At 61.1% G+C, this 116,649-nt stretch overlaps 6 protein-coding genes across 11 annotated transcripts; 4 read left to right on the forward strand and 2 right to left on the reverse strand.

The window, feature by feature from the left end:
* The first annotated feature begins 30,310 nt into the window (after nt 1-30,310).
* VENTX (VENT homeobox) lies at nt 30,311-31,590 on the forward strand. The gene is made up of 2 exons (XM_059051878.2): nt 30,311-30,526; nt 31,178-31,590. The coding sequence occupies exons 1-2, from the start codon at nt 30,313-30,315 to the stop codon at nt 31,588-31,590; spliced, it is 627 nt and encodes a 208-aa protein (XP_058907861.1). The 5' UTR covers nt 30,311-30,312.
* Nucleotides 31,591-44,306: 12,716 nt separating this feature from the next.
* ZNF511 (zinc finger protein 511) lies at nt 44,307-47,994 on the reverse strand. Of its 2 annotated transcripts, none has more exons than XM_059051876.2 (6): nt 47,777-47,994; nt 47,463-47,536; nt 46,974-47,175; nt 46,695-46,819; nt 45,424-45,573; nt 44,307-44,618 (listed from the first exon to the last, which is right to left on the reverse strand). In XM_059051876.2, exons 1-6 carry the CDS (start codon nt 47,927-47,929, stop codon nt 44,600-44,602), a joined length of 723 nt encoding a protein of 240 aa, XP_058907859.1. In that variant the 5' UTR covers nt 47,930-47,994; the 3' UTR covers nt 44,307-44,599. The 2 variants fall into 2 exon arrangements, with proteins under 2 accessions (XP_058907859.1, XP_058907858.1); XM_059051875.2 differs by having other exon boundaries at nt 44,307-44,647.
* Nucleotides 47,721-68,455, forward strand: TUBGCP2 (tubulin gamma complex component 2). Of its 2 annotated transcripts, XM_059051867.2 has the most exons (18): nt 47,721-48,085; nt 50,874-51,043; nt 51,937-52,065; nt 52,790-52,966; nt 53,844-54,003; nt 57,320-57,527; nt 57,710-57,909; nt 58,154-58,343; nt 59,113-59,258; nt 60,684-60,864; nt 61,258-61,438; nt 64,179-64,351; nt 64,501-64,629; nt 64,893-65,013; nt 65,514-65,657; nt 65,779-65,907; nt 66,586-66,749; nt 68,196-68,455. In XM_059051867.2, the coding sequence occupies exons 1-18, from the start codon at nt 48,073-48,075 to the stop codon at nt 68,329-68,331; spliced, it is 2,751 nt and encodes a 916-aa protein (XP_058907850.1). In that variant the 5' UTR covers nt 47,721-48,072; the 3' UTR covers nt 68,332-68,455. The 2 variants fall into 2 exon arrangements, with proteins under 2 accessions (XP_058907850.1, XP_066879783.1); XM_067023682.1 differs by lacking the exon at nt 65,779-65,907 and having other exon boundaries at nt 47,738-48,085.
* A 2,201-nt stretch (nt 68,456-70,656) lies between these two features.
* On the forward strand, nt 70,657-82,632 carry ADAM8 (ADAM metallopeptidase domain 8). 4 transcript variants are annotated; one of them, XM_059053655.2, is made up of 24 exons: nt 70,657-70,812; nt 71,922-72,025; nt 72,844-72,920; nt 73,079-73,157; nt 73,260-73,336; nt 73,500-73,683; nt 73,946-74,008; nt 74,088-74,156; nt 74,468-74,637; nt 74,735-74,816; nt 75,125-75,273; nt 75,409-75,586; nt 75,818-75,907; nt 75,995-76,184; nt 76,280-76,361; nt 76,668-76,830; nt 77,272-77,349; nt 77,973-78,057; nt 78,698-78,812; nt 79,360-79,555; nt 80,004-80,069; nt 80,254-80,298; nt 81,589-81,666; nt 82,044-82,632. In XM_059053655.2, the coding sequence occupies exons 1-24, from the start codon at nt 70,764-70,766 to the stop codon at nt 82,092-82,094; spliced, it is 2,520 nt and encodes an 839-aa protein (XP_058909638.2). In that variant the 5' UTR covers nt 70,657-70,763; the 3' UTR covers nt 82,095-82,632. The 4 variants fall into 4 exon arrangements, with proteins under 4 accessions (XP_058909638.2, XP_066879799.1, XP_066879809.1 ...); XM_067023708.1 differs by having other exon boundaries at nt 70,684-70,812; nt 75,391-75,586; nt 82,044-82,525; XM_067023698.1 differs by lacking the exon at nt 82,044-82,632 and having other exon boundaries at nt 70,659-70,812; nt 81,589-81,843.
* Nucleotides 82,275-97,372, forward strand: LOC136793666 (collagen alpha-1(I) chain-like). The gene is made up of 14 exons (XM_067027420.1): nt 82,275-82,340; nt 82,700-83,133; nt 84,692-84,839; nt 85,480-85,699; nt 87,444-87,688; nt 88,155-88,252; nt 88,790-88,923; nt 91,893-92,023; nt 92,167-92,477; nt 95,354-95,552; nt 95,682-95,900; nt 96,338-96,401; nt 96,970-97,174; nt 97,231-97,372. The coding sequence occupies exons 1-14, from the start codon at nt 82,275-82,277 to the stop codon at nt 97,370-97,372; spliced, it is 2,616 nt and encodes an 871-aa protein (XP_066883521.1).
* Nucleotides 97,373-113,508: 16,136 nt separating this feature from the next.
* Nucleotides 113,509-114,734, reverse strand: UTF1 (undifferentiated embryonic cell transcription factor 1). Its single transcript, XM_059054814.2, has 2 exons — nt 114,170-114,734; nt 113,509-114,057 (listed from the first exon to the last, which is right to left on the reverse strand). Exons 1-2 carry the CDS (start codon nt 114,732-114,734, stop codon nt 113,570-113,572), a joined length of 1,053 nt encoding a protein of 350 aa, XP_058910797.1. The 3' UTR covers nt 113,509-113,569.
* Between the last annotated feature and the right edge of the window lie 1,915 nt (nt 114,735-116,649).

A 116,649-nucleotide genomic window follows, 5' to 3' on the forward strand; every position in this document is an offset into this window, starting at 1 on the left:
GCCCTCTGCTGACCTGGGCGCTGCACCCCTACCCTGTCCCCTTGGGGGAGGATCCTGGTGAGGGCAGCCCTGGCCCACCCCCACCGTCCATGGTAAGGCGCACCTGACCCACAGGGCAGAGCCCAGCCAGGTGGAGGGTCAGTGGAGGGGCCTAGGAAGTCTTGGGGATGTCAGGGGTCCTAAAAGGCCACGGAGGGTCGTATGGGGCCCTGGGGACAGTCCATTGAGAGCTTCAGGTCACCCCTGCTGAATCCAGGCCTGAGCTGGGACGGGGGTCACCAGGCAGCCTCATCCTGGAGGCCTTCCTCTCCTGTCTCATGGGAAACTGCGGGGCTGAAGGGGGGGCTGCTGCAGAGGCCCCGTGGGGTGGCTACCAGCGGGTGGCGTGCCAGCTGCCGGAGCACCTGGTGACCAGCAGCCTTGTGAGGGGCCTCCCAGCACTGGTTAGAGCCTCAGCCCCTCCCTGGGGTTCACAGGCCCCAGCCTGCCTGAGGTCACCCCACCGAGAACCAGTCCAGCATCCAGCAGAGGAGCTTCCTGGGGCGTCTGCAGGGCGTGGAGCTCCCAGGTCTACGGAGCCTCACCTGCACCCTCACCTGCTCAGGGTGGTGAGCTGGGCTTTCGGTCCTGGGGCAGACAGTGGAGCTTGGGCACTCAGGGGCCTCTCCTCCTGCCTCCACCATGAAAGCCCTGCTCCTGGGTGTCTCCCAACCCCCGACCACTGGAGCGGGTGGCAAGGCTGAGGGGTCAGAGCAAGCAGTGTGATCCGGGGCAGCCCTGAGTCCAGGCTGTGGGGAGGTGGGCAGGCGTCCTGGCATTCTGGAGTGGCAGGCCTGGGTCCCACGGCCCTGGAGTGGGTGCTGGAGGCTGGCCAGCCTGGGGCCCCCCAGACCCTGGTCCCCGGCGGGCACTCTGGGGGGACCACTTCTCCAGGTTTAGCGCCGCCACTGCCAGGAGCTACCCGGCCCCAGTGGGGGATCTGGGCCGCACTGGGGGGTGGCCAGGCCCTGAGAGCTGGAGCAAGGCTGGCTGAGGCAGGGCCTGCCTGCCGCGGGCACAGTCCAAAACAGGCTTGGATTTCCCACAGCCCACGTTGCAGATAACGCTCCCATAGAAAGGCTCGTTTAAACGTTTCCCCTTTCTGGTTGCACAAATGTGCTATTTCATGGCAAAAAAGTCCGGCCTTTTTCGGTGACAGAGACTCTGCCCTTTTTTTTGTCCGTTTTCCCATCTCTCGGCTGCACGGCTCGGTGCTACTGGGCAGGGGTGCCGGTGCCATCAGCGGTGTGCCCGAGGAGCCAAGGGGCCATGCGTGTGCATATGTGTGTGTGTGGGGGGGGGTGAGCATGTGGATACATGTGGGGGGGTGGATACATGTGGGTGCACGTGGGCCTACACGTGGGTACGTGTGCATACATGTGGGCATGTGCGGATACATGTGGGTGCGTGGACACAGCTAGGCCTCCGCCCCCGGTCCCAGGCACTGCCTCCCAGGGCTCCTGTGCCGCCCCCAGGAGTCTGGTCCCTAACGGCTGCCCAGCTGCCCAGCTCTGCGCCCAGGGCTCCGGTGCTCTCGGGCACAGATGCATTCTGGGCACTGAGTGGGCCCTCGGCCTGGGCAGGCGTGGCCAGTGTGGCCTGGGGTCGGCCTCTCTGTAACTGTGGGTGCCACCTGTGCAGTCCGAGAGGCAGTTTTGGCCTGGAGCAGGGGTGGATGGACCCATGCCGAGACTCTGCTGGGGATGGAGGACCCAGTGGGGTCTGGGAGGCGGGGTGCTGGAAGGCAGCAGGGGCCCCACTGCTCCGAGTCTCCTTCTCCACGTGAGGGCCACACGGTGACCTTCCTTGGGCATCTCAGAGGCCAGGTGCTGGGACCCTCGGGGTGGGGCTTGCTGCTAAGCACTGTCCCCTAGAACGTTCTGGCACCCAAGCCACCCAGCAGGCTCTGGGGCTCACGGGACACTCCCCCCTTTGGCTGTGCCCATCACCACATCCTGGCCATGCAGCTTCCCCATCAGCCCCCAACCCTTAAATTTGCAGGGGGGCCAGGCCCCACGGGCCACGGAGAGGCTGTGTCAGGGCCCATCTCTGGGGCCTCCAAGGTCCGGCTCCTGCCTGGCTCCTTTGCTCACGTTGGCCCCTTACCCAGAGCCTCCTCTTCTCTGTCTCTCACACTGCTGGTCAGCCTCCTCTGGGGGGAGCCTCTCTCTGCGATCCGGGCCCCAGGGTGGAGGGGACCAGTACAGCCTCTGTACCAGCCTCCAGCAAGACACTCGTGTGAATTTCGTTCAATTAACCCTTGTTAAGTGGAGCACGGGGTGCTGTGTAGCGAGCCAGGCTCAACAACAGACCACAAGAGACAATGAAACAGGCGAGTTTGTTATGCGCAGGGGAGGTCAGGCAGGCAGGCAGGACCAGAGCACGGGCTTGCATCAGGGTCCACGGGGGCAGTGCTTTGGGGTCCCTGGGCTGGGCCGGATTGGTCAATTCAAACCAAAAGAGTGGGGTTTTGTCCACCCTGGGGATCTCATCTAAGGGGCACCAGGGGAAGGCAGGCCAGGGAGGGAGGGCGCAGTGGCTCACAGGGCTGCTGGGAAGGCCCCCCGGGAGTCTGCACTGGCCTCTGACTCTGGGGCTGCTGCCCGCGGCCTGCACTTGCTGACTGCAAGGCTGCCGGCCAAAGGAAGTGGCTGCGGGGCCACGATGCCACGCAGAGGCTTAGCTAAGCTCTCGCCAGCGCAGCACCTGGCCGCGGGCCGGGGGCTCCCCGAGGAGGGCCAGGAACTTCTGCCAGCTGCTCATCTGCAGATCGGTAAACTGAGGCCCAGGACAGAGCTCCAGGGCCACTATGCACCTCCAACGTCCTGCCCTGGTGCGTCAGGAGCTCTGGGGACCCCGGCCAGAGTTCTGCTGCCCTGGGGGCACAGAGCGATGGGAGGCACGCCGCGCAGCCAGGGCTCTCAGGTTGCCCGGCTCCCCCACGCCCGGAACCAGTTCACACTCCAAGGCCGCTCTCGCGGGGTGAACAGAGTCAGCAGAAGCGGCGCCAGCCTTCAGGGGCAGCGCCGGGGGGTGGGCCCCACCTGCCCCAGGGGGCGCGGCTGCAGCCCCAGGCACGCCCTCTGCCCGCAGGGGAAGGAGAAGCCACCAGGTCTGCAGTTCAGGAACTGGGGTGGAGCCGGAGGGGAGGCCACGAGCAGATCAGCACAGGGGACCAAGGGGAGAGGCCTGTGTGCACCAGCCAGGGCTCAGCGCAGCCCCGTCCGCAGGGCCCGCCAGCCGTCACACGGGTTTAACCCCGAGCCCCTCGAGTCTCTTCAGCTGCAGAGAGACGGACTGGCAGAAGCACAGGCCCAGCTCCACGTGGCCCGGGGCCCCCACGGCGTCCTCGCGGTGGGGGCGGTGTGCGTGGGCCAGGCAGCAGGTGTAGCTGGATGAGAGCTGCAGTAGGGCCTCCTGGAACAGGGCCTCGCCCTCGGGGGCGCCCAGGAGGGCCCGCCTGCAGTCCCCCAGCTGCACATACACGAAGCAGTCTGTTCCTCGCCTCGCGGTCCACCAGCGCCGAGTGCGGTGCCGGCAGCGGGTTGGCCTCCCCAGCTCTGCGGACCAGCTCCTGCATCTTCCTCTTGGAAAACCTTCGGAACCAGCACAGGGCGTTAACATTTAAGACCATGAGGAAGGGGCGGAAGAATGCATTGGTGGTGATCAGGAGGAACCGCTGAGCTGGGTGGCGTTCCCTGAGCCCTAAAAGCAAGGGGAGGAACAGCGATGCCAAGGAGAGAAGAATCAGGACGATGCCAAGTATGATCCGGCAGCCCCGGTACCGCAGGCAGGACCCGGGCGACCGAGCGCCGTTCACGGTGCCCACGACACGCCTGTGCACCTCGGGGTCCTCCAGCACTTCCTTCCGGGACACCCAGGGCGCTGCAGGTGCCCACCTTCCACGAGGGCAGGTTTCCCCTGTTGGCGCAGTCCAGGGTCAGCAGCGTGTCCCCGCTGCAGAAGGTGGGGGCCGAGCGCAGGGCCGGGGCGCGCCGCGCAGTGGCCGGGGAGGCACAGGAGCCGCACCACCTTCGGGTAGAAGCGGCTGTCCGCAGCCTCCAGGTAGCTCAGGCTGAGGTGCAGCAGGACCCGGCAGGCCCTCAGTAGGACCAGGATGACCCGCTTCCCCTCCAGGCAGGAGCCCAAGAGGGCCAGTCGGCCTCCAGCAGCCACCGCCGGCTCTGCACGAAGCCCCGGCTCTGCTGGATGCGCTCTGCCATGTCCTCCAGCGCGTTCCTGCCCGGCTTGAAGTCCTGCTCGTGCAGGCAGCCCCTCAGCCCCACGTGGTCCGCCTCCAAGGGACTGAAGAGCCCGTGGGTCCACGTGGCGTCCACGCTGCTCTAACTCACAAACAGGTGGGACTTCTCGCTTGGCCTCAGTGGGGGACGGCCAGGGCCACGCCTTCCTCCCTGGGGCTGGAACCCACGGGCACTGCCCCGAATCTGCCTCTGGTCCCTGCGGAGAAAACTGCCCTTAGGCTGAAAGAGACCAAGACAGACAGGCTGACTGTGCAGACGGACCACGGCCGACCATCTGTAGAGGTGGAGCCACAGTCACGACCAGCGGCTGGTAGCCCGGGAAGCCGCAAGCCACCCAAACCCACCAGGACATGGCCAACGACTGTCGCTCTTCCCCCTTCCAACTCGGGACCCACCAGAGAGAGTCCCAACGCTCCCCTAACTACCCTCCAGGACCCAGCGCCCCCGGGCAGCCTGAGCCCCCCCTTCCCACTGGGAAGCCTCCTTCTCCCCAGTCTGCCAGACCCCAGTCACCTGGACCCTCCCCTGCGCGCCCTGCGTGACCAGACTCTGCTGTGCCCGCCCGGGGGCCTCCGGCGACGTCCACAGGACATCTAGCTCCAAAAGGGTTGGGGCTTACGGTGGCCACACCTTCTAGCCACCGGTGGCCCATGCGTCAGTGGTCATGGGAGGTTGAATGTCTGTGTCCCCCCCAGACTTCTTGTGTTGAGATCCTAACCCCCAAGGTGATGGTCTGAGGCGGGGCCTTTGGGAAGTGACGAGGGCACCAGGTGGAACCCCCATGATGGGGTCAGCGTCCTTATAAAAAAGACCCCAGAGAGCACCCCCAGCCCACGTGAGGACACAGTGTCCAGGAGCCAGCAAGCGGGCCTCGGGGAACCACACCACGCAGCCCCCGGTGTGCGGGGCCTCCAGCCTCTGGAGCGGTGGGACGTGACCGTGTGTTGTGTAAGCAGCTCCCGCGGTGTGGTGCGCTGCGGTGAGGCTGAGTGGACTGGGCTGGGCGCCACCCACAGCCCCCCCGGGAAGGACAGCCACGCCGTGCAGGGCACTAGACCTTCTCTGCTCTGCACACACCCTCCCATCGAGACGCCGCTGCTGCAGTTCAGTGAGCGGAGGGCTGAGCTTGAACTGCCTTTACTTGCGTCTGCCTGCTTGTCTCGAAGAGCGCCACCTCCCCAGCACTCAATTGTGGGAGCTTTCTCACGTGCCCGCGGCCAGCCGTGGTGGCCCCAGCAAGCGGCCCTCCCGCTGGAGCCCTACAAACCCACAGGCGTGAGGTGGGCTGTGACCTCCCTGCAGCCGGGCGCCCCCAGCTGAGACCCCTCCCAACTTGGGTGGGCAGGGTGGGGTCACCAGGGCTGGGCCAGCCCTGCAAGGCCCCGTGCGGTCTAGCCAGCAGCTCCGGGAAACTGTCTTCCCGCTCTCCCTTTCCACAGGGACCCCTGACGCCGCCTGCCCTGCGGCAGGAAGGCATCACACCTTCCTGGCTAGCAAGCCCTCGTGCCGCGGCCGTGCCCTCCTGGAGCTGGCAGCTGAGAGTCAGGGCAGGAGGCTCTGAGGGACACGGTGGGAGAGCCTGGCGCTCCGGGTCGTGTGCCCTGCCCGCCCCCCGGGTCCTCTCACCTGCACTTCCAAGCGGGGAAGGGCACTCCCTCCACAGCATCCAGGTGCCCAGGAGGCGGAGGCCACCACTGTGCTGTCCTGGGCACCAGCGGGCTGAATACTGCACTCACGCCGCCCACTTCCTCACCCCAGTCCTCCGAGGAGGCCTGGGGGCAGCCGGGGATGCTCCCCCAGACAGAAGGAAGTCTTCAGCCAACACTGTCCAAAGGCATCTCTGCTAAAACTAACAAACAGCGAGAAAATGAAAGAGGGAAGCAGATTGAGGAAGGAGGGGTTGAGGTGCTGGGCGAAGGCACGGGCTGGACGCCGGACGTCTGGGAGGCACGACGGCCACGGGGCTCCCGAAATCCATCGGACGGTGGTGCCAGGTGACCAGGGCGCCCTGGCGGAGCCCCACGCTCACCCGGGGCTGGAAGCACTGACGGGAAGGGCTGGGTGACCGGTTTCAGGGGGGCAGGCCTGGCGGGGTTCAGGGGTGGGAGTGCACCCTCGGTGCCCTGGGGCTGACTGCCCCTCCAAGGGAAGACCCCAGCTGCTGGGGACCCTCCCCAGACAGCCACACTCTCCTCCATTAACTTCCCCGGCCCCTGGGGCCCAGGGGAGGGGGCAGCCCCACCCTCCTGGGGCTTCCAGAAGCCCACCTGGCCCCTTCAGCAGTTCTGCTAAGTAACCCGGGGAGTGGCCATCTCTGTCCCCCGGGGCCCTGCCCCTCAATGACTCCCTCCCACCTGGGGAGGGTGGCCCTCAAAGGCTCCCATCAGGCCCACGTGATCACTTAGACAGTAGCTATTCAACCTCATACTTGACGAAGAAACCCACGTTAAATCAGTGTGGTACTTACGCTTTTATTCCCAAAAAACCACCAAACCCAGAGCTGATGAAGCAGCTCGGTGCCGGTCGGCTGCGGTGGCCAGACTTGTCCCCTCTGATTTGGAACAGAACCGGTACTGTGTTCCAGGAGGCCTGGAAAGAGGGCTCTGCCCTTTGAGGAGCAAATTCCGCAGGAGCCGTAACTGTGGCTGACTTGACTATGCCTGGACCATGGGATCTCGAGGGACCTACGTTTCCAGCGTCGCCACCTTTCGAAGGATGAAAACGCCTCACTACTCGTCCCTCCCTGGGGGTCCTGCTCCGCTCCCCCGACTCGGGGGGACTCTTCCAAAGCAAGGGGGGCGGGCCGCCTGAGGCGCCCGTGCCCAAGGCGGCGAGGGGTCAGTTTCCTGGCCGGCTGGCTAGCGGGCCGGAAGGAGCAGGGCAGGGGTGGGGACCCAGCCACTCCGTTCGTTACCTGTGCAGAGGGTGGGGTCCCCGGGGCAGAACTCCCAGGCACCCGGGGTGGGGGCAGTGTCCTTGGCCGGGGCAGTGCTCCAGGAAAGGTCGTGTGGGAGCCCCCTGACACCCCAACACCCACAGCTTTGGGGGCACCCAAGCCCCGCGGTCTGGGTGGGTCTATCTGCCAACCAGAGCCCTCCTGGCTGCGCAGCCCCACCAGGCTCTGGGCTGAAGCACGTGGCAACCCCAGCTTCCTCCAACCCCCCCCACCCCCGTATACCTCCGCACCTCCCCCAACCTCCCACGCCTCTGTCCGGCTTTCACGCTCACCGGGTCCAAGGCCGGAAGCTGACCGCCGCCCCTGCGTCTTAGCTCTGCTCGGCAGGTCACTGACCTCCAACTTCCAGTTTGGGGCTGGGTGGGGGGCATGGTCAGAGTATGGCGTAACCTGAAAAGAAACATCCGCGCAACAGTTAAGGCCTGTAACAGCGAGGTCACCCTGTGGGCGGACCCAGGGCTCAGGAGCTTGAGAGCCAGGCCACTTGTCCCTGTCGTCCTTGTCCACCTGGGACTGGCTCTGGCTTCCTGGGGGTTCGGAGCAGCATCCTGAGCCCAGTGCCCCCAGCCCACTCACAGTGTCCCCCCAGCCTGACAGGCCTCCCACGGTCACCCAGGAAGTGTCCGGTGGTCCTCAGGAGCTTTCTGGTGGGGACCCTGTGCTTCCCGCAGTGCCTGCTTGGCCTCCGGCTTTGGGTGGCTTCCCTCAGGGTCCCAGGAGGGGCATCACCTCTGGGGCCCATGATGCAGGGGGCGGGGCTGGAGCTCCCAGGGCCCCCAGGCTCTCCCCAGCTCAGGTACCCCCCACCCCCGTGGCTCACCTTTAACTGTGTCTGTTGAAAACCTGCCTCTCAATAGCTTCAGTGCCATGAATAAAAATTTTGTTTTCTTTTAAAAAACAGCCGCATGTGGGACTCAGGGCCCATGTCCCACGGGAGACACGTCCAACTGCTAATGGCCTTGGAGAGAAGACCCCCTCTCCAACAGTGCAGCGGAAGGTTCCAGGGAGGGACGAAACCCACGGGCCTGGGAGGTGCCTGGAGTGGAAGTAAGGCAAAATTAATCGTGTACTCGGACGAAACCAGCACCAGGCTCGGTCACGGGAGAAAAGGCCTCCAGGACCCAGAACTGCCCGCTGAGCTTATTTGCTGGCTGGACTTAGGCCCGGATGGCCGCCTCAGGCTCTTCCTCCTTGACAAGAGCAAGAAGAGCTTCAGAGGAAGAGAAAGGAAGTGGCCCAGGGGGCCCATCTGCTCTGAAGGAAGGGGAGGGTCCAGGGCTGAGTGGGGGCTGGTGGGACCCGGGGGGCGGGGCGAGGGGGAAACATGAGCCAGCCCTGTCCAAGTCAGCCCCCCTCCTGACAGCTGCACCTGCCCGCCGGCCCACTCCCGCCCAGAGGGAGGGCACCCCACTTTCTGCTCCCCCCTGCCTCTGGGATCCCAGCTCTGGTGCTTTCTTGCTGCAGGACATTAGCAAGCACTCACTGCTCCTCTGGAAGGGCCCTCTCCTCCCAGGCGGCACAGGGGCAGGCAGTTCAGGGCCTCTTGCCCTCCCAGCCAGGCCTGGCTCGGGGTCTCCCAAGAGGACTCCCAAGGCCACCGGCTTTGTGCACCCTGACCCCCGTGCCATCCCTTTGGGGCCACAGCCTCTCCCAGGCCCAGTGCCCAGCTGTGGACTGCTTCTCAGCAAGGCCCAGGGCTGCAGGTGAGACAGGCTGGGACCTGGGACTGTTTGCGGCAGTGCTGCAGAGCTGGCACCTGGACACACATCTCCTGGAGCAATAAAATACAAAGTAACTGTGTGGGACTAAAAAGAACTGCGTGCCTGGCAGTTGGGACAAATTCTGGATGAAAGATACAGAGACCACAAAAACACAACTGCCACTTTTGAAGATCCTGGGGCAAAAGCAGGGGGCGGGGAGCAAAAGCAGGGCACTGCCCCTGCCCCCTGCACACACCACCACCTAAGGGGTGGGCAAACCACCTAAGCCACACCTCTGGCCCCACCCCTGGACACGCCCCTACCCTCGCCCCATATAAGGAACCAGCTCGCTCGCTCTCCTCCCCGGCCCCGCCAGGGAGCCAGCAAGCAAGGGAGCCGGCTGTTTGTTCTCCCTCCCGCCTGCTGCAGCAGGGGCCCCAATACAGCCTGGCCTGAATTTCTTTTTTTTTTTTAAATTATTTCTATTTTTTTCCAACTGATTTATTTATTTATTTATTTTTGGCTGCATTGAGTCTTCGTTGCTGCGCTCAGGCTTTCTCTAATTGCAGCGAGCGGGGGCTACTCTTCATTGCGGTGTGCAGGCTTCTCACTGCTGTGGCTTCTCTTGTCGCAGAGCACAGGCTCTAGGTGTGCAGGCTTCAGTAGTTGTGGCTCGCGGGCTGTAGAGCGCAGGCTCAGTAGTTGTGGCACGCGGGCTGTAGAGTGCAGGCTCAGTAGTTGTGGCACGCGGGCTCAGAAGTTGTGGTGCACGGGCTTAGTTGCTCTGCAGCATGTGGGATTTTCCCGGACCAGGGTTCGAACCCATGTCCCCTGCATTGGCAGGCAGATTCTTAACCACTGTTCCAGAATTAGATTATTGTAATGGCTGCATAACTTTGTGAATACAATGAAAACCACTAAAGTGTATACTTTAAAATGGAAGATTTTGTGGTATGTGAATTATATCTCCATTTGAAACACCAAGATGGCATATGGGCAAGATAGAGTTAAAGGAAGCTCACTGGTAACCAGAGCACTCAAAACACAGGAACGGGGCCTGCAGGCTCTGGACTCGCTTGGACGGCCCCAGCGGCAGTTCCACGTGACCACAGCTGTGACAACAAGATGCTGACCATGCAGAGAGGAACTGCTTCCTGCCGGAGCCCGGCGCGCTCGTGTCCCACGGGGCTGGGCGTGTTTCCTGAGAGCAGAGCCCACAGGGCACCCACCTCAACCAGGCTGGGGTCGTATTCTGCTCTAACTCCAACCCCTTGATGTGGAAAAGCAGTGAGTGAGCCAGCACCCCCACCCCCGCTCCTGCACCATCCTGTCCTTGTGCCCTGCTTGACCACACCCCCTGAGGCTGGCCTTTGCTCTCCTGGGACGTGGGAGGGCTGTCCCCCTCTTGCCCTCGCATCAAGGCTGGGCTGGATGACCTCGGCCCGCTGCTGTCTGAGCCTCTGAACGGTGTCTGGACAGCCACGGGTGCTGCCCGGGGAGAGTGGGGCCTGCTGGCTCGCAGCGTCCCCAGATTTGCTCTTCCCGAGCTCCCTTGGCCCCTTACCCTCCAAGCCCCTCAGTCCCAGAGCTCTGGCCACACCAAGCCTCTGCCCCCCTGCCTGTCACGCTTTCCCTCTCAGCTTCCAGACCTCAGGGGGCGCCTCTGAGTCAGACCCCCATGGAGTCGCACCCCTTCCCAGCAGCCCCCAGCACAGGCGCTGCGTCTGGGCTCACTGGCCCCGCCTGGCAGGGCTCCATGATGAGGTGGACACGGCGGGCATCTCTGTGTCCGGGCTGCCAGGCAGCAGACGTATTTGGGAAGGGAGGGAGGGAGGGAGGGAGGGAGGGAGGGAGGGAGGGAGAACCGAGCTCCACACATGTCACTCCACACATGACAGGCCCCTCTGCCATGGGTCAGCTGTGTCCACACATGGACCACGCCCACCCCCAGGTGCAGCTCCAGGCTCAGGGATTGCCCCTAGCCAGGGCCTGCCCCATGACCCCAGAAGGGGTCCTGGGCTTCAAAGGCCTCGATGTGGGACGGCAGGAGAGCCCTGGGCCCTGCAAAGCCCACGCCAGGCGAGGGCAGGTGGAAAGGGGCCCCTGACCAGGGTCGGAGATGGTGCTGGGGGCCCAGCTCCCTGCTGAGCTGTGCCTGGAGCACAGAGAGCCTCGCGCAGCCCGGGGCCCTCCTAGATCCCAGAGGCAGGGAAGGCCCCCAGCTCCGCACAGCAGGCTGCAGGGAGGCACGTGCCCCCCCTGGAGGAGCCCTACCTCCCACGTTCCAGACCCTGAGAGCCCTCGCTGTGGGGCAGGCGGGCAGCCAGGCACTCACTTCCTCTCTGTTTTCAAGGTCGCAGCAGGACACTGACCTAACCGCTCACCCATCTGGCATTTCCTGTTGGGCAGCCAGTGGCCGGTCCTCACGGTGGCAGCTTTCTCCCAAGTCGGTGTGCTGAGGTCCTTTGGCACCTCGGGCGGGTGACAGGGCAGGAGCACCACAGGTCAGGGTGGCGTCGGATGCAATTTTAGAAAAGCCAAAGACAAAGGGCTAAGGACTCAGGAGCCCTGTCTGGACCGAGCTGCTGGGGGCCGCAGCTCCTCTTGGGCAGAGCAGTTACCCGGAGGTGTCCGCTGCAGACAGACCGAGAGCCCAGGCTGTCAGCGCCCTCTGTGAGGCCCAGTGTCCACTGCCCTGTGGCGGTCCTGCCCTTCCCCAACGCCAGCCACAGGGGACACATCCACTTCCTACGCAGCTGAACTCAGCCTGGGGCAGCACCCCCTCCCCCGGGACAGCCGCCCCCAGGGACAGCCCCCCCCAGGGACAGCCCCTCCCCAGGGACAGCCCCCCCACCGGGACAGCCTCCTTAACTCCTCAACCACCCTGCAGAGTTCCACCACGCCAGGCCACTGCCTTGCACCCCAGCCCATGTCTGGTCTGACCTGCACCATGTACCTCACTCTAAAGGTTGGGGCGACTCTAAAGTCTGGGGAAGCCGGGCCCTATCCCCACTCTGGCTCAGCTGGCTGGCTGTGCCCCCACAGCTGAGTGTCCCCAGAAGGGGGCGAGACCCCCGACTCCTGACCTGCAGCAAGACTGAGACCCCCAGCCGCGTGCCCGCCGTCCCGGCGGGAGAGGGACTGAGCACGGTGGCCCCTGGGCAGCCCAGAGCCGGAGGACCAGCCTGATACAGGCTGCAGCCCCAGGCGGCAGGGCGTGTGGCCTTCCGAGGGGGGCAGGATTTGCAGGGGCGCGTGTCTGTGCACAGACAGGGCTGACCCCAAGCCTGGGGTGGACTCCGAGAGTCCAGCCACGGTGTGCTGCAGGCACTCAGCATTGTAAACCTCGCGGCCTTTGTAACATTATTAATGTAACAGGCTATTGGCACAGATATTTTAAATAGATGTGCAGTAAATTGACTCTCACTTGAGCGAACGTGGACATTACAGGGCCGTCCACGTGGGCCAGTTGAGGCTGCATCTACGGGGACATCTGGTAGCAATGGAGTGACCACCAGGCGTTGGGTGATGCCCCCGCCCCCAGGCAGGCTCTCTAGACAGGCATCCCTGCACCTACAGCCCCTCCCAGCAGGCTCTGGAGCCTGGGAGGCTCCCCTAAAACAGCACGTCCAGTCTCTGAGCAGGGAATGTCTCAGGGCCTGGGCAAGGCACCACGGAGCCCCCAGCCCAGCCTTTCCAGGGGCCGCTGCCAGCAGAGCCCCCAGCGGGGGAGGGACCTGACCCAGGACCCCAGGAGCCCCCGAGCCCTCCCCGTCTGAGGTCAGGAGGCCTCAGTGATGGTCTGCTGCACTCCAGACCCTGGGCCTGGTGGGAGCAGGCCAGGCCTGGTCACAAAGCCCCCCTGCCCCACTGCTGCCTGGCCCTAACCTGGGGGAGGGGAGACACCGTGGAAGAAAGGGCCTCATGGGGCGGGTCAGGCGGCAGTCAGCGTCAGGAGCATATGGCGAGGAGCAGCCAGGGGTGGCCAGGCAGCTGCCATGTGGCCCCTGAGGGAGGACAGAAGAGGGGTGGAGGGGTTGGCCCCCCACCGTACCCATGAGCACCCACGGAGACAGCTGTCAAACGCCCACCAGCCCAGTGACCACCACAGCGGGCTGGGAGCGGCACGGCGCGTGAAGGGGCTCGCGGCAGGCCACCCCAAAATACGCCAAGGTGGCTCATTGACTACTTTGAATTAAAGTTACTTGAGAAACAGTCAGTACGCAGAGGACATTCTGACCCTCCTTTGTCTCCCTGAAAGCAGGAAACAGACTCCCAGGAGAAGCATCCCCACAGGCAGGGAGATGGAGGGCACCCTCTGGGCCGGAGGCAGGGAACTCAAGGCCAGTTGCTGTATGATCAAACTTTGTTACTTCTTCATTAATTTGCCTCTCCAAGCAAAACTCCCTTTGTTCTGCCGAATCTTCACAAAGAGTTGATTCTTTGTCTAAAAAGATATATAAGCAGTCTGTTCCGATCACAGACTTAGGTCCATATGGAACCTCGCATGTACAAAATCAAATTTGCTTGTTTTTCTCCTGTTTATCTGCCTTATGCCTATCTGATTATTAGACCAGCCAAAAGAACCTAGAAGGGTAGAGGAACGTCTCTCTCCCCCAGCAGGAGGCAGGGGCCGGGCAGCTCCTGATCACACCACCTCCAAGAGAGGCTGGGGCGGGAGTGTCCCTGGGGACGGGCACCTGCATCCTCTACCCCGTGGCTTCCCAGGGGTCTGGACGGGAAGCAGGCGCCCGAAGCCCAGCCTGCTCTGGGCGCCCTCCGCCTACAACAAATTCAACAAATTTGTTCACCAACAGATGTTCACAGAGCACTTTCCAGATCCATTTATAGGCCTCCCGCCGAGCACGGGAGTGTGCTGTGCCCCGTGGTGGGGAGGTGGGGAAAAGCAGAGGCGTCATTCTACTGGTGGTCTCCGCCAGGGCTGGTGGTCCGGGGAGAGCTCACTGGGAAGGGGACATGGGGCAGGCTGTGCCCATGACAGGGCCCAGGAGGTACTGTGAGGGCTGTAGGGGAAATGGAGCCCCTGGTTCTGGGTGTGGGCCTGGCACGTGAGGCACGGGTGGCCTTGCTTCCCCCGGTGCTGCCACGGAGGTGGGGGGGCCAGGAACCTGAGAACCACAGTCCCAGCTGAGGGGGGCAAGCACCCGTGGGGAGCAAGGGTGACGGTCAGCGCTCGGCCTGGCCACGGATGTCCCGTGCCTTCATCTGGTCAGCCTGAGGTTCACCCACGGAGGCCCGTGGCCACGTAATGTCTCTGCAGTCACGGTCCCAGATTTAGAAGAAGCCCCTCCTGGTCTGGTGCCGGGGACCCCTCACAAGGTAGAGGCTGCCACGGGACCCGAGGGCCACATTCTGAGAGGTACTTCCTGGGAGTCCTGTATGGGGGCCACCAGGCTGAGAGCTCCTACCCTGCACTGCAGGGTCCTCGGGCTCTGGGAGCTACATGTGTGCGGGGGGCTCTGTGTGCATCTGTGCGTGTGTGTCTCTGTGTGCACGGGGGTGCGTGGTGTGTGGGGAGGGGAAGCCATGCCCAGGAGGCCTTCCCAGTGAGCTGAAACGGTGTTCTGTGACGCGCGGCTGAAGGACAGGGCGAGGAAGGAGCAAGGCCCAGGGGCGGACGGGGGATGGGAGATGGCGCTCCTGCAGGAGGGGCCGAGGCTTCTGTGTGGGCACCGTAGCAGGCGCCAGGCCCGGGGAGGGGGCTCCGCTCTGCAGGGCACCTCAGAAGCCCCCCACCCCCTGCCCAGCTCGGAGTGGGGGTAGCTTGGCCCGGGGTTCAGAGGCTGCAGGGAGGAGAGCAGGAAAGTGGGCAGGGGCGGGGCAGGCAGGGATTCCGACCGGCCTGGGCGCGCCCGCATTCTCTGAGCTGTGACAACAGGTGGCCATCTCCTGCGCTCGGAGCAGAGGTGCTCCCCGTGGGATTCTGGCCATAGGTCTGGGGCCCGGACCCCGCCCAGTACTGCCCGCACAGCGGGTCCCGGGTGCCGGCCCCCGCGGGGCCACACAGCCTGGATGTGCTCCTGGGCAAGGGGCCTGGTCAGCAAGGACAGCGTCCCCCGTGCCTGTCTGTGGTCGCCCTGCCCAGGGGGAGAGGAGCAAGGCGGCGGGTGAGGTGGCCTCACTAGGCTGAGGCCTGAGTCTGAACAGCCAACTCTACCATCCTCTTCTCGCAGCCACACCAGTTAAGTCCTGCCCCGCACCTGGGCGCCTCCAGGGACAGCCAGACCGGGCCTGCAGCCATCTCTGCCGATGGAGGTTCCCACTCCTCCCCTACCCTGAGCCACCAGCCGGCCCCGGTGACAAGCAGGACCCTTGCTCCCTGAGGCCTCAGGGCAGCGGAACCCCTCAGGGTCACCTCCCAGCTTAACCCATCTCCTCCCTGCAGGGAAGCCAAACTTCCAGAGTGTGAACAAATACATTTATCTTTACATGCAACCTTCGCAGGTGTGGGGTGTAGGGGACTCCAGGGAACCCTCTAAAACACCTTTGCAATATCCTGTGTATCTAAAACTACCCCCCAAATAAACGGTTTGTATAAACATCACACTTTGCAGTTTACCAACAAACCAGTGCCATGTTTTGTCTGATACAGGAAGCTCAGGGGATGCACTTCGGACAAGTGGCCGCTGGGCTCGCACCTGCCTTCTGAACCGCCCACTCAGGCCTCGACCCGGGCCAGGAGGTGTCCAGTCCCGGGACAGTGGCGCCCGACCTCCAAGAGCCCCTGGGAACTAATCCCCAACCCCACACCGCAAGGTCTGAAAACCCCGTATGCAGTCTGGGGCGGGGGCGGGGGGGGGAGGCGGGACGCGACCTGGGAAGGGGTGGCCTGGGTCTGGGGGCGTGGCCTGCGCTGGGGGCAGGGCCCCAAAGGGTTCTTCTCCAGAGTCACTTCCTGCTTCCCAAGGGCCTTGGACGAGTCGACCCCTCCCCGGGCTGCATTCCAGGGCCGGGCCACACGGGCAGAAGCCCCACAGGTGTTTGTTCAATGAATGAATGAGTGAATAAATGAAGTGATTTTACACCACACATTCTGCGCTCCTGCATGAAGAGCTGATCTGTTCCAGGCAGAGAACACACTTCCCAGGAACACGCACAAACAGCAGGTGCCCCCCCTTCAAGTCCCCACCCCCATGTCTGCTGGCCAGGCCCTCACGCCTGAGGGCAGAGCTGGGGCTGGGGGGAACAGGAGCTGAACCCCAAGGACACCGCCGCCCCCCGCCCCAGCCACCAGCTCGAGCTCCCAGGGGCAGGACCTATGGGGTCCTTCACACCCACCCGCTCCAGGTAGGCCCAGCACAATCTCTGAGGCCTGAGGTCCCAAGCAGGACGATCGGGGTGGGGGGCTTGGTGGCACTGTGCCCGAAATTCTCCGAATTTTCTCTCCTTCCCCGTCTCATTCTTTCAAAAAACACTAAAAACAAAACAACCAGGAGGACCAGAGTCCTGGGAGAGTCCCTGGTCACCTTGGGGCCCCAGGACGGCTGGCCACGCAAGTCCTGGCGGAGGCAAGCTGGGCCCCGCCCCCAAGCGCTGGCCCGGAGAGGCGGGGCGGGGCTCCCCACCCCACCCCCGAGAGCGTAGGCCCCGCCCCCCGCGGCCACGGCCCCGCCCCGACGCGCCGGCTGCCCCGCTGGTTTTAATAAAGTTGAAAAGGAAAGGATGAAAAGCAGCTGAAACCTAGCGGCCGGACGGCAGCTCCGCGCGCGGGGTGGGAGTGCTCAGGGCGCCGCGACGCCGGCGGGGGCTTCAAAGGAGCAATTACCCCGGGCTGGCGGCGGGAGGCCGGGGCGGGGTGGGGGGAGGCGGGGAGGGGGGAGAGAGGCCGGAGGCGGGGAGGCCGGAGCCCCGAGGGGCTGGGCGGCGACATGGGGAGGGGGCACAGAGCGTGGAGGGGAGGCCGGCGGGAAAACGGAGAGTCTGGGGAGGGGGCGGGGAAGGGGGAGAGGGCCGGAGGACTGGGGGCCCGACGCCCTCCACCCGGGACTGCCCGGCCTCCCCACGGAAGCGCGCGGGCGGGGCGCGCTGAGTGGCGCGGCCTTTGTGCGGGCGCTGCGAGCGCGACCCGCCCCGGGCCCGCTCCGCGGTGACGTCTCAAAGAGCCTTTGACGGGAGCCCCTGGCAGGAGGGCTCACCTGCAGAGACGCTCTATAGCGCCTTTGAAAGCGCAGCAGCTGCCGGGGGCTGTCGGCCGGGCACCTAGGGGGACAAAGAATGGCGGACCGGGCCCTTTGAATGGGAGGCCACTGGGAAACAGCAGGCATGTGCCAAGCCCGCAGACTGGGAAACAAAGTGCTCTTCATCGGTGACTCCGTGTTGATGGGGACCCTTACTCAGCCTCGGCACCCTCATGTGCATGACAAAGGGGCCGCGGGCCGCGAGGCCGACTGTCCCTGAGGGCGGCGCGCACTCGAGTGTGGCTGGTCCGACCCGGCCCCTCCGGCGCTTCTCCGGCCCCGACTCCTGGGCGCTTCTGCCGGGAAGCCGGGGGTCGTGGCTCCAGCCCTCCCTTGGGAAACCTGCCACTGACCGGTCCCCTGCCCGGTGCCTGCCCTGGGCTCACCAGCCCGGTGTTTGCCAAAGCCAAAACTGCCTGTTCCGGAGTCAGGAAGGAGAATTTGAGGCGGGGGTGCCCTCGTGGCCACAGCATCCCTGAATCAGGGAGCCTGGTTTTCCTTGGCCACTGCAGGAACCAGGGACGAGCAGCCAACCCCAGAGGCCAAAGGGCAGAATTCCCGCCGGTCTGGGACCTGGGGATCCGAGAGGGGCCTCAGCTCACAGCCCGCTCCTCCGACAACCTTCGAGGACCTCCTCGTCTTATGAGAGCTCGGCGCTGGGTCCCTCCAACCCCCATCTGGTGGAGGAGGAGCAGGACTGGCGTGGGGGGCCCTCTGGGGAGAGGCAGGGCGGTGAAAATGTTCCTTGCCAAAGCGCCCTCGCTGGGGACACCAGCGAGCGCCCTGCGGAGGGGCACGTGCTCAGCACCCAGGGACCTGGGGACCAGCCTCCGCCGGCTGCCTGAGCCTGGCTCTGCCCCTCCTGGCCTGGTGGGCGCTCTTCAGAGTCCTGCGGACGTGGTGGTGGTGGTGGTGGTGGTGGTGGTGCTGCAGAGGGCGTGGTGGTGCAGAGGGCGTGGATGCCTGCCTACCGGGGCTCAGCCCACCTCACCGCCAAGAACCGGGGAAGCATTATCCTTCTTTGGGTCGTGGGTGAGCACAGGCTGCCCAGCCCTGACCTGGCAGGGAGAGGAGGACATGCTCATCTTGGGTGACCGAGGGCCACACGGCAGCAAGGGCCTGGGACGCCCCTCAGTTTTGCCCCTTTTGAGGGGCCCTGCTGCTGCTCCAGACCCCCAGCAAGTCTCCCCACCCCTCAGAGCACAGGGAACCCTCGGCCCCGCACGGCTCCCCGGCGACCTGGGCTCCTTGCCGCCGGCTCTGGGCTGCATGAGCGCCTTCAGGATTTCACACGTGCCCCAGAGAAGGTCCAGTGCAGGGCTGAGGGGTGGCAGCTTAATAGGCGCACACAGAACGGGAACCCGGCTCAGGAACTATCCAGATGCAAGTTCTGGTTAAGGCCCAGTCCTCGGTTGGCCCGACACACAGAGGCCCCGTGGGAGCCGGGCACGAGCTGCATGCGGGTCACCCGTGTGAGTTGGGCTCCAAGACCAGGATGGCTGCCTGGGGCCTGTGCCATCCCAGGGAGTGTTGCCCTTCGTACCAGCCTGGCGGTAGTGAGCTTCCCCCACGGCGAGCCTGTCGCCCGTCCCATCTGGAGTCTGGGAGCACCACGGTGTGCCCGGCCCTCATTGCCCCCTGACTGAAGCCCAGGGCCCAGACAACTGCCCTCCTCCAGAGCCCGGCAGTCAGAGCCCCTGCCCAAGTGTCCACGCGCAGCAGCTCAGTCTTAAATGAGCTTTCAGACCAGGATTAAATTTGATACTTGACTGTTAATTACCCTCTATAGGCTGTTTTCAAACACAACAGCCTCGGGCCACAAATCGTCCACAAACGCACTGCAGTTCACACTGCCAGCCCTCTCTGATCAAGAGGAGGAATTCCACTGGCTCCCGTCAGGCCCTCAATGCCTGCCCACCGGCCTCCTGACTGCAGCTGCCCCCCCACCCTGCTGGAGGAATCTGTTAGGCAGGAATAGAGAGCTGCTGTAGCCCCTCTGATCTGAGCCTCTGAAGCTGCATGCCTGACCCTGCCCCCCACCACCATGTTTAGAACAAAGCCCAGAGTCTCAACCACAGTTTTGATGACCCAAGGTCCCCTTTCCCTCTCCCGCAGTGCAGGCTCTCGGCCTCGCCTCTGTCCCCACAGCACTCCTGGCCTTAGAGTCTCCTCTCAGATTTCACTCTGGGTTTCCTTGACCAGGCCACCTAATCGTCCCTCTCCTGTGTCATGTGGCTTCATGGCTGTAGGGCTGTAAGAGGATGCATTAAGAGTGCCCTTGTGACCTCCTGGCCCTTCGCTGCCCCTTATTCCCTCCGTCTCCCTGGAGAGGTCCAGGCGCTGCCCAGTGGCCACTGGAGGGTGGACAGGGCCCAAGTGGTCTGAGGCCCCCCCTTCCCCTTGAGTGGGCATAGCTGGGGCAGTGCGGGGCGTGCTGGGGGGATGCCCTTTCTGAGGCTGGCCCCTTTGGTCCTCACCACAAGTTGGCCTCCAACTTGGCCATTTTCAGGAATGGAGGCCATCAGCTCAGAGAAGACTTCCCAAGGCATATACTTCCCGAGGCAGGGTCCATGTTCAGTGCGAACAAAAACTCCAGAGCACCCTTTAAGGTCCCCAGTAGCTCCCATCCGAGGTGCTGGGGAGGCCCCAGCTCTGGTTTACTTTGGCCCTGGACCCGGACCGGGCTAGCTGACTCTGCCTCCTGTGCGTGGCCTCGCCCAGGCCGAGGGGAGGCCACAGAGAGGCCGGCACCTCCGCCTTTCAGCTTCTCACCTATGCACGCAGGTCCTGGACCCAGACCCCGAGGGGAGGGTCTCGGGGCCGGAGGGGGCCATTCCCCTGGCCTGTCCCCAGGACCAGGATCTGCCGAGGCCACTGTGTGTGGCCTTCCTCCTGCCCGCAGGGATCTGAAGCAGGATTAGGTGGGATTACAACCCCCAGAAGCCTCCCGCAGAGGCTCAGAGGACGAGCGGCCCAGCCGTCCTGGTTGTGGGAGTGGTCCCTGCTGCACGGGGGTCGGGGAGGGCGGAGGGCACTTCGGCAGGACCCCCACTTCAGTGGACAGCCAGGGTCACCCTCCCACCTCAAGGCCCCGGGCAGCTCGGAGCACGGCCCCCAACTCCAGGCTTCTCGCCGCACGTGATAGCACTCTGATATTGCTCGTTACTGGGGACAAAGGAGAGCTTCCCATGCTATGGAGGGAGAAGAAAACAGAAAACCTCTTAAGGAAAGGAAAAGTACCCAAGTTAAGGCTGCTCCTGATTTGAAATCACCTGGTTTTGAAAGTCCACGTACGAGCCATAAGGAGAATTCAACAAGGAGACCTCTCAGTCCCGGGCTGAGGGGTTTCTTTTCTCCCCATTTTGAGGGGTGGCACTCTGGTCCGCGTGTCTCACTACACAGGCCCACCCTGCTGACACCAGCGCCCCTCAACACCACTCACTGTCCTGAGACACCCCCTCCCCCCCGGGATTTGCAGGCCTTCCTCAAACCACTTCTAGCTTCTCTGGGCTTCTGGAAACCACAGAATGAGGTTCTGGAATCAGGGGCTCGGCTCTGAATTCCAGGCCAAGTAGAAAATGACCCACAGGTTCTCGACCCTCGTGAAGATCCGAGTCAACTGCTCTTGGTGGCCTGTCTGTGGCGTGGCCCAGCGTCCAGTCGCCCTGCAGCAGGGGGAGGGGTGGCCCCTGAGCGCAGCCCGCCCCCCACCAGGGCTCAGCCCGGCCCCCTGAGGCCTGCAGCCCCACCTGCGTCACGAGGATAGACTGCGTTCCAGAACATGGTCTTTCAAGGTGTCCACAGAAGCTGGCCTTCAACAACTTCATAAAGATCTAAAGCCGAACACTGGGTCAACCTGAAAGATGGGAGAAAACGTCACAAAACGTCAGGCGCTCTTGGCAGGCTCAGAAATCGGTTACACGTTCGTGACCCTGCATCTCAGAGATGATTCAGATCTACCCTGCGGTCCCCCCGGACATGACCCCTGCGCCTGGATGTTCAGCAGTGAACGCGGAGCTGGCCAAGAGACAGGCAAGGTCGAGAGTGATCGCTGGGGGCCTCTCGGGCAGGGTTGGCCCTGCTGACCTCCTCTGGAAGGTGTGGGGGTGGGGTGGAGTCCTGAGCCCCCAGCATCGTCCTCCTGGCGTGGCGCCCGATGTGGGGAGGGGTCTGGTACTCAGTCCAAAAGCGGGGGAGGGCTCTGGAAATTGGGGGAGGCAGGAGAAAGGCGTCTGCTGTTTTGTTTGTTTTTCAAGTCTTCTCATTCCTGGGGTCCCTGGCTGTATTCAGAGCCCCTCTGAGGTCTGGGCTGCTTGGGGTCTTCTCGGGAGGAGGCCCAGACCCGGCCCGTGGCCTCTGCCGGGATGCACTGGGCCCTCCTGACAGAGGAAATCATTTCTGGGTTCTCCCAGCAACTAAGTTGACTCCACCGCCCCTGAAGCGATTTTCACAGCCGGGGAGGTGCAACTCTGTTTTCCAGCTCGTTAACCCGCAGCGGCTATGGCACAAAGCACGTCGGCTGCACAGAGCAGAGCGTGGCAGCCGGACGATTCCACAAGTCCCTGCCGCCTGGAGGCCGGAGACCAGGCCGCCCCATGGTCCCCAAAATGCCCCACCTGTTTATTCAGGCCCTTTGAACGCTCCTCTGCCTGGGGAGAGCCCTGCCTGGCTGGACGGTGCCAGGCCACGATTAAAGGGGCCTGGACAGGCGTTCAGAGGGGGGCCGCGCTCTGGGCCGTAGGGCCAGGCAGGGAGAAGGCCTTTGGGAGGGGAGCACGTGGCCCAGCTGAACGGGACCCTCTCTAACTTCCCGGGGGAGGGGCCGGGCCCAGAAGGAGCCCTCTGTCTCTCCCTAGGATGGGGTTCGGGTTGGCGGCCTTCCCCACCCATGCTACGAGCTGGCGCCCCTCACCGGCACTTCTGTCCGCAGTGCCCACGGCTCGTGAGAGGCCCCTTCCGCAGTGGGACGGCTCATGGGGGGAAGAGCCAAAGGCTGCCGAGGGTGGGCCTGGGCAGCCCCCCACCCGCCCGCATCACTCCATCCCCACGCAGACCCGGGACCCCCATGTCACCTAGGAGAGCAGGGGAGGGAGGGGAGGGGCCCCAAGCCAGTTCTTCCTGCAGCACCAAGAAAAGTCGTGAGGCCTTGAACCGGCGGGGCTCGCCGTTTGCCTCCCTCCCCTTCCCAGGGGTGGGGGCTGCCTTGGGGGTTCCGGGCTGTCACCACCCCTCGGCCGAGGTGCCACGTGAACTTTTCCGTGGACTCTCCAGAGTGCTCGCAGCAGGCGGGCAGGTGACAGGGAGACGAGATGGGCCCCAGGGTGCCCGGCCCTCCATGCTTCCAGAGTAGAGCTCTGACCCCAGCCCCAGAACCTGCCCTCTCCTCCCGGCACCCACTTTCCCCTGCACTCCAGCCACACAGGGCCTCCAGATGCTCAGGGGCCTTTGCCTCTCCACCAGCCCCTCCTCGGTCAGAGGGTCCTGACAGAGGGTTCTCCCCCGAGACTCTGGGTGGGCCGTTTAACTCCCAGGAGAAGCAGTTGCAGACCCACTGCAGTTTCACTGCTCTGAACCCTGGGGCCCCTCCCCCATGTGTCCCATGGGTCCTGGGGCCCCTCCTCTGAGCGCTGTGGCCCTGGCCTCTGCCCCCAACGTCTCTCTCTGTTCCAGCTTCCCCTTCCCTCCTCCCAAGTCAAGGCCTGTATGAGGCTGCCCACGACGCTTGACCCCCCAGGATGGACCCTCAGCCTGCACGCAGGTGGGAGGGAGCACATGCCTGGCTGGCCTCTGAGCGGTGCAGGTGAGAGCCAGATGCGGTCCCACCCAAGGCACTCAGCGCACCCACCCCAGGGTGGAGTTTCCCATGCCCTCTAGTGACTCTGCAAAGCAGAGATGTTTGTAATAAATCCTTGTGCCAAAAACATGACACACCAAGCAAAACAAACATAAAATTACATCAAGGTCCATTACAGCCAAATTGCTCAAAACCAATGATAAAGGCAAAATCTTCTCTCAGAGAGAGAAGACATCTTGTGTGCACAGGGAGCAAAGATGAGGACGATAGCAGAGCTCTCGTTGGGAACAGTGCACAGGAGAAGACAGTGGAGCAATGTCTTCAAATACTAAAACCTGCCGACTCATAGTTGCACTACAAGAAAGGTTTTAAAAAGTCCTTACACAGTAGGACAGTGACACCAAATGGAAATACGAATGTACCAAACACATGAAGAGCACCAATAGCTGTAACTACATGTAACTACATGTAACTCCATGGAGGAGTAGAAAAGGCTTTTTCTTATTATTTAAATCTCCTTAAAAGGTAACTGACCGTTTAAACAGAATGTAGTGTGAGGCTTATAACACATAGTGGTAAAAGGTATGACACAACCATAGCACAAGAGTCAGAAGGGAGAAATGGAGATACCAGACACTACTGTAAAGTTCTTATACTGTATGTATGCAAAGCAGGATGATATCACTAGAGGTACTTTGTGGTAAACTGAAGATGTATACTGTCAACCCTAAAGTAGTGAATAATAATAATAAAAGTTATAGCTAATAAGCCAACAAAGCAGATATGCTGGAATACTTTTAAAAATATTCAATTGATCAAAAAAAGAAACAGAACAAAGACCAGATGGGAAGTTATAAAATAATTAGTAAGATGATAGATTTAAACCTAACCTATCAGGACTTCCCTGGTGGTGCAGTGGTTAAGAATACGCCTGACAATGCAGGGGACATGGGTTCGATCCTTGGTCTGGGAAGATCCCACATGCCGTGGAGCAACTAAGCCTGCGTGCCATAGCTACTGAGCCTGCGCTCTAGAGCCCGTGAGCCGCAACTACTGAGCCCATGTGTTGCAGCTACTGAAGCCCATGCATCTAGAGCCCATGCTCCACAACAGGAGAAGCTACCGTGATGAGCAGCCCACGCACCACAACAAACAGTATCCCGTGCTCGCCACAACTAGAGAAAAGTCCGCATGCAGCAATGAAGACCCAAAACAGCCCCCCCCAAAAATGTAATTAAGCTATAAAGAAAATTAAAAATAAACCTAACCTATCAATAAGTACACCAAATGTAATTGGTCTAAATACCAAATTAAGAGTCAGAGGGTGTCAATGTGGATAAAAGAGCCAGACCCACATGCACAGAGCCTACACAAAGCACTCTTTAAAGATAAATACACAACTATGTTGAAAGTAAAAGCATGGAAAGTGAAAACCATGCTAACACTAGTCAAAAAAAACCTGGAGTCTCTACACTAACATTAGACAAAGTTGACTTTAGAGCCAAGAAATTACAGAAATGAAGATCATTTCAAATTGATAAAAGCATCAATTTGTCAAAAGCATGTAACAATCTTAAACATTTGTGGACCTAATAAGACAGCTTCAAAATAGGTGAAAACTGGTAGAATCACAAAGAGAAATAGACAAACTCACAATTACCACTGAAGTTTTCAATACCCCTTTCTCTATAATTGACCGAACAAGTAGGCAGAAAATGAGCCTATAACCCTACAGTACCAAACAATAAATACAGTAGGTAGGTGCTTATCAACCAATTGACACAATTGATATTTACTGACCACCCCACCCAGCAACAGAAGAATTCATATTCTTTTCAGGGACAACAAAAAACATTGACCAAGATAGACCTTATTTGGGGCTGTAACACAAGTCTCAATAAATGTAAAAGAACACATGTCAAAGTGTGTTCTACCAAATGAATGTAAAATGAAAACCAATACAGAAACATCCCTAAAAAATCCTGAAATACTTGGAAACTCAGTAACACACTGAGTGACCCTGGGTCAAAGAAGAAATCAAAAGGGAATTATTATTTTGAACTAAGATTGAGAACATATCAAAATTGTAGGATGCACCAAAGCAGTACTTAGAGGAAAATTCATAGCACTGAGGGCTATATTGGAAAAGAAGAAAGGTTTAAAAAATCAATGACAGCTTCCACATTAAGAAACCTGAAAAAGTAGACCAAAGACAACCCAAACTAAGTAGAAGAAAGGACACAATGAAGATCACAGTAGAAATCAATGAAATAGAAACCAGGAAACAATAAAGGCAATGAATCTGAGAGCTGGTTGCTAGATATCAGTGGCATTGGTAAGCATCAGGCTGCCCAAAGAGCTGGCACCAGGGGACTCTTGTGGGCTTCTTAGTTCACTTCCGAGCCATGGTCCTACCCTGTCCAGCCTGCCCTAGAGCACAGGCCAGAAGCCCTGGGTCTAATTAATGTCCCGTCTGGGGCCTTGGAGCAGAGGGATGTCAAGCTTGGAATGGCTGCTTGGTTCCTCCTGTTTCTAAAACCATCCTACACTCATTCCCGTCTTCTCCTGCATGGTGTCGTTTCCCCCTCCCCATCCCCCGCCTGTTTTTCAAGCATCTCCAAAGAAAAATTGTTAACCCTCAAAATAAAACAAATATTTACAACTCAATAATTCCAAAATAGCATCCTCTCTGCAGAGCTTCATGGATTCTTCGAGCCGTCCTACACTCGGGCCCACACCTGGGACTGCATGGTGAGCCCTTCCTTAGGGCCCCACTGTTTCTGCACACGGTGGCTTCACTGGCCCACTGCTGTCCTGTGCCCACCGAGGCCCCCAGCTCTGCCTGGTCTCTGCAGTCAGACACCCAACAGCCAGTTACCTCAGGAGAGAATGACACCCCCACCGCACACAGGCAGTCTGACTCTCAGCTCTGCCAGCAGAGGCGACTTGAGCACATCCCACCTGGGGCCTTGGAGACGGCTGGGCAGGCAGAGCGAGGGAGGCAGCAAGGAGGCTCCAGGATGCGCTCGGGGGCCTGGGCTCTGGGAGAGCTGGCGCCAGAGCAAAGGTCCCAGGTGCCATGGAGCCCTGGCTCCCTGCTGCCTCTGACCCATGGAGAGCGCTAGGCCCACCACCCCAGACAGAGCACGGACTTGGGAGTCACTCAGGGCTGGGCCCACCCTGCCTGACCCCCACTGCCAAGTCGTCTGTCTCTCTAAGCCTGTTTCGTCTCCCACAAAAGCGGGGGTGATAAGAGGTGCCTCAGAGGGGAGACCAGCTCCCTACTGTTGTCGTAACAACTGACTGCAAACAGCCCAGATTTACTGCTGCACAGTTTCTGGGGCCAGAAGCCCAAGTGGGTCTCTCTGGGCTAAATCAAGTGTCAGCGGCCTGGGCTGGTGCTGCTGGAGGCTCTGGGCGACCCCAGGCCTTAGAGGCCGCCCACCCAAAACAGCTATGGCTAGCTCATGCCTTCCCACGCTGCCATGTCTCTGGGCCCTCGATGACCCTCATGGTTAGATTGGGTCTACCTGGATGAGCCAGGATGGTCCATCCCAAGGGCAACTGATGAACAATCTCAATCTTGCCTTTGCCACGTACACTGACTTATTGCCAGGTCCCAGGGACTAGGCTGAAGACATCCTGGGGGGGGGGGTCATTCTGTACCGGACAAAACTATACACACCTATTGCTCTGGACAGAGGGGTCACTCAATAAAGATGGGCTTCTCCTCTGATTTCCCCCATCAGGAGGTCTGGCAAAGTTTCAAAGCCCTGGATGTAAAGAGTAAATGTGAAGGTAAATTGGCAGAGAAGATAGAAGTGAACAGGAGAGAAGAAGTGATGCGGGGAGGGACTTCCCTGGCGGTCCAGTGGTCAAGACTCCACACTTCCACTGCAGGGGATATGGGTTCAATCCCTTGTCAGGGAAATAAGATCCCACATGCTGTGAGGTGTGGCCAAAAAAAAAAGACATGGGGAGACACCGTGAAGTGACAGGGTCGCAGGATGAGTCCCAGGGCCTTCTCTCCTCAGCTCCCACTTTCATCAGAGCCTTTCCCATCTCATGGGCCTCATCTGACGGGGAGCAGGTCCTCTCCTGAGTGACGCCAAAGCATCCACCTGGGGAGGTAGACCTCACATCCCACCTGGGGGACCTCACGTCCCAACTGCCTCTCTTTTAGCACACCCACTAGCTGCTGGAGCTCATGTCACCTAGTCCCCCTCTGGCCAGAGTCATGGGTAAAGTACCACTGTGTTTGGAGCAATTTTCCAGTAAGTTGAGAAGGAAAAATTCAAAGGCTCCAACACAGATGCCTTTGAGGAGGGGAATGGCCCCAGCCTTTCAGGATGAATAGGAGGCTCTCTGGGGCCTCAGCAATGATGGCAATGACATAGAAGATGAGGCATAAATCGATGGCTTCTAACATGGTTTCCCCTGGAGATTACACTGTCTGGAAGTGCGGCCCTTTGGAAGGGGCCCTGAGGAGTGGGTGGTCCCGCCCTGGAGCAAGACCCAGGCGATGGGCCCGTCATGGCCCCTTGCGTGCAAACTGCACTACCACCATTAGACCGCATCCAGGACGGGAAGCCCACCACCCACAAACAAAAGGGGACACTTTCTTCAATCACTAACGTGGTATCACCTTCACTCCTGCGGCACCGTCTGGCGTGAGGTCTACGTGACCTCACCTCCGCAGCATCAAACCCTCCCCTCCAGCAGGTTTCAAGAGGAGGGAGAGCATTTCTGTTTGAGTCCTGCCCAGTACCAAACTTGCCCAGATAAATCCTACAAAACAAAATCCATTCTCAAGAATCATCTCGCTACACTGACTCCACTGAGGAGGCCCCTCCGGGCTTCCAGTCCCCCCTTGTCTGTACTCGTACTCGTCACTCATTTCTGGAAGCTAAGGATGTGTTCACTCCCCATGAATTCAGCACCAAAAGGAGGCACAGGAACACAGCAGATAAAAGTGTCCGGGCCTTTGCTTGACCTCCTGTCCCCTCACAGCTCAGAGCAAACTGCAGGAACAAGGCCATTCGAACTGGGGACAGTGTCCGCAGTTTGAGTGGGGCAGTCTTTGGGGCTTTGCCGTCATTTCAGGGGCTCACCTGGGACGTGGCGGTGGGGGCTCCTGTCCACACAACGTGCCTGGCTGGCCTGCTCCTGGGCCGCTGGGAAGCCGGGTCCCTGCAGGTGTCTTCATCCCTCCTGGTGGCCAGAGACGGTGCCCAGGCTCCCCTACACACGGGGTCCAGGTTTCTGCGCCCAAGGCCCCCACGTTGACAGAAGTGGGATCCCTTCCTTCTCACTGCCACCATCCCCTGCCCCATCTGCCATCCCAGGGCCCAGTGGGGCTGGAGACAACACTGTGCTGGAGGCCTGTTTGAGTTCAGTGTTGGAGTCTGGCTTGTGATATCCAAGCCCAGGGGCCCTCCCCCAGCCCCACCTCCTCCCTCCCTCCTTCCTCTACCCGCCTGCTGGAGCCAGTGCCAGTCAGGGGCCTGGTCAGCACTGGCCCAGCCTTGCTGGGAACTAGAGACACCAGTCCAACACCCTCAGGGAGCCGGTCCTGAAGGTCGGCCCCTGCTCCTGGCCCCAGGGCCCCATCCCACCCCCAGGCTAGCCAGGCTGCAGCCAGGCCCCCACTTCATCCACCCGGAGGCCACCTCCGGAGTGTCCTGAGCGGACATGGGGCAGGCGGAGGCAGCTGGCTGTCATCCTCATTAAAATTCTTTTTCAAACGCTCCGTGAGTAGCCTGCCAAAGATAAGCTATCAGGAGAGAGGCCTTCAAAGAAAGTGCTCTGATGATGCAATTATCTTCAATCAACTCAGAACATCTCTATTACATTAGAAAGGGGCAATCCATCTTGGAATGCAGAAAGAACTAATCTAGCCACAGTCGCAGGCCTGGCCTGGAGGGGTCTGAGGGCCCCTTTCAGTCATGCTTCTAAGTTTGCATGGAGAGAAACTTTCTAATTGAATTTCTCTAGCTGAACTGGATTAAGTGTCACCCAAAGCTAGATTTCATTAAACAACTTTGGATTTTCAAAAATAAACATGTACGGATTTAGGCTGCCGTTTCCGTGTTCTGGGATATTAATCGTACATAAAGGCGTTACCTGCAAACCAATCTCATGATTTATTCTAAAACGCAGTCGGGGTTTCTTCCGTTCGGGGAGAGGCAGCAGAGTGGTGCCTCGTCTGCAGCACCCCAGAAGGTTGTTAAACCAAAGAGTGGTTCCGTTTTGGAAAAATAATCCGAGTAAGTGCAAATCTCTGTCGGGCCTTGGCTCCACCTACGAGCCGGGTCAGATATCCCTCTCCGCCTGATCCGCGGGGGCCCCGTTGACAGCCCGGCCGCCTCTGGCCGGGTCGGAAGCCCGCGCCGCGTGGCTTTTGCCAGGTCCCAGGTCCCGCGACTCCGGACGATTAGGCCGAGCAAGTGCGGAGCGGGAGAGGCTGACGGTGAATCCAACACCCAGCGACTGACCTCGCGCCCCGGCGGCCCGAGGCGCCCTGCCTGTGCCCCAAGCCCTGCGTCGCAGGCGGGTGAGAGGTCGGCCCCTCCTCCTTCTCCGCGGCTCCGGGCCCTGCCCGGGGACCTTCGACGTGCCCCGCCGGCCGCTCCTGGGGCCAGGCCGTGGGACGTCAGGGAGAGCGCTCGGCAGCTACGGGTGCCTAAAAAGCCATTCAGGGTCAGAGCACCTGAGGCCCGACTACAAGGCGACAGAAGCAGGGTCCTCGGTCCGGGCGCGGGTCAGTCAAAAGCAGCCCCCAGGGTTCGGAGGGAACGCCTGGGCCACAGCAGGCGCGCGCCCAGGGTTCAGGCTCCGGCTGGGCGCAGCGGGAAGAGCAGCCGGCGAGCGACGACAGAGGGACGGCACCGCGGATGGGAGGCGCCGGCGCCGCCTCTCTCATGGCGCCGAGTTCTCCGCGTCCCAGGATCCGCGCGCGGTCCCGACCTGTGCCCGGACCGCGGCTCAACTAGGTCGCGCGCACTGTGGGCTCCCGCGCGTGGGGAGGCTGGGGCCAGCTCCTCGTCCTCCCCGCCGGGCCGCAGCACCGCGGGAGAGGACAGCCGGGCTCTGGAAAACCGACAAGGCTGCGCCAGGCCGCCCGGGGCTGGGGCGCACGAGTCCCAGCCGGCCGTCCCGCCCTCCCGGGTCAGCGAAACCAATGGACGCCTGGGCCCACGCGGCGGCGGCAGCGGCGATTGGAGAGCTGGGCATGAAAGGGGCGCCGCCTTTTTATAGGGATCTTGAGGGCGGGGGCGCCGTGGAGCCCCCGGCAGTGTCGCGGCGCGCTGGCCCCACGTCGCGCCTGCTGGGCCCCGCCAGCCCCGCGCCCTCCGGCCAGCGCATGGCCCCGGCGTCGCTCGGCATGAACCCTGCCGGGCTCAGGACGTGCAGCGGGGACCGTGCGGAGCCCGGCCCGTTGCCCTTCAGCGTCGAATCGCTGCTACAGGCAGAGCACTGGCTGGGCGCGGAGCCCGCGGAACCCCGGGAGGAGAGGCCGCGGGGCGCCGCGGAACCCCGGGCCTGGGTCCCGGCGGCCGCCCCCTTGTCCTCCTCACGTAAGTGCCCTGTCACACGGTTCTGGGCTGCGAGAGGAGCCCGCCCGGCCCGGGCTCGGAGGACTAGGGCGGGAAGGACGCTGTCTCTCGTAACTTTGGAAAGTAACCAGCCACTAACGCGCCGGCCTGGGCGCAGAGAAAGAAACCAGCCCACACGAGCCCAGCCGACCCCTCCCGCGCGCGCGAACCCCACGGCGGCCCCCCGGTCCCACGCTAAACAGGCTTCTGCTCTACCCTGGGGCGGAGCCCGCAACCCACGACCCGGGGCTTCTCGTCTCGGGGTCTCTCTGGCCGAGTCCCGCTTTTGCTGCCGTCACTCCCCGCGATGGTCGACTCTTCTGCTCGGCCTCTGCGCTCACCGCTCAGGTCTCGCGGCAGCTTCCCGCCCAAGTTTTTCGCTTCTCCAAGTGGACAGAGTTCCTCTCCTCCCGAGGGACGCAGGGCCACCTATCTGGGGAGCAGAGCCCGAGTCCACAATGGCCCCCCTCTCCGCGCGCCGTCTCCCCGGCGCCTCGCTTCTATTAGCCCGGAGGTTTGGGGGGATCTTGTCTCAACTGAGGCCCGCGGTCTCAGCCGGGAAACGCATCCGGAAGCGTCCTTAGCGCGCACTGCTGGCGTTTGAGCGCCCGCTTTGTGCTCTCATTCCCCCAGGCGCCCCCAGCCCTCCACCCTGCACCCTCAGGAAACACAAGAACAACCGCAAGCCGCGGACGCCCTTCACCACCGCGCAGCTGCTGGCGCTGGAGGGCAAGTTCCGCCAGAAGCAGTACCTGTCCATCGCGGAGCGCGCCGAGTTCTCCAGCAGCCTGAGCCTCTCCGAGACGCAGGTCAAGATCTGGTTTCAGAACCGCCGGGCCAAGGCCAAGCGACTGCAGGAGGCCGAGCTGGAGAAGCTGAAGCTGGCGGCCAAGCCGCTGCTGCCCTCGTTCGCCCTGCCCTTCCCGCTGGGCGCCCACCTTCACGGCTCCCCGGCCGTGTACGGCGGCGCGGCGGGCTCCCTGCCACAGGTGCCGGGACTCCTCGCCGCGCCCGTGGCCGCCTACGGCATGTATTACCTGTCCTAGGGCTGCGGGGCCGTGGGCCCTGGGGGTCCGCTGGGGAGGAAGGGCACGCGCGCGGGGGGCGTGGGGGGGCGGGGTGTTGTCTTCCGCCGGAGCCACCCCTTCCCAGGGCCGGAGACGGGTCCCCGCGGGCGAGCGGCGCCCCGGCCGGGTCCTTGCTCCTGGCGTGCAGCGGGCATCTCGGGGTTCTCTTCTTGTCTCGTTTTTCAGGTTTTGGTTTTTGTTGTTGTTAATACTGTGTTAAAATGGAAGCCGCAGACTATCTGTGGTTATCTTACGGATATTTAAAAACTTTTTAAAAAGTTATGTTAGTGCAAACTTTCCGGAAAGACAGTGAACATAGTTTTATAGTGTCCTCGAAATGGACAAAATAGGGCTTTCCAATGTGTACAAAGCAGCCAATAAAGTATTCTGAGGTTTACTCTGTGGACCTGTCTCGCTAACCGCTGCGCCTCGGAAGAACTCAGTAGATTGTTTCTGGCTGCGGCGGCAGGAAACCGATTCGGAACAAAGAAACGACAGGAACAGTTTGGTGCCGGAATTGCTAAGGAGAAACTACTGACCAACTACTTTCGCTAACTAGGTTTGTCGGCGTTGTGAGCGAGTGGAAACTCTCACGCTTGTTTTAGGGAATCTTTCCCGCGTTCATTTATTTGTTTATTTTACTAGAGAACGTCCGCGAGCCTGAGGCGAAGCGCTGTCTCTGCGGGATCATGTGCGTGAGGGTGCGTGTGGTGAGTGTGCGCGCGGCGTCCCCGCGTGGGCCCGGCGGCCTCGGAACCGCGGCCTCGGTGGGCCGCGCCGCGGGCCTGGCGCGGTCGCTTGGCTTCCGCGGGGACCGAGCTGGAGCGGGACGGCGGTCGGCGTTGTCGGGCGGAAAGAGAAGGAACCGCCGCGCACCCGCAGCAGGACCGGCGGTGCCAGCGGCCAGCTACGTCCTACCGGCTCGCCGGCATTGCCGGTGGCCGGGGACCCGCTGCTCCTCCTACGCTGCCTCTTGACACCGTGCTGACGTCGCTTAGGAATCGGGCACCCGGCGCCCAGCAAGAGGACGGTCCGACCCTCTCTCCGCTCCGAGGTCTGCCCTGCGGCCCCCAATCCTCCGACTCAGGGCTGGGGCCGTGGCAGGCGATCTTGGGGTTGGCTCCCCTCCCCTCCGTCGCCCGCCGGGCTGGAGGGGGCGCCTGGGCGGCAGACCGCCTCTGCCGCGTGTGCGCAGGGACACGCAGTGGCCACGCGAGAGGCCAATTCCAGGCCCGTCTCTCCCTGTAATGACTGCAGGGCTGGGGTCCTGCCGCCTGCGAAGAGGAAGCACCGACTTTTACTGGGCAGGCAGCGGAGGTGCCGCTCCACGGGAAGCAAGGGTAATACTGCATCAATTTGCATGTCGTAGCCATCATTCTCCCTCGGTTTCCTGGAAAAATGCGAACTCAGGCCGAATTTGAAAGAGAAGCTATCGCAGTTCTTCAAGTGCAGCTGCTAAGAATGAAGGCCTGCTGATGGGAATGGGGCGGAGGCCAGATGCGTCTAGTCCCTCCTGGGGCGCGTGGGCCAGCGAGTCCTGATCCTGTGCTTCAGCTCAGAACCCAGCTCCAGCCACGATTTTCAAGGGGCCAGACCCGTCTGTGGTCTGGAAAGTGCCAGAGAAGGCAGGTGGGGGCCACTGCACCAAGGGAGCCGGACGAGGGGCCCAGGGGCCCTGAGAGCGACCACCCGCCTTCTGTGTGTACCCAGGCACCTGCAGGACCGCATCCGCGGCTTTTTAAGGCCCGTCAATACTTTGACCCTCTTCTCCCCACCCCAGAGCGCTGGGCAGCCAGGGGCTGGCGGAGGAATCGCTGCATCAGTTTGCTGCGGGTCTGCATGAGCATGACCGGTTCTGACCAAGACACCTCCCCAGGGAGCCTCTCCTCTCAGGACCCCACGGAGCAGCTCGACCATCCTTTGTCTGACTCAGGGCTTGGCACTCAGACCACCGGAGGGTGAGCGAGGCTCTGTGGAGGCCCAGAGCCCACCAGCTGGGTGCCCTTGCTGGGAAAGGCTGAAGCAAACTTATCGAGACCAGGCTTCCGCCCAAGACAGGAGCATTGTGGACTTCTACTGCCTGTCCACCTTCTCACAGACAGCTCGGGCCCCTGAATGCCCTGGGCCAGGTCCTGGGGCCAGGGGACACTGCCGGCCGTCTCCTCAGCCACCGTGTCTCCAAGGCCTTGAGGCTGCCCGAGCTGGCTGGAGCCAACGCGGGAGGATTCACTCCTCGGGACCCTGCATAGAGGGGTCCGAACTCCAGAGTCCTGCTTCCCCCGACCCTGCTGGTTCCTAGTCACCTGCCTCATGCCTGGCTGCTGGATTTGGAGACAGCAGCCCTGCCCTTTGGAGACCACCGGGACAGGGGGACAGGAGAGCAGTTCAGGGCAGAACACGCCTCTCTGGAGGTGCAGGGGCCACCTGATCTGGGGACAAGGAGTGGGCCAGGTTATGCAAAGGTGTGGACTGTGGTGACCCCGGTAGCGCCGGAGTGGGGAAGGTGGGGCTATGCTGGACCCTAGACAGAGACCCACGCGGCAAGCCTGGGTCTCAGGAAGACTGCCCCGGGGCTCTCACGTCAGGGTCACCTCTGGTTCCTGGGTGGGGATCAGGCTGGACCCCAGGGTCCCCTCCTGGCACCCAGTCAGCTCTATGGCCCCTGCTGGCCCCCAAACCAACCTTGCCTACTCTGTGTCTGGGGGTGCTGCTCTTGGCCCACCCCAGGCATGGACCCCAGGCCGCAGGTCTTGCATCTGTGGACCACTCAGAGGGTTGGGCCAGGTCAGTTCTGCGTCAGTACGTCTGGGGGAGGGACTCCCGCGATCTGACCATAGGTCTTGAACCATCATAAAGAAGCAGTTGCCGGGAGGGCAGAGGCCCTCTCATGGGACTCCTAAAAGTAAACACTGGGTGGGTGCTTCTTAAGCTGGGTTGTGGGGCTGTGGTATCTACTGTCCTTGCCAGGATGTGTGATTTTATTTTATTTTTATTTTATTTATTTATTATTTATTTTTGGCTGCATTGGGTCCTCGTTGCTGTGCGCGGCTTTCTCTAGTTGCGGCGAGCAGGGGCTACTCTTCGTTGCGGTGCGTGGGCTTCTTATTGCGGTGACTTCTCTTGTTGCAGAGCATGGGCTCTAGAGCGCAGGCTCGGTAGTTGTGGTGCGCTGGCTTAGTCGCTCCGCAGTGTGTGGGATCTTCCCGGACCAGGGCTCGAACCCGTGTCCCCTGCATTGGCAGGCGGATTCTTAACCACTGCGCCACCAGGGAAGCCCAGACGTGTGATTTTACATTTGCTTTTGTGTGTTTAAAACATTTCATAAGAAGAAAACACTACTTAGGCAGTAATTCCTCCCAACAGACTCTAAAGGTAAAATGATTGGCATGTTAAGAAAAATGCCATCTCTGCATCGCCAGAGATGCCATGCTTCATGGACACAGCCAGGGGCAGGCAAAGGGCAGGGTTCTCTGCTGACCTCGCTGGTCCCAAATCTGTGCACGCCCTCAGGAAGTATTTCTGAATCACTGTAGTGCACTGTGTTTCCCTGGTGTGATAATGCATAATGTTATCCAGATGGCCTGAAGCTCTGGTACTTTCTTGTGACTTTTTAAACAGTGTTGCCTCATTAACTAAATATACACAGTTTTTGCTACTTCTGATATTCCATACATTATACTGTATTTCCATTGATTAGACCATTAAGAAAAATAACCATATAGCAAATTAACCAACATGACCATGATGATAAGATGCTAAATTTCAGAGGCAGTAAAATGTGGGCAGGAAATGTCTCAGCATGTTATGAAGCACGTGTTTTTAAAAACCACACCAAACAGCAGCATTGTTCCTTTACACATCCAAGGGGTGTTACCGTTCTTCCAGGTTGACTTTGAAAATCTGTACAACGAGGAACCATGTACTCACCCCTACCCTCGGCGAGCCTCTGTTTCCACAACTTGGGGTGGTGAATGCTGCACTCAGAGACCCAGAGGCAGCGCCCCCGGACCCTGCAGGAGGCCGGGGAGTCCTCAGGGGCCAGAGGGGATTGCGTTCCTACCCATGTAAGCAATTGTTTGGGTTTTCTGTTAAATGGAACTGAAACAAAGTGCAGTGGTACCCATCTCTTACCTCTTTCTCCTGTCTTACTGGGCTGGCTAGAGCCTGCAGTGTGAGTGTGGTTAGAAGTTTCCAGAAGGGGCATTTTGTCTTATTCTTGCTTTTTAAAGGAAATACTTTTAACATTTCACCATAAGCATGATATGTGCAGGGGGGTTTTCAAAATACCTTTTCCAGGTGACCTACATTTCCTTCTGCAACTAGTTAATAGGACGTTTTATCGTCAGTGAATGTTGTACTTTATCAGATGCTTTTTCTGCATATATTGAGATGATCAGTTGATTCCCCCATTCAACCTCTTAATGTGGTAGATTATAGTGGAAAGTTCGATTTCTCCATATTCTTTCCAACACTTGCTATTATCTGACATTTTGATTCCAGCCAGCCTTGTGGGTGTGAAGTCTCAGGCTTTAATTTGTATTTCCCTGATGGCTAGAGATACTGACCATCTTCTCATGTGCTCATTGGCCATTTATATATCTTCTTCAGAGAAACATCTATTTAAGTCCTTTGCGCATTTTTTAGTTGGCTTGTCTTTTGTGTTGAGTTGTAGGAGTTCTTTATACATTCAGGATATTAAATCCTCATCAGATACAGGATTTGCAAATATTTTCTTCCATTATATGGGTTCTTTCCACTTTCTTGATTGTGTCATTTGAAGCACAGACGATTTTAATTTTGATGAAATCCAATTTATCTATTTTAATTTTGTTGCTCATGCTTTTGGTGTCATACCTAAGAATCCTTTGCCAAATCCAAGATCATTAAGATTCACTCTATGTTTTTTTCCTAAGTGTTTTGTAGTTTCGTCTCCTACATTTAGGTCTTTGATGCATTTTGAGATAATTTTTGAATATTTTGTGAGGTAAGGGTCCAACCTGCTTCTTTCTCGTGTGGTTATCCAGTTATCCCACACCATTTGTTGAAAAGACTACTCTTTCCCCATCGGATGGTCTTTCTATGCTGTCAAATATCACTTGACCATAGGGGTATGGGTTTATTTCTGGACCCTCAGTTCTATTCCATTGATCTATATATCTATCCGCCTGCCAGTACCACAGTGTCTTGACTACTGTTGCTTTGTAGTAAGTTTTGAAACCTTCCTATTTTATTCTTCTTTCAAGAATGTTTTGGCTCTTCTGGGTTCCTTGCAATTCCATATTAGAATTAGGCTGTCAGTTTCCACGAAGACGTCCACTGGGATTCTGATAGAGATTGCATTGAATCTGTGGATTAGGGACTGTTTCAGGAAATACTGACATTTTAACAATATTAAGTCTTCCAGTCATGAGCGTGAGAGATTTTTCCAATTATTTAGATCCTCTTTAATTTATTTGAACAATGTTCTGTAGCTTTCAGGGTATAAGTTTTGCATTTTTTTGTTAAATTTATTCCTAAGCATTTTATTCTTTTTGATAATATTGCAATTAGAATTGTTTTCTTAAGTCCATTTTTGGATTGTTCATTGCAAGGGTATAGAAAGATAATTGATTTTGTATATTGATCTTTTATCCTGCAACCTTGCTGAGTTCTTTTATCAATTCTAATCATTTTTCAGTGAGCTCCTTAGGATTTTCTACATACAATATCATGTCATCTGTGAATATAAATAGTTTTACTTCTTTCTTCCTTTACAATCTGGATGCTTTTTTTCTTTCTTTCTTTCTTTCTTTCCTCCCTTCCTCCCTCCTTCCCTCCCCCTCCCTCCTTTCTTTCTTTCTTTCTTCCTTCCTTCCTTTCTCTCTTTCTCTCTCTTTCTTTTCTTCTTTTTCTTTTTTGCCTAATTACTCTGGCCAGAAAACCTCCAGTACAATGTTGGATAGAAGTGGCCAGACAGGTATCCTTGCCTTGTTCCTGAAAGCATCCAGTCTTTCACCATTGAGTATGATGTGAGCTGTGGGGTTACCATAGATGCCATTATCAGATTAAAGAAGTTCCCTTCTATCCTTAGGTGGATTTTGTCAAATGACTCTTCTGCATCAATTGAGATGATCATGTGGTTTTTGTTTTTTATTCTATTGATATGATGTATTACACTAAATGTTTTTCTGATGTTAAACCAACCTAGTAGCATTCTGGGATAAATCCCACTTAGTCATGGTGTCTAATTCTTTTTTTAAAAAATATTTATTTATTTATTTGGTTGCACCAGGTCTTAGTTGCAGCAGGCAGGCTCCTCTTAGTTGCGGCTCACAGGCTCCTTAGTTTTGGCACATGGGCTCCTTAGTTGTGGCATGTGAACTCTTAGTTGCAGCATGTGGGATCTAGTTCCCTGACCAGGGATCGAACCTGGGCCCCCTGCATTGAGAGCATGGAGTCTTAACCACTGCACCACCAGGGAAGTCCCATGGTGTATAATTCTTTTTATATGTTGCTATATTTGGTTTGCTAAAGTTTGTTGAGGATTTTTCATCATAGTCACAAGAGATATTGGACTATGCCTTCCTTGTGATGTCTTTGGTTCTGGTAACACACTAATACTGGACTATAAAGGAGTTGGAAAGTGCTTCCTCCTCTTCTGTTTTTAGGAAGTTTTTGAAAAATTTGTATTAATTCTTCTTTAACTATTTGGTAGAATTGGTGAAACTATCTGGTCCTAAACTTTTCTTTAGGGGTAGTTTTTTTTTTTTTTTTACTTTTTAAACTAATTTAATCTTTTCAGCTGTTATAGGTCTATTCAGATTGTCTGTTTCTTCTCGAGTCAGTTTTATGATTCCGTGTCTTTCTAGAAATGTGCCCATTTCATCTAAGTTATCTAATTTGTTGGGATACCAATTGTTTCATAATATTCCTTCATAGTCTTTTCTATATCTGTATGGTATGTGGTGATGCCTCCACTTTCATTCTGTTACTGGATGTAGGATTCTTGACAATTTTTGTTTGTTTGTTTGGCTGCGCCTCAAGGCACGTGGGATCTTAGTTCCCCAACCAGGGATGACCCATGGTCCCTGCATTGCAAGTGTGGAGTATTAACCACAGGACTGCCCGGGAAGTCCCCTTGACAGTTTTTTAATAGCATAAGAGCACTTTGAATATGTTATCTCACTTCTTTCTGGTGTTTGTTATTTCTGATGAGAAGTCAGCTGCTATTTTTATTATAATGTGTCTGGACTCCCTTTGCATTTATGCTACTTGGAATTCATTGAGATTCCTGGATGTATAGGTTATTTGGTTTTCAATACATTTGGGAAGCTTTCAGCCATTATTTCTTCAAATTTTTTTGCTCTTTTCTCTGTCTTCTCCCCCTGGTACTCCCATTACATGCCTGTTGGTGTTCTTAATGGTATCTCAAGTTTCACTGAGGCTCTCCTCATGTTTCTTCGTTATTTTTTCTCGATGTTTTTTGGCTTACATAATCTCAATCAATCTATCTTCAAGCTCATTATTCTTTCTTCTGCTAGTTCAGCTCTACTGTTGGGTCCCTCTAGTGAGCTTCTAGAATTTTTCAGTTTTTGTACTTTTCAACTCCAGAATTTCCATTTGTTCTCTTTAAAAACATAATTTCTATCTCTTTATCGATAGTCTCTATTAGATGAGACATTGTCATCAACCCTTCTTTTCATTCTTTAATCATAGTTTCCTTTAGTCCTGTGAACATGTTTATAACATGCTTATAATGGCTACTTTGAAGTCCTTTCTGATAGATTTGACATCCTGTAATGCTCACAGGCAGTTTCTGTTGCTTACTTTTGCAGACATATGGGTTATACATTCCTGTTTATTTGCATGCCTCATAATTTTTTGCTGGAGATTGGACATTATAGTTAGTATGTTGTAGCAACTCTGGGTACTGGTCCCCCTCCTCTGGGGCTCATTATTATTTGCTTGTTCATTGTTTTGGTGACTGGCTGGGTTATTTCCGTGAAGACTATCTGCTGCCCGACGCCCACGCCCACAGTGTTAAGCCTCTGATGTCCTGAGGGAGATGCACCTCTGGGCAGTCCACAGTCACCTGGGACCACACCCAGCTGTTAAACTCCAGTAATTGCCAGCTGATTGCTCTACTGTTTTCAACAATCCCCTGGGCATAAATTCCTCTACAAAGTAATCCAATCAAGTTCTCTGACACAGTCTTTTCTGAGTCAGCGTTTCATGTGTCTTTCCACCCCACCCCACCCCGGTTTTCTTATCACTTGTTTCCCTTCTGTGAACCAGCCTCCAACTTAGCCTGTATCTTGACCCTCCTCCTGAGTGCCCACCACTACCTCACTGTTCTTGAGAACTTGGGCTTGAACTTCTCCACAGTCTGTTGCAAACAGAGTCAGTCCCTTTGGGAAGAAATTAGGAGTGATCTGTTTTTCCGACTTGCCCATCACACCCCCCATCCCCCCAGTCTCTGAGCCGTGGCTCTGGAACTGGGGGGAGGACAAGGGCAGACTTCTCTCTGTGTGATGCCCCTGCTGCAGGAGCTCCACGGGAGGGGCGCCCGCCTGGTGTCCTCTCGGCCGCCTCTCCTGGTGAGAACCACTGCCCCACAGCCAGGGAAGGTGACCAGGGCCTCAGCACCCTCAGTGGTGCCAAGGTAGAGCCTCCACTCCAAGAGCTGGGCTGGGCAGGAGGGAGCCCCTGCTCTCAACCAGCCTCACCCGCACTTAGCCTCAGCAGCAGGCACCGGGCAGATAGAAACACCTAGGCCTGCTGCTCAGGGAAGGAAGCCCTTCCACGCGGAGCCAGGGGACAGGACATCTTGTGTTGTCAACTGCAGCCTCTGGCGCAGGGTCCCTGCGTCCCCGAGTTGAGTGGGGAGGTGGGAGTGGTCTTGGGTCAGATACCCCACTCTCCTTTCTTACCAAATTTTCATAGATTTTCTGGGATAGATGCTCCTGTATTTGCTGTTTGCCTGTAGGACCATTCCCAGAGGTTGCAGGTATTGTTGTCTTTTTGTTTTTGTTGTTATAGTTTTCACCAGTTTCACTGGGACTGGGTTGTGGAGCGCCTCACACTGCCTTCATGTAAGTTAACCCGCAGGTAGTCTGGGTCTGGTTTTTTCAGTTTGTTTATGTGAACGTGGATCTCACTAAGGTCCACACACTGCCGTTGACCAGTGTGTGCCTTAGGGATTTGGTGTCTGCGTCTTGCTCCCTGCATCCTGGGTGTAGTTCACGTGTTGTGTGTCTGGAAGCTGGACCAGGGCCCCGGTGCCTCTCTGCCCGCCTCACATCTCTCAGGCCACCTGAGAGATGAGCAACAACTCCTCCCAAGAAGCCTGGGCCTGCCAACAGCAAGTCCCATCACTGCTCTGAGGCTCCCCGCCCTGCAGCTTCTCTGACCACACTGGCCCTTCACGCCGCAGACCTGGAAGCGTGAGGGAGAGAGTTCATGCCCGTGGGGACGCCAGTGGACGAATCCTCTGCTCTCGGGTCTCCAGTGGGACGGAACCTCAATTGCCCACAGTGGGGACCACTCCAATAATGCCCTCCTAGGGTGGGCTTCCCCTCTTCCCTTGTTTCACCCACCCAGCCCCCCACTCCTGTCCCTCGGGATCATCTCTCAAAATAAACCACCTCCATGCAACCCCTGACCTCAGACTCTGCCTTGATGTTTTGGCAAGACTATGTAATGGGTTGTGTGGTGAACGTCCATCAGGAAACAGCCAGTGTCTGGCTCACCCTTTTTGTTATGTCCGCAGACACTGACAACAGCACCTCGTTACCCAGAGGTGTAGTACTTTCAGGAAGGGTAGAAGTCCTTGACTTTCCCTTGATTTACCAGTTTTCAAAAGATGTCAATTCCTGATATCCTCCCAAAGGTAGTCAATGAGGTTTTGTTTTTAAAGAATGATTATGAACTCACGGATTTACATATATTTCATGTGCTTCATTCAATTGCAGTTATCGTTCTCAGTGCCACGCAAGCTGTGCTGTTCTTGGCCAGCAGGACCTTTTTAAGGTGGCTCCTGACTCCCGGCTTGGCATTCCTCAATAACGTCCTGGATTTCAAAAAACTAGTCCAGGCTTTTCAGTAAAGTTATTGATTTAACAAATAGGTATATACACTATGGGTTTATAGCAATAGTTCTAATTCAAATTCAGGACTATGGGGTTTTTATTAACTTCAATGATCCTAAACCTGTATCTTCTTTTTCCAAAGCCAAAAACGCTCAGTTCTCAACGCTGCTCAGATCATTTGGTACTTGGGACATTTGACTAATCCTCAGTGATTGGCTATTAAAAATTTCACTAATAGTGAAATACCTTTAGGGTAGATATTTTGAGTTTTTGCCAATGTGAGTTCAGGATATATCCCCAGAAGTAGGACTGCTAGGTCAAAGGGTAAGTGCAGAAGTGATTTTGTTAGGCATTGGTAAACTCCACTTCGTAGGTGGCTGCAGCATCCAGCACCCCACTGACAACGTGTGAGAGTATGAGATGCGTGTCCCCCCAGCCCCTGCGACAGGGTGTGCCATCAAACCTTTGAGTTTTGTCAACTGGATGTGTAAGAAAGGGTCTGTGTATTTTTATTTCTATTTCTCTTGCTATAAGTGAAAGGAGGGGTCTGTTTCTGTTACTCAGATGTTCTGCTTTGGCTAAGGTTGTGTAAAGACAACACAGAAAAGGCATTTGTGGAAAAGTGAATTGGGGGTGAAAACTCATACCTAATAATTTTTTACTTATTTATTTATTTTATAAATTTATTTCATTTACTTATTTTTGGCTGCGTTGGGTCTTCATTGCTGAGCGTGGGCTTTCTCTAGTTGCAGCGAGCGGGGGCTACTGTGTGTTGTGGTGCGCAGGCTGCTCATTGTGGTGGCTTCTCTGTTTGCGGAGCACGGGCTCTAGACGCGCGGGCTTCAGTAGTTGTGGCATGCTGGCTCAGTAGCTGTGGCTTCCGGGCTCTAGAGCTCAGGCTCAGTAGTTGCAGCACATGGGCTTAGTTGCACCGCGGCATGTGGATCTTCCCAGGCCAGGGCTCGAACCCGTGTCCCCTGCACTGGCAGGCGGACTTTAACCACTGTGCCACAAGGGTAGCCCTTTTTTTTTTAAATTTTAAATTTTATTTTCTTTTTTATTTTCTTTATCTTTTTGGCTGTGTCGGGTCTTAGTCGCGGAATGTGGGATCTTCATTGAGGCACGAGGGATCTTTTCGCTGAGGTGCAGGCTCTTCCTTGTGATGCGCAGGCTTTTCTCTAGTTGTGGTGTGGGTTTTTTTTTTTTTTCCTCTCTAGTTAAGGCGCATTGGCTCCAGGGCATGTGGGCTCCGTAGTTTGTGGTGCACAAGCTCAGTAGCTGTGGCATGTGGGATCTTAGTTCCCCGACCAGGGATTGAACCCACATCCCCTGCATTGGAAGGGGGATTCTTTACCACTGGACCACCAGGGAAGTCCCTCTTTTTTTTCTAATAATTTATTTTAAAGTTAAAGTGGTCCTAGATCATAGCTCCCCAGTCACATGGCAGAAGCAAATACTAATTCTTTCAGGAAGAACCCAGACATGTCAGAGAAACTCCAGAGGTAAAGTTCCAAGAAATACAAACTCACAGCCAAAAATCACAGAATTCACCAGGAAACAAGGCACCATGAGTGAGTCAACAGAAAAAATTGACTGAAGAATCAGACCCACAGAGTCTTCAAACATTGATATTATCAATCAGAGAATGTACAATAAGTTTAACATGTTAAAGAAGAAAAGAATGAGTTGAAAATTTGATAAACAAAAGCTACGAAGTCCAGCAAATTAGGAAAACAACATAGAACTTAAAGAATTGAAAATCGTAACTATGGAAATTAAACACTGAATGAGTTCAACAGCACATTTGATACAGCTGATCAGAAAATTAGTGAATTGAAAAGTGGATCTTAAGAAATTATCCAAATGTAACAAAGACAGATAAGGAACACGGGAAATACGGAAGAGCTGTTAGAAGACAGAGGGAGGGTGTCTGACGTACATTTGGTTGGGGTTTTAGAAGGAGAAGGAACAGAGATTGGAGTAAAGACAATATCTGAAGAGATAAAACCCAGATTCAAAACATTCAACAATGAGCAGGTAGGGCGATGAGTACCTTCCCCTGACATCTTAGTGGAACCACAACAGACAAAGAGGAGACAAGTAATCTTCCAAAGAACAACTTCAAACTGACAACCACCAGCCCCGACCCATGTCTGCAGAGCTGTGCACAGGGCTTGGCGGGGACGGTCGCAGGCCAGAACCCGCTGCCCCCACCAGACTGGAGCCCAGAGTGGGAGCAGGCCAGGCGAGATGGGCCGAGCGGGGCCTCGGCTGGGCACGGAAGCACCGGGCACCACAGGGGGACAGCTGGCTGGTGGGTCCCCACTCCCCAGGTCCAGCCCGGGGGCCCTGATGTCATCAGTCGGAGCCAAGTCACCTGCCCGCCTAGATCTGCGCTCCTCCCTCCCCGGCCCGGGTCCCTCCCGGCTCCCCAGCCTCACCTGAGGAGGCTTCCGCTCACCTTGCCAAGCGCAGGTGCGAGGACCACGAGGACCACGGACATCTCCCTTGAAGCCCTGATGAGCTGCGCAAGTCAGTCACCCCCTCTGAGCCGTGGCTGCTGAAAACAAAGTCCTCACCAGTAACTGCTGCTGATCTCCCTCCCCCCAACACAGAATGCCGACCAGAGACCGTGAACGATAACCATTTACTCCACGTGTTTCACAAGGACATTGGGGGGCGGGGGCTGCTCCCAACACCCCAGTCACCGCACGAGGGGGCCCTTCCCGGAATCCGTGGCTCCCCCACGGCTTCCCACATAGCCACCGGCCTCGTTCAGTTGGTCACAGGCCCGCGACATGGAGGGTGGCACGGGCCAGGGTCCTGGGGCCCCCGCGGGGCGAGAGGAAAAGCCCGGCAACACCGCCGCAGGGCCGCAGAGGAACCGCCGTTACTGGTGCTTATTTCTCTTCTTGGTGCTTTTAAATCCTCGTGAGGCACCTTGACCAAAACAGATGGTAGATGGTATCCTGAAATGAAAGACACCTTCACGCTAAACTGCTACGCTTTCACTCACAAACAACCCAGGTCATGCTGGCGGTCCCGTGGGCTCGCGGGGCCCGATTCTTGCTCTGGACACTCCCTCTTCCACCGCAAGCCGCGCAGGGTGTCCACTCGCTCGCTCTCACCAGACTCTCCCCTCCCTGCCTGCAGCAGGCCAGCCGCTCCAAACCTGCTTCCAGTGGGAGACGCTCCCCGCCACTGACCCCCTGCCACCGACCACCCACCCAGGAGAATGTGTCCGGGCTCCAGCTCAGGCTCCCTGTGACCCGACCTCCGGGTGGCACCTGGGACTCACTCTCAGGCCAAATTCTGGGCAACTGTGCGAGGGCAGCTGAAGGACACGAGTTCATCTCCCTGTCGGTTTGAATTTATTGGCGATTTTTTCCATTTCTCCAACATTTACCCTCAAATTAGATTTGGAGTCAACTTGATCTCCGATAAAAGCACAGTTAATACTAGAAAGACAGACTCGTAGGTTGTAACTCGAGCAATGACACCCTGGGTCTCTCCATCCCAGCTTAGGCCATGGTCAAAGGGGGCAGTGCTTTGCAGTCCTGTGCTGCTGGGGCTCCAGGTCGTCTGAGGGCAGCAGGATGGTTGGCTTTCACCTCCCGCTGAAGCCAACGCTCCAACCCAGGGGCGGTTTCTCAGTGAGAACTGGGCCAGCCCAGGGTCAAACCCGGAATTCTCCAGGAGAAGCACAGCTTCAGAACCTGCTTCAGAAAGGTGCCCAGGTACTGACCTGTGGCTGTAGGCCCGCCTCTCTCCCGCGGGTTCTGGTGGGGGCTCCACGTGTTCAGAGCAGACTTCCATGGCGTCGCCTTCCGAAGGCACCCCGTCATCCGCCAGGGCTTCTGCCAACACCTGCTCAGCGGCACCGGGCATGGCTGGGCTGGGGAAGACAGGTGGTGAGGGCGCTCCCAGGTGTCAGTGCCTGCAGCCCCAGCTTCCCCCAGGACTGAATTCGCAAAGCTATTTTATGAGTGTTTTATCAGAGAGTAATTTTCAGGCTACCAGAACGTGGAGAAGTGAATGTTCATATGACACAAGCCATGTTCTATGAATTTAGGTTTGATAGTCACATTCCAACTTTTAAAAATAGTATTTTTATGGTGTCACATGGTAAATGACTACCAACGGTACCAAACGTCTCTCCATTACAATTACTGAGAAAATTACTAAAAGCAACCACACGATACTGAGCGTCTCCTCCTTAACACCAGTGTCTCAATCCAGCATCGTAGGATTCTTCTCCTTCAAATGATTCCTTGGAAAGGAAAGAGTTACCTTATACTCAAGGCCTTATAAAAATCTCCCATATTGAAGTTGGTTCTCCAGATTATTCTACTGTGAACAGCAAAGTGCTGTCTGGGGACAACAATTTAGTCTAAAACGACTTCAATCAATGCAACTTTTAGATGGTGATGAAGCTTCACCTGAGGAAATCAGTTAATAAAAAGGCAAAGCAATGTAACACGCACTTACAGGCTACTCCCAGAGGTACTTCCCACAGTGCGTTCTGAACAGTAACATGTAACACGTGGCTGTGTCAAGTTTGTAAACATATACTGACGGGACAAGGGAAAAACCAGACGGCCCCACGTGAGGTGAGGGGCTCACGGCCTGGGACAAATTCCCCAAGGCCCACATGAGGATAGAAGGGAGGTGATGAGCAGGGTGGAGGTGAAGCGCGAATGCAGAGGGACGCGGTGGTGTTCCTGAACGCCCGGCACACCCTGAGATGGTACCCCAGCCACTCCCAGCACAGGCCCCGGGAAGGCAGGTTCTCCCCTTCCCGTCCTCCCTGCAGCCGGCGGGGCCACACACAGAACCACCCCATCTGCTTAACCCCTCTCGGTTAACGACTCCCGACTTGTCAGGGCTTCTGTAACCTGCAGCTAAATGTAACGTTAGCGGCAGGGATGCTGAACAAGGGCATCTGCACCCTCAGAGTCTATGCGCGCAAAGGCTTTCTAGGCTCGGGAGGCGGCTTCCCGGAGCACCGCCACACACCCTCTGTTCTTCCTCGGTTTATCGAAGCGGAAGTCCGCAGGGTAGAGGTGACACATCACCAGGTGCTCCTTCCGGTCTCTGCTGGTTCTGAACTTCTCTGTGCAGCCCTCCACCAGGCACTGATACTGAAATGGAAAGAGCATCACCCCAGCCTGACCCCAGGGCTGCCCATCTCACCGCCGTGCTCCGACCCCAGGCTCTGGCACCACGAGGCACACGGCTCAGGGACGAGTCCCCGTGATGACTGCCCTTGGCCTCAGCGGGCGAGCCGTCACCCACCATGTCCTGCCGCTCGGCCAGAATCTGGAAGAGCGAGTCATGCCACTCCAGGATGTGGGCGTCCAGCAGGCGTCCAGAAGGGAAAGCCCGCTCACAGAAGGAGCAGACGTTGCCGTGCAGAGCGTGGTAGTGGTGCTCGTAGTCGTCCAGGGCGCCGAACGCCTGGCAGCAGCCGGCCACCTGACAGGTGAACTCGGGCACCCTGCCAGAGGAACGTCTGGTGGGGATGCCATCCCACGGCGGACAGGACGCCAGGCTCCCATCACCACACTCCCCTTTAAGTGGACGGATAAAGCTTCGGATTTTCTCTTGCAAGCCCAGAACCTACTTTCATAACAATTACATTTTTACACACAAGCTAGGCGGGGGTGAGGCCAGACTTCGGTGGTGGTACAGGCAAAGGAGCGGGGCGGGCACCAGGGGCGGGGCGGGCAGAGGGAGGGGCCAGGAGAGGGCAAGAAGGGCCCCTTGCTGAGCCACAGCACTCACCTGGGCCTCTCGGGAGCCCCGCCCACCTGCGTGAGCACATCCTGGAGGTAGAGGTGCCGCTGCACATCCCCGTACTGCGGGAGACAGCGTCGTGGGTTCTGACCCGGCCCCACCCCGGGCCCCGCCCCTAGGACCCCGGCCCCACCCAGAGCCTCAGCCTCGCCCACCGGGAGTCTGCCCCCGCCCCACCCAGGCCCCGCCCCGAGCATTTCCCCCGCCCCATCCAAGCCCTGCCCTCAAGGCGCCGGCTCCGCCCCCAAGGCGCCGGCTCCGCCCCCACCCACAACCGCTCTCTCCTGCCTCTGCTCACGCACCTCGAAGAAGTCGTGCTCCCGTGGGAAGCGCACCAGGCGCGGCGCGAAGCGGAAGGGCGCGGTCCCGGCCGCGGGGTCCCGCTCCACGGGGAGAGGCTCGGCCGACCCGGGTGCCCCCGCCAGGCGTGCGTGCAGCGCGGGTGGCAGCTGCATCGCCCTGAGCGCTAGCGGCGACACGGCCTGTCGGCCACCGTCCGCGAGCCGGCTGGGGCGGGGCCGGACGTGACGTAGAGCGCCATTTCCGCTGCCGGCGGGGCTACCCTGCGGGCCTGGTTGGCTTGGCGGGCTCGGGCCGGATGCGCCCCTGCGGTGAGTCCCGGGGCTGAGGGGCCTGAGCCTGGGGGCGGCTTCTATGCGGAGCTGGCCTCGCGCGTCCCGCCGATGGTTCGGGTCCCTTTCCCGGCCCCGAGCAGCGCCGGCTCCCGGCTCTAGAGGCTCCCTCCCTCCCTCCCTCCTCCCTCCCGTCCTCGTTGCCATCACCCCCACCCCCCCGCTCCCCCACTCCCCCGCCTTGTCTCCCAGCTGAAGGGCTGCCGCGGCCTCTGGACCATCCTTGTCTCCAGACCAGTCCGCAGACTGGAGCCCAAGTGGTCTTTGGGAAATTCGCGGTTTGTTGAGCGGGTCCCGCGGCCCCACGGCAGCTCACACTCAATCACCGGGGTCTGTGGGTCCGTTGGTGGCGACCAGTAGGGTGAAGCCCTCGGGAGCATTAAAAAGATCAGCCGAGCTGTTGTAATTCAGTGTTCCTCAGAGTTGTCTTGGGTGCGGACGCTCTTGGCAGTTTTGGTGGGAGGGTTGTGTTGGTGTTTAGCTCCCCTGGCCTCCCGCCCCGGGGAGTATCAGGAGCACCATTACAGTGAGGTGACAATCAAAAGTCCTGCACGCATTTCCAGGTCCTCTCAGGGGAGGTGCTACCTGCAGGTGAGAGCCACAGATCTTGCAGGAATTGTTCCCCAAATCCACGTGGAACAGCAGACTCCCTGTAGTATTAATACTTGTGATGTGGAATGTTTGCGCTCTTGTTTCTACCACAGATGTCAAGGTTCACGAAGATAGTTTCTAAATAAACATTTACTTAAATGATCTTTCTTCTGAAGAGCCCTGTCCACCCACTTGTGACTGGTGGAGAGATGGCAAACGCAGTGTCCATGCCGTCTAGGTGGCCAAAGTGGTCCTCAGTCCAGCTGTTAGAGAACACCCCGCGGTGCTTGGAAACCTCGTAGAATGTGGGTAAAAGCAGTTGCCCTTGGAATGGAAGAGGCCATCAGTGGGAGAGCTCCGTGCTGTCTTTTCTGTTTGGCTTGTAGTTCGGAGTGCCTCATTCAGCCGCTCTGTGACTAATTAGAAGGTGATGGTGAGGATGCTGGCAGCGATTCAGATCCAGTTTTCCATTTCTCGGGTAACAGCGGGTGTTTCCAGGTGGTTGGCCACGTGTAGCAATAGCAACATTTGTTTCTGCTTTTCTGATAACAACAGTGCAGGCCCTTAGGTGCTGTATTTAATCTCCACAACATCTTCGTGGGCAGGATCTAGTACTCACCCCTTTTCAGAGGAAGCTTACAGAGGACAGGCTCCTTGTCCAGGGCCCTACAGCCTGGAAGCACCAAGTCAGGGCTCAGACTGCCTGGGATCCCGCAGCCCAGGCCCCGTGCCCATGACTGTGGTCACTCACTGTGAGCGCCTCCTCCTGGTGTAAAATGTGTGCATGCTGGCGAGTTCCACACCAGCTCACACTTACTGTTCTGCTTTCGTGTTTGGAGACACCCTGCCTCTGGCCGGTATTTGACATTTGTGTAGGTGACGGTGATATTTGTACGTGGGGAACTTGTCTTCCATCACTCAGGATTAGAGTCTCTGGATGTAGAGGTACAAATTAATATCAACGTTGTGGGCGTGTGTGCTGAGCCTTCCCCACCTGCTGTTAACTCATGGCTTGTCTTCACTGGAGCTGTTGACACAGCCGTTCTAACCTTTTTAGGGTCACAGCCTTTGAGAATCTGTTGAAAGACCCTTTCCTCAGAAAAATCACAGACAGCAATGACTTTGCCTGTAATTTCCAACAGTCTTTTGTTGTTCGTGATCCCAAATTATGAACCCTGCGTAGCCACGTTGAAACATTTATGTGAAACATGTAAAGTTTGCTCATGTTTATTTGTTGAATCTATAACTAATTGCCCGTGTTTGTCTGTCTTATTCTTAATAATAATGGCTAATTGGACCAGTCATCAGTGGGAGAACAGAAGTCCCCCTGCAGGCCACTACTGTCCCTTTGGGGACATCTGCATAGAAGTCCCCTTGCAGGCTACCACTGTCTTCTTGATGGGATCTCATTTATGGTTTTGACCATAAGTGAGATCCAGTGGGGAGAGCCTAGGACATCTGATCGACAGGACAGATTGAGCTGAAGGGGAAGCCCACCCAGCTCAAGTACATAGGAGACGCGTAGCAGTCTTAGCAAAGCCCAGCCTGGGCAAGAAAAGGCAGCATCCTGGCTACCAGAGTGCACAGAGAACACACAGCTGGAGGCAACTGGAGCTGCAGGTGTGGGCCTTACAGGGGAGCCGCGAGGGGCGGTGGCTTAGGCCTATGCAGAGCTCCCTGTATAGATCAGTGTCCCTGAAGGGCTGGAACCACTGCATGTGCACAGCTGGGACTAGAAAGTGCTGTCTGCCACCTGAGGGGAGCAGCTTCCTGCTGGCCCAGGGTCACGTGTGGTTGGGGTCACCCAGGAGGAAGAGGGGCCCGGGCCTTAGGGCCACGTCCACTCTGTGTGCACGTGCCAGCCCCCCCAAGCTGAGGAGTGAGCCTGGAACCTGGCTAGAGCTGATGGCACTCGGCACTGATTCCCATGGGAGCTGCCCACTGAGACAGCGCCCAGTGAGAGTGACAGACCCCAGCGGCAGGCGAGGAGGAGACTCCCCAGGAAGGGGCCCCACGCAGCGCAGGCTGTGGTGGTGTCTTCACGGGGAACCTTCGGGCCAGGATGGGCCCTGTGACAATTTGGCTTCTCAAAGACCTGACGTTGGCTAGTTCAATTGCTTTATAACTTTTAATTTATAGCCTCTTGTTTTATAAGTGGCTCTCCTCTTACCTTTAGGAGGACACACAGACAAAATCATGAGTGAATTTCGGATTCACCACGACGTCAACGAGCTGCTCAGCCTGTTGCGAGTGCACGGAGGGGACGGAGCCGAGGTCTACATCGACCTGCTGCAGAAGAACAGGACCCCGTATGTCACAACCACTGTGTCGGCACACAGTGCCAAAGTGAGTGCCTGTCCCCGGTGCTGCACTGGGAGCAAAGTTCACCTTCCTGACGAGCAGCCACAGCGGTGCCAGTACGCTGGCAGGCAACACTTGTCAGATGCTTTTCATGGACCATGTTTTCTGCTCTGCTCTGCTTCCGTTGGCTCCTCCCCATCACCCGTGGCACAGCTCGGGGAGAGTGTTGGACTGGCAGCCTGACCTGGGAACCCAGACTCTTAGCCACGCCCTCCCTGCACCCCATGAGGAGGGAGGCCCAGATGGTCCTGATTTCTGTTCACATCATGACACAGATTCTCCTCTGGGTGAAAAAGGAAGCTCGTGGTGTTAGCCACATTGAAATCTCTTCAAAGTGGATTTTTTAAAATTCAAATAATGTAAAATTCAAAATTATAGGTTTTCAGTAAAACACAATTTTGAAATCTATTTTAAAAACACGTGATGAGGCTTCATTTATTTTAACAGCCTAATGATGGCACAAGGATAATTCAGAAAACTTACTGAGCAGAATAGAGAGTTTAGGACACGTAGTTATTCTAATTTATTTTAAGGGGAGCGTTTTAATCCGTGAGAAAACGTAGCCCCTGAACGTGTGTGTAATAATGAATTCCAGAGGGAAAAGAATTAAGTGTATGGAATGAATGCATAAACTACTAGGAAAAACATAAGTGGTCGTTGTCTGACCTGAGGCTTAGGAAGCATAACATGGGAGAAACCACAGAAGAGAATATGGGTAAGTTTAACAAAGCATTTTGATGAGTTTTCTTTGTTTCAGTTCAGAGACACATGACTATTCCATCTACCTAACTTCACTCTGTATTTTTAGGTTTAGTTTTTGCAAGGCTATTTAAAGTTCCTAGTTATCGTCTCTAATTCATTCTGTCTGTGCTTTTGAGGTTAAAATAGCAGAATTTTCTCGTACTCCTGAGGACTTTCTGAAGAAATATGATGAACTGAAATCTAAGAACACGAGGAACCTTGACCCCCTGGTGTACCTGCTGTCAAAGCTCACGGAGGACAGGGAGGTGGGTGCCGGGCTCGGGGGTGGCTATGTGAGGAAGAGAGCCTCTCTGCGTCTGGGGGGATGGACGGATGGGTGTCCCGCCTGGCCCCTGACATCTGTCCTCGCCTGGGCGGCCCCTCGTTAACCCCCCCGGCCTCACACCTGTAGCACTGAGGTACGCACACCCGAACGGAAGTAACGCGTGGTGGTGATCAGCACAAGGAGCGTTAACAGTGGCCTCTGGGGCTGAGGGCCTTTGTCCTTCGTTGTCCAGGCCGTGTTCTGGTCTGTTGTAAATTGAGCGTGTGTTAACTTGTGATACTGAAGGAAGTGCGTGCAGTCTGAGGAGCCGTGGCCCAGGGCATCCAGGGCTGGTCGGCACTTCCTTTCGCATCACGAGGCCCAGGGTCCGTTCAGCGGGGAAGCGTGTGGCCGTGCGCGTGGTGGCCACCACGCCGGGACAGATCAAGGGACGTGGTCTCGAGCAGCAAGGGAGGCCGGTCTCGTGTGGAGCAAAGGCTGAGCCACTGGGAACAGGGTTTGGGATCCCGACCTCCCGTGATCTGGGGGCATGGCACCTTGTGGCAGGCAGTGTCGGGAGAGCAGGCTATAGCTCCAGGACGAGTGGGGCCCCTGCTCTCGGCCTCCGCATGGAGGCTGCAGCTGGGGGCAGTGGGGCGGGGCAGCGGGGCCCGGCGGAGTGCACGAGCTTGAGGCCCACCTGACACCGGGCCGTGCACTTCCAGACCCTGCAGTATTTACAGCAGAACGCCAAGGAGAGAGCGGAGCTCGCGGCCGGTGCTGCAGCCAGCAGCACTGCCAGCTTCGGCGCCCCCGCGGCAGCCTCCAAGATCTCCATGCAGGAGCTGGAGGAGCTGAGGAAGCAGCTGGGCAGCGTGGCCACGGGCCCCACGTGGCAGCAGGTACTCTGTGGCAGAGGCATCTGAGTGTGGATTCTGGCCCAGGGGGGGCCTGGCTCTGGGACAGGTGCTCCGGGCCCCGGGCGGGGGGTTCTGACTCACCTGGGGGGTCAGCGGCTGCTGCCCGCCCATTCTGTAGGCTTGGCCAGTGCAAGCCCTGGCTCCCCTCACTGACGCTGGGCAGTTGGTTTGAGGTGATACTTTATTTCCCTCACCTGCCGCTTTTCTTGCCTTTGACTTTGTGTCCAGCCCTGGTCTCCTGCCATCCTTCTGTCTTCCCAGTCTTGCCTCTGGCTCTCGAGCTGCTCAGAGCTGCATCCTGAGGTCTGAGCTGCAGGCCAGTGTGGGCTGGGCATGTCCTCTGTCCCCATCTCATGGGGTCCTCCCACCACTGCCCCTGTCCTCGACGCCCCCTCCCCCACTGCGAGTGCTCGGAGATCTGGGCGCCCGTGGGGACCACGGCTCCCTGCCTGAGCCAGAGTGGCCATCCCCCTCTGTTCCTCAGCCCCAAGGGGTTCGGGTAGGGGCGCCCCTTCTCCGGCCAACTCTCACTGGGCCTTCCTTTCACCTGGCAGCTCGGGCCTAGACCTCATGCCACCAGGAAAAGCGGTGAGCTGTGCCCAGAGGTCCCGGGAGTGGGCCTGCACCATGCGAAAGCTCCTGCTTTACCTGTGGGCCCCGTGCAGACCAGACCCTGATGAGGGGCTGGACCCCGTCTGCCTTGTCCCCGGCCCCTTGCACTGCGATGGACTCAGACACGTGTGTTTCCGTTCCACATGTGTGCTCAGGGATCTGCTTTTTCATCCTGCGGACGTGTCAGTTTTAAGTGTTTGTACTGAAGCCGTATCTTTTTTTTTGTTTTTAAAAACCTCCCCACCAGTCTCTGGAACTCACAAGAAAGATGCTTCGAGACAAGCAGAACAAAAAAAACTTGGGCCAGCGCCTCCCTGTCTTCCCAGCGTGGGTGTACGAGAGGCCCATGCTGCTTGGGGACTTCCTGACAGGCTCAGGCGCGAGCATGGACGCGGCTGTGCCCATTGGTAGGTGACACGCTGACCTCTGACCGCAGGGGCCTCGCCGCGGCAGGGAGGGCCGAGCCCTGCGGAGACAGCGGGCCGGCGTTGTGCCATCACCCAGGCCCTCTGCTGCCCTGGGCCGCGTGGCAAGGAGCAGTGCCCACCGGACACCGTCCTTCACGTTCCCATCCCCGGTCAGCAGTGGGTGGTGATGTGCCAGTGTCTGGGCTGGCTCTTGGCTGGCTTTCAGGAGTGCCTGCGTCCTGGGGCTCGGGCAGTCCTGGGACGGCAGGATCACCGGGCCGGCCTTTCCAACAGTGAGCCATGCCGCTGCAGATTGTGCCGTCTCACTCTCTGGCTCCCCGAGCACACGGGAAGCAGGGGCAGCAGGGACCACTCGATGCTCACAGAGAGGTGCCGCAGAGCCTGCCTGGGGAGGGGAGTGTGGCCGCACCCACTCTGTGGCCATCAGAGGAGCCTGAGCCCCGGGGCCACATCCAAGGGCGAGAAGCAGGGCAGGTGGGGGCCCCGGTGCTGCAGGCCTGGGGCCTGGCGTTCCCAGGGGCTGGCTGGGCAGGCAGATGAGACGCCTTGGGCTCCACTGCACATGTGGCAGAATCTGGAGGACTTGGGCAGCAGAACCGCTGCGGGAGTCTGTACCCCGCGGTCGTGGCATCTCCATGGTGCATTTGCAGGCTTGGACTGGTTAGAAGCCAGGGAGGCTCCAGGCCCGCATGAGGTGCCTTCGGGGGAGGCTCGACCAGAGCGGAGGCGGCCAGGCGCTGGCTCTCCAGGGCGGGACATGCTTACGGTGTTTGACGTGCAAGGTTTCCCGTGTAGGTTTCCTATGTGGCTTCTCGCACACATGGGCCACAGCGGGCGGGCCTCGCGTGGGGGTGGCTCCGAGGCTGCCTTGCGTGACACCGTTCCCGGGGAGAACTCTGTCCGGATGGGCAGCCTGGCCCGTGTCTCTTCTGCAGTCGCGCCCCGTGGGCTCCGGAGGTGGGATTGACACCCATCCCGCAGGCCTCTTGTCACCATACTGCCCTCTGTCACCCCCTGGCCCAGCGCCTCGGGCCCTGATGCAGCCTCCACAGCCCCCTGGCCCCGTCTATGCTCAGGTGCCTGTGGTCAGCGTGGTCGTCCTCGGCCCTGCCTTGGTGTCCCTCTCTCAGAGCCTCACCCAGGAGGGACCTGCCTCCGCAGGTGACGTGCAGCAGCCCTGCGGGACACCCCCCACCAGCCGTCCCTAGTCATCTTGCCGTCTGAGTCCCTGTTGAGGCAGGTCCCCCGCAACCCACTTGCCCGCCGCCCACCCGCAGCCGGGCTGACCCTCCTTGCGCCGGCCTCCAGCTCCGTGCGCTCATCTGGGCCAGCCTGTCCACGGCCAGGCGGCGTGGCGCCTCCCGCCCTCCCGAGTCCTGCCCTGACGCAGGGCCTTGTCCTCAAAGGCACGAGCGCGGGCGTCTTCTAACCGCATGTGCACCTCCCGCACAGCAGCCTCTGATGGGTCCCCGAGCCTCGGGCTCAGGTCTTGCGGACGCAGTCGGTTTTCTGGACGTTTGGGCAGCACAGGCACTGTCCTGCGCCGCACACCCCATCCCCCGGGGGACCCCTCCCCCCACCTCATCTCGCATCCTCGGGCCGTGCTCCTGGTTCTCGTCAAATGTCCCCTTCCCCTGATGACCATGTCAGTTTGAAGGAATCCAACGTCCCAGTGTGACCCCAGCTCTGTCCCTGGCGCCGCTCTCCTGAACTCCGGGAGAATCTGTGTGCTGAGCGTGTCCACAACAGGCTCCGACATTCCCCGGCATCTCCTCCTCACCGTGTGGTGTTTGCGTCCCTCCCGCTGCGCCAGCCTGGCCCCAGCCCCACCTCCACCTGCCCTTTCAGCCTGACGGCATTCGTCTGCTCCCAACAGCTGGGGTCTCAGCATGTCCCACAGAACTTTCTGTCTCGTCCAGTGCATGCACCGGCCACACGCAGCTGGTGGGCGTCGGATGGCTGGCGTGGCTGAGAATTGGATTTTTGGTTTTCTTTAACTTGACCTTGGTGGCCGGTGGCCCTACACGAGTGTACAGACCTGAACCCTGTCCTGCCTGGCCCCCAGTGCTCATCTCCGTCGTCCCAGAGCTGGCTTCGAGTGTCCGGCCTGTGCCCTGCACCCCAGTGAGTTGTGGAGACCCCGGCGGCTCATGCGGCCTCCCATCCCAGCCCCTGCACTGTGTCCCTCAGAGCTAGGCCTCAAGCTGGCCGTGCCTCCTGAAAGTCCTATACATAGTCTCTTGGCCCACCTCACGATAATGCAGCCCGCGACACTCTGCTCTCCACGCTGGCGGGGAGAGGGGTTGGGGCCTGGGTGGTGTCTGTCCTAGGACCCTAGGTGCCCACCCGGGGCCTGCACCCCAAGAGCCTCAGCTGGGCCTTGGCCAGGGAGACGCCAAGGTTGGCGGTAAGCAGTGCAGAGGTCAGCAGCCCTGCACTTGGGGGCCAGGCAGCCGGACCTGCCTCCCTCAGGGGTCCTGAGGTCGGAGTCGGACCTGCCAGAGCCGTGGAGGAAAACCGCCTGAAGTTCAGGGGCAGCTCTTGAGTCCTGAGTGAGCCGTGCCTGGACAGGGGGCCACTGGCTCAGACCCGTCCTGCTTCCGCCGGCAGGTGTGCGCCCGCAGACGTGCAGGGCCAGCGGGGCTTCTGTAAGCGTGGGTGCGTGGTGCGCCCCATCCCAAGCTGCCAGGCCCCGGTTCTGGGTGCCCTGGGGCTGACACGGGCGGCCCCAGGGCGCCGGCGGTCTCTTGGGCGCCTCTCTCCTGGTTCTGCCTCTGGCTCAGCAGTGTCGGGAGGGTGCCGAGGACCATCTGGGCTGAGAACCAAGGGGTGGGGAGCCGCCGGGGCTGCAAGGCGTTTGGGGGGCAGCCCTGGTCCGTGGCCTGTGACTGTCCTCAGTCTATCGGGGTCAAAGGGAACCATCGCTCATTGTGAAAGAGAAATCATCAGCGTTTTACAGCGTTCAGAGGAAGGCTTTTTCTCCGAGTGATGCAGGCTTTAGCAGCTTGTAGTGAGTGTTACGAGCACGACACACATCAGAAGCGCTCTGTCGTTCCGTTCCCAGCTTTGTCCTTTTAAGTGCAAGCGGGTGATTTCTGTTTGGAGGGTTTTACTTGCTTTAAGGCTCCGATAGGCCAGTCCAGGCTGTAATCTCAGCCTTTGGCCCGCCCGACGGGATCAGTTAAGCCGAGGGATCGCCTTGGCTTTCATGTCCACCGGCACCAGGAGGGAGTCACCCAGGGGCGGCGGAGGGGGGTCTGGGGAAGGCGAGGCCAGCTGGCGTCTGCGCCCACAGGCACACTGCCCCTGGCTGCCCAGGAGGCGGCCGTCGTGGAGGACCTGCTGTACGTGCTGGTGGGTGTGGATGGCAGGTACGTCACCGCCCAGCCCCTCACGGGGAGGCAGAGCCGCACCTTCCTCGTGGACCCCAGCCTGGACCTGTCCATCCGGGAGCTGGTGAGCAGGGTCCTCCCAGCAGCCTCCAGCTACTCCACCGTGACCAGGTAGGCACCCGGCAAAGCGCACTCAGCCCCTTGCGGGGACAGTCACGGCCTCACTCCTGAGCCTGGAGGAGGGAGGGAGGCATTGCTTACCGTGCCCTCTGGGGCTGGGGAAGAGGCTCTGAGCATCCCTTCTGAGACGCAGCTCTCAGCTGCCCGGTGCTCAGGGCTGCCTTTCCTCGCAGGTTCGTCGAGGAAAAGTCCTCCTTCGAGTACGGACAGGTGAACCACGCGCTGGCGGCCGCCATGAGGACGCTGGTGAAAGAGTACCTGGTCCTGGTCACGCAGCTGGAGCAGCTGCAGAGGCAGGGCCTGCTGTCCCTGCAGAAGCTCTGGTTCCACATCCAGCCGGCCATGCGCACCGTGGACATCCTGGCTTCCCTGGGTGCGCGGGCCTGGTGGGAGGGACCCCCAAGCCAGGGCTCTCGTTCTCCGATTCTTACTTTTGGGAGGCGAAAGCCGCGCAGCTTTGTGTTTTATTCGTTTGCGGGAGGAAGACTCCAGGAGCTTCCAAAAACCACAGCTTTATAGTTGGAGTTTATCCCAAAAGGAAGGCCTGTTCCCTGAGGAGGGGCCCATCGTGGCCCGGTGGCCCTCTCAGCACTGAGCGCCATCCTCTCCCCTGGCAGCCACCTCGGTGGACAAAGGCGAGTGTGTTGGGGGGTCGACCCTGAGCCTCCTGCACGACCGGAGCTTCAGCTACACAGGCGACAGCCAGGCACAGGAGCTGTGTCTGTACCTCACCACGGCCGCCAGCGTGCCCTACTTCGAGATCCTGGAGAAGTGGATCTACAGGGGCATCATCGACGACCCGTACAGGTAGGGGCTGCGGAGGCAGCGGGGTGGGGTGGGGGCCTGCGGGCCCTTCTCAGCTGACACCACACTCAGCACACAACATGAAGCGCGTCAGCTCACAGAGAGTTCTGTGCTGACGTGTATCTGTTGTACACATCGGAACGTTAAAAAAATAAACCTGGGCTTCCCTGGTGGCGCAGTGGTTGGGAGTCTGCCTGCCAATGCAGGGGACACGGGTTCGTGCCCCGGTCCGGGAAGATCCCACATGCCGCCGAGCGGCTGGGCCCGTGAGCCATGGCGGCTGAGCCTGCGCATCCGGAGCTTGTATTCCACAACGGGAGAGGCCACAACAGTGAGAGGCCCGCGTAACGAGAAAAAAAAAAAAACCTGTTGTCTAGACATAATTTACTATGACCCAGATGACAAAATCTAGCATGAGGGCCTGGTGAGGCAGCCCTTCCACGGTAAGCGTAGGTGGCGTCAGGGTGTCTGGCTTTGCTGGTGACAGGAACATGGGCCCGACGGGAGTGTCGTCTTGTTGCCCGCGTTCGAGATGGAAGAACACGTGAGGTTCCCGTAGTGGGGGCGGGTGGAGTAAAGTGGAGTCAGCATCCCCTCCAGCCCTGCCGACCTCAGTCGCCTCTGCGCCCGGCTAGCGAGCACTTCGCCCCAGAGGGCGTCGGCGGGTGTGTCCTCACTCACGGCTGAGAATCAAGGGCGGCGGGGCTGTCCGTGGCCCCTGTGGACTTCTGTGGCTCGTGGTGGCCAGCGCGGCGAGCTCTGTGCCTTTCAGCGAGTTCATGGTGGAAGAGCGTGAGCTGCGCAAGGAGAAGCTCCAGGAGGACTACAACGACAAGTACTGGGACCAGCGCTACACGGTGGTGCAGCGGCAGATCCCATCCTTCCTGCAGAAGATGGCGGGCAAGGTGCTCAGCACAGGTGACCGTGGGGGCGGGGCTGGGCGGGCTGTGTCGTGTCCCCGCCCACCCGCCTGCCCGGGGTAGGTGCCCGCCCGCGGTGCTGGCACCCGGTGCACTCACTCCGTCCGCCCCTGAGCTTGGCTTACCGTCCTCTTGTGATTCTTAAAGCTCTGCGGCCACTTAAAGGAATACTGTTTTCTGCTCCCAGTTCTCCGCTCCCCGTGGACACCAGCTGGGTGACCCCCCCCCCCCCCATTTAACTCAGTTCTGGCACTACGTGCCAGGGTCAGTGCAGGCCCCACAGGGTCAGGGCTCCGTCCCTCGAGGCCGCCCCCACCAGGCGCCGGTCACAAGTGTCGGGTCCCCAGGCCACTGCACTCCATCCAGTGTGGCCATGAGTCGGGTTCCCGCGACCCCCTCCTCAGGTTCGATATTTGCCATGACAGCTCCCAGACTCAGGAAAACACTTGACTTAACTAGATCGCTGGTCTGTTACAGAGCATGTTGTAAAGGATGCAGATGAACAGCCCGACGAGGAGGTCCGTGGGGCAGGGGTGGGAGGGTCCCGAGCACAGGAGAGTCTGTCCCCGTGGAGCTGGGGTGCACCGGGCAGCACCCTCCTGGCAGGTGGACACGTTCACCAGCCCAGAAGCTCTCCAGACCCCTTCCTGCAGGGCTTTCACGCAGGCTCCGGGACAGGGCACGGCTGATGGGCTCGCGGGCCGTTGGGAATTAACTCGGCCTCCGGCCCCTCCCTCCCCCCAGATATCGGGACGGGGCTGAGGACTTCGCTCTCCCGTCACGTGGTTGGTTCCTCCGGCCGCCAGCCCCCATCCCGAAGCTGTGTAGGGATGGCCAGGAGTCCCCTGGCGAGTGTAAACTCAGGTGTGGGTGAAAGGGGCTTGTGAGCCACAAAATCCCAAGGGTTTTAGGAGCTCAGTGCCAGGAACCAAGAACAAAGACCAGAGGTATGTGTCTTATTTCTCAGTATCACAGGCTAGCACAGGAAAAGCAGTAAAGGACATGTGCCCCATTGGGCTGGCAGGGTTTTTAGTCATCTCCTTGTGGTCAGGAGTGTGATTTAGAGACACATGTGGGATGAGTTACCTGGAGACACGCTCCAGCCGGGGCCTCACACTTTGGTTCTGAGACCTGGGCTGAGGGAGGGGCTGGGAGGTGGTGTAGCGTCTGGTTCTCGTGAGGCTCTCTGAGGTTATTCCTGTGCCCTCGATGAGGCGAGTGCAGGTATGAAGTCACAGGAGGTCGCAGCCCTTTGTGGCGACGGCCGTGCTGCTCTGGGCGAGGGGTTAGGGACTGTGCTCAGCTGGCTGGTTCTCTTGCCTGCCTCTGGCCAGCGCTGGGGCTGCGGTGTCTGGGGTTCAGGCCTGTGAGGTATCACGCGTACAGCAAGCATGGTAATCTGACTTTTTCCATCCCTTTCCAGGAAAATACCTGAATGTGGTCAGAGAGTGTGGCCATGACGTGACCTGCCCTGTGGCCAAAGAGGTCATCTACACGCTGAAGGAGCGTGCGTACGTGGAGCAGATCGAGAAGGCCTTCAACTACGCCAGCAAGGTGCTGCTGGACTTCCTCATGGAGGAGAAGGAGCTCGTGGCCCGCCTGAGGTGCGCCTGCCCCCAGAGGCCAACAGAGGGCCGTGTTTGCCTGCCTCCCCTCATCTGTGGTGGCACAGCTCCCTCCTTGCGGCCGCCAGCGCCCTCCTTGGCCCCCTGCCCTCCAAGGGACCTGTCTGCAGTCCCCAGTGCCTTTCTGGCAGCATGTCCTGCACAGTGCTGTGACTCTGCTGTTCATTTCAGCACATTTGGAGCCGACCCCTGGTCCCCCCGTAAATGTATTTCTTGGCGTGGGCACCCGTGGACTTGGGGCACCCGTGGGCGTGGGAACCTCCTCCCGGTCTCTGCCCAGCTCCCCCCCATCACCCCAACACCCCTTGTGGGGAGCATTCTGTGGGTCTGGGCTGTCCTCGTGTCCACAGCCTCTCACCTCTCCTGCCACAGGTCCATCAAGCGCTACTTCCTGATGGACCAGGGCGACTTTTTTGTGCACTTCATGGACCTCACAGAGGAGGAGCTGAAGAAGCCAGTGGACGACATCACGCCCACCCGCCTGGAGGCGCTGCTGGAGCTGGCCCTGCGCATGAGCACCGCCAACACTGACCCCTTCAAAGATGACCTCAAGGTGAGCAGGCGCCCCCAGGGACCTGGAGAGAGAGACAGCAGAAGCCAGCCCTTGACGATTGCTTTTCCTGCCCCGGCTGAAATGCTCACGAGGTTTTCCTTGGCTCTGTTAGGGACGCGTCTCGGGGTCGTGGTATGTGAGCCTCTCCGTGGGCTGCTGAACCGGGGGGTTGGGGTCTCTGGGGGACTCTGCATCCGTGTCTGGCAGGGATGTTGGCTTTAGTCTTCTGTAGCATCTCTGGCCTCGTAGACTGATCTGGAAGGGTTCCCTCCTCCGGATTTCTGGAAGAGTTTCAAGAGGGCTGGTGTCAGCTCTTCCTGGGGTGTTTGGTAGAATTCACCAGTGAAGCATTCTTTGTTGTGAAGGTTTGGTGGTTTCTTCCGTCTCCTCTCCAGTTACAGGTCTGTGCCAATTTTCTGTTTCTTCTTGAGTCAGGTTTGGTAGTTTGTGTGTGCTTAGGAATTTGTGTAGGAATTAGTTCTCATAATCCTGTTTATTTCTGTAAGGTTGACGGTAATGTCCCCACTTCCATTTCTGATTTTAGTAATATGAGTCTTTTCTCTTTTTTTAGTCAAACGTAACTAAAAGCTTATCAATTTTGCTTATCTTTCAGAGAGCTAACTTGGTTTCATCAGTTTTCTTTGTTGTTTCTCTGTTCTGTGTTTTGTTTATTTCTTCTCTAATCTTTATTATGTTCCTCTTTCTGCTGACTTCGGGTTTAGTTTGCTGTTTTCCTAGTTTCTTAAGTTGTAAAGTTAGGTTGTTGACTTGAGATTGTTCTTTTTTAACATGGGCATTTGCTGCTCCAAGTTTCTCTCTGAGCTCTGCTTTTACTGCATCCCATCAGTTTTGGTTATGGTGTTTTCATTTCTCTTCATCTCAAGACGTTTTTTATTGTTTTTTGTTTTTGTTTTTTTTTTGTGGTACGCGGGCCTCTCACTGTTGTGGCCTCTCCCATTGCGGAACACAGGCTCTGGACGTGCAGGCTCAATGGCCATGGCTCTCGGGCCCAGCCGCTCCGCGGCATGTGGGATCCTTCCGGATCGGGGCACGAACCCGTGTCCCCTGCAATCGGCAGGCGGATTCTCAACCACTGCGCCACCAGGGAAGCCCCTCTCAAGATGTTTTTGAATTTCTCCTGTGATTCTTCCTTGACCCATTTGTTTTAAGAACATTTTTAATTTTCACTATTTGTGAATTTTCTCATTTTATCCTCTTATTGATTTCTCACTTCATGCTGTTGTTATCAGAGAGCATGTTATGATACCAGTTTTTTTTTTTTTTTTTTTTTTTTTTTTTTTTTTTTTTTGCGGTACGCGGGCCTCTCACTGTTGTGGCCTCTCCTGTTGCGGAGCACAGGCTCCGGACGCGCAGGCTCAGCGGCCATGGCTCACAGGCCCAGCCGCTCCGCGGCATGTGGGATCTTCCCGGACCGGGGCACGAACCGGTGTCCCCTGCATCGGCAGGCGGATTCTCAACCACTGCGCCACCAGGGAAGCCCTATGATACCAGTTTTGATAACCTTATTAGTAAGTGTTGCTTTGTGGCCTCACATATGGTCTGTCTTGGGGAGTGTTCTGCATGCACTAATAGCTGTTTGGGGCCGCATCCCGTGGGGGCAGTCAGCTCACTGTGCTCACGTCCTGTCTCTGACCTGCCTGGTTGTCTCTGTTGTTGACAGAAGGGTGTCAGGCCTCCCACTGTCATCGTAGACGCTTCTCAGTTCTGTCAGTTCGCACTTCATATGTTTTGGGGTCTCTTGTGAGGTGCAGGAGTGTTCTTATAGGGTAAGATCCTGGAAGTCAGATTCTTGGGTCAAAGCACACGGCCAGTGCTCCACTGGACTGACATCACTGATGCTCAGTCCGCGGGCCCTGGGCTGCCCGCTGAGTCGGGCCGCGGCCCTGGTGGGAGGGAGCACAGCCATTCAGGGTCCACTTCTGCAGCAGGTGACGTGAGTTCTCATCTGCAGATTCCTGTTCATTTCTTCATCCTTCCTTATTTCTCTTTCATTGTGGTTCTGTCATTCATTCTCTATTCTCTCAGTTTCTTATCAGTTTACAGGAATTGTCCCATGTCTCTGGCACATAGGTGGCACCTTGTAAGGGTGTGAATGAGGCAGTGTGTGGACCACCTTCCCTGCCCAGAACCGCCATGCCCCACCCTCACCACGTGCTCCCTCCGCCTGGCCTGTGCAGGTGGTGGAGAAGGGCTAAGTCTCGCGGGATTCAGGGTTTCTTACTTGCCCTTGTTTCTCCTTGATACCATCAGGGATGTTTTTATTTTTATTTTTTATTTTTATTTTTATTTTTTTTGGGGTACGCGGGCCTCTCACTGCTGTGGCCTCTCCCGCTGCGGAGCACAGGCTCCGGACGCGCAGGCTCAGCGGCCATGGCTCACGGGCCCAGCCGCTCCGCGGCACGTGGGATCCTCCCGGACCGGGGCACGAACCCGTGTCCCCTGCATCGGCAGGCGGATTCTCAACCACTGCGCCACCAGGGAAGCCCCAGGGATGTTTTTAAAGTAATTTCTCTGTACTCTTCTTTTTCTGTTTTGACTGAAAGCAGTTTTGTTTTTTAATTAAGGTTTATCAGTAGATGTTGGGTGTTTTAAGCCAGACTCCCAGACTTAGAATCCATGTCTGGAGGAGATTCCTCGGCCCTGGACTCGCTTTTCCATTTCGTGATGCAGGGCCGGGGTGGGGTTGGGACCTGATGCTTTTTTGTTTCTCTTTCCCCAGATCGACCTGATGCCTCACGACCTCATCACCCAGCTTCTGCGTGTCCTCGCCATCGAGACCAAGCAGGAGAAGGCGATGGTCCACGCTGACCCCACCGAACTCACGCTGAGTGGCCTCGAGGCCTTCTCCTTCGACTACGTGGTGAAGTGGCCCCTGTCTCTGATCATTAACAGGTAAGCATCAGGCTCTCATGCCTGCTTAGGCCCCTGGGGGTTATTGGCTGCTCAGGTCACGTTCCGCCCCGTGAGCCTCGCGTTTGACGTCTGGTGCCAGCAACAACCCCCAGGCGTCTGTCGGAATCCGCCTTGTTCCTTCTTCGCAGGAAAGCGCTGACCCGCTATCAGATGCTCTTCAGACACATGTTCTACTGCAAGCACGTGGAACGGCAGCTCTGCAACGTTTGGATTAGCAACAAGACTGCCAAGCAGTACTCCCTGCACTCAGCCAAGTGGTACGTCCTCCGGGGCTCCCGTGGAGCAGGGCGGTTCCTCTCCACAGCCCGAAAATGGAGACCCAGGAGCTGGCATGTGCAGCCTCCATGTCTCTGATGTTCCATGCTGCCGTTTAGACTGTGGGATGGTGGGGCATGTCTGAGCCAGAGCCCTTCGTGGACCTCCGGCTCCTCCAGGGCTGGGAGCGCCTGCAGGCCCAGGGGTGCTCGGCACATCGCGGGTGCTGGGCGCCCTGTGTATCTGACGCCGTCGCCTGGCACAGGTTCGCGGGCGCTTTCACCCTGCGGCAGCGGATGCTCAACTTCGTCCAGAACATCCAGTACTACATGATGTTTGAGGTGTTGGAGCCGACTTGGCACATCCTGGAGAAGAGCCTGAAATCTGTGAGTTTAGCCCAGCTGGTCGCGACACCTGGTCAGGGGTCAGGGAGGCGGAGGTGGGGCACGGACCCTACAGCTCCCCCGACGCCGCCAGAGCTGCGTTAGCAGTGGAGGGCAGGGCACGCAGGACCACGTCGCCCAGGCTCAGGCTGCCGGAAGAGTGTGCAGTTCCCTCGGAGCCTCGGCGCTGGGTCAGCGCCCCATCCAGGCCCATCCCAGGGCCCTTGGGGGCCGTCAGCCAAAAAGTTCATGTCACCAAATGCCAGGAACGGAAAGTGCAAGGGGGGCAGTGTTTCCTCCTTGTTTTCTGTCTTTAAAAGCGAAAACCTTGGACCTTCTGGGGCACATTCAGTATGTTCTTTTAGCGATATTTTGAAGTTTTCCCCCCAAAGACCACAGGATTGTTTAAAACATGGAAACAACACAGAGCATACAAAGCAGCCCAGTCAGGGCCTTGGTGTGGTCGTCTCAGCAGAGAGGCTCTGACAGTGTCTCCCGCCCAGGCCTCCAACATCGATGACGTGCTGGGACACCACACCAGCTTCCTGGACAGCTGCCTGAAGGACTGCATGCTGACCAACCCCGAGCTGCTGCGCGTCTTCTCCAAGCTCATGTCCGTGTGCGTCATGTTCACCAACTGCATGCAGGTTCGCCACCGGGGCTCTGGGTGGCGGGGAGCCCGTCCTGCAGACCCTCCCAGCCACGTGGGGGCCGCGTTTCTCGAGCGGGCTGGTCGTGGCTGATGAGCATTTCCTCCCGACCCCCAAGAGATTCACGCAGAGCATGAAGCTGGACAGCGAGCTGGGCCACCTGACGCTGGAGCACGGCGCAGCGCGGGGGCCGCCCACGGGGGCCGAGTGGGCCCAGGAGCGTGCCCGCAAGGAGCGTGCCCGCAAGGTGGGTGGGTGGCCAAGCGGGCGTCCCGAGGCCCTCCTTTCTCCTGCTGGGATTTGACACAGCATTGGGGTCGCAGCGCTTAGAAACCACACCTGCTACGGCCTGCCATTCCTGTCTTCCCTTTGATTGATAAAAAGACTCTTAAGTTCATGTTCCAAATACAAGCCACGGAGAGTCTCCCTTTCCGACTTCCCACGGCGAGGCTGCGTCGTTTAGGGGGTGTGTGGTAAGGCTGAGCCGTGGGGACGCCCCGCAGGGGCCCGCGGTCACTGTGATTAAAGTCTGTCCGTAACTGGAAGGGCCAGGCGGCTCGGCGGGTGCCGGTGTGCGTCCTGTAGGGTGGGGTGCGGTGGGGCAGGGTGAGCCCAGGCAGGTGCTCCCAGGTTCCCCGCTTGCTGAGCGGCGGTCAGGAGAAAACAGCGTCAGCTGGAAAATCGGAGCCACACACGGAAACCCTGAGGTTCGCGCCCTTCCTGGTTCCGTGTGGTGGGGCCACACGGCAGGGCTGGCTGCCTGGAGCGTCTCTAGGTCCTGCCGTCTCAGGGGTTTTCACAGTACCTAACGTTTTACCTCTCATCACGTGAAGAATTCCCGAGACACATGTTTCTATTTAAGAAAAGGAGGGAAGGGGGCTGAGCTGCTGGCGGGCGGCCGAGTCACCACAGCCATGTTTTGCAGTGCCTGGCCGAGCACGTGGGCGCTCCGCAGCTGGCCCCCAGCTTCGAGGCCACCATCAGTAAATTCGATAAGAATTTCTCAGCCCACCTGCTCGACCTCCTGGCCCGGCTGAGCATCTACAGCACCAGCGACTGCGAGCACGGCATGGCCAGCGTCATCTCCAGGTGGGTGCCCCGCCCCCCCGCCGGCTCCCTGCCCCTCCACGTCCTCCCGCCACTTGGAGCAGGTGTGACTGAGGCCACGTCTGTCCAGCCGAGGTGCTGCCCTTGGCCTCCTCATGCTGCTGCTGGTCACTTGCCGGAGGAATGGCATCTGGGCGTTCACACGTGAGCGGGTGTTCATGTGTGTGTTCGCACATGCATTGCGCCTGCTGACGTGCGTGCACGTGTTCACCGGTACACATCAGGCCGCCCCATCAGCCCCCTCCCCGTTTCTCTGTGTTCCGAGGGCCAGGCCTGGGTCAGCTGCACTGGCCGCTGTGCCCCAAGCCAGAAACCAGGACACTGGAAGGGCCCTTTGGCCCCAGCCGCGGGCCGTCACACTGTCTCCAGATGAGCGGCGAGGTGGCACTGCCTTCCCGCTGGCGGCAGGTCAGAAGACCTCGGGGAACGCACGGGAGGTCAGGGCAGCGCTCACCCGGCCTGCCGTGTTGGCACGTGGGGCCAGCCGCGCCTCGAGGGCCATGTTGGTGCCCCCCTGGGGTCCACCTCCCGTGACCCCGGGAGCGGTGAGCGTGCAGGTCTGACGTGAGCAGGAGTCTGCAGAATCTGGGGCGTCATGGGGAGGGCTGTGCAGAGACGGTGAGGACGGGCGTGCGGGGCCCGAGGGCCGGTCGGTGGCGTCTGTGGACCTGGGGCCGGCGGTTTCCTGCTCCTCAGAGGGGACGTGGTGGGCCTGCTCACCTTGGGGGCGGGTTCAGGTGAGGAAGGGGCCGTCCTTGCCCTGGGAAGCCTCCTGCTGGGTAGCCTCAGGCTCGGCCAGACATTGGGCTGCCCTATTCTGCTCACAGGCGTTCCGATGTCCTGGGCTCCGGGGTTCAGAGAGCCCCAACGTCCAGGGGCTGGAGACGTTTGTCTCACTTCACCTGTGTCATTTTTTTTGGGGGGGGGCTGCGTTGGGTCCTCGCTGCTGCATGCAGGCTTTCCCTAGTCGCGGCAAGCGGGGGCTTACTGTTAGTGCGCAGGCTTCTCACTGCGGTTGCTTCTCTTGTTGTGGAGCACGGGCTCTAGGCACGCGGGCTTCAGTAGTTGTGGCGCCCGGGCTTCAGTAGTTGTGGCTCGCGGGCTCTAGGGCGCAGGCTCAGTAGTTGTGGCGCACGGGCTTAGTTGCTCCATGGCATGTGGGATCTTCCCAGGCCAGGGCTCGAACCCGTGTCCCCTGCATTGGCAGGCAGAGTCAACCACTGCGCCACCAGGGAAGTCCTCACCTGTGTCTTTAAACTTTATTCTCAGTATTGCTGGGGCAGGTGGAGCCTCGGGCCCGGGTGTGTGTCCGCATGCACGTGTGCCGGCGACTTGAGTGCCTCCTGTGCCCTTCACCGTGGGGTGGTAAGGGGGTCACCAGCGTGGCCACGGAGGCGTCTGCAGGGACCCTGCCCACTTGCCCTGCAGGCTCGACTTCAACGGCTTCTACACAGAGCGGCTGGAGCGCCTGTCTGCAGAGAGGAGCCAGAAGGCGGCCCCCCCAATGCCCAGCCCGCAGGGGCCCCCAGGTCCAGCACCCAGGGTCGCCGTCACTGCGCAGTGAGGCCAGCCGCTCCTGCCACAGCTGAAGCCTCAGGTGGATGAGTTCAGAGATTTCTCACCAGACGTTTCCAGGACGCTTGTGCTGTGTGTCCTGTTTAAACATAAAGTTGAATTGTCTGCGCTCAGCTCCTGTCGTTTCTCAGGGCTCGTGCACTCAGACCAGAGAGGGTCTGCTTGTCTGCGTGCTTTCCTGAAGCGAGCAGAGTCCCTTTAAAGAGTTTTTTGGTTTCAAGTCAGACAAAGTGAGAACACATGGCCTTTGAACAACATCAGGACAGTTACCAAGGTGCCAGGCGGGGGCGAGGTCTGGGCCTGATGTCCACACGTGTCCCTGTGAAGTGGGGCTGGGCTCCCTGGGGTCAGCAGGAACCCCTCACGCTGCAGGCAGGGGACTGCTCCAGGCAGCAGGGGGCAGCACAGCCCCTTGTCCCGAAGCTGGAGCAGCTTGGGGGGCGGGGGGGTGAGTCACCGACATGCCCACTGAGGATGAAAGAGCTGCCTGGGGCCGGCGGCTGTGGCCTGTGTCCCGTTAGGCCCAGCCTCGTCCAGCCCCTCCCGTCGGGCAGTGGGTGGCACGGCCAGGCCCACGTGTGGCCTGCGGTGAATACCTCTGTGCGGCTCTGCTCCCCTCCCGGCCACCCTGCCTTTTCCTGCAGAATTCCACGTGTATCGTTTTCAAAATTCAGTTCGGACCGCCTGCTCCAGGTGCACCCCCCGTCGTCGTCGTCGTTCCCCGCCCCCCCCGCCCCCCCCCCCCCCCCCCCCCGGCAGATGAGGAACAACAGAGTTCCCCTAGGGGCAGGGGTCGGGCAGCTCCCAGACCCGCTGTTGCCCTGCGGGGGGGCACCCTGAGCTGGGGGCCTGGACTCAAGCCACAGACTGCTTCGCTTCCTCTTCTGAGCTGCAGTGCGTGCGGGTGCACCCCAAATGCCACAGTCCGGCTTCTGCAACACAGGCTCTGAGCAGAGGCGCCCACTGGCCCTCTCTCCTGGCCCGAGGCCCAGAAGCCCTGTGTCCGTGTCCTGGGCTCTGGGCACTGGGCTTTCCTGAAGGAGACGCCGCCGGGTTACAGGTGTTGACAGCGGGAGGGGAGCACCGTGTGGGCTTGGGGAAGGGTTCTCTGTGGACCCGCGTTGGTCCTGTAGGTGGGGTGGGGGGTGCCGGTGCTGAGCCCCTGTTGCCGAGTTCCCTGTTGAGATCTGGGCAGCAGAGCGTGTAGTCCTGGCAGCTGTTGGGGTTTTTGCCCAAATAGGGACACGTAGCCTTTGAGCTCCTGCTATCAGATAACATGCGGTACCGAAAAAGAGAAGTCAAACGGCCAGGAGGGTTCGGGGTGGTTCACACGTGTCGTTGCGTGAAACACGGTCATGTGTGGGCTCCAGGACACAAGCTGCCTGTGCCCCTTGCTCACTGTGGCCCTGGGGGCTTCTGTCTCCCACGCCTGAGCTACCCCAAAGTGGGTACAAACCCCTCCTGCCTTGTTTGCCTTTTTCTGCTGTTTGCTTTGGGGGAAATGATGGTTGGTCCATTGAACTTTGACCTCTGTTCTGGGCCCACTGTGGGCACCACACCCTTTCACCTGAGGCCTTGACATGCTCTGATGTCCTGCCTTCCCAGGGGCACGTCTAGAATGAGGCTGGGGTGCCACCGGCCGGCTCAGCTGCGAGAAGCCTGGGTCCCCAGGTACCAGGCCAGAGTGGGGTGGCCCCAGCCTACAGGGCAGGTCAGGGTGGGCAGAGACTGGGGCCGGGGGCAGCAGCAGGCAGGCAGCTGCAGACTTTGGCCCATAGCGACTGCATCCCAGGGCTGTCCACTGGGCCTCCACGTCCGCCCTCGCCACAGAGCAGGGTCTGGTTCCTGAGCCCGGCGGCTGCCCTGTACCTGGCCAGCAGCCCCAGCTGAGTGCTCAGTCTCCCCAGTGAGGCCTCAGGAGCTGGGAGCAGGGCTGGCCATGGGCTGCTGGAGATTTCGCACGCCTCACACGCCGCAGGGCCTCCGCTCCCACCCCCACCCCCGGCGGGGCCCTGGCAGCCCCAGCCTATTTCCTCACCTGCCTGGGGGGTGCAATTGCAGGAGTGGCTCAGGTTATCTGTCCACCTGCCCTGCTTAATTCAGTCCACACTGACAAAACTTCTGTGTGGTGAACACTGGATACGGGACACAGTCCAGGAGCCCCAGGGGACCAGAAGGAGACCGGGGAGGCGGAGCGGGGGCGGGACGCGCCTTCAGGTGCCCAGGCCCGGCCCCTCCCGGTCCCGAGGGGCTGATTGGCCGAGGGCAGGGGGCTGGTCGCTGGGGCAGGGCGGGGCGCGAGGGCACGAGCCTCAGAGGCGAGGGCAGGACCAGAGCCAGCCCGAGCACGGAGCACCTTCTCCCCGGACCCCCGGAACCGTGGGTTAGGATCCGGACCCCGCCCGCCCCACTCCCCCCGCCATGCACAGCCTCCCGCTCCTGCTGCTTCTTGCTGCGCTGTGGCTACAGGGTGAGTGAGTGCTGGGCGTCTGGCTCTGGCTGGTCCAGTCGCCTGGTCCCCTGCTCCCTGCGCGGGGCTCTGGGCTGGTCTCGGATTCGGCGGCGCAGGGGTGGCCATGCGGCGGGGAGGCCCTGGGCGGTGCACGCACGGAACCTTCAAAAGGGAAGTGCGTGGGGAAACGGCCACCTGGGCGTTTCCTGCGCTGGAGGTGGGGACCGGCTGGGACAGAACAGGGTGGAGGACCTGGCTGCTTCGGCTCCATTCCGGGGCCTCGGGGGGGATTGCCCTCGTCCACGGGGACCCCCCAGCCTGGCAGGGAGGGGAGGACCGAGGACCAGTGGCCTGGAGCCGAGGGCTTGGGGGCGCCCCAGGGGGCGGTTCTGCCACCTGGGGACCTGCCTCTCCTCTGGGGGGCTGACTGTGCTGCTGTCCTTAGCCCCCAACCTAGCTCCTGAGAGCCTCCTGGGGTTCGGGGGGGAGTGTGCTTACGGGGCAGGCCCTCCCCACCGGTCTTCACTCCGGGAGGTTTGCCAGGTAGCGGTTACGGAGACACAACTGTGAACACCTTGAAAGAAGGAGAAAAGAGTCACCTGGGGAGTAGGTTTCCAACTCTGGGCCTGGGCTGGGTCCCTGCTGTCTGTTGCTGGATACCGGGCAGCTTCTAGATCTGGGCTGGGTGACCCCTGCGGAAGAGGGCTGCCAGTTCCCCGTTAGATGCAGTCACGTGATAAGTTGGAAGCGCTGGACGGGCAGACCAGTCCCCCTGTGCCCCCCACCCCCGGCCCGGGGCCTGTGTGTGTCCTCATCCTGAGGGGGAGGGGGCATCCGGGTCACCCTAGGGTCTGGGAGGCAGCCTGGTGGGCTCCCGGAAAGTCAGGAGCTGGGTGGGGTCTCTGGGCACTGCTGGGCGCAAGTCTGCCCGACCCCACCCAGGGCGGGGGTCCTGTGGCCTTTTTCACGCAGAACCCCACTTGGGCTCGGCAGCCAGGCCTCAGAGTCTGCGGTCCCCACGCTGCCGGGCAATTCCCCAGGAGGAGGTGCCGGCGCACAGCAGGCTGGGGAGGGACCCCCAGGGCGGGGGGGTTCCCTGTGCGCCTGCTGACCCCCCTCTCCTGCAGAGGTCGCCCCCGGGGCCTCCCTGCCCCACGTGGAGCAGTACAAGGTGGTGAGGCCCCGGCGCCTGCCAGCGCCCCGCACCCGCCGAGCCCTGCCCTCCCACTTGGTAAGCCTGGGCAGGAGGCTGGCTTGGGGGTCCGTCCCTGGCCCCTCAGAGCCCGTTTCTGTCTGTGAGCAGGGTGATAGCTCCCCGCACATCCGGCGAGTTGTGAGGGGCCGCCTTTGGGGCTTTCAGGCAGGCGCCTGCGGAGCTCACAACCCACCTGGCCGCCTCTGCCTGGGCCACCTTCCTCCTCCCCCCAGGCCGCACCTCCTTCTTCCGGACCCGCCCAGATTAGTCAGACTCCTGAGACCGGAGGGGATGGCTCAGCAGGGGCGTAGCTTAGGCCTCTCAGGGGCGGTTGGGGCCGGGCTGGGATTCCCCGGGGCGCCTGGGGGCATTCCTGAGACCTGCCCCGTGTGTGCCTGCGACCGGGCGGGTGTGCGGATGGACGTGCCCAAGTGTGTGTCGAGGACAGCCCCGTCTGGACCTCGGGGTGCGGGCACAGCGCACGGTGTCCTAGGGGTCAGCTGCGGGCTGGGGGCGCCCTGCCAGTCGGGCCCAGGGCTGGAAGGGGCGGGGGCTCGCAGGGGCGGGTCACCTCTGCCGCCTGGGTTCTAAGGCTGCCTGTCAGGGGCTGTGTTCCCCCTCCCCTTGCTTCCTGGTAAGGGGCATTCTCCTTCTCCCTGTGTGGACTTGTGAGGAAACCGAGGCCTGAGGCACCTGAGTTCCGGTTCGGTTCCGGGTGGAGCTCTCCACCTGCCCACTGCCTCCAGTATCGCCCGAGGCCCCACCTCCTCCTACTGGCCAGGTGCTACCCACCCCCAGGTTTGAGGTGGGCAGGGCCCCTCTCTCTGGACCCCCTCCCTTTTCTCCCGGCTCAGGGCCTGTACCCGGAGAGTGTGAGCTACGTCCTGGGGGCCCAAGGGCACACTTTCACACTGCACCTTCGGAAGAACAGGTGAGCAGGGGCCTAAGGCTGCAGCCTGCCCCCACCCCTGCCCCCAGCACACCTGTGTCCTGGACATCCAGCTCCCTGGCCCAGCCTCTCCTCCACACCCGCGGTGGCTTCGGGGGCAGTCAGGCGGGGCGCAGAGCATCACGGGGGCTCTTTTCCAGGGACCTGGTGGGCTCGGGCTACGTGGAGACCTACACGGCCGCCGATGGCTCCCAGGTGACGGAGCAGCTGCCGAGGCAGGTATGGCCCCCTGAGTGACCCTCCCCAAGGCCAGCAGCAGTGACGTGGGGAGTGCAGACACTGGCGGCGGAGCCCTCACGCGCCCCCCCACCTCCCCCGCAGGACCACTGCTTCTACCAGGGCGACGTGGAGGGGCACCAGGGCTCCGCCGCCAGCCTCAGCACCTGCGCCGGCCTCAGGTGGGTGCTACCGACCAGGCGGGGTGCGTCGGGACGTCAGGGCCCAGCGCTGTCTCACTCTCCAGCGAAGTGAACTGAGGCTGAGAAGAGCTGGGTGGCCGGGGGCACCTGCTGCCCTGGGGTCCCTCACTAACTCAGAGCCACGGGCTTCTCTCTGCCTCAGGGGCTTCTTCCGGGCCGGCTCCACCGTGCACCTGATCGAGCCCCTGGACGGGGGCGGGGAAGAGGGGCAACACGCGCTGTACCAGCCACAGCACCTGCAGCAGAAGACCGGCACCTGCGGGGTCAACGACAGCAGCCTGGAGACCATCCTGGGGCCGCGGGTCTCGGCGGCCCTCAGGCCCCGGGTGAGGGGAGGCCCCGCTTCCCCTGTCCGCTTGGCCCCACGCGTCCCCAGACTCCCGGGTGCCCGGTGAAGCGGGGGTGCTGCGCGCCGCCCCCGGGGCTGGGGAGGGCCTGGGCCTGGTTGCGCGCTGGCTGCAGAGCCAGCGCCTTAGTCTGCGCCAGAGCTCCCCCCCCGCCCCCAGCGCTCCGGGGCCTGGGGATGCTCAGGGTGCACAGGCGGGCTGCGGCTGGGCGGCTGAGCAGCTTCCTGTCCCCACTCCTCAGAACTGGCCCGTGGCCCGAGAGACCCGCTACGTGGAGCTGTTCGTGGTCACGGACAGCAGAGAGGTACCTGGGGCGGGGGCGGGGGCGGGGGGCGGGGGCAGGCGGGCCGACAGGCTGCAGCTGAGGGTCTGCTGTCCTCCAGTTCCAGCGGTTGGGGAGCAGAGAGGCTGTGCGCCAGCGGGTGCTGGAGGTGGTCAACCACGTGGACAAGGTGGGGGCCGCTTCGCCCCGGGGGCTTCCTCTCGGCGGGGGCTGTCGGGACCCCGCGGCAGCACACACCCAGCCCAACAGGAACCCTGGCTGTAGAGGCCTGTTAGGGCATCTGGAGAGGAGGAGAGGGCTGGCCATGGGGGGCGCCCGGCTGCCGGTAGAACCATCCGCCAGGTGATGGGGGGGCTAGGACTCTGCCCCAGCCCTCGTGACCTGTACCTGTCCCATCGCAGCGGACGCCGGGGGGACCTCTGGCCCTTCGCTGCTCTCACCATTGGAACCTGACCCTCGGGGCTCCCTGTTCTCTGGCAGCTTTATCAGGAGCTCGATTTCCGCGTGGTGCTCGTGGGCCTGGAGATGTGGAACGGCGGGGACAAGATTCACGTCAGCACCCAGGCCGACACCACACTGAACAACTTCCTGTCCTGGCGGGCGCGAGACCTGGCGGGGCGGCACCTGCACGACAACGCACAGCTCGTCACGTGAGTGGGCGGAGGCCGCGCTGTCGCCGGGACGAGGGGGCCCCCGGGGGACGCGCGTTCCGAGGTGTCCACGTGCAGACACTGCTCTCCTTCCCAGCGGGGTCGACTTCGCAGGGACCACCGTGGGACTGGCCAAGGTGTCCGCCATGTGCTCCCAGGACTCGGGGGCTGTGAACCAGGTGCGGGGGCTCCAGCTGGGTTGGCTGGACACGGGCTGGAGCTGGCCCCCGGGGGTGGGGGCAGGGAGTGGGGATTGGAGCTTGAGCTGGGGCCTACGGTGGGGGGGGCCTCAGGGCTCCGGCCCACCTGCTGGTCCCTGCGCTGTCCCCCGGACACCTGAGTTGCTGCCTCTTCCGAAGGCTGCACTGACGCTTTAGGTTTGAAGCAGTGCTGTTGGCAGGAGGCACCGCCGAGCCCCTCAGCCTGCTGGGGGCGGGCGGGGGACTGGCCACCAGAGCGGCCCCAGCCAGCACGGCCCCTCCCGTAGGACCACAGCCCGAACCCCATCGGCGTGGCGAGCACCATGGCCCACGAGATGGGCCACAACCTGGGCATGGACCACGACGAGAACATCCAGGACTGCTACTGCCCGGTGCCGCGGGACGGCGGCGGCTGTGTGATGGCGGCCAGCATCGGGTGAGGCTCAGGCGCGGCCCCGGCCAGCCCGCCCGAGGGCCTCCCGCCGAGCCGGGGTGTCGCAGGGCACGGGCGGCCTGCCCCCACCCACCCACCCGCCCCCCCTTCTGATGACAGGGACTCCCCTCCCCGCAGCTCCAACTTCCCCAGAAAGTTCAGCCACTGCAGCCGGGCTGACCTGGAGACGTTCGTGGAGAAGCCCCGGACGGCCTGCCTGGTGGTCGCCCCAGACCCCGACCGGCTGGTGGGCGGCCCTGTGTGCGGGAACCGGTTCGTGGAGCGTGGGGAGCAGTGCGACTGCGGCGCCCCCCAGGTACGGGGCCCCCGCCATCCCTGCACATGGGGGCCGGTCCCCGTCCACAGGCTGGGGCGACCCTTCCTGACCCCCGGCACCCTGCGCACGCGCAGCCACGCCTCCTGTCCTCTGGCACCAGAACGGCGGCCGGGCTCACGGGTGGGAGGGGCCAGACCACCTGACGGAAGGGCCGGGGGCCGGGCCGGTGTGCAGCTGGCTCAGACCTTCGCCGTCGCCCCCACCCCCCAGGACTGTCAGAACCGCTGCTGCAATGCCAGCACCTGCCTGCTGGCCAAGGGGGCCGAGTGTGCCTACGGCACCTGCTGCCACGAGTGCAGGGTGAGCCTGGGGTTCTGGGGCGCAACAGCAGGCGTGGGTGTTTGGGGGCCTCCTGTTCCCGCGGTGAGCTTGGCTCTGCCGAAGCAGGTGAAGCCGGCCGGAGAGCCCTGCCGTCCCGCAAAGGACCAGTGTGACCTCGGGGAGTACTGCGACGGCCTGCAGCCCACGTGTCCCGAGGACGCCTTCTGGGAGAACGGCACGCCCTGCCCGGGGGGCTACTGCTACAACGGGGCCTGCCCCACGGTGGCCCAGAGGTGCCGGGACTTGTGGGGGCCAGGTGAGGCGGGCATGGGCCCCGGTCGTGGGACGCTCGGGCCTGCCAGGGTGGCTGCGGGTCCTGAGCCGGAGGGCCGACCTGCTCGTGCCCCGCAGGCGCTTGGGTTGCCGTGGAGACGTGCTACAGCTACAGCATCTCCGAAGGCTGCAGGGGCAGGATCCCCCTGGACTTGGGCAGGTGAGCGTCCACCCGTGGCCTGACCCCCCTGGGTCCAGGGCACGGAAGGTTTCCACCAAGAGAGTCCTCTGCACAAAGGAGTCCGGGAGCTGAGTCAGGGGCCTCTCCGGGGGCCTACCAGGCCCCGCAGGACCCCCAGGCCAGAGCATGCTGCCCTTCGGGAGAGTGGCTCACTGTGGCTGGGCTGTGGACCCCTGCGGGTGGACCCAGGGCCTCAGCCACGGCTCCTGGCGCGCTGAGCACGGTTGTGACCACCGAGCAGGAGCCGCCGCGGAGCTGGCTCCACGCACGTCCCTCTGTTCTCAGGGTCAACAAGTGTGGCCCTCTGTTCTGTGAGGGGGGGCTGAAGCCCCCGGAGCGGAGTTCCTGCACCCTCACCTCCTCCGCGGGTGATTGCCAGGCTCTTGTCCAGGACAGCAGCAGCGCGTACGAGCCAGTGCCAGAAGGCACCAAGTGTGGCAGGGAGCAGGTGGGCCGGACGTGCCTCTCGGTCGGGCTGCTGGACCCCAGGGCGAGCTGGTGGGGCCCAGAGCAGGGTGGCGGTGGCCGGAGGGGGGCTCTGTTCTGGGTAGAAACTTGGAAGGCGCATGTGGGGTGCGGGAGAAGACCCTTCTCAGTTAATGATTGGGTTTGAAGACTATTTGTCCTGAAAGCCCTCTGGGGATGGGCGGGGCCGGTCCTCTGTGGCCCTGGTGGCAGCAGAGGGCTGGCCAGGCACTGCCTCTCCCCGTGGCCAAGGCCAGCCGGCAGATGGGCTGTGGGCGAGGCCACCGGGGGTGTGAAGGCCGTGGCCTGCCCCTCCGAAGCCCAGACGCAGGTTTTGGATCCGCTCTGGTTGATGGTGGAGAGCTGGGGTGCTTCAAGCAGGGGTCTAGACTGGCTGCCTACGGAGACCCCCACTGCCCTCCAGATTTGCTGGAAAGGCTTCTGCCAGGACCTCCATGTCTACAGATCCAGCAACTGCTCTGCCCGGTGTAGCAACCATGGGGTACGTGGGCCCAGGGGATGGCCTGCCACCAGCCCTTTGGGCTTGGAAGATGCGCAGGCGGTGCTTAGGATAGCCCAGACAGACAGAGGGCAGAGGCTGGTGCCCTGGGGCCGTGCCAGGAGCCCGCTGGGGCCTCCCGAGGCTGGAACTGACGGGGATCTGGGTGTCCCGTGTAGACACGGAAGCCCGGGGTAGTCACGGAGCCGGTGGACACGTGGGCGAGGCCGGTCTGACGTGAAGTGTCCTATTCTGAGCTCTTAGTAACCTGTGCTGTGACGCTGGGGAGGTCAGAGCTCCGAGGGCTTGAAACTGGAGGGCCTGGGGCAGCGCCCTCCTGTGCCCCCGTCTCAGGAGGATAGCCTGCCCCGAAGTTGCCCTGCCCGCCCCGCGGCGATGCCTGCTTGGCTCAGAAAGCCCGCATCGTCCCATCAGAGCCCTCCTCCCTCACCCAGGGAAGGGCTGCTGCCGTCAGCACATCTGACGAAACCTGGGTGGTGGTGGTCCTGGACCCCTAGCTTGTCCTCTGTCAGTAGGGGCCCCAGCAGAGCAGACGGCGCCTCAGTGGGCACTGGGCGATGCGGCAGGTGGGGGTCTGGAGGCCCTGATGCCTGGTCGTCCCCCAGGTGTGCAACCACAAGGACCAGTGCCACTGCCACCCGGGCTGGGCCCCGCCCTACTGCGCAGAGATGCTGTCTAACGTGCGCACAGGTACCGCCCTGCACCTTCACACACCTTCACAAGCCCAGGGGGCTCTGGCTGCGGGCCCTGCCTTTTCTCAGGCCACCTGGGAGGGGCCGAGGAGGAGGCCGTGTGCCCCTAAACCGTGAGGGGCATGTTGAAGATGTGGCCCTGCAGCCCCCGGCCTCCGGACCCCGCAGGAGAAGGGGGGCCCGTCCCAGAGGGAGGGCTGCAGGAGCAACGGGGGACGGCGCCAGCTCCTTGCTGGGCGCTCCGCCCCACCCTGGGCCCGGGAACCTCGGGGCCCCCCCGCCCCCACAAGTGTCTTCCTCCCCATCGGTCAGGCCTACAGGGCCTGGCCTGGCCGCACCCACGTCACTGAGGGCCTGGGGCCGCCCACCGCCAAGCCCTCCACCTGGTCCCATGAGCCCAGAGCGCGGGCGTCGTGTACCGGTTCTCAGGGCCGAGGGTCCTCAGGTGGCCCTGGCCTTCGCAGGGGGCCCGGGGCTCGGGGTTGTTGGTGTGGCCAAGGAGGGGCCACCTTCCTCAGGCCCCTCCTTGGCCCCAGGCTGGCCTGGGCAGGCGCTGAGCCACCCACGGGCCCTCCCAGCCCCTGCTGCCTCGAGGCACGTCCGGCCCTGGTGGCAGCTGGCCTCTTGTGTCCCCACAGCGTCCCGGAGCCTCCTGGTGGGCGTGCTGGTGCCTGTGGTGCTCCTGGTGCCTGTGGCGCTGACCCTGGCAGGCGTGGTCATGTACCGCAGAGCCCGGCGCCCCGTCCGCAGGAGGTGAGCGAGCTCTGGGCTTGCGGAGCCTCAGTGTGTGCGTGCGTAGCGAGTCGCCTGCTCGCACCGCTGGAGCGGGAGAACGCGCTCTGGGCCCCCTGCCTTCGCTGACACGGGAGCAGGTGTGGGTTGTGGTGACAGGTTGGTGATGTGGAAACTCAGAGAGGACCCCGTCTCCCCCTTACACCCCAGTGGGCGCCGGCCCACCGCCCTCGGTGGACACTGGGCTCTGAGCCTGCCCTGGGCTCTGGGTGTTCCTGGTGCCCACTCTGGGGGGACCTCGACCCCCATGCTGGCTGCAGCAGGACACGCTTGCCCAGTGGCCTCCAAGTACCTCCTGCGGGCCCACCTGGACCGACCCTAGAGCTGGCGGGGCCAGGACACGTGAGGCTGCCTTTCCATCTGCGCGCGGCTGTCACTGGCGCACCCGGAGGGGCAGCTGCAGCTGAGTGGGCCTCTGGCCAGGCCGGGGTTCCCACGCCCAGGAGCCCCAAGTCCTTGGGCTGAATCCTGAGGCCAGGAAGTGCTGACCGTTCTTATTTCTCCCCAGGAATGTGGCGCCCAAGCTGCCCACGACGGCCACGGGGCTCTCCAACCCCCTGTTCCACGAGGGGCACAGGACACCCGTGAAGGGCAGGGCCCCGGCTCCCACCGGGGGGCCCCCAGAGCTGGGCCTTTCCTCTCACCCCAGCCAGCGCCCCAAACCCACGGCTTCCGCAGTGACCCCTAAGCGGCCACCCCCTGCTGTAAGCACCAAGCATCCCCAGCGGGCTCCCCAGGCCACCCCCAAAGCTCAGGCCAGGATGTGGTCCCCTGGGGCTTCGAGTCGCCACCACGACTGCCATTTAGAGGCGAAACGAGGCTTTAGGACGAGAGGTCTGAGGACCCGCAGGAGCTGGTGACAGAATTGGATCTGAGGCTTGAGGCCTGTGCAAGGTCCGCCTCAGGGCGCTTTTGAGGCCCAGACGCCCTTGCTGCCACGTGCCTCCCCAGGGCTGTGGGAAGGGGGCATAACTCCGGGCCCTGCCCAGCGGCGGGCAGGATGGCGCCCCCTGTGCACACACGGGGCTCTGTTCTTCCCACTCTGGGAGGGGCCGGAACCTTGGCTCCTCAGCTGGGTGGGGGCAGCTCCAAAGCCGGGGCTCCCTGCACGTGGCCGCCCCGAGACCCAGCCTCACGGCCGGCTTCCTGCAGCCTCCAGCCGCTGTGTCCAGCACACCGTCCCCGGTTCCTGTGTATACCCAGCAGGCCCCGGGTCAGGTGAGTGGGGGGCTGGCAGAGGGGCCATCGAGGTGGCATAAGGCAGATCCTGGGAGGCGGAGGGTCTGGGGCTGGATTTGGTGGGCCAGGGACCCTAGGGTGGTGGCCACTGCGCCCTCAGGGGGCTGACATGAACTGAACCCCGGGGGAACTGGGGTCCTGACCACTCCTCCCCTCCCACCAGCTCAGACCTGCTCCTCCCACCAAGCGCCTGCTGAAGGCCAAGCAGGTGAGAGGACCACCGGGCGAGGGGCACAGGGGTGTGCGGGGCTGGGGGCTCCATTGCAGCGCTCCCTTTGCTTTGAGACTTCAGAAGTTTGGGAAGGGTCTCTCCCAAATGTGAGTCCCTGGAGCCCCAGCAAGCCCCTGCCTTTGGGCTCGCGTGGGAGCCCCTCCCGCCTGTCCTGAGGTCTGGCCCTGGCGGGTCCCCTCCTTTGCCAGCAGCCCCGTGGGTACTGCCAAGGGTCCTGTGCACCTCTGGACAGGCACGCTCACCTCCCGGCAGGTGGGGAGGCCACCTGCTCTGGCGAAGTGTGAGGCAGGGAGACCCAGGCTCCTCTCTCCGCCCACCAGGAGACTGGCGGGCCCCCGCGGCAGCCTGTCCACCAGGCGGTGTGGAGTCATCACCTGGTTGCAGTGGTGTCTGCAGGGCTCTGAATCTCTGTAGGGCCCCGTCTTCCCTTAGCCGTTAATGTCGTGGAGATACCGTGGAGCGATGCCCGGCTGGTTACTTCCTGAACTCACCCACGGTGCCTCCGTGGGTGGATCTCGCCGACGACAACCGTTACTGTGGCGTTTGCTTAACGGAGTTTCTCTATTTTTTGCTTTTTATTTTGAATTAATTTTAGAGTTACAGTGAAGTTACAAAAATAGTCCGTAAAAAAGTCTTAGGAGGGGTTTTGACAGGCCAAACAGGGAAGGGGGCTTGGGCCGGGAGATTTCTGGCCAAGGAGATAGTGGCAGCCAGGGCATTGTGCTGGGGGAGAAAAGTGCAGGCGACTTCTCCCCCTCTGCTCAGCAGGGCCCTTCTCGGTGTGCTGGGCTCACCCTGTCCCTCTGGCGCCGGAATGAGCTGCCTAGGCTGAGCAGGGCCCCTGCTGGAGGCCTTCCTTCTCCACTCCAGCCCTGGCCCCAGGAAAGCTGAGATGCAAACAAGTGCAAATTCTGGTAGTGGATTCTTTGCTTTAGAGCTTCCGAAGACCCACATTCTGGCAATTTAAGAGCTTTTCCTGGGTGATGTGGGGGGGAGGGGGGAGGGGGGAGTTGAGGGAAGAGGGCGGGGCAGTGAGATAAGCTGATGGGCCCAGGAATGGGGGCCCTGCCACATTTGGGTTTCATTGGGGCAGTGGCAGCTGTGGGTGGGGAGGGGGTTGGGGGCACTTTTCTGTAGAGAGCTCAGCGAAGAGAAACGTGCAGGCCGGTCTGGAGCAGAGCGGAGCACCCAGGGAACTTTCTAGAAGGTTTTGGGAAGCTGGCACCCTGGCCCAGCTGGCCATCAGCTGTGTCTACCTCCTTCCAGGTCATCAGGCCAACCTGCACTCCACCGATGCCACCCGTCAAGCCCAGTGCTGGAGGGGCCCAGCCTGGACCCACTCAGGTGAGGCCCTCACACACAGGGCAGTGCCCACCTGGCCGGGCAGAGAGCTGTCTGTCCCCAGCTGACTGCCTGGGGCACAGCCCTGAGAGGGTATAACATCCGCCCTCTACTCTGTCAGAGGACTTCTCAGTGCTTGCCGCTTCTTCCAGCTGTTACTGTGTCTTTTTCTCCACTAGTGTAAGTACAGAAAGCTATTCTTGATAAAGCATCAGCTGTTAATACCCGGGCTGTCTCCACTCAGCTCTGAGCTCTGAGCACAGTCATATCATTGGATGAACTGAGGATCCAAATTTTAAGAAAAGTAAAAGGAAATGAGATTCAGTTGTGCTCTTTGTAGCAGATGGTTTTTAATGTCAGTTCTTTCTTCCTTTTCCAAGGGAGTTGTTGGCCCAAAGGTTGCTCTGAAACCCCCCGTCCAGAGGAGGTGATGGGGCCCGAGCTCAAAGCACCCTGGGGGGCATCTGTGCACCTGTCTGGACGTTGCCTGTGGTCATGTGACCTCGCCACCAGCACTGACAGACCAGCTGCCTGGCCCCAGGCCCTCCGTCCCCTTCCCCGACGAGGGCTGGGTCCACTGTGAAAAGCCCTAGCGGAAGAGCCAACTCCTCATGGCCAAGGTCACTCTTCAGCACCCCACGGTCACAGCCCAGGCCCTCTCCGCCCAGGACTCCGCGGTCGGGCCCTCGGCTGCTGTCCTGACCTCAGGAACGGGGGCCAGGACAGTGCCTCCTCACCCACGTATGTCTCCAGACTGCCACTGGTGTCTGGTCTGGGTCTCTGGAAACCTCAGATGCACATTCAGTAGCGCTGAAAACTTTAATGAAGTTTTTGTATTCTACAATTAAATTATTGATGAAATTCTAAATGACGGGAGATCGGTGGAAAATGTTGCATGTGAAACAATGTGGAATTTATAAGATTTAAGGGTCCAGTGCTTGTTAAAATAAAAGTCTACTGTAAATGGGTAAGGTCAGACTTTCCCCCTTCTTTTCTTCTTAGACTTTATCGTAAGCGCTTCTCTGCCTAAACTAAGCCGCGCGCGCGCGCGCGAAGCGGACCGCTGGCACCCAACGTGGCCGGCGCCCCTCCCCTTCCGACCCCGGTCTCCCGGCAACGGCCCCGCCCTTCCGCCTCCGTCTCCCGGCAACGGCCCGACCACGCTCCCGGTTCCACGCTGGGCGCCGCCAGGCCGAGCCCCCCGGCCCGGCCGCCGCTGCTGCCCGGCGCCCTCCGTGGCCTCTCTGCCTGGCTGGACGCACTGCCGCTGAGCCGCCGCAAGCGGCACCTGGCCCGGGACTTAAGCGACGGCGGTGAGGGCGGGGCGGCGGCCACGACGGGGGCCGGGGTGACGCCGGTTGTCCAGGCCGCAGGGCCGCCGCCTGTCAGCCGGGCCTTGGCGCTCTCTGCTCAGGGCAAGAGCCCAGCGGTCATCCATCCCTCCCGGCCAGCGGGAGCCCCGAGAGAGACGTGCCGCGGCCCCGGAAGGGTCCCCGCCCCCCGGGCTCCCTGCAAAATGCAGAAGACCCCAGAGGCGGGGCGTGAGGGGCCTCTGGATGGAGTGGGCAGGACGTGGGAAGGGCGTTGCCTCGACGGCCCCGGAAGGAGGAGGAATGCGGCAAAGAGAGGAGGGCCCGGTTATGTGTTCAACCTGCCACAGGAATTCCTCCTCTGCTCCCGGACCCCGCGTTCCCCGGGGAGGGTGGGGCAGACTGGGGGTCTCCTAGCAGCTCCTCTGACCCCGCCGGCTCTCACAGCCCTCTCCCCTGGGGCGTCCACAGCCTGCGGGCGCTCCCCAGGACTCCTCTCAGTCCTCATCCACCTCGGAGGCCCTGGATGACTGATGATTCAAAGAATCCAAGGACTCTTAGCTCACCCCGCGCCCCTGCCCACTCTGCCCCAGTGATGCCGGCCGCGGTCGTGAAGCTCTTCCGCCCCTGGCTTGTGGACCTGCACAACTATATCCCCACCTGCAACACGGACCACAGCTCAGCAACTGGAGCATTCCCAACAGGCGGGACTTCGCGGCAGGCTTTCCGCCCCCTGCCTTTTCTGCTGGGGCCCCACTCCTCACCCTCCAAGGCTGGCCTGGACGGGCCGCCTCCCCCCAGCCCCTCCCAGCCCGTGGGACAACTTTTCAGGCCGTGTCCCTGCTGTGGGTCTCCCTGACACTGTCCAGTCCAACCTGGGGCTCCTGGGGGCTCCCCACCAAGAGGACAGCACCGGTCAGCTCGAGACCCGCTCACCGGGGCGCCAGCCTTGCCCTCCCACTGCGTGTCCAGATCATGCTGACCACACCTCTCGCCCACCCACCCACCCGCCGACAATTCTGGGTGACAGGCTCTGCTCAGGCCCAGCAGACAACATGGGCCCCTGCCTTCCTGGGGCTGTACGTCTGTGGGGAAGACAGATAAATGAAGAGATGGGACCAGTGTCAGCTGTGACAAGTCCCATGAGGGGCAACAAGGCAGAAACCATAAGGCAGTGACAGGGAACAGAGTGGGGCTGCAGTGGGGAGGGGCTGTCACCAAGGGTCCTCGGAGGACACTGCCTGGGGGTGGGGCGGTCACTGCCGTGGCAGGGTTGAGGACTTGCTCTGAGGAGACAGGGGACTTCGGGGGAGGCAGAGGAGGGGTGGGCTGCCCCCGCCCCCAGAGGCGAGAGCATGGCAGCTGCAGGCAGACATGGTGAGAGGTCAGGCTCTGAGCACTTTGGAGGTGAGCTAGCAGGACTTCCGCCCAGAACAGAGGAGACTCAGGCAAGAGGATGAGTCCTCCGCAGAGTCCCTGGGACACTTATCGGGGAGGTGGTGGCCCAGGCTGGGACTCACCTGGCCTGAAGGCACAGGGCACCATGTGTCCTGTGACCCCTGATGGGGTGGCCGGGAACGAGATGGCCACGGGTCTCTGTGGGTACTGGGGCAAGCAGGTGCCCCTGTCCCGGCCCCTCTGCACGGAGGCGAGCCAGCCCTGCTGCCCGGCTCTGCAGGGCGCTCTGCTCTGAGGGCTGCACCCTGCTTCCTCTGCAGGAAAGTCCTCCACAAGCTGGGTTTCTGTGTCTCGGAGGAGGAGATCCGCAAGGTGGTGGCCAACACTTCTGGGGCCGTCGAGCCAGTCTTGTGTGCAGTGAGGGATAAGGTGGAGGCCGGCGAGGACCCGCCCGGCAGGGCTGGACATGTGGGTACCGTCGTACAGCCCTGGAACCTGCTGTGTTTGGACGTCGGCTCATAATCTGCCAAAGAGAGAGTAAAACCAGGAAATAAGTGGGGATGAAGCCCCGGGTCCCCACGGCCCTGGGGCCCAGACTGCAGTGAAGTCTTGGCCGCGCTGCTGGTGCGGCCCCAGGCCAGGGCCCCTTCCAGCCTGACCTGTCTGCTTCCCTTTTCAGAAGTGCTCAGGCCCAGCCCCTCCCCCAGTTAGCCCCTCCCCGTCTGTGACTGGGAGACCCAGGCAGGCCTGTTGGCGAGAAGAGCAGAGTCAGAACTCTCTGCAGGACCCAGGAGCCTGCAGTGGCGACACTGACAGACTGTGGGTGGGTCTCACCGCCTCTGCACACAGTGGTAATGGCCAACCCCTCCCCGCTGCAAGTGGGTGTCCCCGGGCCCTGTCCACAGGCCGTGCGGCGTGGCCGTCGTTCAACAGTCGCCTCTCCAAACGGGGAAGCCCTTCAGAGACACCGGGGGCTGCGCCTGGGCACCATGTTAGGCCCGACTGTGGCCCCGTGGCGCTGTGTGGGCTCAGCCCCCCACCCCACCGCGCCCCTGTGTGCCCCTCTCCCAGCCAGAGGCCCTGAGCTGGCGGTCTGCTTATGTTGTAGGCCTGCCGAGCCCCTCAGGGCTCTCCGGGGCGGAGACCCTTGGGAGTCAGAGGACTCCAGAGGAGACGGGCTGCTGGGCCCCACCTCTGCTGGCCCGCGGGCCGAAGGCAGCACCTGGACCCTGGGCTGCAGCAGCTGCTGGAGAAAGAGCAGGTGCTGGGCATTCTGCAGGAGGCAGTCAAGGCACAGGCCTGGGCGCCCCTCCGAGCAGCTCGGGCTGGTGCGCGGGGAGGCGGTGCGGGGCAGGCGGGATCCACGTTTAGTTTGATTATTTAAATACAGGATGTTCCGAAGATACCTAGAAGCCCCCATCCCCGCAGACTGACCACCCAGCTTCACCAGTCATCAAGCCGTGGGGCCCGCGAGCCAGGGGCTGCAGACTCGCAGGCGTTGCCACCGGGCGTGTGGGCCGGCAGCCCAGGGCCCGTGGGGCCGGGGCGGCGAGAGAACGCACGGCACATCCTAAAGCGCGCTCCCGGTTCTGGGGGCGCAGCCTCTTCCCCTCTCTCTCACCGAGGCTCTCCAGCACTCCTGGGTTCAGGAGGCACTCAAGTCCCTTCACTGCCACACAGCGACCACCGCGTGCTTCCCCAGCCCCCCGGGAGCACAGGCTGCCTCTTTGGGCCCAAGACAGTGGGGGGCGGGGCGGGTGTGTAGGCCGAACATGTCGGGCCTCAGGGTCCGAGGGCTTGTCAGGGATTGTGATGACAGCACACGGTTCCTGAGGGCTGCACAGATCTTGACTCGGTTTTCTTGAGGAAGCAGGAAAGTGGTGTCATCGTGTGGTTTGCGTGTGTTGGAGGCAGAGAGGAAGCCGTGGCAGGAACGAAGCTGCTGTCTCAGCGAGGCCCCTCGCAGCCCTCGCGCCCGTGGCCGTGGCTCTGACCCCTGGGCCGACACGGGGGGCCCTGGCCTCCGTGCGCCCTTGAATACCATGGGTTTGAACGGCGTGTGTGTCTTTCAGTAGCTACGCACCACGGCGCTGCGCCGTGCGTGCCGCGGACCCAGGGTGCGGGACTGAGCGTGCAGTTGCGCCGGGCTGTTGGCGGGGCGGGGCGGGGCTGTGTGGCACCCTTAACGTCCGCAGCCACACTCCTCGCCGCGTTGTTCAGCTGCCAGCTGGGTTTTATTTTGTGAAACCCAGAGGGGAAGACAGTTCGCGTGCCATTTAAGATGGTGACACGGTTAAGTGCCCTTCCGGTGACTGTCACTGACGGGAGATAAGGCAGGTGCGGGGAGGGCCGTGGAGAAGCGGCAACCCAGGGGCCTGGGTGGGTGGGGCCGTGGCCTCCTGCGTTGTCGGCTGGAATTAGAACTGGACACGCTCAGTCCGCTGCCTCGGGACGCCCCTGCCCCTCGCAGCCTGTCACTGGGGAGAGGTGTGGCCAGGCTGCGTGGGGCGGCGGCACACCGGGCCTGCCAGTGCACCCTGCCCAGGGTCCTTGGAGGAGTCTGTGTGCTGAGCGGCCGGCCCCCTGCCTCGGCCAGCTGCAGCCATCTGTCCTTGGACACGGCATCTAGGGGGCAGATGAGCTCTTCAAAATCTCTTCTCTTTTTCACCCGCTTGAGCGAGGCGGGCTCTGTGTTCCCTGTAAGGGGAGGCTTGCACCGTGGCCTCCCTGGGAAGGAGGCGCAGGAGGGCCAGCGGCTGCGCTCGAGGCAGGACAGCTGAGCAGGGGGCGCCGGGCGGTCCCTCCCGACCGTCAGTCTTCATGGGAGCGTTTTCTTGGCCGTTTCCCTTCAGCAGTGACGCTTGCACGTGGCACTGCACCACACCTCAGCAGGCGTGCTCCAAGGACCTGCCCGGGGCCGGGCAGGGAGGGGCTGCAGAGGGGACAGGCCGAGCGGCTCCGGAGGTCTCCGCCCGCGGCTGGCAGGACCCAGGAGTCGGCTGGAAGGGACGGGGGAAGGAAGCCAGCCCCTCTCTCTCTCGAGTCCTGCCCTCCATCCCCTGGGTCCCTCAGGCTCATTTCGGGGACCCACGTCGTCTCCGTCCAGGGTGCCCCACTCGAGGGCCTTCGGTCTGACCGCTGGCCGTGTGGCCTTGCAGCCCGGGGCGGAAGCTGCCCAGCTCCAGAGGGTGGACGCATGTCCCTCAGGGACGTGTGTTTTCCTGCAGGTCCTGCAGATGAAGGCGGCCAGGCTGGAGCACCCGGTGAAGCTGAAGGACCAGCGAATTGGAGAGCTCGTGCAACAGAGACCAGCCCCGGTGACAGAGGGACGCCCAGGCCAGAGCGGCCACGCTCCCCGCCCACCAGACTCTGACCCTGAACCCACGCGGAACTCCCCCAGACCAGGTGCTCCCGGGTGTGGCCACACGCCATCTAGCAGGCCCAGATCGCCACGGGGGGCCGAGCCAGTGTGTCCGCAAGCGTGAGACCCGGGACCGTCCCGGCTGCGTGTCCCAGGGCTCCCGGCCCATGTGGTTCCCCCGCGCCCGAGCCTGGTTTGGACGTTAAGACTCGGGTCCAATTCCCCGGAGGCCCTAAGCTGTCCCGTCATTGCTGTGTCCGTGAACGTGGAGGGTCTGCGGCGTGCTGTGTGCCGTGGGGGCCCGGGGGCGGCAGCGTTGCTCGTCAGCTGACACGAAGTCCTTGCTGGGAGGTCGTGTTATCTGAAGGGAGCCTGTGGGGGCCAGCAGAGCCTCATGGTAATCACCCCGCTCTGCTCTGCAGGCCAGGGGGTCAGAGCGGAGCCGGGACCTGTGGGACGGGCCCCACCCGGGCCATGTGGGGCCCCTGGCCCTGGACGGGGACTTCAGGGCGGTGGGCAGGTATGGCCAAGGGCCCCAGACACTGAGGGGGGCTGGGGGCTGGGGACAGGGGCTGCATCCTGCTGGCTTCCGTGTCCTGGCATCCAGGCTGGGGGGCTGGGGGGGCGCCTCGGAGCCTTGGTTCTGCTCCCCGCCCACTGACTCAGCTCCTGGGCCCCTGCAGGGTTTCAGGAAGTGGCGTCAGAGCTCAAAACCTCTGTCAGGGTTTCAGAACTGCTTCCAGCTGTGAGTCAGCCCGCATCGTCTCTGAGTCAGACTGCACGACCGCAGCCCCACGGCCCAGGTCAGGGCCATGGCGCTCCAAGGGCGGGCTCCGAGGCCCTTGCAGAGAGAATCGGGGCTCGAGCTCCCTAGAAGCACGGCTGAGGTCGAGGACCTGCTGCCCCAGGGAGGGGTGCTGCCTCTGGGAGAGCCTGGACGGGGCCATCTCTGAGTGTTGCCCTGGATACAGCCTCCAGGGGGGCAGCACGTTGCCGTGGGGGTAGCAGCCCTGCCTGTGGAGCCAGGAGCGCAGGATCCGTGTGCTGGGTCTTCCAGACCGCTGGCCACGGGTTTCCGGGCCACAAGCAGCCCCTGCCGATTCCTGGCGTCAGGAGCTGGCAGGCCCACGGAGATGAGCTCCCGCAGCCCGGAGCTCAGTGTCCTGCCAGCTGAGCAGGAGCCCGGGCGCGGTGCGGGCTCCCGCAGCCTCCCTCCACCTCAGGGCACAGCAAGGGGCTGCCACTGTGCTCCAGGGCCAGACACCCAGACGCGCACGCGCGCGCGGCAGGCTGGCTGGCCCTTTGTTGAAGCGGGAGCCTGCTGTGCGCGTCACACAGGTGCCTGTGTGTCAGGGAGCGCCCATGTGCTCGCTCACCAGCAGAGGTGGCCATGGGGCCGGCCTTTGGAAACAGAGGATGGAGCTTGGGAAACACAACCCAGGGCACAGGGCTGCCCTGACAGGGACCTGGGAGCAGGTGCTGAGCTGCAGGGGCCAGAGGCGGGCCCCAGATCCTGGCCTGCAGCCGAGCCCACAGGTGGCCCCTGCAGGGGTCCCAGCCAGAGCCACCGCCCTACTCTAGCTTCGAGGGGCCTTAAGCCCAGGGATGGGGCTGGGGGCAGGCGGGGAGACCTCAGGAGGGGCTGTGCCACCAGCAGGGTCAGGAATGCAGAGGAACGGCTGGGGTAGGGTCGGGCTCAGCTCGGGGCGCATCGGCAGGGCCTGATTCGGGGGCCCTGGAGGGAGGCCCCTGCCCTGGCTGGTGGGCCTGGGGGACGTGTGACGGGCAGTGGATCTGAGTCCTGCTGGGTCCCGATGGGGGCGGGGGGAAGCAGAGGCGGGGCTCTCTCTGGAGGAACGTGAGGAGGCCGCCCGAGGCCGTCAGTGCCGCCGCCGTCGTCGTGCTCTCACCGTTGCGGGCTGCGGACTCAAGGCAGCTCTCTGGTTTGAGCGCTTTAGGTCACTCCGGCTTTCTCCGGCTGTGAACTGCGCAGCGCAGAGACTGCCTAGCAGTTAACGGGGAGGTTAAGGCCAGGCTGCCCTCCCCCAAGCCCAGGAAGCAGACCCCAAGGCCTGTTAAGTGTCTCCGTGGGCGCAAGGTGGACGCTTGGGTACCTGGTGCGTTGTCTGACAGATCTTTTTGCACGTGTTAAATATTTCATAATTTTAAAAACATTTTTCAGGGGAAAACCTTAGGAGGCAGAGGTGTAAATGAGATCCTGAGGGTCCAGCAGTGACGCCGTCCGCCCAGGGTGGGTCGGGGTCAGTGGGCAGCCCTGGCTTCCCCAACCTTTGTGAAATGGGAAAGTGGAGGTGCCCGGGGCAGCCGCGCCCACACAGCCCAGGAGCAGCCCCAGGCTGGCCCGAGGGCGACTCCGCGTGGCCAGGACAGAAATCGCACCTTCCCGATCCTCCTTCAAAAGATCCTCCTTCAAAAGTGGTAACGCGCTGTGAGTCCTGCAAGGAACCACCACCCTCTCCTGTGAGAGAGCCAGAGAGAGGGATGGAGCAGAGAAACGTCCCAAGAGGGAAGAGATATGGGGACATATGTATGTGTTTAACTGATTCACTTTGTTGCAAAGAAGAAACTAACACACCATTGGAAAGCAATTATACTCCAGTAAAGACGTTAAAAAAAAAAAAGTGAGGCCTGGGGTCGGGGAGGGGCGCGCCCCCCCAGAAATAGAGCTGGGTGGGGAGATGAAAACAGAGGCGGATGTGTGGGAGTGGGGGCTTCCTCCTGAATAAAAGCGTGAAGAAAATGAGGGGCCGGCGGCTCAGACAGAGGAGCAGCCCATACAGGGGCCTGGGCAGAGAGCAGGGCTCTCTGGGGCTGCGGGGCGGGGAGGGCTGCGGGGCTGAGAGGCGGAGGCTGGCGTTGTTCAGGCAGGGCCACCGGGGCCGGTGCAGAGGGGCCGGGCCCGCAGCACCCACAGGCCGGGGCTCCAGGCCCCTCTGGCGGCCCCGCTGCTCCTTGCGCCGCTGCCACGGGGTTGGGGCGGGAAGCTGCCCTGGAAGGGATGTGGCTCACGCGCAGAAAGGGGTGAAAAGATGCCCAGAGAACAGGCCAGGCTGGCGGAAACCCACACGACTCACAGCGAGGACCCCCGGCTGGCAGAACAGCCGCTTGCGCGTCGTCGACAGTCACAGCCACGCGTTGTTCTGTAATCGGAAGAAGACGAGTAATGGCTCCAAGAAGCCCGCCTGAGCGACACAGGCCTGCTGCCGCGCCCCACGTACGCCTGACGTCCGTCCCGGTCGCCCCGTCCCCTCACAGACCCCGAAAAGGACACACCTGTGAAAAGGGAGAGGAGCTCCCTCAGGGAACCAGCCAACGAGGCAGTCGAGGGCCTGATCCGTCTCTTGGCCTTCAGCCACGCTGGGCCTCACCCACCAGCAGAAATGGAACCGTCCAGGAGAGCGTTGCTGGGAGGCCAGAGCCCAGAGCAGCGCTGGCCTCACCCCGGGGGAAGGCGTGAGGACCCCAGGCCCAGATCCACCGCCGCCCACCCGGTGTTCGGGGTGGGGCGGTCTTTGTCCCCGCAGTGTAACAGGTCACCAGGTGCGGTGAAGTGGTGCCTGCCCTCTGTGACCCCCACTCCACCCCTCAAGTCAGCTGAGTGGCCATCCAGGCAGAGGGCATGCCCGCAGGCGGGGGGGGGGGCAGGGGCAGTGCGGGGCTGTGGCATGTCTGGACACCTGGACTGCCAGCCCCACCCCTAGACCCCTGGCCCCGGAGGACAGCATGCCGCCCACCCCGCCCACTGGGTGCAGCCACGCTGGGTAGCTGGCTGGTGGGTGTCGAGCCCTCTCTGGGCTCCCAGAGGAAAGCCCACCTTCCCAAGCCAGGTCCCGGGAGAGACCAAGCGTTCCTCACCAGCCCGCGCACCCCCTTCACCACCGCGAGGTCACAGCCCCAAACCCACAGGTCCTCCCACGTGTGCACACTCAGCCCCCAGGGCTCCCCCTCTTCCCACCGCCTGTGGGCCCGGCTCTGACCTTCCGGCTGGGCGCTCCTCTGTGACCCACGGCTGCCTGGAGCAGGAGGGTCTCGGGACTCCCCCCGGTGTGGCCCTTAGCCTGGCAGCCAGGACAGGTCGGCCCCAGCCCAGCCCCTTCCCCAGATCCAGGGCCCACTCGGCCCTCCCGGGCCCCTCCCAGGTCAGGGGCAGCGAGTCCACGGGGGCGGCTCAGCTGGGGGCTCCCACCGGCCCGGCCCGGCCCGGCCCCGTGGCTTCTCCATCCATGAGGATGGGAAGGGGCCCCTGGGAAGCGCCTGGAGCCGAGAGGATGTTGGTTCCAGCTTAGGGCGCCCTTGTCCTTGGGAAGCTAGGCCCCTCTGCTGGTCTGGGCCTCGGTTTCCTCCTCAGCAGAGCGGGACCAGTGCTGAGGGAAGCAGGAGGTGCCCAGTCTCAGGCTGTGCCCTCACCCGCAGCGCTCCCCACCCCTCACTGACCCCCAGGCCTCCACTAAGGGACCCTCAGCACCTGCGGGGACCCCGAAGGGCCTTGGATCAGGGAGGCTGAGCTGCCTGCCTGTGGGTGAGCCGGCTAAGGGCCCAGGAGGCCGCCAGGGGCTGCAGCCACCGAGGGGGCAGCCTGAAGGCGACAGGTCCCTCCCCCTCCCCAAACGTCGGGGCCCAGCCCGTGAGAAAGAGACCCCCGGCCCCTGGGTCACGGGCAGCAGCGACCGTGCAGGGGCCAGGGGCTGGGGCTGGGCCGAGCCTGGGGTCCTGACCCAGGGCCGGTAGGTAGGGCTGAGTGTGAGTGCAAGCCTGTGTGACAAGCCCAGTGGCCCAGGCTCTGAGCCAGTGGCCGGGGTGGGGCTGCCAGGTCAGCAGTCTGGAAAAAGCGGCCACAGTTCTTCCTCGGGTTGGGGGTCCCAGGAAGGCCAAGGGTGCCCTGGGAACGGCCGTCTATGCCGTGGCCTTGGAGGGCGGAGGGCAGTTCCCATGGCCGGGCGAGTGTTCCGGATCCGCCCTGGAGAGGGGAGAGAAAATATCCAGAAGCCGAGATTATCTCCCCAACAAGGGAGCTGCTCAGACACAACCTTGAAACCCCGATGTGGAGGCTAGGGGGTGGGGGTGGGGGTGGGTCCAGGCTTAACTCTTTGTCTTCCCTCCCGGCCCTCCCTCAGCGCCTTCAGGCCCAGCCTGGCCCACCCATTGGTCCCGCCTGGGGACCCAGCGCCCACAGGGGCTTCCCACAGGTGCCCCAGGGCCACCGGGGCCTCTGACCGCGGTCACGCTTGCCGCACGGCCCTCCCAACCAGGCCGGGCTCAGGCTCTCGGCGCCAGAAGCCCCGAGCCCAGGAGGCCCCAGGAGTCACAGGAGTCTCGGTCCAGACCTGGTTTCCCGTCCCCCCACCTCTCCAGGCCCACGTCCTCTCCATAAACAGGGTGTAGGGACGCCAGATTTAGCAAATAAAAATCCAGGGCACCCAGTTCAAGTCCAGTTTCAGACCAACAACGCATAATTCTCCCCGTGGCCACGCTCCCCACTTTACCGTGTGCTCTCCACCACGTGGACCTCAGGCTGATGGGATTTGCACCCCCTGCTCGCCGAGGGGCCTTGGAGAGGTTTCCAGTCTGAGGACACTGCTGTTCCAGTCTGTCTGGAGCAGTTCCTCTTGTGTGGACAGAAACCTGGGAGTGGAATTGCCACGTCACAGGGCAGACACCGCTTCGACCTACTGTCTCCAGGCAGGTTGGCCATTTTCAGAGCCTCCTTTGATGGGTGGGGAAACGAAGGCCAGGAGAGGCGGCCTACACAGCACAGCTGTGTGAGCTGCAACCAGGCCTCAGCCACGCCCTGGGGAGGGGCTGCTGACCCTACCTGGCCTGCCTCTTGGGGTGGGGAGTGCCAGTGGATAATAACCCAGGGAATGCGGGTCGGGCGCAGGGCAGGATTGGGGTGCAGGGCAGGTTGGGGTACAGGGCAGGATCAGGGAGCAGGGTGGGGTTGGGGTGCAGGGCAGGATTGGGGCGCATGGCAGGTTGGAGCACATGGCAGGTTGGGGCGCAGGGCAGGATCGGGGAGCAGGGCAGGTTGGGGCGCGGGGCAGGATCGGGGTGCAGGGCGGGATCGGGGAGCAGGGCAGGTTGGGGCACAGGGCAGGTTGGGGTGCAGAGCAGGATTGGGGTGCAGGGCAGAGGCCGAGGTCTGTGTTCCACAGGCCACCCTCTCTGGGAACCCACCAAGGGTTAATGTGGCTACCTCCTGGCGGCTGGAAACTTTGGCCTGAGCTGAGCAGACAGCTGTGGCCCCCCACCCCAGGAATGCAGCAGAGGGAGGGAGGGAGCTGTCCTGAAGGACACCCCTTATCACCCGTCAACTCCATGCCAAGCACGTCCTCCAGGGCCAGCAAGGATACTTTCTGTCTTGTGGGCAAAAGTCGGGCCGGGCCCAGCATGTTTTGTGTTCCAGGGGCCGCCTGTGGGTGCCTCTGCGCCCAGGGTTTGGCTGGACCCAGCAGGGGGCCCTGCCCCAGGTGACAGGTGCCAGGACGCAGTGCCCGGGGCTGTGTGGACGCCAGAGAGTTGGCCAACAGGAAGGCTTCCCGCAGTGGGGTCCGGCCAGCGGCTGCAGAAGTGAGGGGCCCCTGTGTCCCCCCTCCAGCCTCCCTGGGATCCAGCTGCTGTGTCTGCCCAGGGGCCCGTCCTCACCACTTAGGGAGGGGGCTGGACCCGGCATGCACTGCTCCACTCGGCTCCTAGAAAAGTCTGTCTGACGGGGTCCCCTGGACGGGTCTGCGGCCAGAGCGCAGGAAGGGGCAGCCTGGGGCCTGGGTTCCTGCTCTGGGCTTGGGTCCCACTGAAAGCCCCGAGGGGCCGCACAGCACCTCGAGGCAGGGGAGCACTTGGGATGCCATACCTGTCGGGCAGCGAGCAGCCTCGGCGCCCTCTGGCTGGGGCCTTCCTGCCCTCGGCCACCACGGCCGGAAGTTGGCCCCGAGTCCCCTCCTTCACCTCCAGAAGCCACAGAGCAAGCCTTCCGGGGGCTGAGACCCCAAGGGTCTGGGCCCTCCAGGGGTCCAGGTGGGCTGGATGGGACTGAAACCCGCTGTGGAAGGAAGGCCCAGCCCCCAGCTGCCTCCTCCCCCCTGCCTGGCTCTACGTGGTAGCCTGAGGGGGGCTCCTGGACACACAGTCTACAACCTGCCACCCCTGGGGGAACACAGTGGGTCCGGCCCCCTCAGCCCAGCTGGCCTCCCACCCAAGCCCCCTGGGCTCCCGCTGGTACAGGGCCAGCCACCCCCATTGCCGGAGGGAAAGTGGAGGCAGGGACTTAAGGGGGTGACGGGAGCAGGGTCAGCGGCTCAGCAGCGGACGGCTTGGGGTCCATACCCCGGAGACGCTGGGCTGGGGCCAGAAGGCTCAGGCTGCCGTCCCTGCCCCGTCTTCTCTTTATGCCTTTCTGGATGCAAAAAGTGGTTTGTAATTAGCAGGCGTTGATTTTATAATCAGGACGGTAAGATTAAGAAGACGAGGGAAGGTCTCAGAGGCCTGCTTTAGAGCAGCAGGGCCTCCCGCACCCATCAGCACCCATCACCCCTCCAACTCCCAGTCTCTGTCTGTGTGTCTGTCTCTATCCATCTGCCTCTCGCCTCCTTCCCTCCTGCAGGCCCATCGCCCACCAGCCTGAGGGGCCCAAGGTCAAGGGCGATGGAGGCTCAGGACGGGGCGGCCCCCGGGGTGGGGATGGCAGGACCCCGAGTGGTTCTCCAGAGAACAGGGGCCAGAGCAGACGGTCTCAGAGCCGCCACTCGAGTTGGGGCTTCACCCGTCAGCCTGAGACTCAGCAGGCGGGGTCCCCTGGACGGGTCTGCGGCCAGAGCGCAGAGGAAGCCCCCCCACTCCGGGAGCTCAGAGGCCCCAGGGGATTTCCTCCACCAAGGGCCCCTCCCCTGCCCAGCAGAGGTCAGGGTCTGACCCCACCTTTGTGGCCCCAGGCAGGCCAGAGGTCGGCCAGGCCCCTCCCGCCCGCCCGAGAGAGCCCTCAGCAACTGCCCACTGGCGCCTTCTGCCCCTGCGCCCACTGGCAGGCTGCACGGCCCCCAGAGGCCCTGGACTGCGGACAGCCTCCCAGCAGAGGCACCCGCTGCTTCCACGCAGCCCAGGGTCTGCAGCTTCTCAGCCGCACTGCTCGGCCGGGACACGTCCAGGCCGCGGTGGGCGTGTCAGGAGGGCCTGGCGCGTCCACGGTCATGGGTGGTCGCTCTCTCACCTGGCTTCCCTCACACGTCCCCCTGTGCCCTCCGCCTGCCTTTGCCCATCCAGGAGCGCGCCCCTCAGTCGGGGTGTGATGCAACAGTCCCGAGGCTCCACCGGTCGGCTGAGAGCCCGGGGGCTGCTGCACACACACCGCACACACATGCACAGACACACCGGAGCCGGTCTCAGGGCAAAGGGAGGGCAGGGTGGGGTCGCCTGTCCGGACCCTCAGGCAGGGAGGGGGACCATCCCTGGTCCTGGAGGCGCGGACCACCCTAGGGGTGGAGGCTGTGGGTGCTGCATGGGAGGGGCCCCTGGGACCCGGGGGACAGGTGGCGGATGTGACAGCCGGTCAGCCTCAGACTCAGGCTACCACCTCCGCCATTCCCCGCAGGTCAGAAGTGTTCGGGAGCAGAGTGGGGGCACTCGCCCGTGTGGAGCCAGCTGCCCTCCGGCAGGTACCGACTGCGCTCACACCCACGCACGGCGGGAGGCTGGGCTGCCCCCGGGGTCCCTGGGCCTGGGGGAGGGGTGGCGTGCCTGTGGGTGTCTGTCTCCGTGTGGGAAGCCTCGGGCCTTCGATCAGCTGTCCCGACAGTGTCCCCCCAAGACTGCAGAGCCCCTGCCTTTTTCCAGACAGCCTGGGGCCCTGGGGCAGAGCTGAGCACACAGCGGGCGGCTGTGCGGCCAGGCAGAGCTCCCCCACCGGACCCTCTGGACTCCGGGCAGCCCCAGGTCCCAGGTGGCCTCCTGGGGCTCTGCGGCCGGGGCAGGAGGCTGGGAGGCCGGGAGGCCGGGAGGGGAAGGGAGAGGTGCCACCTCCCTGGAGGCTCTCTCTCCCCTGTGTGTTCTGGGCCGTGACGCAAGCAGAGGCTCGTGGGGAGATAAGGTCCGGAGGAGGCTGCCGGCCAGGTCTGGCCGGGTCCCAGGTCCTGGCCAGCAGCCCCCGGCCCCGTGGGCCTTGCCGCCCGCCCGCCGAGGCTGGGCACTCTGCTCAGAGCGGGTCTTTGTGCCCCAATCTCGCAGGTGCGGGGGCGGGCGGGGTCCTTGGCACAGAGCAGCCCGCGACCGCCCATGACGGCCGCTGTCCCGGGCGCCGCCCGCCAAGGTCTCCGCCTCGCATAAAGGGGCGCCCGGAGGCTGTAGAGGCAGAGCCCGCAGCCAGCAAGCGGCTCTCCTCCTCGCTCCGGCCCGGCTCGCCCGCAGAGACCCCGGCCCCGAGGCTGACCAGGTAAGGCCCGGCTGGCCTCCCTGCCTCCCCCTCAGCCCGCTCGCTCGCACCCACAGGACGCCTGCAGCCACCCAGCCGAGCCCGCAGCTCGTCCCCGCGCCACGCCAGACCCAGCACGGACCCTCCCGGACCCGCGCCGGCCACGCCACTCGCTGTTCCTTTTTCCTATGCATATACTTCTTTGAGGGTCTGGCCTAAAGAGGTGTAGGGCATGGGAAAATGGGGCGCCGAGGTCCTACCGTGCCGCAGAGTCCGTTCCCCACCACGCACCTGCCTCTGGACCTGCTTCCACGTCCCGCACGCCGGATCGAGGATGGATCAGGATGTCGGGGGCAGGGGGTCCTTGCCCTCCTGCACCAGGATGATGGATCAGGGGGCGGGGGCAGGGAGAGGGAGGGGTCGCCCGTCGTAGGACAAGAAGATCAGGCAACCCTTGCTTCCGTGGTCCAGGCCCTGCCCCTGCAGGAGCGTGGGAGAGGGGCTGAGCAGGCCCCTGGTCCACGGTGCCTGTCACTGGGGCTGCCCTGAAAAGTTACAGGTGCCGGAACAGGAGCGGGGGCAGCCCACTGGGACCACTGCGCGTCTGGGTCTGGGACCAGGGGGCTCGGACGTGCAGAGAAGCGGGCGGGGGAGGGCGTCAGCGGGGCTGCCGTAGGGCTGCTCTCCCTCCACCTTCAACACACCTGTACCGAGTGTGAGTGGCTTTTCTCTTCGGAAACATCAATAAAGGTGGCTTCACGGGAAGTTCAGTGCGGAAAAGCTCTGGCCCTTGAAGCGCTGAAAGCAAGCAAAGCTCCCTCGCTGTGTGCTTTCCTCTCATCCGTGCTGGTGGGGGCGGGGGGGGGTGCACAACAGTAAGAGGGAGTGGTCTTCAGGGAACTTAATTAAAAATATGTCAATGCGAGGGAATGAAACGACTCCCAGACACATCCACTGGGGGGGGCAGTGGGGGGGGCTTTCTGATAACCAGGGTCATGGGGGCAGGACACTCCCAGGGCCCTGGCGGGCGCCAGGTGGGCGGGCCAGGACTCCCAGGGCTGGAGTGAGCACAGCCCGCCCCCCCAGCACTGCCCGGGGCCGGTGCCTGGCTGGTGCAGGTGGGAACTCCCTGGCCCTGGAGCCCGTGACGGAGGGAGCCCAGTGAACTGAGAGCTTCAACAGAGATGGTCAGGCTTATCTTATCGGCAATCACCCCAGCGCACGGAGCTCACACACCAGGCTCCCTTCAGCCGCCCACCCCCACAGTACCCCTCTCTGTCTGGTCCATCCTCACCAGGGAGCTGGGGGTTGGCTCTGCTGGTGAGGCTCCCCCCGGACCACTGAGAGTATTGAAGGGAAGCAAGTATATACAATAATACCCTGAGTGCGTGAGGAACAGTGGCCTGATCCGGACACCTGTGTTTCCTGTGATGGGGAGAGAGGTGGGTTTCAGGCACAGCTGGATCCAGGCAGCCAGTGGCTCTGCCTTGCTCTCTACCATTATCCTCCTGTCAGCAGCTGCAGGGTATGGGTCCTGGGCCCAGCGAGGGAAACCCTTCAGAGTCACTGCAGCTGGCCAGGCATACCCGGACTTGCCCCAGCCACAGGGTGGGGTCCCTTGTGGGCGGCTCCCTGGGCAGGGAGATAGGCCAGGAGTCCCCACCAGGAGGTCGAGCAGAGCAGGCCAGCGTGTCCTGTATCAGCTCTGGTTCAGCCGAGGAGCACGGAAAACAGCCTGGGGCCAGGCAGCCCTCGGTAAAGCCAGGTGACACCCCTACAGGCCACCAGTCTCAGGGGGCCCCTGTCCTGTAAACGGTGGGGTGCGATCACAGAGGCACTAGGTGAATGATGCTGCCCCACAAACCTCAGCATGGCTTCCCTGGGGAGGGGTTTCCCTCCACCTACCCCCTTGTCTCTTGCAATGACCACCACAGCTGGGAATGTGGACCTTACTGGCATAGGCAGGGGGTGACACGGAGCCCTCCAGCTGCGGAGGCCTGGGTGCTGGCGCCTACCTGCCACGCCAGGGGGCTTGTGCTCCACCTGGTGGCCAGGAGCCCTGCCGTGTGGCCCTGGTGGTCCTGACCCCTGGACAGGAATAGTCTTGGATATGGCAGGTCCTCTGCTACCAGGGGCCACTGAAGCGGGAGGAGGACAAAGAGTCTGTGCGGTCGTGGTGGGGAGGTGCACCCCCACCCTTAAGGGGGCTGGGCAGTGCTGCGTCTGTTCTGCAAGCCCACTCCTTCCACTCAGCTATGGGGCCTGTGTGGGTGGCCTGGCGGAGGGCACCCATTCTTGACCCATAACCAGGCATCACTGCCTGGGCGCCAAGAACTGGGGTTGGGGGGGCAGGGGGATGCGCTTGGCCCTGGGAAGGGGAGGCGCCGACACCCAAGCAGCCCCGCCCAGCACCTCCTATGACAACTGCAGACAGAAAAGTTTAGAGCAGGACAGACAGCCCGTAGACCCCACCAGCTGGTTCCGCTGTAAATATTTTGGCCTATGTACCTATCGTATGGATTTGGAACCTTCTGCATATAAGTTTCAGGCATGAGGCCCTGCAGACTGTCACCAGGTCTTGCTCCCAAACCAGAGGAGGTGGCCCTGGCCGAGCCGTGGGCTCTCCCGTTTTCACCCGGCTCCTGCTCAAGGCCAGCTGCCCCAGCCAGTGTCCACTGCAAAGTCCCTGTTTCCCTAAACTGGCATTTAGACTGTTCTGCCCAGTCCCTGCCAGCGGGTGAGGCTCTAAGGCGCCTGTCTGAGCTGCAGGAGGGAAGGAGGGCTTGGGAAGCGCGGTCCCAGCCGTCACTGCTGGTCGTGACAACCGTGGGTGAGCGAGGGCCAGGTAAGCGGGCACCGCTGCCCAGCAGAAGGCGCAGGTTGCAGACAAGTGACACCCAACGCCCTGGGAGCGGGGGTGACAGCACTCAGGCAAGACACACGCACACACACACACCACGGGACACAGACAGTGAGATCGCTCAGCTTCTCACACACACACACACACACACACACACACACACACACACACACCCCACGGGACACAGACAGTGAGATCGCTCAGCTTCTCACACACACACACACACACACACACACACACACACCCCACGGGACACAGACAGTGAGATCGCTCAGCTTCTCACACACACACACACACACACACACACACCCCACGGGACACAGACAGTGAGATCGCTCAGCTTCACACACACACACATCACGGGACACAGACAGTGAGATCGCTCAGCTTCACACACACACACATCACGGGACACAGACAGTGAGATCGCTCAGCTTCCCCTGAACCGCTGGGTAGCTTGGAAGTAACAAGACAAGCTAAACACTGGCTAAGATTTTAGGGTCGAGAGAGAATCCAGGCAGGCATTTTTGAACCAAAGGTTGAAACAGCTGAAACCACGCAAACCTGTACACGTTTAAGCAAATCCCGATCCCACGAGAAATCTTGACTAAACGGCTCCACACAGCTGTAAAAGCCTCACCTCTGTGAAGCAAGCCACGCTCGCCAGGCAGTGGCAAGGCCCACACCGTGCTGCTGCGGGCTCCGACTGGCCTTGGGCAGCTGCCCCCACCCTGGCCCGGCTCTATCCTCCGACACCCGGGCTTCTGCTTCCTGCGCGCAGGCTTTCCGCTCAGAACCCACCCTCCACAGCGAGCGGGAGGTCTCAGGGTATCAGTCCCTCGTCGCCCTCCTGCCTGACAGGCCCCAGGGCGCCCTCATCCTCCGCCCAGCTGCGCCCCGCCGCCCTCCCCGTCACCTGCCTCTTCCTCAATCCTCCTACCCTCCCCCAAAGCACTCATCCCGTAACGAGTGCCCAGGTCCCCTCTGAACTGGCCCTTCACCGCGGCATCCGGGCATCGTCCCCACGCCCCGGCTCGCCCGCTGTCACCCACGTGGCGCAGACACCCTTGGGCTGCCGTGGTGTCACAACCCTCCGGAAAGTTTGCGCCCCTGGCTCTTTCCTCCAGCGGTGAGGCAGCTTCCAGGCGCGCCTCCGAGGGGCCCTCTCTCTCCTGCTCCAGGGGCGCGGCCCTGCAGGCGGGGACAGAGGACAGCTCAGGGGGAGCAGGCCAGACGCCGCGTGGGTCCTTCCTCAGCCAAGGAAGGGGCGGGGCAGCACACAGGCAGCAGTCCCTGGCTCACGTGCTCGGGAAGCTGCCATCAGTTCCTTTCCCCTCCAGCTTCGGGATCGCCGTTAACGAGGAATTCAAACACCAAGGTGAGAAGCACCTTCGCCTCCTCCTGATCTTGCCAGTTTGCATTGTCACGCACGAAGCTTGGAAGCATACAGAAGAATCCACTTTATTATTCTAACCGGAAGCCTTCTGTTGAATAAGCTATCCTTAACGAAGGGTAACGTTACCCACGCGTGTGAGGGCCCAGCGCAGCACAGTCCTCTTTGGCCTTTGACTGTTTGCTGACCCATCACTTCCTAAACCAACCCTTTGGCAATTTTCAGGTATGAAGTGGCCCTGAAACGCCTTCGACTGTAAACCCTCCACAGTCCTAAGGCCGGAAGGTTCCAGGTGCCACTGGCCTCAGGCCCACACAGGGGATCACCGTGTCTCTGCAGGGAGATGCCAGGCAGAGCTCTGCACGGAGGCCCAGCGTCTGACAGGCCTCAGCCGCGGGCTTCTGGGCAGCCACACTTCCTTAAAAGGCATCCCGGGTCTCTGGCAGGGCGCACAGGCGCCAGGCTCCCCAGGGCAAAGCTGGGCTCAGTGTGTGTTCCGGGCTCCCGGCGTCTGGGGGGCTGCCTGCCACACGAGGCCCACGCGGAAGCCAGGGAGGCTGGTTCCGTTCGGCAGGGACCCCAGAAGGAGCCCAGAGGCGGGGCCAGAGCCGGGGGCCCAGGCAAGGATGCCCATGGGCACAGCAGTTGCAGGCCGCAGCCCAGGGCAGAGGGTGGGGGGTCAGAGCGCCAGGGGCGCACGGAGTGCTGCGGGGAAGGGCGGGCTCAGCTGGGAGCCCTGCAGATGGCGTTTGTGTTTCACACGGCGATTCTGAAGCCAGGTGAGCAGGGCAACGACGGGCCACCCCCCTGCCCGGCCAGCCCCCTCACCTGCACTTCGGAGAGCTGCATCTCCCGGGCCAGCCTCCGGTGCTCCAGCGGGCCCAGGCAGCGGCGGTGCCGGAAGGAGCGCTCCAGGGCGCTGACCTGCTCCGCTGCGGAGGCTGTGCGCACACGGGGAGCCCGAGCGCCCTCTGCCTCCTGGCTCAGCCCTGAGGGAGGACGGGAGGGCACCCAGTCCGTGGGGCTGAAAGTGCTGCCTGGGGGGACAGCCCCCCTCCCCGGGAGGTGCCACCAGCTGTGACCGCACAGGGTGCTGGCGGCGGGGCCTCAGGAGAGCAGCCCGCCCTCCAGCCTCCCGCTGGGCCAAGGCGACACCCCTCCTCGCCTTCAGCTTGAGTGTGCAGGGGGTCCAGAGGCGTGGATGTCGAAGAGGATGACGGAGTGGACAGCAGTCCTGACACCGGCCCCTCACCCGCTGCCCAGCGCTCCCTTCCAGAAACCAGTTTCTTTCACCCGCAGACAAGGAACTCCGACTCACCAGCGGGGTGGGGTGGGGGTGTGTGCAGTGGGGGCTGGCGGAGCCCACCCTCGGCAAAGGCCTGCAGTCTGGGAAAGCCCTCCCATGGACTCCCCGTGTACCCAGGCTCTGTCTCCTGCAGGTCTGTTCTCTGATTTCTAATTACCAGATAGGGCAGCACCAAGAAGCCCCACGAGGTGAACATGTCTCCATGGTCGTTACTTAAACTTTTTAAAACATGCAAACTTACAGATAATACCAGCCCCACTTTTGGCCACGTAGGACTCGACACTTAAGAGTGGTGATTAAGTCACGACGACTAAAAGACGGACTAAGAAATCCCCCTCCGCCAATGACAAAGCGTTCCGTCAAGCTTGGAAACCACGGGAAGCTCACAAGGACGGAACCACAGCGGGCTCCGGGTCGTGGCTGTCCCTAAGCAACCCTGCAGGACTCCAGGTGGCCAGCGAACAGGCCATAGTCTGGATGCTGAACGAAGGCACCCGGCTTTGCAGGAGGAGCCATGGCGAGCCCTCCGGACTGAGCAGGTTCGTGACCTGCAAGACGTACTTACCTGTGACCCTCTTGCAGAAGCGGGCCCCGAGGACTCAGAGCTTGAAGGCCACGGGTACCGAGTGCTAAGGTGGGCATCCTGGCTCAGAGAGCGTGGGGGCAGCCCCTCCAGGGCGGGTGGGAAGAGAAGTTCCAAGCGGTCTGAGCAGGGAAGACCGCCACTGTGGTTTCTGCTTCCGAGGGGAAGGGTTCACCGGCCGGAGGGGTCCGGCACAACCCGCAAGCCCCAGCCCTGCAAACAATGCCCCGCCTGCGGCCGGAGTACACAAATGTGTGACCCTGCTCCTGAACCCTCCCCAGCTCCCTTCCCAGCCTGGGAAGGAAGGCCCCCCCATCCCCACACCTACCAGGTGTGGGCGTCCCCGGCGCAGACACTCCAGAGGACTTCGCCTCCTCCTTGCCCACGGTCTGGGGGTGGTCTCCTCTGCGGCACACCCGTGCTGGGGCAGACAGGCTCCCCCGGGAGACTTCGGCGGGCCTGGCGGTGTGTGCTGGCCCCGCGCAGCTTCTCTGGGAGAGCCGGCCCACCGAGCCAAAGCTGGAGGCTGGCTCGCAGGCACCAGCAAAGGCGGAGGAGGGAGGAATTGTTGGATGGTGCGGTCGAACGCAGGATCCGCCTCTGGACAGACGGTGGGGGCTGGGAACGGGGTGCCCCGGCCGGGCAGGAGGGCCAAGATGAGCACAGGGTCCGCCTCAGGCTTGGCAGGGCTGGGCCACACTTATAAGCTCAGGAGGTGGGAGGTGGATTTGCAAAGAGGACCCAAATGCCCCCCACAGATAAGTAGCACCTAATTGCCTTCAATTCAGGGGCACAAAGGAGGCCATTCACACCTCCCCCGGCTCCAAGATGTCTGGGGGAGGGGCGGGTCTGTGTCCCTGGTGAAGGGAGAAGTGGTAACTGAGGACTTGTTACAGCCTTTCATCTCCCCCCCACCCCCACCCGGCTGGCCTGGGCTGCAGGAAGGCGAGGACGGCCCCTTCCCACCCAGCACCCCGGCTGGGAGCCTGTCCTGTGGAGTGCCGAGCTATTTCCTCGTCCAACTTGCCCCAGTGGGTCTGCAGTGCCAGAGGTGACAGGTGTGCACACCCGAGGGGGTCAGGGGTCCGCATCACTAATCCCAGCAGAGGGTGGGCTCGGACAGGGCGTGTCTGCTGCAGCCTGTTTTCCCGCTGGGTAGGAATGTGGGCGGGCAACTAGCCAGACAGGGTGGGGAGGGGCTGGTCAGGGAGGGTCCCTCAGGCTCCGCTGGCCCTTCTCTCTCTCCATCCCCCAGCCCCTGCCCAGACCCTCTGCTGGGTTTCACTCTGGTGCCACGGGAGCTGTCTCCAGCTTCGGGTGACAGGAAGAAAGGGGGTCTGCTGGCTCAGGACGTGGATGACTCCGCATCTGGCTCCCAGGAGGAACCGAGCAGGAAGGACAGGGGAGCCACCGTGCTCCGCTGTGGGTCCCCAACCGCTTCGGGCTCTGTGCTGTGCTGCTGCCTGGCTCCACCCCGTGGTGGCCAGGAGGGCGCAGGGCTCCCGCGGGTTGAGAAGCCCAGGCCGCACGGACTAGCCTAGGGACAGTCACCCTGTCCGAGTCCCCTGTGCCGCCAGCGCCTCACTACTCACTGGCCCCATCCGCGTCCCTGGCGCCAAGCTGGCCTCGGGGAAGGGGGCGGCGAGGTCTGGGGTGGCGGCGGGGTCAGCGGGACCTCTCCTCCAACCTTGGCCGGACCGCGTCTGTCTCCTCCACGCCGCCACGCAGACGGACACGTGGTGCGTTCTAGACGACCGCAGAGCGCTGCTGCGGGGACCCGCCGGTGGGAGCTGCGCCCCCCGGAGCGCGGGCTCTGAGTCGGCGCGGCGCCCCAGGCGGCCGGACTCGGCCCCCAGCCCGCCGCAGGGCTTCCGAGCGGTCGGGTCGAGCCCGCAGCCTGGACTCCCAGGGGCGCCGGCGCCTGTTTGGGCGGGACACCGAGGCCGCCCCCGCGCCCGCCCCGCGGACATCAAAGGCCCCACGGGCCTCGCCTTCGGATTAACACCCCAAACCCGCCCTCGAGCCTCTCGGGCTGGGGAGGGGCCGGTGAGGTGGGAGCCGGGGTCGCCGACCCCGCGTCTTCCTCCCAGCCCCCGGGCCAGCCCAGTTCGGTCACCGGACCCTGAGGGGTGAGGCTGCGGATGTAACTCACTCGCCGTGTATCGCGTGGGGTGTCTCGTGAGATTACTGCTAGGTGTCCTGGAAGTCGCCTACGCGGAGTCCCTCCGGGTGGAGGCGGGGCGGTGCCTCCCCAGCGCGGCAAAAAGAAGTAAACCCCACAGCCCCACGACTGCTGCAGCTGCACAGAACGGGCGGGACAGGCACCCTCTAGGTAACAGGGAACATTTGTTGGGAATTACTGCACTGTGTGCTCAAAAGCGGTGATTTATGAAATGTCAGGCATTAACACGTACCACGCCTTTCAAACCCGTTTTAGCATCTCTTCCTTTCTAATCTTTTCAGGGCCGGCCCCTCGGTCTTTTGTCCGCACACGGGCACCATCCTCCGCGCCCACCACCCCAGTTCTGCTGGGCGACCCCCTCCCTAATCCGGGACCCTCCTCTAATGGCCCTGCCACCTCGACTTTCCCAGCCCCTACCTGAAGCTCCCCTTCCTGAGTCCTAAGGTGACCTCACCTCCGCAGGTCAGACGGCCCCCCACTCCGAGTCCTCCCCGCCAGCTCCCGGCTGCTGCTTGGGGTGGTCCCCTCTCTTCCTTTAGCACTACCGCGGGCGCAGGCCCGCTCTCTCCCGACGTGGCTGGCGCGTGTCCACAGGGGTCTCCCCTCCCTCTAACCCTGGCTGCTCCAGTGACAGCTGTGTCGCCGACGTCTGGCCTCAGCTTCCTCACTTGGCTTGGGAGCAGCGTCCGGGGGTGCTAGGCCCTGCCCCTCTCCTGGCTCTGGGACCCACCCCCCAGGTTTGCTGCCCCTCTGCAACCCCGCTGCTGCCTTCCTCGGAGACAAGGTGATTAGGCACAGGCGTGGCCTTGGCTCTCGGCAGCTGGCCCGCTAGTGCGCGCCGCAGCCGACCTCGCACCGAATCCCGCGCATGCGCGCCTCGGAGACGCGCGTCCCTCCTGCGCCGAGTCGTGCGGGCTGGTGGAGGCGAGCGGTGAGTGCCCGCCCAGCGTTCTCGAGTGCCGTCTACACTCGGAGGCCCTGCGGCCCGACCCAGCCCGCGACCAAAGTCAACTCCCCCCCTTGCAAACGGGCTCTTCCAGCAGCCCCAGCCCTGCGTCCTGGCACCTGGTCCTGGGGGTTCAGTTGCCTAAATCCTTAGACCCGCCGGGTTCTCGCCATCACGGCCTCGACTAGTCCAGGCCACCTCCACCGACAGCGGGGACGACTACGCCGAGGGAGGCCCCGCCCCTCCCAAGACCCCTTGTTCACGTCCACCCCCACCAAGAGGTGAGGCTGGTCCTCTGTGACCGCATCACTGCTCCTCTGTCCCATCTCTCTCCAACGCCCCGTGGTCTCGCGAGGATCTCAGAGGGCCACGGCTGTCGCCCCCTCCCCGCTCGCAGGTCGGGCCCTCCCCCTTGTCGCCACGCCCCTCCCCTAACCTCCCTCGTTGTAACCCAGAGGGCGAGTTTGTGCTTCGGTGGCGACAACAGAGGTGTGAGTGTGGGGGCGTGGTGGGCATGACCGTACCCCAGCAGGATGGAAGTCTGGAAGAGCACCCGATGGGTGGGTGGTGTCCGATGCCCAGGTTGCAGGTGCGATGAGCTAGAGCCCCGCACGCCCTCCCCTAGTTTGGGAAGGGGCTGCCCCTGGGGACCCCATCACATCTGTCTGGGTCTCCCTGTTGGGCGGGTGGGCGCCTCCCCTATGCCCCTTCCTTCCTAGGGGACCTGGTAGGAGAGCTTTCTGCTGCTGCCCAAGGAACCTCAGCCCTGGACCCTGCCTCCCCGTCCCCCTCCATCCTGCCCTCAGAGGCTGCAGCAGGGCAGGCCGAGTGGACAGGCAGAGGCAGGGTGCACCTCCCACCCCCCAGCCCTCACCTCCCGTCCTCAAAACCACCGCCCTGACGCTGGTGCCGTAGAGAGTATGGGGGCTGCAGCCCCCTCTGCTCACCACCCCCCACCCCTAGCCAGGCCTTGCCTTCCCTGCTCTGCTCAGCTGCCTCAGAAGCGATCCCAGCACCGGCCGATTCCCATCACGTCTCCCTTGGCAGGTGGGGGCTCTGCCATCCTCTGGTCCCGGGAAGGCCTCTGGCAGGAGCCGCTGGGGTGTGGCCTCGTGCGGGCAAGGTCCTCCGAAAGAAGACAGACTGAACGTCACTGCCTGCAGCCAGGCCCTGTGGTCTTGCATCTGTCCCCCAGACACACGGGGTCGGAGTGGTACGGGGGCGGGTTCAGGCTGCATTTGGTAAGTCCCCCCGTAAGTCTGAGACTCAGAAAGGGCCTGTGGTGACCCTGTTGACTCCAGGGCTTTGTCTTTGGTGAAAGGAATGGGATTTTGCTGCTGATGATAAATGTAAATTTCAAGGTGCGATTCTGAAGGTAGGAAGCTGAAACCAATGGCACTAGAATAAAACAGAATTTTACACAAGGACTGAATGTGGAACTCTGAGGCATATGTGGCGACGTAAATTAATTTAGATTAAAAAATTAAGTTCCAGGACTTCCCTGGTGGTCCAGTGGGTAGGACTCTGTGCTCCCAATGCAGGGGACCCGGGTTTGATCCCTGGTCGGGGAACTTGATCCCACATGCATGCTGCAACTAAAGATCCTGCGTGCTGCAACTAAGACCTGGCACAGCCAAAATAAAGATAAATAAATAAATACCTATTAAAAAAATTCAGTTCCTCTGTTGCACCGGCCATGTTTCAGGAGCTCAGTGACCGCATGTGGCTGGTGGCTGTCGAATTGGACAGTGTTGTTCTAGAACATTCCCATCACCCCAGAGAGTTCTTTTGCTTGGTGCTGTTATTAGAAACAGCAATGAACCAAGACAAGTCAGACAAGCACCTGCTTATAAACATGACGAGGACAATGACCCTTGGGGTCTTCAGGAAGGGACCCCTTTATGGGAGATTCTGGTGACAAAGATGAGAGGCATTACAGATGGCGGCAGCCACGGTGACTAACTCGATCTGTGATGACACAAAACAGGACAGGCTGACCCACAGAGCTGCGCGTGAGCAGGGCTGAGTCACATGGGGTCAGGGGTCACAGACAAGATGGGGAGAAGTAGTGTGGTGCTCTAAAAGCCGTGGTGACTCTGACACGGTGGAGAGGGCAGGTGGCAGCCTGGCGAGGGACACGGGGACCTTCTGCTCTGTTGACAAAGGAGGGCTTTCGAGAAAGAAAGGTGTGGGTGTGGTAACAAACGTTAGTGAAACAGCTGGTAGAAGACAGAACCATAAAATGCAGGCGGATTAATCATGGCCCAGTTGACACAGTGAAGAGTAAGACTTAGCACCCATCAGCCGGGGATCGGCCCTTTCTTGGAGGCCAGGAGGGCCCTTGAAGGAACAGAGCCAAGCACTCGGAAAATGAAGGCAGGAAGGGGATGCCCACAGGGGTCCTGAAGGGGAAGGAACTGGGTTAGACCCACGATGGGCAGAGAAACTGGACCAGAAAGGACAGCGGCTCTCACATGGATAAACGGCCAACAGAGATGGGCCCCAGAGACTCCCCACTGACCGCTGATGGAGGCTGGGCAGGGGCTGCATCCCACTGTGAGGCCCGGGAAGAGGACCAGGATGGGTCACACACAGGGTCCACGCCGGGGACTCCGCAGGGCCTGGATCTGGGCCAGGTGAGGGGGAGGAAAGCCCCACCTGGAGTAGCCGTCGTCTGTTTAAAAACTGCAGATTGTAAGTGAGGATAGTTCTGGGAGAGGCCAACCAGCACGTGGGCAGGAGGGCTGGGCAGATGGCAGCATGTTGGAGCAGACGCAGCACTGAACCCTGAAGGCACGTCTGTAGACTGGCAGCGGTGTCCCGTCTGCTCTTGCTGCTGTGACACACCACAGACTGGGGGCTTCAGCAGCAAATGCTGGCTGCTTTCTTGCTGTGGCCTCGCCTGGCAGGGAGCAGGACCGAAAGCCAGCTCTCTCATTTCGTTCCTTACAAAGAACTAATCCCAATTATGAGGCCCCACCCTCATGACATAATCACCTCCCAACACGCCCCCCCCCGCCCCCACCCCACCAACACCTCCACACTAGGGGTTGATTTCAGCATAGGAATTTGGGGACGCATTCAGTCCACAACACAGAGCAGTGTGGTTTTTGGCAGACAGATAAGCTTAGCAGCAGAACCAGGATGAGAGGGAAACATTGCTGTTGTGCCTGCTGGCACAGTTGCCCCCCACCCCCCCGGGGGCACAAAAGTGGGGAAGAAGTCACAGACAGGGTTGATGTCCTGTAAGAGAAGGGGGTAATTAGGCAGACCAAAAGCACGGAGGAAAGACTAGAGGGCGCCAGCCTTATCTCACTAGAAATCACAGAAACGTACATTTACCAAATCTTAGCGATTTCTTCTTTGCAAAAACAGTAGATCAACATCCTCAGGCCCCATGTGCACTGACTTGAAAAACGATGTGGATTCAGAGCCTGCGCCTGAGTCCACCCCACAGACTCCCCAGTTTGAGATTGTTCCGAATACCAAGCTCTTTGACGGTGGAGCATTGTATAGACGGTGTGATTAGAGGAACAGGTACAGAAGAGACTAATTTGGAAGACAAACAACGAGAATCAAGAATCCGGGCAATTCTGAAACATGAGGTTGTACAGGAAACTTCAGTTAAATTTTTAGGGACAGTCTGGACATGGGACGGAGCACAGGAGCAGAACTAATTAGAGATAAAGAGCGTAGCCCTATGCAGGGGTAAAGAAGCCCCCAAGTTGATAGGGTTAAATGCCTCTTGGGGAAAATACATCTAACATTAGGTGTTCCGTTATAACCAATGTATCGCTCATTGGAAACAGCTGCTTTTCTAGGGCCCTACAGCACTGATCCTTGATGGATGAACATGCTGTGAAAACGAATTCTCTCTGGCCCCAGCCCGGGAGGAAACGGAATCTGGGTGGAAGGACCAGGGCGCTGAATGAGGTGGGAGCTGGGTTCCAGCCTACTGGCTGCCCACACGGAAACAAAACGGGCCCCGGGAGAGAGCCTTGGCTACCACCCTGAGTTATGGGGGTGGACAAGGATGAGGGCCCAGGGCTGGTCCTGCACACACAACAGGGCAGCACAAAGAGGATGTGGGGTAAAGGGAAAAAGCAAAGCCAGCCCCAGGGCCCTGAAGCTGTGGGCGGCAGGGCCCCACGGCAGGGAGCGGAGGACCCATGGTCACTGCTGGAGGTCATCCGAGCTAGTGGGGGCACAGGTACCCTGTTCACGGTTCTCAGTGCACCGCAGGACAGAACGGGCGTGCAGCTGAATTCACGTGGTACGAACACAGGGAGCAGCTGGCAGAAATACCAGCCAGATGGGTCCACCAAGCAGCTGGACAGGCGAGCATCAGCTGGTCAGTTGCAGCATTGCTGTGGTTCCACATGCTGTAACACACTCGCTAGGATGGCCGAGATAAGAAAACAAAATCAAAACAGAACATAAGTGTGGATGAGGATGTGAAGAAATTGGAACCCTTGTGCACTGTAGGTGGGAATGTAAAATGGGACAGCGGCTGGAAAACAGTATGAAGTTTTCCCCCCAAAATTAAAGATGGAACTACCATGTGATCCATTAATTCCACTTCTGGATATACACCCAAAAGAATTGAAAGCAGGGTCTTGAAGAGATATTTGCACACCCCTGTTCATGGCAGCATTATTCACAATAGCTAAAACGTGGAAGCAACCTAAGTGTCCACCAATGGATCAATGGAGAAGCAAACTGTGGTTCATCCAGACAATGGAAGATCATTCAGTCTTAAAAAGCAAGGAAATTCTGCAAATATGCTGTGACTTGGATGAACCTGGTGGACATTATTCGAGGTGAAATAAGCCAGACACAGAGAGACAAATAATGTCTGATCCCACTGACATGATGAGGTCCCTACAGCAGTCAAATCCACAGAGACAGAAAGTAGGTGCTGGGTGCCAGGGGCTGGGAGGGGGCGCTGCAGAGTCAGTGTTTAATGTTTCAGTTTGGGAATATGAAGTTCTGGAGCTGACAGTGGTGACGGCTGCACAAAAAATGTGAACATACCTAATGCCACTGAGCTGCACCCTTGAAATGGGTCAGATGGTAAACTTAACGTTACGTGTATTTTACCACAATAAAATAAAAAGTGTGAATCTGCTGGCCAAGGGGCCACTGATGAGACGAGAAGGGCACTGACCTGAGGACTGGTCCTAGGAGACCCTGCTGGGTCGTTGCCCTGCACTTGGGGTCTGGCACCGGGAAAGATGTTCTCATGGCCGGGACACCATCCCACTGGGGTGTGTCCAGCGCACAGGTGCAGAGCCAAACCCAAGATGCCTGGCTTAAGACACACGTGTCACAGAGCGGGACAGGGACACACCTCACCCCACAGGCCCACGAGAGAGCCACAGCCAAAGGGAGTCACGGCAGGGCCAGAAGAAGGGATTTGAGAATTTCCACGCATCAGGAACGGCTGAAGTTTAAAACTAAAGCCACTAGCCAAGGAGCTGGGGTGAGACAGGCTCTCTCCCCTCACCAGGCAGGAAGACGTTAGCGATGCCGGGGGAAGGGGTGTTCAGAGTCATTACCGCAACATAGGGCCCCAAGGAGAAAGCCATGGGATGTGGCGTCCGGGGCCCCAGGCAATGTGGGCAGTAAGGCAGATGGGTTCTCCTTGGTGCCCCCAAATATCTCAGACTCAGAGACTTACACGGATTTCAAGCCCCGGAACAGCCTTTCTCCAGAGCAGAGGGTCCTGGCTGACATCGTCCCCACCCCTGGGGGATTGACGTATTTGCTGGGATGTGTCCCAAGGCTGTCTCTGACTGACCCCCCCAGCCCACGGCTCTTGCCTTCCGGGGGCGTGTGGGGGTAGGGAGGGGTGTTTACAAGCTCGAGTCAGCCCACCCCAGGTTTTTGGTGGCTTCCGGACTCACAGGGACCAGGGCACAAACAGCCTCGTGGAGCAGAGGCCAGTGTGTCTTAAATGAAGATTTGGGATTTTCACACGGAGCCCCCAGGCCCGGCCATCAGTACGCGGCTGAAGGACAAGCACACCCTTGGTCTGCCCAGGGTCCCTGCGGGCAGAGGGCCCAGCTGGGGCTTCCCGGAAGACGGCTCCAGGAAAGGGCTGGGGGAGGGGCTGGTGCCACTGCCGGCCCAGAGGGCCAGGACCTTAGGGCCCGTGGGGACACCCTTCCCTCTTTTACCTTTGTGGCCTAGAGCAATCGCTTAAGTCTCTGAATGAGCCCCTAGTCGCTGAGAAGCTGCCCCGCATTCAGCCGGAGCCTGCATTGTTATGCTGGCCAGCTCCTCGGGCTACTTCCTCCTTCCCGCCCGGCTGTGAGCACCTCCGGCCCCGCCCTGTCCCCACTGCGTCTGATCCTCCGGCCCGGGGTGGGGCCCTCAGTTACTATTTGGAAAATGCTCCTGGGGCGATTTTGATAAAGTCCTCTTGAAACTGCAGGGACCCTGGCCTCAGCCAAGGTCGAAGATCTCAGACCCCCAGCCGCCCCCGGCCCAGTCACCTCCTTGGGGACAAAAGGAGCACCTTCCCTGGGCGCGCGTTAGCTCTCCTGCCCCCCCCGCCCCCCCCTGCCCCCGCACCTCTTTCCCTGACCCAACTCAGCCAAGAGCCTCAGACTCTTCCCTGGGCGGCAGGCGGTGGGCGCTGGAGACTGATCACACCTCCCCCCACCGGCTCCGCTGAGCCAGGCCGTCGCCATTTCCCTGGACCCTCCCTCCTCCTCCTCCCTGCTCGGCCGGGCTCACCCACCATGGCTGGTCTGCCTGCTGGGAAGTCCCGGGGGCAGGGTCAGGAGATCTGGAGAAGCTGGCGTGCAGCGAGGGCCCCGACCTCGGGTTCCACGTGCCCACAGCCCCTGCCCCGCCGGAGACTGGCCTGCCAGGGCAGGTAGGACCGGGCAGCATCCCAACGGGGCCTCAGCCCACCCCAGCCCTCCTGGCCCCTCCCCGGGATCCCGAGGCCATTTTAACCTCGCCCTGAGCTCCAGCCCTTTGCTCCTACCCAGTGCGGGGCCCGCACACACTCACAAAATGAAGTCGGAAAAAGCAACCTTTTTATTTAACCCATACCTAGATTAGGGGTGGGGGAGGGCCGCAGGAGGGGTCAGGGCCGAGGGGCGGCCCTGCAGAGAGGACTGCGGCGGTCGGGCCTCACTGGCGCGGGTCGGCCAGGACGCCTCGCTCGGCGGCGGCGCTGCCCAGGATGAAGCCCACGGCCAGGGACACGGTCTGGTCGAAGGAGCCGCGCAGCTGCTCCACGTGCTGGTTCAGGGTCAGCAGCTGGTCACGCAGCGGGCCCAGGATGGACACGATGTCGCCCAGGTGCCCCAGGGTCTGCAGAAGGGCGGCGTTCAGCGACGGCGGCGCGGACTGCGGGGGCACGTGGTCCTCCGGGCGACCAGGCGGCGAGTCGGGATCTTCCCGGGTGGGGCCGGGGGACGACGGCGGCGGCGGCGAGCCGGGGGCGCGGAAGGGCTCGGGGTCCTCGGGGCGGCCGGGCGCGGGGGGCACTGTGGAAACGGCCGTCGGGGAGCCGGGGGCGCGGGGCGCGTCCGCACACTTGGGCGGGGACGGGCTGAATCTGAGCGTCCAGGCGGGGTCCGCGTCGGCGTCTCGGGTGGCGGGCAGCGGTGGGGCGCCTGGAACGCAGAGCGGGTGGTCGCGTGAGGCGCGCCCGCCCCTCCCCCCGGCCCGCAGCCCACTTCCCCCGGCCCGAGGCGCCCCGCCCCTCCCCCACCCCAGCCCACCTACCCGGCTCAGCGGGCGCGGCGGGGGCTGGCCGGCGGCCACGCGGGGGTCGCCCGGGCCCGGGGGAGCGGCGGCGGCTGCGTCTGCGCCCGCTGTCGCCCAGCAGCCCCATGAGCTGGCGGATCTGCGCGTCGAAGGGCCCGGGCGGCTGACCGTGCGCGTCGCGGACCTTGTCCTTGAGGAACTTGTAGCGGCGGCGGCACTGTGCGGGCGTGCGCCGCACCTGCTGGCGGGCCAGCGCGGCCGACACGCGGCGGTAGGTGGGCAGCGCCTGGCGGCGGTCTAGCAGCAGCGCTCGCCACACGGTCGGCTGCAGCAGCGTGCCTAGCAGCAGCTCCGTCTCGCGCGCGCTCCAGGGCGTACGCTGCGCCGAGCCCGGGGATACGGGCGACCCGGGGGATGCGGGCGACCCGGGGGGCGCGGGCGCCGCCAGCGCGCCGGGCGAGGCGGGCCTCCCGGGCGGGGTCCCGGGGACGCCCCCCGCCAGCCGCGGCTCGGAGTCCGGGCTGGCGGGTGACGGCGGCGCGGGCAGCGCGGGCGGGGGCGGCCGCCGGGGCCGGAGCAGCATCCCGGGGCCGGCGGGCGCGCGGGGGTCGGGGCCGAGGCCCGGGAGAAGCCGCCCACACACGCTCGGTGGGCCCTGCGCGTCCGCCCTCGGTCGGAGAGGGCGCCGGAGCCCAGCCGGGTCTTGGCGGCCCTCCCACCGCTCCGCCCCTCCCCGCCCCGCCTCTGCGCGCCAAGTTCAACTTGGCTGCTCCGGCGCCTGGGTCTCCCGGCCAGTCTTTGGGCCACTAGGCCCTGAGCGCCTGGAGCAAGGTTCTGCCCCCGCCCGACCAGCAGGGAAGAACCCTCCCAACCGCCTTTTGTACGTCTTAAACTGCGCAGTTGAGGTACAAACAAATATGGCTACGTGCATTGGGCGCGCAACGTGCATTGGGCGCGCAACGTTTGATTCGTCTATACGCATGTGCCGTGACCTTTCACCGCTGCGCAGATGAAGCCATGGAACATTCCAGTTCCAGAGGCTCCCTCGTGCCTCCTCCTTTGTTCATTGGTGCACCCCAGATGTTGTTTGTAAACATAATTGTGTTCTGGGTCTGCTCCCCACCCCCTCTTCCTAGTGTGGTCTTAGTCTGTGCAGGGGGTAGTGTTTATCACTGCCTGCTGGCAGCTTTCTGCTGGATCTGATAAAGAGCCAGGCCAGTGGTCAGACGTAGTGTCATAATTCACACACACACACACACACACACTACACAGAAAGAAACTTCTTTATTCTGTTAAAGAATGGCTGGCTACAGCTAACATTGTGGTTAATACAGAATATTGAGCCTCTATTTCCCTGAGAGATTAGGAATAAGACAAGGATACCCAACATTATGGCTTCTGCTCAACCTTATTCTTGAAGTCCTAGCCAGAGCAGTAAGACAAGAAAAAGGAGTAAGAAGTATAGAGATAGCAAAGGAAGAGGGAAAACAGCTGCCACTTGCAAATGAGATGGTTGTATAAGTGGAAAGCACAAAATCTACAAGCATGTTATTAGAATTAATAAATGAGCTTAGCAAGGTCATTGAATACAAAAATAAAAGTCAATTGTATTTCTGTATACTAGCTACAGTAGTTTTATAAAAAAAACTCCTTAGTTTGGGATAATTCTGTGTCCAAGTTGCACAGACAGTACAGAGTCCCTAACATCTTACTTGTCCGTGGAACTTTGGCAGAGCTAAGAAGTTAACGTTGACGGAACCGCAGGCTTAACTGGGCTGTGCCAGGTTTTCTGCTGATGTCCCTTTTCTGTCCCAGGATCCCATCCCTGTGCTGAGCTGCATTTAGTCGTCCTGTCCCTTCAGTCTCCCCTGGGCTGTGGCCATTTCTAAATCTTGTTTTCCACGTCCTTGACAGTTTGAGGAGACGAGTCAGGCTTTTTGTGGCGTGTCCCTCAATTTGGGTTTCTCTGCTGTCTTCTCATGATTAGAGTGGGGTTCTGGGACGAGACCCCAGAGGTCACGTGCCGTCTTACTAGTTCGTGTTAGGATACATGACGTCGGCAGACTTGGGGCCATGATGCTGGCCCCCATCTCCGGTTAAGGTGGTGCCTGCCTCTCCCCACTGTCAGGTCACCCTCTTCCTGTCCTGTCCTGCCCTGCAGTGGGGGCTGGTCACCAGGTTCCCTGCCACCCACACTCGAGGGGGTAACAAACCACACCTCCCGGGGCAACCACGTGTACTCTTTGGGTTTCTCCCAGTTCCTCCCGTTTATTTATTCATCCAGTTGTCCGTTTACTCCAGTGTGGACTCATGGACATCCGTTTGTCCTGTTCCTGGGTCACAGCCCATCACTGTCGTACGTGGGGGCTCAGACAGCCCGGCTCTGGCCGTGGGGAGTCTTCGCAGCTCTTTACCTCTTGTCCTGTGTCCTTTTGATGTGAGATCTACCCTCCTACCCACAAGCCCCGCTTTTAGCACTTCCTAGCTCCTGGTTCATC

Source organism: Kogia breviceps, chromosome 2 (genome assembly GCF_026419965.1).
Source record: "Kogia breviceps isolate mKogBre1 chromosome 2, mKogBre1 haplotype 1, whole genome shotgun sequence".
Taxonomy (NCBI): Eukaryota; Metazoa; Chordata; class Mammalia; order Artiodactyla; family Physeteridae; genus Kogia; species Kogia breviceps.

Excerpts from the sequence above, each read along its gene's own strand:
- ADAM8 (XM_067023687.1), top strand. The coding sequence starts at position 70,764 with ATGCACAGCCTCCCGCTCCTGCTGCTTCTTGCTGCGCTGTGGCTACAG. Across the intron at positions 74,817-75,124 it reads ACTCGGGGGCTGTGAACCAG|GACCACAGCCCGAACCCCAT; the intron begins GTGCGGGGGCTC and ends CCCCTCCCGTAG. Across the intron at positions 77,350-77,972 it reads CCCGGTGTAGCAACCATGGG|GTGTGCAACCACAAGGACCA; the intron begins GTACGTGGGCCC and ends GTCGTCCCCCAG.
- ZNF511 (XM_059051875.2), bottom strand. The coding sequence starts at position 47,929 with ATGCAGCTGCCACCCGCGCTGCACGCACGCCTGGCGGGGGCACCCGGG. Across the intron at positions 47,176-47,462 it reads GGGGCTCCCGAGAGGCCCAG|GGTGCCCGAGTTCACCTGTC; the intron begins GTGAGTGCTGTG and ends TTCCTCTGGCAG. Across the intron at positions 44,648-45,423 it reads AGGCGGGCCTACAGCCACAG|GATACCATCTACCATCTGTT; the intron begins GTCAGTACCTGG and ends CTTTCATTTCAG.
- UTF1 (XM_059054814.2), bottom strand. The coding sequence starts at position 114,734 with ATGCTGCTCCGGCCCCGGCGGCCGCCCCCGCCCGCGCTGCCCGCGCCG. Across the intron at positions 114,058-114,169 it reads CGCCGCGCCCGCTGAGCCGG|GCGCCCCACCGCTGCCCGCC; the intron begins GTAGGTGGGCTG and ends TCTGCGTTCCAG.
- TUBGCP2 (XM_059051867.2), top strand. Across the intron at positions 57,910-58,153 it reads GGACATCCTGGCTTCCCTGG|CCACCTCGGTGGACAAAGGC; the intron begins GTGCGCGGGCCT and ends CTCCCCTGGCAG. Across the intron at positions 65,658-65,778 it reads TGTTCACCAACTGCATGCAG|AGATTCACGCAGAGCATGAA; the intron begins GTTCGCCACCGG and ends CCGACCCCCAAG.
- LOC136793666 (XM_067027420.1), top strand. The coding sequence starts at position 82,275 with ATGGCCAAGGTCACTCTTCAGCACCCCACGGTCACAGCCCAGGCCCTC. Across the intron at positions 92,478-95,353 it reads GGGGTCCTGACCCAGGGCCG|GCCCATCGCCCACCAGCCTG; the intron begins GTAGGTAGGGCT and ends TCCCTCCTGCAG. Across the intron at positions 95,553-95,681 it reads AGGCGGGGTCCCCTGGACGG|GCAGGCCAGAGGTCGGCCAG; the intron begins GTCTGCGGCCAG and ends TTGTGGCCCCAG.
- VENTX (XM_059051878.2), top strand. The coding sequence starts at position 30,313 with ATGGCCCCGGCGTCGCTCGGCATGAACCCTGCCGGGCTCAGGACGTGC. Across the intron at positions 30,527-31,177 it reads CGCCCCCTTGTCCTCCTCAC|GCGCCCCCAGCCCTCCACCC; the intron begins GTAAGTGCCCTG and ends TCATTCCCCCAG.